General features: G+C 40.0%; 1 protein-coding gene across 1 annotated transcript; it reads right to left on the reverse strand.

The window, feature by feature from the left end:
* Positions 1-27,520: 27,520 nt before the first annotated feature.
* Positions 27,521-83,327, reverse strand: sspn (sarcospan (Kras oncogene-associated gene)). Its single transcript, XM_039761553.1, has 3 exons — positions 82,638-83,327; positions 43,236-43,322; positions 27,521-31,319 (listed from the first exon to the last, which is right to left on the reverse strand). The coding sequence occupies exons 1-3, from the start codon at positions 82,947-82,949 to the stop codon at positions 30,966-30,968; spliced, it is 753 nt and encodes a 250-aa protein (XP_039617487.1). The 5' UTR covers positions 82,950-83,327; the 3' UTR covers positions 27,521-30,965.
* Positions 83,328-144,179: the final 60,852 nt, after the last annotated feature.

Here is a 144,179-nt window from a genome sequence, read left to right on the forward strand (position 1 = left end):
AAGTGGAACCAAATTTCTGTAAGTACCACGTTTGTGCCGATAGAGTTTGATTGAAGACCATGTTTTTGTGTGTGCAGCAATCTCATTGTGCCCCTCTACACTGGTGCTGGCATACTCAATGCTGGGTCTAGGTTGGGTATATATCATCCTATGCTTGCCTTGTCAAAACCCAGCTCATTCTTGCATAGTGCATCTTCAGTTGCTTTGACTTCTTGTACTGGCAGACAATGCTTTCATCCATATTTGTCCATTTATCCCCAGCATGTTTGATGTTCCAGTCATGAGTATAAAATCAAGGCAACCAATTTTGAGAAAAATCCCTTGTATAATGACTTCAGTCCAGGCTCTAGATAGAACTAAAGAATGGGTAATCTATATTAACAAACACCTTTTTTTTACGTCCCACTAAATGATTTGAGTCCAGCAGACCCCTGTGACCCTGTAGTTAGGATATAGCGGGTTGAATAATGGATGGATGGATGGATGACCAGCTGCCATGGCTAGTAAAGTTGATCCACTCTTTGCAACAGAGGGTGGAGCACATCAAGGAAAGCTGATATTTCTTTAGACTGTGAGTAAAAATGATCCCTTCAATCCGCAATGATGAACCTGCTTATTGGCAAGGGAGCTTAAGTTTGGTTTAATTAACAAGTAAATAATGGGACAAAAAATGTTTTGGAATTGTCCTGGGAAAATTCTGAAACAAGTTAATCCTGTGCCCAGAGCCATTTTCTTTTTAAAGGGCCTCAAGGAGGTAGAACAAGACTGGAACCCCCAATTAGTGGGAGTGCAGTCTTATACTGGCAAGCTCAGACTCACACCCAGACTCACTTGTACTAATCTTTATGTTTATGGGACAAGTAAGGAAGTCCAATTACCCCACATGCATACTGATCTGGCCCAGATTTAATCTCTGGCCTCACCATTAACTAACACACTGCTGTCACCCAAGTATAGAAGACGATTGGTAGTGGAAAAATAAGACCATCAAAGTAGTTGCAGTTGTACAGTAATCAATATCTTTAACCAATGGGTTTTTTTTTCATTTACTAAACAAAAGAGGAAAAAACGACAAAAAGACAACAAATTCTTTCCTCAACCTGAAATATGATGTTCTTGGCTCCCTGTCTTTAAAGAACATGTTAAGGGATGGATTTATATCAAGTACATACTGTGAACCAATACATTTACATTTACATTATATTGGTGGTGTTTGGGTCTGCTAGACCCAGGAGTAACATTGGTGTAGAAACTGTAAAACAGTTAGTAGGGGCATTGTTTCCAGATAAAAATCTAATCAGACCAATCACTTATATCACCATGAACCATAAATGCCTCCATCATCTCCTCCATACCCATCCAAACTCCAACAATAGCATTACAAAAAATACATAGTGCTGTGTATGTGGCTCCTTTCCAAAAATTTACCAGTATCTCAAACATCATCTCTGGTCAGAGGGCCTTTGAAATCATCTTGGAAGAGAGAGAAGCCAACTTGGAAGCAGCAGCCCATTTTGGAAGAAGAAAAGTTTTCATAAAACGAGGATTAGGTTTCTGTCTTTTCGGAGTTGTCCGACAGTGAGTTTGAAGAAGAGGGTATGATCAACTTTGAGACAAAATGAGAAATATGGATGTCATAAAAGGAAGAAACAGAATGGTATTCTTGACCAAGGAAGGAGCCACGCTGTCATGCTGACAGAGTGATAAAGATGCAGCCAGGGCCCAGTTACTCATGTTCAAAACATTAGGTGATCTTTTGAACATTTTTTTCCAGATACCATCCAGAAAGTCATTTTGCACAACATTGTTTTAGAGAGGAGGAGTGCTTTTGAAGAGAGATGAAAGGAAATTGACAAAGCCAATTTACTTGGATTCTTTGGGCTTCTTATACTTGCTGGTATTTTCAGATCCAATGGGGAATCCACTGAATCACTGTGGAATTCAGAAAGTAGCCAAGAACTTTTTGTGTGTAAAAATGTCTCTGTAAAAATTTGAGTATTTCCAGGGGTATGCAGTTTTATAACTGAAACACCAGACCATCTCAATGACAGAGGGACAAGCTAGCACCAATGTGGAGTAAGTGGGTGGAATGTCTTCCCGTGTGCTACAACTCTGAGCTTTACATTACTGTTGATAAGTAGCAAAAGCTACTGAAGGCCCACTGCCCCTTTTAGGTCAAAAATGCAATCTAAACCAGTAAAACTTGGAATCAAGATCTGTGAAGCTGTATGTGATGCTCCATCATATACATGGAACATGCTGGTATATGCTGAGGAGCCCCTGAGAAAAAACAAGGGATGTGGGTTGTCCTGAACATGATATGGGAACTCCATGATCACAACAACATCACTTAAGACTTTTTTTTTTTTATTTACTTTTTTTTTTTTTTTAACTTCACGCAATTTGTGACAATGAACTCCTATAGAGAAAGCTGAAACTGGTGGGAACAAAAAGAGCAAAACAAGCTGATGAGTACAAAGAACAGGCCTGTCAGTTCAAGTAAGTTTCAATTCACAGCTAACACATCCCTGGTGATGAATCATTCTGAATGCTGGTGACTTCAAACAAGGAAACTTCTAACAGCATGTTCCATCCGTGGGAAAGTACAGGCTGGCCCTGCTCTATTCGAATATCAATGCCTGTAAATACAAGTATATGGTACAATCTCAGCAGGTCTGACCACATCGAACTCCCACCTACCACCGTTATTGATAGTAGCAGTCCTTTGTTAAAGTTTTTTTTTTATTGGTGAGGGGGTTGTGGTGGTGTTCTATTATAATACTTATATTTTTGAACTTCTTGGGGACAAATACAATAACCAACCATAAACTGGAAACAGTCATGGATTACAATGATAGAAAAGGAGGAGTAGTAGTAGTAGAAATGAAGTAGTAGTAGTAACTTGGATAAGATGGTGTGTGGTTATGGCTACAAAAGAAAAATCCTATGTTGGCCACTTGTAATGTTTATCAATATCTTGGACACCTCAGCTTATGATGCATTTGTCATTTGGATGGCACTGAATCCAAATTGGAACACAGGAAACCTCCACAGAAGACAACTTTTTCTCTTTTTAAATGTGACTGATGTACACTGAGTGTGTGTGTGTGTCTATATAGTGTATATAGACACACACACACACTCGGGGTACATCAGTCAAATTTATATGTGGTTCTGGAATTGGTTATCCTGTGGCTCCAGCATTCTTCCTCACAAAGGATGCAGAGTCAGGGGTCCTTGGGATGTGTTCTCCCCTCTGGATTTAATATCTTACCAGTTCCTTTCCCAGTTATTGAAGTACTAGGGTGTTGTACCTCGTTAGCCACTACAAGTGTAGAGAAAAGCCAAGCAAAATGACACCTTTTATTGACTAACTAAACAAATTACAATATGCAAGCTTTCGAGGCAACTCAGGCCCCTTCTTCAGGCAAGATGTAATACATCTTGTTTATGTCTTCCCTGAAGAAGGGGTCTGATTTCCGCAAAAGCTTGTATATTGTAATCTTTTTAGTTAGCCAAAAAAGATGTCCAGTTCTTGAAGAAAGAGTTGTCTTCTGTGGAAGTTTCCTGTTTTCCAATTTGGATTCAGTACCATCCAGATGTATGTATGTACCTATTATGTATATGTATGTGTGTGTGAAGGCCACTATCAGAGCAACATGAGCTCTCATAACACCTGAGCAGTGCCACAGACTGGTCGACTCCATGCCACACAGCATTGCTGCAGTAATCCAGGCCACAGGAGCCCCAACTAAATATTGAGTGCTGTAAATGCTCATACTTTTCATGTTCATACCTTTCAGTTGGCCAACATTTCTAAAATTCCTTTTTTTTGCATTGGTCTTAATTGATATTCTGATTTTCCGAGATACTGAATTTGGGACTTTAATTAGTTGTCAGTTATAATCATCAAAATTAAAAGAAATAAACATTTGAAATACATCAGTCTGTGTGTAATGAATGAATCTAATATACAAGCTTCACTTTTTGAATGGAATTACTGAAATAAATCAACTTTCATGATATTCTAATTTTATGACCAGCACCTGTATACTGTATATATATATATATATATATATATATATATATATATATATATATATATATATATTGTCACACACATGCGTATGGGAGGCAGCTAAAGGGCTTGAGTGACGGCAGTTCTGAGGGATGCCGGGAACTGGCAGAGTGCACTGACTCTTTTTCGCTCTTTCCTGTACACCATTCCCGGGAGATTGCATCTGGCTCTCTTGACGTCACTGCCGGGACCGAGCCAATGAAAGGAGACCTTACCGGCTCCGGCCCCTGTGATGTCACGTCCGGGCTCGAACCAATGGCTAAAGAACATGAGCCTGATCCTTAAGACCTCACTTCCTGTCTCCCCATTTAAAAGCCTGTCGCTTTTCCCTAAATCCTCAGTCTTGTTTTGGACTCATTTGTGTGCACATCAGTGTTGTTTATTTTGATAAAAAACGACTTTGCAGCCAGGGTACCAGAATATACAGGCGGCTGCCCCAAACCTTTATCAGAGTGTGTCTCATTATTGTGACTATAAATATATATATGTTTCAAAACAGTGCAACACCTCAGGAGCTGGCGTACTTCACCAAGCCTTTTACAAAGTTCAGGTCACAAACAGATGTCAAGAATACCACTGCATGGTCAAATGTCCTCAGTGGTGTGCAAAGCTGAGTGCAGCAGCCACCGTCTAGCTGCTGCTGGTGGTCCTGGGTTTTCCCCAGTCTAATTGGACAGTAGAGCTATTTAGGTATTGTTTTTCAGGTTGCTAAGTTTACAATGTATAGTGTAGGCTACTTACTTGGGATTCCCCATCCCAGGCTGCCTGGTCTCCACCTCTGAGTCACTTTTTGACCATAAACTCACTAATCATCCTGCTGCAGATACAATACTAGAGCCAGAAATGAGCACAGTGCTTTTCTTTCCTAAATACACAGCGCTGCCCATTTTCAGCCTGTCCAAATTTCACACACAGCCATGACTCAAGAGACAGATCTACTCAGGGGACTTTCCTCTGAAGCAAACTCACCCTTCAAATAAATACAAGTTCCGAAACACCCCTTAACCAGAAGATACTCTAAATAACAAAAGACATTAAACATTGCAATGAAATGAGCATCCAGATAAAAAGAAATAGGAGTTGGACATGGTCTCCTTGAATTAAAGCCACTTTGCATCCTACAGGAGGTCTTTCTGTGCCATGCTTTCTCTGAAGGGTCTGCAGCTGTCAGTTCCAATGTGGAGTCCCTATCAGTCATTACTAGATGTAACACCACACTCCGAGGAGGCCATCTCTCGCAGTCAGACTGGTGCTGATCTACCTGAGAGGGCCAAATGGTTCAGAGCACTCCTGGGCCATAAAGCAGCAGTCCTAACCCCTGTGTCATGGGTGCCTTGCTTGCTTAATCTAATGTTCTGTGAGTGGGACAGGGTCAAGGCCAATTTGATTACCTCTGTTAAAGTAATTCTGTTGCCATCCTTAATCTATGCCTGCTTTGTCCACAGTTGTTGACAGGCTGTGGTGACCCCTGGTTTCAGAACATCTGCATCCTCTGCAGTTTGCCTGTCAGGCACACACAGATGGAGAGGATGCTATGATCTGTAGGCTCCACAGAGCCTACTCATTGCTGAAACAAAGCCAGCCCCACTGTCAGAATCATATTGTTGGATTTCTCCAGGGCCTTTAGCACCATCCCGTCTTACAGACTAGGAAATAGGCTAAAGTGCTATGCATCATGATGCCTCCACCATGGACTCCCTGACCAAAAGAGACAGTAGTTTGTGAGGCTTAATGACTTTGTTTCAGAGATAATGCTGTATAATACTGGAGCACCTTAGAAACCTCTCCTGTCTCCCTTTCTGATTACCATCTACACAAAGATCTCCCAATGTAATACAAGTGCATTCCTTCTACTGAAATTCTCAGATGACTCCTCCATCAAAGGTTTCATTGATAATGGAGATGAGTTGGGAGCATGTGGAGAACTTTGTCTTGTTGTGCAGGGAGAACCACCTGCAGAAAAAAACAAGACCAAAGAGTTTGATGGTGAATTTCTGGCATGTTAAAAAGCCCCTAAGACCAGTCATCTTCCAGGAGGAGGAATTACTGGTGGCACAGAGTTGCATGTACCTGGGGGTCCATATGAACAGCACACTGGTCTGGTCTGACGGCACTGTGGGTGCTGTACAAGAAGGGCCAGAGTAGAATGTACTTTCTGAGGAGACACAAGTTCTTTGATGATTACAGCAAGCTACTAGCAATGTTTTTACCAGTCTGTCATAGCCAGCGTGACATTTTATTCTGTGGTCTCCTGTGAAAGAAAACTGATGTAAAACAGCTAAACAAATGTATCAGTAAAGCAAGCTCTGTCATAGGACTGACTCTAGAAGATGGTGGCAAAATTGGATACCATCCTGAACAGTTCTAGCCATCCCCTCCAGGAGATGCTATCTAGGAGTACTTTTAGCCACAGGCTCATTCTTCCACAATATGCTGAGAAGTGGCTGTAGGGGTCTTTCTGCCTAAAGTCATTAGGTGATTCAGTGCTTCCTCCTGGTGTCCCTACTTTTCACTCTAACCAGAAACTATAGGAAGATAATACAAACTTCTATTTAATAAAGGTATTCTTCAGCAGGATATTTATTGCATTATTTGTTTTCATTCTATTTTCTTATATTGTGCTTTAAGTCAATATCTGTGTATTTTGTTTTTGTTTTTCTGTCATATGCTTTTGAATTTCCTCTTGGGGAGTAATAAAGTATATGTAATCTAATCGAATTTTTGGTAAGTGCTGGGTTTCATCACCACCCAAACAACTAATGCAGAATTTATAGAATGAAGGTGGGCAGAGTCTCTAAGTGCACAGCTAACCCTTTTGCTCCACCTCAGTCATCACTCTATTGGATTTTTCAAACATACTTCATAATTTGGCTTTTCCTTGAGTATGACTGTTTCAGGCCGAAGTGCAGCACTGTACAGAGAACCGCTTCACAGAATTTAACTGCAGCAGGTAACACCAAAGCAGCAAAGAAAGATTAGGGGGATGGGTGTGGGGTGCTGGAACATGGTTGTACTTCATGTCACTTGAAGCTGTGGAAATTCCGGTGAGCCACTAACAAGTCATTGGGATGTAACTACCATGTGTGCAGGGTGTGACATCACACGGGCCCCAGCATCACATGGAACTTGGGAAAAAAAAAATCTCCAAATAAATCTATAATAAATACAAAGGAAAAAAAGAGGTCCAAATATTACTCGAGAAATTCAGGCATTGATTTGGACTTGTTCTGCATGTTTTAAAATAAAACATAATTAGTGTTAAACTGAACACTAATATCGCGAATTTGCTAGTAATGTTTCCAAATGCATCATTACGCAATTTTCACAATCCGTCATTTCAGTCAACAATTGTGTGAATGGGCCTGATGGTAGTAACGTTTCAAATCTAAAGTGGTCAGGTAATCTGTGATAGTCTGTTACAATGTAAGGTTGATTTGAATGAATTACTCTTCTAGTCAAAAGCAGTAAGTATAACGTTTATAACGTATTTGAAACCATAGATACAAATATGCATGTAAGTTATGTACGAGTATGGAATTCCGCAACTGTACAAATATAGGTACCTGAAAAGCAAGGTCTGATTCATAAAAAATAACTCAAGCATGTCCATAAAAAAATCACATTTGTTTATCTGAAATTATTGTGTGATCCAAACAATTTCAGATTTGGGGTAGCTGTGAAAAAAGAACTCATGTCTTACTTAGATCAAAAATGATTCTTAGGTCATCAAAACTCTGAAATGTTTTGAATCATACGTTAGAAATATCATCAGGTGATAATTGGTTAAGACAGATTTGGTTGTTGTCCAAATTAATTCCAGACATGCAATATTTTCTATCTTTCTCTTCCATGGCCATACTTGAGGTGTTTTTTTTAATCACTTGTTATGCATGTACACTTGTAATCAAATTAAATGATCAAAAATAAAATAAAAAGAAGTAATTCAAGATTTTGCCAAATTTTAATCCAGAAAGGGGAATATATGTTAAAATTTTTTCTATAGTGAAATCCACCTTTCCTCAATAAATAAATGACCAAGTATAATATTTTTGTCTCATTTGTTTAACTGGTTTCTCTTTATCTACTTTTAGGACTTGAGTGAAAATCTGATGAGGTTTTAGCTCATATTTATGGAGAAATATAGAAAATTCTAAAGGGTTCACAAACTTTCAAGCACAATTGTAGCTCTGGGTGAGTCTTTGTGAGTTCAGCTCTCATTTTGCCTTAATCATATACTGCAATTTGAGTTGCCCCTTAAGAAGCCCTCATTGAATGAGATTATCTGAACTCTTCTTTGTTTACCACATCAAAAGAATGAGCCATTTCACATTCAGGTTTTCTTATCTGAAAAATAGGATTTGTTTTCCAGTCTGAATGTAGTAGTTAAGGTAAAAAATGATATCTTATATCCTAGCAACTGTTCCTCTGTTCAGTGACAGCCTTGACAGTGCTCTGAATCTCGGCTGTCATGTGTCCGCTATGAAGACTGCTTGCTTGTCTTCCAAGTTATGTAACATTTTAAGAGTTTGTTCACATTGCAGAGGCAGAAGTGAAAACAGACGGCCTTTGTATAGTTCTGTGTCGTCTAGTCTGTTTACCTAGCCGTCTGATGCATACTGTGTGCTCCCTGACTATCTTTGTTTATGAGCCTTCAAGCTTTAAAAACCAAATCCGTCTTTGCTGTCTTGGAAAACTAAGCTTTTTAATCCCAAAGACTGATTCTTGATTGTGTTTTGCTCTGCCTTTTATATCATAACATGTCTTGGCACTTTTCAGTATCCTGGCTATTTAAATTTAGGTGTTTTATATACAGATTGTCAATTTCACAGTGGCCGAATGCGAGTGTAAATGTTAATGTAGGTTCTACTGTTGATTGGCAATCTATGCTTCTTGCACTATGTTCCTGGGGTAGGCTCCAGCACACCATGGCACTGAGGATGAAATGTTATATGTAGTGCAAATATAACAATCTTTTTCAATTTCAGTTTTGCCTCATAGGTTTTGGAACAAGCCATTTAGATATAATATACTATACATTCTCTTTGAAAATGTTATGTTGAATGGTTTATAGGAAGCACGCCTCAAAAGACCTGTCTCTGCCACTGTCAGTGTAAAGCTTGCACATCCTTGCCAGTCTCCAGGTACTGTCATTTTCCTTCCAATTCCCAAGCACATGCATGGTAGGTTGGCCCAGTATGAGCGTGTGCATGTGCAGGAAGTTGCTCTTCCACCCAGTGAAGTGTTGTCTCCTGCCTGTGACCAAAACAGTGAGGTAATGATAGTTGGGGACTCGATCATTAGGGAGATTAAAGTGCAGGTGTGCTCCAGAGAGAGAGAGTCTCGCACTGTGTGTTGCCTTCCGGATGCACCGGTGGGGGACCTCCCTGGAAGAGTTGATAGGCTCTTGGCCAGAGCAGGGTTGGATCCAGTTGTCATTGTCCATGTTGGAACAAATTACATACATAAGGGTAGTCTGTCAATTCTGCGATCCAAATTCAAAGAGTTAGGTGCCAAGCTGAGGAGCAGAACTGACAAGGTAGTCTTCTCCAAAGTTCTGCTTGTGCCACGCACCAGTCCAGGTAAGATTGAGGAGATTAGAAGGCTTAATGCGTGGCTCAAATCTTGGTGCAGGGTAGAAGGGTATAGGTTTATGGGGCATTGGGACTCCTTTTGTAACAGATGGGACCTGTTCCACTGTGACTGGTTACATCTGAACTGGAGGGGCACCAATGTATTGGGGAGGCGTATGTGTAGGCTAGTCGAGGATTGTTTAAACTAGGTAATGGGGGGCAGGGAGTTTAGGACAGGCCAGATTTAGATCTGTACATGGAAGAACAAACAATGGTGTAGAAATAAAAATGCATAGTAATGTAAATTCTAAGCAAACATTTAAATGTAGAAGGAGTAACACATTAAAAATAGCTTGCCTTAATACATGCTAGAAGTATCAAAAATAAGATAAATGAGTTGGAGTTGTATGTAGCAGAGCATAATTATGATATTATAGCAATAACGGAAACCTGGCTAAATAACAAAGATGAGGAGGAGTATAATGTACAGGAGGGATACACATTTTTTAAGAAGGGTAGACAAAAGAGGAAAGGAGTTGGGGTTACTGTTTATGTCAAAGAGAATTTAAATGCAACCTTGCAAATAGCGGAGCCCAAGAGCGGGAGTTTTTAGAAGTAATCAGTGACTGTTTTTTAACACAGCATGTTAAAGCACCAACACGGGGTGAAGCCTGTCTGGATTTAGTGTTTTGTAATAATCAGGATAGAACTGAGGGTGTAGAGTTGATTGAACCACTAGGGTCAAGTGACCATAATGTAATACAATTCTCAGTATTTTGTAAGAGTACAGATGCAAAGACTAAAATTGTTAAGATGAACTTTGGTAGGGCTAATTTTGAGCAGATGCGACAAAGTCTAAGTAGGATACACTGGGATAAGCTTTTAAATGTGGAGACAGTCGAGGAGCAGTGGAACAGGTTTAAAAATGTTTTACATGTAATGCAGGACAGATACCTAAATTTGGAATTAATAGGAAACTAAAAAAAACTCCACGATGGATTAATAAAGATTTAAAAAAGAAGTTGCAAAGGAAAAAACTGCTGTATAAGGCATATAAGACTAATGACTTCAAAGTGAATCGTAGCGAGTATGAGAACATGAAGGCAACCATTAAGAAGAATATCAGGGAGGCTAAAAGACAGTTGGAGAGGAATATAGCAGATAAGGCGAAAGAAGACCCCAAGAGATTCGTTCAGTAATTTAGTAGTAAAAGAAAAGTTAAGGAGGAGGTCAAGTTCATCAGGAATAGTAAAAGGGAATTAAGATACAGTGTGTGAAACAGCAAATGCCTTAAACTCACATTTTTCTAAAGCCTTCACTTATGAGGAAGTAGATAACTTCCTGGTGGTAACAGGGACTAATAAGGAGGTACTCATTGATTTGGAAATTGTAGAGAGAGAAGTGCTGCTTAGATTAAATAAGATGAAATCAAAGAAATGATCAGGACCAGATCATATTTATTCTTGAGTTCTAACGGAAACTAGAGAGTTCATATATAAACCCTTGACACATATTTTTAGGGAGTCACTAAGCACTGGGGAAAATCTGAAGGGCTGGAAAATGGCAAATATTATCCCGTTATATAAAAAGAGTGGGGTGACCAGGCAGATCCAAGCAACTATAGGCCAGTAAGCTTAACATGCATCACAGGAAAATACTCTAAATAAAAGGAATTCAGGCTAAGATTGAGCAACACATGGCAAGAACAGGAGTTTTTCTGAACAGTCAGCATGGGTTCAGAAGAGGGAGGTCAGGTTTTCCCAACATGCTGGAATTCTCTGAGGAAACAACCAATTCCCTAACTCAACAAGAACAAGCAGCAAGTGCTTCTACCCGAACTACGTGGATACTGGCTAAGCACAATAAAGTCTTCACAGATGTGGAGATATTTATAGTCATTTTACTCAAGCTTGATAGTGAATGTTCTTCATTGTTCTGACTTTAGCCAGGTGTCAGAAAATTTTTATGAGAAAAGGCAGAAAGCGAAGCAAATGGTCTAAACCAGAGTTCAAAAAGAGAAATGACAACACCAGAAGCGCTAACCCAAAAATCAAAGTCTATGCTCGGAGCAAGAGTCAACCCCAAAGAAATTCTCAAAATAAAGCATGTATGGTAGTTTGAAAATAAAGAATTTAATCTCTGATAACATGAGGCTAAGAAAGGTGATCTTTATGTAGTCTTGTCGATTATGCTACAGTCACACAACACATTTTGTGACACGGACTCCCCTGATATCAGGCATCACGCAAACCTCAACATAACAACAACAAAAAACTGACATCAGAAATTGAATCTCTGGGTCAGAAATCCCTAGAAAACATGTATGGATTATTTTAGATCTGAGGGAAATAACAGTAATGAAGTGATTGAATCTGTGAAACAGGTACCTCTGTCAGCTGCAAGTGCTGCACACCATGTTCATGTCTTAACAGAAAAGGAGACTGGCCTGGTCTTTGTTTTAATTTAAAGTATTTGTTATTCTTTTCTTCATCATTTTGGTACCATTCTGGGAAGCTGATGTTTTACGAAGATGTTGTTTATTGGTTGCTAGGCAACTGACTCTGAAGTTGCATGTTTGCACTTCTGAGGTCAAACGTATAAAGTTCTCCTCACTTTTTCCATTTGCTAGCTGATATTAAAGAGAATTCACCAAAGCCTTTTGTTATTTTGTTTCCATGTTGTTTCTGACCTCTATACCCATTTCCTAGACTTTGGTCCTTGATTAGTGTTTTTGTACTTTTGACAGATAGGGATGGACTTTTGAGTTTGATCTTTGCATGTCTCCTAGTTTTTCTCTTCTGGTCATCTCCATTGCTTTTTGTAGTTTATCCCTTGTGTGTGCTGCTGTAGCCCAAGCAAGTCAAGCTTGGATGTGTTGAATATTCAGAGAAGACTTTCTGCACACCCCTGCTGTGAAGAGCTGGTATCTAAGCATTTGGCAACTTTTTGCTTATGTTCTCCAGATCCCTTGCCAAAGTGTTTCTGTCCACAGATCGCGTGAGCCACTGTGCCTTGACATAGACATTTAGGAGTTGGTGTGGCCCACTGTGAGTAAGTGTGGGTGTCTGCACGAGTGTGCTATGTGATGACCTCACTCCTTATTCTACTGTAGTCACTGCCTTTGGTCCCAAGGCTGCTGTGACAGCAACACTTCTCCACAGCTCTGATTCATTTTGTAACTTGTTCAACCACTTCAATGTAGCTACGTAAAGGTGGAAGTAGCCTTTCAAGAACTCTTATTCTTGAACCATGTACTTTGTAATAAGGGTTACAAAACAGAGAAAAAGGTTTGGGGGTACCTTGGTAACCCTGTATACTAAAACTTTTGGTAAGGTAAACTGAAACACATCTTTAAAGACACAAGTTCAGAATGGGACTGAGGAACAGAAGTTGAGTGATGGCTTATATGGTGGGTCGACTGGAAGGGTGGGTCTAGGAGACCGGAAATGACTTCAGTGCTAGTAGAGCCGTCGGTCAGCTGGTCTGCAAAGGGAGAAAAAGAGAAAGGATTAGAGCACAGCACAGTGGGTAATCGCACTTACTCAAGTCCTATGGCATCTCCCATGGGCATGCTTGTGACAACTTATAAAGAGTTCGTAAAAAGCAAAGGTTCATTTTGAAGGCATAAAGTTAGGAAGTAAATCGTGCCAAAGCTGATTTATGCAAAAAACAGGAAGGACTTGTGATGCTTTAATGGTGGTTATGTCATGACACTCGTTGGAGTCTGAAAAGAATCTTAAGTTAGGTGCGTTGTCATTTTACACTTTTGTTTCCTTTATTTTGAACTCCTTCTCTGACATATGGCACGTGATTGTAAAAATTGAAAGAGGTAGATTCAAACTCACAGTCTTCGACAGCAGGGCTCATTAAGCCTTCATTCCATTTCAATTGGAAATTTCAGGTACTGTTGACACAAATGCCTCTGGGTGAAAATGAACCCAACTTTATGGCAGCATCTTCTCTCCGTGTAAATCCATCTTCTGAATGAAGAATAATGAGATATCACATACCTGCAATGAGTAAATGACTATTCATTCATCTAATATTAACAACATTCAGGAATCAAATAAAAAAAATGACATCTTCATTAGAGCCTTAATGGAACTGACGGCCTGTATTTGTTATCTTTTCTAGAGACGCTTCTTGTATTTAAATCTCTTAAGTGATAAAAAGTATTACATGGCTTCTTTTGCTCAAAGAATAGTAAATTAACAAAATGGTTTCATAGGCCCGTACTTTTTTTTTTTTAGCCTAATAAACTCCAATAATAGGGACGCCTGTACTGAGATATCCTGTTATTCTCTAACAACCAGGACTGAATGCAGCGAGCAGAGGCGATCCCACCCTTAGGATTCTATGACAATAATATAATAATATATGACACTTCATAGGACTTTGGCAGATCACCTATTAGTAAACTAAAACTGTCACATTTAACAAATCAGCAGTTCTGTATTTAGTAATTAAAATCATCTATACTTGTATTTTAAACGAGAATTGTTCACAGCACTCTGCACCTCACAAAAAATAAGTTGTATTTATTTTTTTAGTCAGGTGAATTTCGAGCAGATGTGGCAGAGTTTTCAAGTGATAAGCGGAGGTAAAATGTCAAGAAGCGGTGGGGTGGGTATAAAATCATTTTGGGTACAATGCAGGTCAAGTTTATCCCAAAATTTAAAAGCATTAAGAGATTTAAGAGATGAATCCCCATTGGATAAATGCCTGTAATATTTAACATGTTTTATACATGTGTTCTGGCATATTTTTTGTGTTTAGTTTTTCATCTTGATTTGTTTTGTCAAAGTTTAATTTCATTCCCATCTCAATTTTCTTTGTTTATTCCATGTGTTTTGCGCGGGTCACATGACTGTGGTTGTTGCGCTGATGACATCATGGACATGACAGTATAAATATACTGGTTATTCTGTCCCTGTACGCCATGTAAGCGATGCTCCTCTCCTAAAGACCCAGTCCTTACGGCGTGTGTGTTGCCCTGCTGGTGGTACTGAACGTGGACAGATAGCCTTACTTGCCAAGAAAGTCAAGACTGAGAATCCATAAACCTTAATGTAGGTTTCTGGGAGGTAAAGCTAAAACTAAGGCAACACCAGCAGCAAACATTGAGCTAAGGACATACCAATATATATGAAATTAAAAAGGTGGGGGTGGTAGGAATATACCAAAACTGGCAAATACCGTATTTACTCCTGTACCATGCGCCCTCATGTAAGACGCGCACCCTAATTTTTACAAAGAAAATCGGGGAAAAAATACAATCACGCATTGTAATTATATAGGAAGCGAGTGAAGTGACGTGAATAACTGTAATGGAGAATAATTATGTCTCGTTTAATTCTTTCTGCACATGATACAGTATATTGTACTGTAAGCAGTACCCCTACTGCAGAACGTTCAGTGTTTGTCACACCATGCTGCGAAAGGTGGGAATGACAAATAGCCCTGTGAAATGAGAAAAGAAAGAACCGTATACAGACAATCGGTAAAGGACTGTAACGGCAAGTGGAAAATTATTGTGCTCCCCAGAATATTCCAGGTTAATCATCATCTTCCAATTCGCTGCTGGATTCGCCACCACTACTGACGTCCCATACGGTACACGGTACACCGCTGCTTCTCTCTGCCTCCCATGCGTACCGGGACACACTCGTCTCTGACTGCATTAGCAGTAGTGTTTGAGGGGTTCTCAAAATAAACTGCTGTTTGATCAGCATTACCGATTTGCCCCATTAAATACATTTTCTGCTGCCTCAACTGAATAACGTATTTTTGAAAAGCTAGTAGCTTTTCTTCATATGCATCTGGTAGACACTGTGAAATGGTCGTGCGGCGTGTTATTGATAAACCATTCCTTCTCATGAAGTGCATAACCCATCCACGGCTTGCTTTGAACTGAATGTTGGGTATTTCACGTTGTGGTCCCCGGCCCAGGAGGACGTGAGGAGGGCTTGTGCATCCTCCAGACCGCGAGGGGGCATCCGTCCTGGTTCTGTTAGGGGCCTCGGGTACAGGCCTTAGAAGCCCAACCCTGTAGGGACCCGAGGTCACCGCCAGGCAGCGCCCCGATGCCGGTTTATACCGTGTGGTCCTCGGCCGGGGCGGGAACCCGGCCGGGACACCTTGGAGGACCAGAGGAGGGCGTGTGCCTCCTCCAGACTGAGTGGGGGCGTCCGTCCTGGTTATGCAGGGGGCCTCGGGTAGGGGGCTTTGAAGCCCAACCCTGTAGGGACCCGTGGCCACCGCCAGGCGGCGCCCCAGTGCCTAATTGTCCCTGGAGCCCAGCACTTTCGCCACACCAGGAAGTGCTGGGGGGAAGACTTTATATGGCGCCCGGAGAGCTGCCAGGAGGACATCCAACACTAAGGAGGGAATGCCGGAAACACCTGGGGCTCATCCAGGAGCATTATATAAGGGGCCGCCTCCCTCCAGTCATGAGTGGATGTCGGGAGGAAGCAGACAGAGCTGGAGGGAGAGGACGGGAGGCGGCCAGGAAGGCACAGAGACTGTGGGCCTGGACATTGGGGAAACTGGTGCAAGAAAGCACTGGGGTTTGTGAGTGCGCACTGGATAATTATAGTTGTAAATAGTGTAAATAAACAGTGTGTGGGTTGAAAATATGTTGTCCATCTGTGTGTGTCCGGGCCAGCGTTCACAGCGTTCTTTCACTATATCACAAGCTTCCACCTGAATCATTTCCGTGGACACTGCATATCCAAGCTGACGCCTGCCTTGAATGTAATCAGTGAGTGCAACTTCAACTTGTGGGCATTGTCCTTTATGCCTTCTTCTTTATCTAGTGGCTACCTAATGCATCTACCTTGACCTTACTCTCTTTTTCTCCCTCTTTTGGAAAGAAATTGTGTGGTATCTCCTCCTGATGCTAGGCTGCCATGCACTCAATGGAGGCTCCTGAAGGCTGCTGCTTTCACATGTGTGGTTCCCTCCTGGTGCACTCATCATACACAGTTCTGTCTTCTCCCCCACAGCAAATGCTTTCTCACACTGGCACGCATAGGACAAGATGCCAGTCTCTCTGTGTCTCTCCAACTCTGTCTGTGGGAGTTAACTCTGCTTTGTGCCCAGCTGGTGGTATCCCTCTTGCCAGCCAGGCATACAAACCTCCCATATGAAATCCATATTTAGATGTGTGTCTACACTCCTACTGTTGAGAGAACAGCATTGTAGTTTACAGTCCTTGGAGCACTATGGGTGCTAATGTCTGTGGTAGCTGTGTGTACTTCCCGTATTCATGTAGGCTTCATTCTGAGTCTTCTGTTTCCTCCCACACTCTAACAATTAATTGTCAGATTGTCCCACAAGGTGTGAAACGGTGTCTAACCTATGATGGATGACGTTCCATCCCGCCTGGCAGAATAAGCTTCAGTAACCATGTATCAAACACATATGTTTCAGGAAAAGGACCCCTCGAATTTTAAATTGGGCCCAGTGGCTAACAGGGTGCTCTCTCTTGGCTCCAGAAAGTCTGTGTGGAGGGTCTATGAGCCTCTGCTTGTTGCTCTGGTTTCCTCCCACATACCAAAGATGGGACTAATATGGACTAAATAATGTTCTGTTTTCTAATGTTCTTGCCCTGGTGAGGTTTACGATGATACATGTTGTAACTCTTTTTTTTAATGACTTGTTCTGCTGGCAAACATGAAATAAAAACTGACAAATCACACACAAGTGAATAGCGCCCACAATGAATAGTGGAGAACCTATCTAGAGAGAAATGAGGTAATACCTTCACAATATGGTTGATAGATCAAAGTTACAATAGAATATCAAGCTGAGGAAATAATTACTTAATGGAACCTAGGAATCTCAGCTGGAAAAGTGTGGAACTCAGCTTTATGTGATGGAAAGGGAAGGTCTACAGGATGGTAGTGAGACCAGCTATGTTATATGGGTTGGAGATGGTGGCACTGACCAGAAAGCAGGAGACAGAGCTTGAGGTGGCAGAGTTAAAGATGCTAAGATCTGCATTGGGTGTGATGAGGATGGATACGATTAGAAATGAGTACATTAGAGGGTCAGCTCAAGTTGAACTGTTGGGAGACAAAGTCAGAGAGGCGAGATTGCGCTGGTTTGGACATGTGCAGAGGAGAGATGCTGGGTATATTGGGAGAAGGATATTAAGGATAGAGCTGCCAGGCAAGAGGAAAAGAGGAAGGCCTAAGAGAAGGTTTATGGATGTGGTTAGAGAGGACATGCAGGTGATGGGTGTAACAGAACAAGATGCAGAGGACAGAAAGATATGGAAGAAGATGATACACTATGGCAACCCCTAACAGGAGCAGCCAAAAAAAGAAGAAGAAGCAGGCAGCATGAGATCAGTTATGTGTTCTTGACAGCCCTTTATGGAATTTGGGATTGCGGGGTGTTGGCTCTAATCCCAGCAGAATTGGGTGGAAGCCAAAAAGCAACCTTAGGCCGGGGTATCAATTCATCACAGAGACGAACAACACGCATAGTCACTAGCATGAGGGGGGTTTAGAGCTGTCAAACAGCCTGACCTGAACATCTTCAGGATGAAAAAGGAAACACCAGAGAAGCCCATGCAGAAAGTGAGAAGTGCAAATGCCACACAGGCCGGGACTGCTCTGGGATTCTGGAGCTGTGAGGTAGCAGTGCTAAACACGCTTTCACAGTGCCAGCTGACTTCTAAACTGCAGCCATGTGATTACTGAATGCAAAAGAAGAGCAACAACGTGTTTAAGTATGGTGTAAACTTATAGTATTGGTTATACTCAGGGAAATACACATTTTCTGAAAACAATAAAATGTATGAAAAATTAAGATTCTAACCCTAACCCTGTTTTAAACATTTATTAAAAAAAAAAAAAGCCAGCTGAGAATTACTTTTCATTTGGGGGGGACAAACACTGACACTAAATAACTTGTTGACAGTCACAAATGGAGCCAGTGGTTTACCGCCAGGGCACACTACCTGTTCCTGCCCACTCAGAGTGACAAGGGACAGTTAGTCTAGCCATAGCACACACAAACACGGCTATAGACTTGCGCAGATCAGCTGGCAGCATGTCTCAGGATGTCGAGGGTCTCCAGAGGAAAACGAACACAAAACTCTACCTGAATCCTCTCAGGCCTGAGAGCCGGGAGACTCTTACTGATTTCAAGCCTCTTGCGTTCGCCTGATCACTGAGAATTCTGCAAGTAAACTCTTTTCATCGGCCATGTCTGTTGTTGCTAATACCATTACGTTATCCATATTGTATTTGGCATACCATATGCGCATATTGCATGTCCCAGACGGCAGTGGGCCACAAAGCAGAAATTTGTGTCTTTTACTGGCAGTGCCGACTTCCTCGATAGCTGTGTTTACAGTGTGATGCCTGGCAGGGAAAGATTTCTCCCAGTCTCTTTATTTTTCTCACAGGCTGTTAAATTGGCCTTCTATGCCAAACCATGTCAGAAATAGAAGAAAATAAATCTCCTGTTCAAGGGGAGCTCAATTATGTGGTTCAGGATAATGCAATAAGCTTCTAGCTTGATTTAAACACTTAATCAACCATGAAATTTGCATTGGAGGTCTGGCAACATAACTGTCTTTAAGTTGTTGTTGTGGCAAACATACATTACAGACTTCTACGTCTGGTGTTGAACACAGAGTCTTGGGGTGTCTTTTGCAATGAGCAATGCAGGACTGAACAGAGGAGGAAATTACTTCTGCAGTTTTGGGTTTTTCTCTTTAGAATGGGAGTGGGAATGTAAATGGCGTCACTTGCCCTCCACGTATGCCTCCACCCCATCCAGTCAGGAAGAGTAAGAACCCCATGATGCCCGACAGCAAACGGTGGGCCAAATGTGAAGGCTTCAGCTTCAGGTTGACAACCAGTAAATCATTCTTACAGAAGTGAGATGACTTGTACATCAGAATATTAGAACACTCTAGACGAGAACAGGCCATTCAGCCCAACAAAGCTCGCCAGTCCTATCCACTTGTTTCTTCCAAGAAAACATCAAGTCGAGTTTTGAAAGTCCCTAACGTCTTACTGTCTACCACACTACTTGGTAGCTTTATTAGGTGTCTATCGTTCTTTGTGTAAAGAAAAACTTCCTAATGTTTGTGCGAAATTTACCCTTAACAAGTTTCCAACTGTGTCCCCGTGTTCTTGAGGAATTCATTTTAAAGTAACAGTCTCGATCCACTGTACTAATTCTCTTCATAATTTTAAACACTTCAATCATGTCACATCTTAATCTTCTTTTGCGTAAACTAAAAAGGCTCAGCTCTTTCTTCAAAATTCATCCCCTTTAGCCCTGGAATCAGCCTAGTCACTCTTCTCTGGACCTTTTCTAGTGCTGCTATGTCCTTTTTGTAGCCTGGAGACCAAAACTGCACACACTACTCAAGATGAGGCCTCAGCAGTGCATTATAAAGGTTGAGCATAACCTCCTTGGACTTGTACTCCACACATCAAGGTGCTTTATAATCTAACATTCTGTTAGGAGTAACCCAAGTGGAGAGGGCACCCGGGACATGATATTAAGAAGCCAAGAAGATTTAGAGACATATCTTCTGGTGTTTGAACAATTTAATGAGCATTGACACTGCTGGCAACAAAGTAAATGGGTCCACCTTTTACCTCCTTTTCTTAATGGTGCACCACTCCAGGCATATCATGATCTACATGAACAGCATGCCAATGATTATGAACGTTTAAAAAAAAAAAAAAAATGTAAAATAAATATTGTTTCAGTTAAGGGACAACGAACAAGCCTGTAAGTGTTAAGAGTGGAAATACAACCAGTTAGAGCTCCAATGTTTTGATGTTTGAGCCATGTATCTTAAACAGATTTGCCCAAGAGAAAGCTTGAGTGTAATGTAAAGATTAATAATGGCTTCCTTACCCTATCCCAGACTCTCTTGGTATGTCCGTGCTATGGCATTCCAGTAAAACCATGGAGGAGCTGGTGGAATTAATCAAAGTCTTGAGCCTCACCACACAACGGCAGAACATCTGGAACAAACAAATATGCCGCCACCTTGGACTTTACCAAAAAAAAAAAACAGGACACCAAGCATCAGAAGAAGAAAGCCTCTCTTCTCAATGTAAACCGTGACACACAGCACCACATTTTCAGCACCTTGAAGAACTGATGGTCTGATGCAGGCTTGCATAGCGGAGGGAATCATGGAATGGAATGCTTTTTCACGGAGATCCCATTTCCCTTTCAAGTGTGGAGGAGCAGCATCTGCTGGATGGTGGACTGGCATCACTTCAGCTCCGCTGCCACCTCCACACCTTCTGGTCAGGAAGAATGAAGAAGAAAACCGTGTAATGCACTGTAAGGCACTGCAGAGAACAATCGACCTCCCAGTGACTGTTTTATGCCGTAAGCTGGCACAAGCACCTGCTGCCTTAATACCACCGGAAGGCACAAGCACTTTAATTGTTTCCTAATTAAAAGGAGTGTACTGGCTGGGGTCTCAACTCTTTAACTTTTCTTTTTGCCTTCCATGATAGATAGATAGTTAGATCTACAGTATGTATAATTTCATTGACCTATTTCACTTTAATTTAAAAATAAATATGTAGCCACCTGGAAGGACAAAAAGTACAGATGACAAAAATACATACAGCAAAAAGTGGACAACTTCTCCGGTTGTCTTTTAATGCTTATCTATTTAAGATGAAAGAGCAATTCTTTTATTAAAACCTTGAGTGTTTTCACGTAAATTGTGCTTGTTGTTATATTATAACGAGCAGAAACATCCACCATTGTCCTTGTTTATAACTGCTGCTTCTTTTGATTTTATTCACGTTTTACTCGTTGCGCATAGTGTAAAAGAGGAGTAGTAAAATAGGGGCGCCAGCTCCCTGACCATGTTTTTGTAAAGCAACAATAAGTGGTGTAGCTGATATTGACAGAAAAGTATGTTTTGTTTCAGATTCTGCATGGTTTCCTCAAACTTGAACATGTTTCTTTGGGGTCATGCACAGCGCCCAGAGCTAGATGTCTAGAAGAGCAGTGCCAGGCTGCCAGGTCTCGAAAGCATGCTTGTTTGCTGTGGATGGCTCTAGCCAGGCCCTGAATGAATGAATGAATGAGCACACGTCAGGGTGCCCACCAATGAACCGCCATCCCTTTCGCGGTGGGTTCCTGCCTTTACATTTTTTTATTGCTAGTTTTACGGTTTGCTCCATGTTAACCAGAACCCAAATGAGAAGTTTAAGAAAATGAATGGATAAATGAGGCCTACAGTGTTGTATCCTGCACCCAAATATCATTTTAGCCATGGCATCAATTTGTCATTGTAAGGAAACTATTATTGATATTACTCAGGCGTTGACTTGCTCTTCTTGTGTTTTGTTTTTGCAAACCCCTGAACCACATTTTTGAGTGAAGGTTGTTGCTGGGTTTCGTGTTTCTGATCTTGCATCTGCACTGGACTCTATATTTTTCTCTTCTTACTTCCTCTTTATATTTTACATTTCCCTTATCAGTATACCAATGTTGCTACTTAACCACATCTTCTTCATGCAACAATATCTCAAAATAAAGATCTAACTGTAACTAATTCTACTAACGACTTTGGCCTCCTTGCACTGGCCTTCATTCAAGCCTAGCTGATTATGTAGTGTAGGATGTATGCATGTGTGTCTGTCATTCTTATTCTTGTCAATTCTCATTTTTATTCTGGTTTTAGTTGGTTATTCTTGAACATAATTGGGTCGAGTGATGCAGTTTGGTTCTGTTATGTGTGGTTTTCTATGACAAATACAGTGAACCCTCAACCTGAACCTTAACCCTACCACCCATTAGAAGTGACAGCATCTTGCTTACGTGATGCATTCACACCATTCACCCTTCCATCACAGATCTGCCATATCGGTGCTGCAGTGACCACCACCTTTGTTCCTCTTGGTCCTCCTTTCTCTGCTCTTCTGCAATGAATTCACCCACCATCTTCTTCAAAGTTGCTGCCTCATCAGCAATAATGGCTGCTTCACATGGTGCTAGGTCTTCCTGTTTAAAATTTGCACTTGCAGTTGCTTCCTCTTAGGTGACTTTTTAATTTTTTTAAACCTCAATGATCTCTCACCTGCTTAACCAGCCTCTGCCACCAAATCTTACAAGTGATAACTGAGATAAATCTGAGACCCCACCTCAAGATGAGGCAAGAAGACAGAGGCATAAAGCAGAACTTACTAAAACAATTAGGAAGAGTTTATATATGATAAACATCATGTAGCAGGGAAATAAGTGAAATGATCAGTGGCACTCATTCATGTAAATAAAAATGATATACACCAAAATAAAGAGTGAAGACACTAACAATGAAGCAATAATCATTTTGAGAAAAGAAAGCTAAATCCAGTCTAGGCATCCAGCTTACCTAACGCCAAACATGCACACCAGCGTCTTCACTTCAAGAGCCAAACTTGTCTTTAAAGATGGAGCAGACCGGTTCAGACCTGATTGTTGTCCTTTTGCTCAGCCAGTTCCTTAACTTGTACTCACCGTCAACGAAACTCTCCTCTCACGTTTTGTGCTGACCTTTAAAGCTGGTAGTGCACAGATGAGCCAATGGGGTGGGCCTGGGTGACACTATTTACTAACGGGTTCAAGGGGCATCAGTAGGATTTCTTCAAGTCAACTTTGTCTGTCTTTTACTGGTCTTTCTGTCTTAAAACCAAAACGTCAATCTGAAAATCCAGCTGTTAGTGCTTCAGACTCACTCAGCCCACTGCGGTCTCCAGACCTTACACCCTTAAGTCTGCCAAACCTGTTACTCTGCTTTGAATTCTAAGCTGTGTTTAGCATCTCTGAAGGGTACTTTCTTCATTTGTGTTCAGGATGTGAATCTACAAGAAAGTTATTCTGAAAAAAAAAGTATGGATTTATGTTGATAGAACATTCCCATCCTTCAGTTTTGGCACATATGTGGTTTGAAACGCTAACAAACGCTTAGGCTCCACTGTAAAAACGACAGGCAGAGGAGCAGTGCAATGGTGGGTAGCAGTGCTACTTCACAACCTCAGGGGGTAACTACTGAATGATCCTGTTGGGTACTGACTGTTAGATGTTCAGGGAATCGAAGAAACACAACAGATGTAAGAGCTGCCCATCAAGAATAAACCGAAAACTGCTCTCCCAAACAGATTGATGTTATTTTCAATGAGGCCTCTTTTTACAAGTGCAGGTAGATTATATCTTAAAGGGTGTTGCTGTAACCCCTTCTGCTTTAAAGTTTGTTGGTTGTTGAGTACGTAGAACACGAGACCAATAGGGACAGGTCATGTCTGATTCTACGGGAGGAACTTAGCATCAAACCGATTCAATTGGAAACCGTTCTGGTTTAGGATGAAGAACTTCAGTGAGCCACCATGTTCTAAGCTAACATCTGCCAAAATAATTTCGGTCTACAGGAAAGGATTGTCAGGTATGTGTGTGTGTTTGTTTGAGAGTGTTTTTTTGTGTCTTCATAGAGAGTTAAGGCTGGGAAGTTATCAAAAAAACAGGACTTGTTAAAGCCCATTGCTTGTGTGATTTTGGGCAATACAAGAAAAAAATTGTTGCTGTTGTGTTTTGGTCATCTCTGCCCCTCCGTGATAAGAATTGTAACCCTTCCCCTGTATGAGATGGCGTACCTTTACTCTGCTAGGCTGGTACAAGCAGCGCGGCCTTGTGCCTAGAGAGCAGGAGTGTGAAGCACAAGGCTGCCACTTCAAGGTCCACAGCTAATTTTATGTGTATGTACGTGTGTGTGTGTGTGTAAATGTGTATAGCCATTTGTCCTTCATGTCTTCAAACTGAACTATAAAATACTGGGATAAAGTTGATTGTAAGAGGCACTTTATAAAGTATTTTATTCATTAACAGAAATAAAAAAACAGGTCTACATTGACATCAATGGTTTACATTTTTATTCCAAAACTCTTATTAGGTTTGGCTGATACATACAAAACCTTTCCATGGTAAGCAAAAGCAAAATGAAACAAGCAGAACAACAAAATAAAAGAGCATAAGAGATGAAAGGTAAATGCAATTATCTCTAAGCTTGTACAAAGCACTGTAAGGCTATATGCTAAAAACATACCAAATTCAATTACATAAGAAATATTGAACTGTTAAAATATCATTTACTGCTTCGTACCTGCACTCTGTGCTCTGAGCTCATGGCTGGGCGGTGGGCAGCATAGTTTATACTTTAAGGCAACAAACATTGCAAGTTGTCACTTGGGTTTCACCTTAGAGTAGTGTGTACATAATGTATGTATGTATGTATGTATGTATATATATATATATATATATATATATATATATATAGTGTGCATGTATGTATCTATATATATATATATATATATATATATATATATATATAATATGTGTATATATACACACACACACACACACAGGGGTGGGCAAAAGTAGGTTTACAATTGTGAGCACGCAAAATACACAGTTTATTCTTGTAATAGTATTTATTTATTTGTTGTCGTTGTCTTATTATTATTATTGGTTATTAATAAGTAGACTGCAAGAATGTGTAAATAATGAAGGCCAGCAACTGGAGCATTTACAAGATTGTACCCACGTTCACTGTGCCATTCCTTTGAGTTAATAAACTTAATAAAGCTATTGTAATACTCATAACCTGCATGTCTTTGTCCATATGAACTACTGTAAACCTACTTTTGCCCACTGCTGTGCAGTATATATTTTCATATATGATAGATGGTTAAGTAGAAATAATGCAGAGGTCTCTCTCACATACACACGTCTCGTATGAAAGTATATAAGTAATATTTTAAGATCCACTGTTTAACGGAAGCGTTTACAAGCTGCCACAACTCAAGACGTTCTTTATTTTGGGCCCGAGCACGCGGCAGTGAACGGTGCTCAAGTGAGGTGTAAATGTCGCGCTTCTGAAAGGCACAGGGTGCAGCTGCTCCTGCGAGTTACAAACACTCTCTACTGCCTTATGTGTTTCCTCACCAACCAATTTTCACATCACGTGATGAAGAAGAAATAAACATGAAACGGCTCTTAAAGGCAGCCCAGTGTTTTGTTACGCCTTTCTATGGTTCCCAGACTAGCGGTGCTGGCCAGGCTCACTGTTCTGGGCACGGCCCCCCAGTACGCTAGTTAGCGCTCCACCATTTGAAGCCTTTGAGGCTGCTGGTTGCTTTTAGTGCCCCTGAGCATTTGGCAGTGCCACAGTGCAGATTTCAAAATGCAAGTCACCTTAGCTCAGACTGAGGCGTCTGCGAGGGGCTTACAACACGGGTGTCGGCAGTGACTCCTGGTGCGCGTGAGTGTGCCAGGCCACTAAAGTGAAGTCTGATTCTAAGCATTTTGTCAAATCTTAGCAAAATGAAGCCATTCATCCTAGATTTTGAACAGTGGTCCACTACACTTCTGACATTTGTTCAAAAGAAATATTAAATGGCCTTTGCAAAACTTTATTGACATAAAAAATATGTACTTCTCAATAACCAGCAAGAAATACCTGCCTACAGTATCTGTCTTCACTAACACTTTTATGACAAAAGCCCAAGATGACAACACATTTACATTCTGAACATCGCAGGATCTCTTGTGCTTCTTTACTGACAGACAAAGTTTTACTATGTTGCCTTTTTTGCATTACGTAAAAATTTTGAAGTAACAGTTAGAAAACTCTACAAAAATATTCTTCACTGATTTATTATTTCATGCCAACAATTCTCTCAATTATCTTAGATACTAAAAAAAAGTTGCATTATTTGTTTAATAAAAATATTTTCTTAATGATGAGAGTGTGCAAAGCTTACTGAGCTAAAGGATCCCACTTTCAGTGTAAGTCAAATTTAAGAAGACACTTTTTGATTTTTGTTTCTTTTGGCTGCACTGGTTAGAGGCGCTCAGACCCCAAGCCTGGCGCTATGCATCTCGCTGTTTTCTTGTCCTCTCCGGCTCCTCCAGTTGCTCACCACACTCCGTGGACTTACATTTTAGGCTGAGCAGCGTCTGAGGCTGAGTGCTCATGTGCGGGGCGTCCAGGGTTGGACCCTGCCTGGTGCCTTGTGTGTATCCCACAATGCTGCGCTTCAGATGATAACGTACAACACAGGACGATTCAAGTTGTTTCCTGTACGTCTCTCTTCTATAGCATGACATTTCTGTTATGTTCAGTCTGAATCAGTCACTTTAAATCACTTGGCGTCCAGAGAGTGTACGGTTATAGTCGAGACCACCTGCTCATTCTGTTATCGCCGAAGGCCCGCTAAAGCACTTTGACTCGAGGCCTGGCACTCGGTGAGATGGCCTCAAGGTCGCCTCTGACTTTGTCCATTTAGCTTAAGGGGCACACAGTTCAGCGATGCACGTGCCTGCCACTGACTGCAGCCTCCTGTAATCACTGAGGTCATTAAACATTTATATTCTCTATCTGTGCTGTCACAGGAAGCAGTGCAGATGGACTGTCAGCACCCTGCAGCTTTAATGCACATCAGGCCATTTCTGAGGAGCTCTGTAGATTGCTGTGTGTTAAAAGGAAAATAGCAACAATGAGAGAAGAGGCTCTTGTTGATATGCAGGCCTTTTAATGTACTTTCCTGATAGGTCGATTGCCTAGAGGTGCTGATTTGATGGGCGCTGCCCACTACAACACTGTGATTGGGTGTTCTGTAAATGAATGAATGCTGGGTCAGCACAGACGTGAGCCCCGGGCGGTTAGTCTCTGCCAGAGCTTACAGGGGCTGGAGCAACAAGCAGAGGTGAGACACGGTGACAATGATGTGTGGCTAGCAGGCAGGACTGACAGTACCGGTGCCAAGGATCCCTGCGGCCTACTGGCTGATGGTATTGCATTATTTGGTGTTTAATAAACACTCAGATCTTTTTTTTTTTTGCTTTTAATATTGAACAGTTCTGTATTAGAGGTGCAGCTAACATACAGTCACCCAAGATGGACTGGCACCCTGTCCAGGGTTTGTTCCTGCCTTGCACCCTGTGCTAGTGAGGATTGCCACCCATAACTCTGTTCAGGAGTAAGTCGCTTAGTCAATGTCTGACTAATTTACGGTATCTGAATTTGATCTACAGTTTGTCATCACAGCAAAAGGAGGAGGACCAGCCTTGGACAAGGCACATGAACAGGACAGTTTAATGCAGTGTACCCAGCATGCTCTTCTATCTGATAATGGAGGAAAGCTGAAGCTTCCTGAGAGAAATGGCAAACTCAAAACAGTTTCAATGTCAAACGCTCACACAAAGGATGTTGATGAAATAATGGAACCATTCCAAAACTTTAAACATGACATCCTTAAGCCCTTTTAATTCAATTTATAGTCACTAAGGAGCCAAAGCCTGCCCTGGCAGAACAGGGCAAAAGACAGAAAGTAGCTCCGGTTGGCATATAAATCTGTCAAAGGGCCCATTCTTGTAGCCGGCCACACATTCGCACTCAGACTGGGCCAACTCAGAGTCGCTGATATGAGTGATTTTCGGATGGTACAAAGATGTTTCACTCAATGCTGCGCATGCATGATGGTAAAACAGAACAACAGTAATGATTGGTTGGTAATTGCACAGAAATACAAATTTCAAACTGCCCGATTTTTTCATGTGCAGTTACGTTAAAAATTTTAGACAAAGTCCAAAACATGAACTATTTCAACAGTCACCAGAATAGCAACTGTGTAGAAAAATGCAGCTCGCCTCTGAAGTCTGCCAAGCACAGATGGCGCTTATGCTAAGACTTATTAATGCATGGAAAAAATGGGAATCCTTCCTCTTCAGTTGAATGCAGACATTTGGTTGTTATATTTAGTATTTTACGCGGTTATACAATTTTATGAATGTTCTATATATAAAACACACCCACACATACATTCTGTATATAAAAATCATTTTGTATATTCATCAATTGAGGCATATTTGCCAGTAGGCAGATTCAGAACTGTTTATAAAAAGTGTTAGTTTATATGCATAAGCCTTTATATAAAAAGTAGAATATTAGTAGTAATATTAGAAAAATGCCTTTAAAATACCAAACCTGTTCTTTAGCTATAATGTAGCCAATAGACATGTCTGAATTGTACACAAATCGAGAAATCAGATAATGCTAATCTATCAAGTAATCAAAAGCATATCTACAAGTAACACATTTACTAAGAAGAGATTGTTGCTTTGTTACCTTGTAGCTCGAGAACTTCATCGGATCATCTCAAATTTCAAATGCCCATCGCTGACGTGAAGACCCGAGGCCAGGCTAACCTTTTGTTGTAAGTGACTCCTGATGTAAGTGAGAGGGTCCTTAACGCAGGGTGTGGTAGAGTCAGATGTGTGCTGGGTTCGAAGTCTGAGTGTTAATGTTAAGTGCTCACATTCATCCTTAACCTTAACTGTTCACTCGAAACCCTAACCATGCTAACCCCTAACCTAAACTTCCACCATAGAACTACTGTGATTAAACTGGGCTGATTCTCTGCAAATATATACAGTATATAAGAAATTCTAGGAGTTGTCTGTCTGTCATGCAAAGACTGTCGAACCACTGGGCCTTTAATCTTTAGCTTGGTCTTAATCAAATGCTTATGATGTGATGCACATAATATGACCCAAGAGTTGGAGGTCTGTGTCACCTCATCAACTAAATTGGGCTTCAGGTCCTTCTCACGGTAGGCGGTGCTGCAGCTACGTGTCCTGACTGTGTTGACATCTGCTGACATCCAAGCATATTGCACAGACTGAATTGAACATTTTTAGTGCAGACACAATTCATAAACTCTCAGCACATCACTGACTAAAGAACTGGAGGTGTGGGCTTCCTCCACCATGTTGTTGGACTTGGGGTCCTTTTTACAGTTAGTTGTAGCGCAGAGGGCATCTGATGAGAGTGAAGCACATTCTAAATTCTAACTGATCACACACACTGCTAGGGCACGAGAAAGGTGCCAGCACCCTCGTCAGAGTGACCTGAGGTGCTGTGTTTCGTGAGAGGCGCATGAACCACCTTTCTTCGAGGGCTGGAGGTCCAAGTGTTTCCTAGTACTTGATACTGTATGGCAGTGGAGATGGTACTTCACTTGTATTGCGACGAATAAATAAACAAGAATATGATTAAATAAATTAACACGTAGTGTCATGGCTTTCATATGCTATAACTCGGCCATCTTGCAGCGAGGCGAGGATTACTGGATATGGGCGGGGTGAGACATCTGGACCCGCCCACATCCATCTCCACTCCATAACGCCCACTGTTGTAGTTGGATCGTCTGCACACCAAGACAGGCTGTACTGTACATTTGTGTTCAACGTGAACCTTGGCAGAAGGGCTGCATTTGGTATTGAAGAACTCCTTCTTATTCTCGACTATACATACAGTTATTGTTCCAAAAGATTCTGGGATGGGTTTAATCAGTAAATAATGAAATAATGCCACAGTTTATTTCTGAGTCAGGGGAAAATCTATAAATATTAGCACCGAGAATGATTTCAACTTTGGAACTTTTGAGAGTTACGGCATGAAATTTTCAGTTGTTCACACCATCGTCTTGTCACCAGTAATATGGCACCTTCATACATTGATCACTTTTGTACTAGAGAGTCTCCTGCTACTCTCTTTTAAATTATTTATTGTGGTTCAGGAGTTGTCTTTTATTTGCTGTACAGACACCAGAACAGTCGAGCGATTCTTTCATCCTACTAGCAATGGCAGAAGCAAAAACAAAAAAAGTATATTCTTGTCATTAAAAAAAGTCTGCTTTTTCTTTGCATTAGTTGAGCCAAGTGTCAAAAAGAAAGCTACATTATGCAGAGGCAAACCCAGAAATATGTGATGTGAGTCTTAGATGTGTTTAGTAGAAAACTACAAAGTGCAAGACGAGTTAGAACAAAAACAAAAAGGTCCCCACTTGTCATCTGTGGTTTGGTTTTCGGCTGTTGGCGATCAATCAGTTACATTTGTAATTAGTAGTAGTAAAAAGATAAAAAATATAGATGGTTGCAGTCTTCATACACTCTTAATCTCATTCAATTTCAAATTAATAACATTGTCCATAGGAGCTGGTGATTTTTTTTTTTCCCATTCCTGAAAAGAAGGAAATTATTTGGATCCATTTTGACCTTAAAATGTTTTATTGGAGGAGAAGAAAGTTCCACTTTACTGAATCCTGCTTGAGAATTCACAAAGTGCGGAAGCGGTCTGGGTCACTGAATATTGCATTATGCAAAGGGCACCTAGGCTTTTCCTGCATTACACGTGCAGCACATTTAGATCTTGGATTGTTCTGCCGTCACACCACGCTAAGTGAGGAAGGTGAAACCACAAACCGTGAAGCCTACACTTTTAGCTGTTGCTCAGCAGGAAGGCCCAGCTGAAAGCCTACATAGAAAACCTGGTACCGGTCCTTCCACATCACGAAACAGGAAATTAGACAGACGAGAGCAAGGGTCAGGTTCAAGATGATTTGGAGAAGGAAGTAAAGTTTGAGAGAACTTGTGATATCGCTGCAGTCCTGCACGCCCATGTAGACAAAGCTCCTGGCAATGGGGTCCTCGGGATTCAGTTTACAGACGCATGTGTCCTCCATGGTGCACGTGTAGTTGTTGATTTGCATGTAGTGATGACAGGTAAAGGCTACGGCCAGGACACAAACGACCAGTCCGAGGGCACACAGCAAGAAGTATGCCAGCTGGAAAAAAAAAAAGAGAAGAGAGATGCATTTTACCATTTCACTTCCTTCACCTAGAGTCACTGTGTTTCATTTTTATGCAACTGTGCTCAAGTGCACTGTACAGTTATTAACAATAAAAGTAATTCACACAACAGCCTTGATGTGTTAGTTTAGTTCATCCTAAATCAGCACCGAATGCTGAGGCACGAGGGGAGTGGGATTAGAGCACCAGCCTGATGATGCAGCTTGATATTTTAACTCAAGCTCCACTTCAGATCTGCAGATGTGAGCGGTTTATGGTGCAGTGGCTCTGGACTTCACACCATGAGGTAGTCAGTTCAGCCCTCGCCTCTAAAACACCGTGTGACTCGGAGCAAATCACTTAAACGACTGTAAGAAACATACATAAGCAATTGCACTGTAGCTCGGCAGTTATCTTGGGATGATGGTCAGAAGCTATGAACATCCATCCATTATCCAACCCGCTATATCGTAACTACAGAGTCACGGGGGTCTGCTGGAGCCAATCCCAGCCAACACAGGGTGCAAGGCAGGAAACAAACCCCAGGCAGGGCGCCAGCCCACCACATGGCACACACACACACACACACCAAGCACACACTAGCGACAATTTAGGATCGCCAATGCACATAACCTGCATGTCGACCACCCAGAAGAAACCCACGCAGACACGGGGAGAACATGCAAACTCCACGCAGGGAGGACCCGGGAAGCGAACCCAGGTCTCCTTACTGCGAGGCTGCCCAGCTATGAAAATAAATGAAAGCAAATAAATTGAGTGTGAATGTGCAATGTCGGTGATCTGAAACCAAGGCATAGTTTGAGACGTGACCATTAGTGCTTAGCTCTAATGGGCAGCGGTGTGTGATGTGTAACCTCTTGAAGCTTCTCTTTGAAAGGAGCATTATTAAGTGTGCAAGAGAAAAATGTACTTGAAACTTCCTGTCTGTTTATCTAGGACATCTTGACATTTATACTGGTATATTTAAGTTAGAAAAGATAATCGTATAACATTTCAGTTTATGTGCCATTCTCTGATAACAGTTTAACTCAGGAGTCTTATTTCTCTTAACCAGGTATTCACCCATGACTCTTAATGATTAACTATGGTGGGACTTTACAGTGCGGCAACACGCTGTACCAGTGCATGCTCCCAACCAACAGAGCATAGTACTAAATGTTGAGGTGTGTTTCTGGACCATACCATTTATTTGATTGGTGTGTTGAAAATGCTTCATATTCATTATGTGCGAATGAACCTGGCTGATTAAAGAAGGTTCTCTGTTGGATTTCTTCAGTCTGTCATGCTGCGTCAACAAGAGCATGTGGGGCTCCACCTGTAGGAGTCTATTCTTGGAGTTTACCTATAACAATGACTCAATAATCTTCCTTATTGAATATTTTAAAGGAATACTCCACCTCAGAATGTTTTTTTTTTAAACGTTACTTACTCCATGTGTTTTGTAGTGATAGTATAAGAAAAATTTGGAATCTCATGTTTTCATGCAGAATTGAGCTAGAAAAGTTTATGCTTTAATGGAAGTGGGCAGTGGCTGACGCTGGACAACAGCAAATAATATCAAAACATCCATGAAACAATTTCACATTACTCATGTCCCGTGATCCATGCCAAGTCACCAATTTGCAAAATGCATTCATTTTTTGTTAACATTTTGTCAAATTGATTCTTCTGGTAAAACGAAAGTAGCCCAAATCCAGGAAGTCCTTTCACTTGAGGTTGCCCTTTTAAACTGACTGAAGACCCGCTTCTACCCCTGATACCACTAGCCAAGAGTCCAGTCTTCAAAAAAAGCATTTTGTATGTTTTGAATATACGACTGGACAATTTGACATGGACCATGCGACTTCAGGAGCATGAGATGTTTTCATGGACGTTTTGATTTTGTTTACTGTTGTCCAGTGCTGGTCACTGACAGCTTCCATCAAAGTATAAATTTTGGTAGATTTGTTCTGCATGAAAACATGAGATTCAAATTTTTTTCTCGAGCATCACTACTTATCTTGGGTATGATGTTAAACTGCATCTGGCCCTGCAAGCGCTCCTCCAGCTTGCTGGGAAATCATGGATTGACACTCCAGCCACCGCAGCTCTGAGATGACAGACAGGACTCCTTTCTGCTCTCCATGGGAGTAGCTCTGCTGCATAGAAAGGCTGCTCACATTATGAAGGGGAGAGGAATTGAGAGCCTCATCCTCGCAAGAGTCAAAACTGTCAGAGAGCCAATTGGGGATCAGAAATGTTGTGGTGCTGAGGCATCACCTGTTGCATGGCAGCACTCGGGTCCCAATTTGAGGTGGCACATCCGGGTAGGCACGTAGAACCGCTTGTCTATCCGGCTACCGGAGGGTGGGACTGAACAGCATGTCTGCCTGGGGGTCACCAACCAGGATCCCGAGCTGTTTTGTCATGTGGTGTTCTGTACCAGTGCGTTCTCCCCAACCTCACCTCACCTGACCTGAACTGCATCACTCCAAACCATATGGGGTAAATAACATTTACAAAAGTATAATTTTGGGTGGAGTATTCCTTTAAAGGTTGGAAGAATATACAAGGTCGGACCCAGTCCTGGATAGGACACCAGTCCACCCTACGTGATGAGCACATTACAGTGCACACTGTTTATCTTGTCTTTACCGACATATCTGTAGACAAAATAGATAACTGAGATTATATGAATTTCTGAGTCCAAGCAGTTTGATGTATAAATCTGATTCTCTCCGTGCTAATGTGTTGCAGATCTCATTTGTTTTCTGCTAAATTACAAACTATTGGCACCATCAGCACCAACAACCTGACAGACGTCTGCTAAGCAGCTTTCCTGTTTCATTTCTATGTTCTTGAAAGTCTGCAGTAGGCGCAGTTGCAGCTCCCAACATGGAACCTGTGCTGATGGAAATGTCTTTGATGAGGCCTTAGCGGTGTCTTTAAACATCATCTTTGGTTGCTCATGCTGTTTTGTTTTGTGCAAGATGAATAGTGCAAGCACTTGTTGCAGTCTGTGCTGGTAAGAGTTTTCAGGGTGACTTTGAAACATCGATCCATAGCTAAGTGCTGGTGTAGGCGAATAGCAGGTGGACTGCAAGAAGTGAACGTCATGTTATGTAATAAACAATTCAGGGAAAAAATCAAATAAAAGGAGCAAATAAAAATGTGGTAATAACAGAACTCCTGGCACATTAATTCCTTTTTTAGTATATCTTTCATCTGCTTAGCATACCCTTCACTTTGTGCTTGACGTGATCCTTGTACTGTACATGTGGCTGGTAGTGAATCTGCACCTGAGACTTGTTTTTGCCCCAAGTGCTTTGTAATGTAAGTAGAGAAGACCCTTAAGAAAGGAAGTTGAATATGGTGAATTTGCCTTACAGCGAGGCCATTCCACCCTCTTTGTTTATGACAGCATTGGCTAAAGTTTAAATACCGTCCACATTCTCATTATGTATAACTCCTTTAATGTTGTCTGCAGTAACTGAATGTAGTTTTACTTCAACTGTTTTTAGACCTGAGAGCAAACTGACTCTCTGGCTGTTTACAGGACCTCTTCTTATCCATTAGGAGTTGCCACTAACTTGCTGGTGAATGGCAGACATGGAGGTACATCTGTGAGCTTCAGGCAAGAAAGGCCAATTCAATAACAATAAATATTCAATAACAACAAGCTCTTGTGACAGAAGTGATAAGATATACAGACATATCATGTGTACCGAAAAGCAAAATATCTCAACTAACCCAACAATGTAACACCATTGTGAGCAGCACAATCATTTAATCTGCATGTCTGGAACCGAAAAGGCTCTCTCAAGCATCCCACACAGTAAGAAATTTCACATTTTCTAGCTTACGTTTAGGGAAAAAAAAATCATACTGTTCTTGCCAAAACTTTTTGAAAACTAAATAAAATAAAGTTGTTGCTGGAATGTCTGTGATGCTAAAAAATATAACTTTCAGAAACCGAAACAATTGGTAAAAACTGTAAAACGCCTGATCTAGCACCATTTGGAACACGTGGCATTTCACGCGGTGTTACTCCTCAACCCTCAAATTCACAAACGTAGATCACATTTGCCATGAAATTGTTTGGCTCTGAGCCTTGACGCTAGTCAGTTAGTTCAATTTCAGGAATGCTGCAGAATAACATTTAGATAGATAGATAGATAGATAGATAGATAGATAGATAGATACTTTATTAATCCCAAGGGGAAATTCACATAATCCAGCAGCAGTATACTGATACAAAGAAACAATATTAAATTAAAGAGTAATAAAAATGCAAAAAGCAGACAATAATGTTGTATAATGTTAACGTTTACCCCTCCGGGTGGAATTGAACAGTCGCATAGTGTGGAGGAGGAACGATCTCCTCAGTCTGTCAGTGGAGCAGGACGGTGACAGCAGTCTGTCTCTGAAGCTGCTCCTCTGCCTGGAGATGACACTGTTCAGTGGATTCTCCATAATTCATTTTTCAACAGCGGTGATTTTTAGGCTATAGTAGGTCTCATTAACAAAGTTGTAAATAAAAATTAAAAAAGAAAATGAATCAAGCACCAAATAATGAGTAAGCTATACTTCATTATAGAAGCTAAATATTTTGTTGTTGGCTTAAGACTCAGTTTTAGTCATAATAAAGACAGTGTTGCATTGTATGTGTGATTTTATGTACTGTAAATTAAAACTTGGGTTAACTCAGCAAAATAGAATCCAAGAGGAAAACAAAACCTAATACAAGAATTTTTGACCAAATGTAGCACAGTTTTGGGTAGATAAATAATCAAAATACTGTACAATCAGAATCAACAGAATTCTGTGGGTGGAAAATTAAAAACCATACCAAGCCCAGCAAGCCAATGCTGTTAAAATAAAAAAAAAATGGTAATATTCTCCTAATTTAGGTTTAAATCCCACTTGCATACCCATTATAAGCACACATGTACTGTACTATCCATCCATCCATCAGTTTTGTAATTCCAGAGCCAGGGTCATGGAGAAGCTGGGGCTCATACCAGCAAACCCCTGGACAGGGTGTCAGTCCATGGCTGGGTTGTGATGCCCCAGTTGCCCGCAGCCCTGGCATTACCCCTTTCCCAAGACACCAGTAGTCCCGACAGAGAATGGATGAGTGCAGTGAGGACTCAAACAACAAACTGGTGTAGAAAGTGCTCAGTGCATTTCACTCCAACAAAGCAGTGTCCGAAAAATAATTCAATAATCCATAAAACGTAGCGCTCATTGTGGGAGTAAAGATCAATCAACCATTCAATCAATCAATAAATATATCTAACAGAAAGTAAAAACTGGAATAAAATCACAGACTTAAAAGTGGAATACTTCCTTTCTTCTACATATATATTCCTCAGACTCAGTGTGTCTTTCTTTCCTGTCTCTACCCTATTCATCCATCGGGTTGTCTCAGTGGCGTCAGGACACCTGCAAGCCCAGTGATCCATTAAAAGGCTTTTGTCCCAGCCACATCAGCTTGTCACCACTGGGACAAACCAAACCCAACATCACAGGCATCCATAGGATGATCCACAATGCCACCAGCTGCTCCTGCTCCCTAAATGCTCAACAGGACTGACCCAGCATGGAGTGCCATTCCCCTCAGTCACAGTGGGCCTCCTGTCCACAGCACCACCTCAAACTCTCACTTACACTTCTGGTTTCTTCTCAACTGTCTCCCTTGATTTGCTCCCCCAAATCAATCAATCAATCAATCAATCAATCAATCAATCTATCTATCTATCTACTGTATCTATCTATCTATCTATCTATCTATCTATCTATCTATCTCCCCTACTCAGACTCTTCATACCTTTGTGGGTCAAGGTGCTTTTGCTAAGACCCATCGAGTATCAATGGGGAATGCCGGGGTTGACTGCACGTTGACCCCCATTAAGCACTCCGGGGCCACACAGCTTCTCGCTGGCAAGCACCCACATCCACCAAGTCTGAGCCACATTGCGTTTATTAAAAAATCTTACACCACCATGCACCCCAACTCACTTCACAACAAAGGCTTTATGTTATGTTGTGTTGTCTTATGCTATATGTTGTTATTATGGTATGTATAATATTGAACTATCCACTTCAGGCCTACCTGATTTCAGTACCTTGAACACACACCATCAGACGCAAGCACGAGGCAGAAACAGTTTTTGTGAAACTTTATGGGACACTAGAGTAACAGAGAGAAACCTTGGAGGATTGGCTGGATATCTCAAGACCTCCAGGTGAGTATGTTATAAGATAAGCACTCTCAACAAGTAATTTGAGAGCAAATTGCTTCTCTTGGGGAAAAAGAAAAGAGGATGAAAGATAATGGAGTTCTGTCTGGGTTTCATCAAATCTCCAGCCCTCTAGGTGGCCACATATAGTGCTGGACAGGCAGTTTTTCCCATTTCCGAGATCAGGTGGCAGGAGGACAGCGTTGGAGACAGAGTCCTGGTAAAGCTCTTTAAGGTGTCAAAGGCACAGGGACACCAGAGCCACTAAAGGGACTGGGAGAGACAGATGGAATGTGAAGTAGGAGACTGCTGTACTGCGGCAGATGGGAAGTGAACCGCTCCATCTGATAGGCTGGTTTTTTTTAGCTGTGTTTGACCCTTTGCATATTCTCTTAATTTTTATCCATCCACTGCATAGGAGAGTGTCCTTTGTGTATGGAGCTGTACTCATATAATGCTGTGTGTTTGTGCGCATATCGATAGTCAGGACAGAAGGTGGTCAACATTCAACAATTTCAATTCTGCCATAAATGTTGGAATAAGCCATTTAAATATAACATGTCCTGTCATATATATATATATATGATTATCAATTTTCTTCTATAATACACTACCATGGCTGTTCATTTGTCTGTCCAGGATTTTAAATCACCTGTAGCTCGCAAACAGTTTGACCTATTGACTTGAAATTTGGTACACGTATACTATTTTATTTTATTGTAGAATCAACTCTTGGCAGCAGCCAAGTGGCACATGTGTATGGGTGCCGTTCTCATCCCTACCACCTTCACTGTCACTTCCCCTACCTCTTCGTATCTTAAATCAATCAAGTGTCCGCTTAAGTGGAAAATTAAAGAAAACGTGTAAAGTAATTGCAACTCAATTACTAACTTAATAAGTTTTAATGTGACTAGATGCTAACGAAAGAAGAGAAGAAGCGGGCCACTAGGGTGGAAAAAAGAAGAGCTGCCCAGGAAGCAGCAAGCACATCAACCTCTGAGCAAACGAATGCTAAATGCACAGAGAAAGAGGATGAAAACTAGGAATGCTCAAGTCAAGTGTATTCACTGCATGTTATCGTGCAGTGCGCCATTACTGGTCTAATATAACTGAGACACAAAAGAAATGTATTCTTCAAACCTGTTGAGGCCAGAGCCATTCCCAGCAGACACCATCATGTTCCCACACCTACAGCGTTAACGGTCAACATAATGAACGTGCCTATGGAGGTAGACGGAAAGCAGTAGATGGAGGAAACCTAAGTGAACTCAAAGCAAATATCAAAAGTCCGACAGAATGCACGCTGATTGTGTGTTACACTGCAGTCCAGCACTACTACATGTGACAGTCAGTGCTTTTGTAGCAATAAGATAATGGATTTAAATACAAAGAAAGGAATAAATATGGAGCGTAATGTAATCAGGATAATACTGAACAAGTGTGTAAAGGTCGCCCTCTTCTAGACTTCTGCACATTAGATAAAAACAGACCTACACTAAGGCTAATCCAGACACTGGGAGACGCTCTCTATGTAAGAGCTCAGCAGGCGCTCTTCTGTACTCCAGCGCCGTCAAAGGCCGGCATCATCATACTATAAAAGGCCCCACACCAGATTTATGTGGGAAGAATGCTAGACTGGGCAAGATCATTAAATGCCACGGCTAATACATCTGACGCACAAGTGAGCCATGGCAGTGAGCAGCAATTCCAAAAAACTGTATGCACTTGCAGAAGTGACAGAGGATGAGAACTGGAGAGGGTCAGAGGAATTGAAATTGAATTAAGGCCAGCAGTTAATTCATTAGCTAGTTCATTAGCTTTTTAGGAAAATAACACGGTGACATTTCTTTCAAACGAATTACAGAGATGAAGATCACTTTTCAACTGCAAAGGCAATGCTACTTAGGCAGCTGAGAAATCTGACCAGAGACAGAACGCCCTGTGTCAGCAAAGAAATGAGATTCAAAATTACTACAGCGTGTCTCCTTAAGGTCTTCTTTGGCTGCTTTGTTCATTTGTAGCCCATTGCGGCACTCCTTGTGTGATTTTGGGCTCTACAAAGATAAATTGTATTGTATTGTATTTGGGACCCCAGAAGATGGTAGCTTCCATTCACTCCAAATTCTAAATCAGTGTGTGAATCCTGGGATTAAAACGCTAAATTGTTTTTCCTGTCAAAATGTTGATTGAATGAATGAATGCATGAATGAATGATGTCCTGCTTTGCTCTTTCTACTTTTTGTCTTTCTCATTTTAATTCATGTCACCAGTTCCCAAGGCCCTTTGAGTTTTAACATGGACACTGTGCCGTGTTTCCTTATATTGCTGTGTTGATTTTATTACAGTAATCCCTCCTCGATCGCGGGGGTTGCGTTCCAGACCCCCCCGCGATAGATGAAAATCCGCGAAGTAGAAACCATATGTTTGTGTGTTTATTTTTATATATTTTAAGCCCTTATAAACTCTCCCACCCTGTTAACATTATTAGAGCCCTCTAGACATGAAATAACACCCTTTAGTCAAAAGTTTAAACTGTGCTCCATGACAAGACAGAGATGACAGTTCTTTCTCACAATTAAAAGAAAGCAAACATATCTTATCTTCAAAGGAGCGCCGTCATAAAGGAGCACGTCAGGAGCAGAGAATGTCAGAGAGAGCGCTCGCAAAGAAAAGCAAACAATCAAAAGATCAATACATGTTTTTAAGTATACAGAAGCACCGCGATAAAGCGGCATTTTGTAGAGGAGCGTCCGTGTCGTCTGTGCAAACAGCCCCTCTGCTCACACCCTCCGTCAGGCAGAGAGAGCGAGAAAGATAGAGAGAAGCAAACAAGCACAGCGCGGAAGCATATCTTATAGCATTGAGGAGTTTTAGTTAATATGTAATACGTGCTCTGATTGGGTAGCTTCTAAGCCATCCGCCAATAGCGTCCCTTGTATGAAATCAACTGGGCAATCAAACTGAGGAAGCATGTAACCTAAATTAAAAGACCCATTGTCCACAGAAAGCGGCGAACCAGTGAAAAATCTGTGATATATGTTTAGATGTGCTTACATTTAAAATCCGCGATAGAGTGAAACCGCGAAAGTCAAAGGGATTACTGTATTATGTTTATTGATGCCAGCTCTTTGTTGCTGTTTGACATCTCTTTTTGGGTACCATTTTTTTTTTGTGTGTGTACCTTAACTTTTTCTTTGTGATGCTAGTCTTAGACATTGCCAGGCTCTTCTGAGGGTTGAATTATTCCTTTTTTTGGCTGACAGTGCTGCATTTTATCTTCTGTGGTTTTAATTGTGTGTGTAATAAGGCACCGGGTTACAGTTTATTAGATGACAGTAACACATTTCCAAAGCAAGTACAGATTGTCACAGTGATACTTGGGCCTGGAGCTCTGTGTTTAACTCCTGGCCCTTTCATTGTCTTTGTGCTGTTTTCCTGTTCTCCCCGTGTTGTCTACGCACTCGCAGTCCTACCCATGTGTGAAATGTTTGTGCATGGATGTGCTCTGTGTGGGTTTATTCCTGTGTTGTGCCCCATGCTGCTGTGATTCGTTATGGAACCCTGCGTCCTTTTTATTGGACTTTTCCAGCGATTTTCAGTCAAGTTGGCTTCTTCTGGAAGCGCACTAGCAATCAATGCAGTCATGTAATGTGACATGTCCAGTGACTCACGACTCTCCCCAAGAAAATCAAATAGATTTGACTTTGTCTTTAGTCATGGGGTGGGCTGTGAGTGTGTGAGAGCAACACAATGCAGAGAGCAACGAGGAATAAGAAACACGAGTGTTTTAGACCTGACAGTCACAAGAGAAGCTCAACTATCTGATGTCTTGTTTTTTGAAAACCATGACAGACTGGGAAAAAAGAGCTAAGATTGTGACTGGACCTGTTAATCCTTCGTACAGAGACGGCTCTCTCAGGCAATAAGTGATTGTCACATCACGTCACAAAAAGGGGTGATCACAATAGTGCTGGAAGGGCGGCATGCAGGGTACAAATGTGACATTGGCTGCGATTTCCAGTCGTGTAAACTGACATGGTCTGTCATCAAGCTCAGCAACCGTAGTCAGGAAATCCAACATTACTCCATGACTTATAATCCCCTCATCTGACATTGGCTTAAGTGAGTTGTGAACACAGATGAACTTTGAGAAGCACAGTAAAAAGAAGCAGAGCTCTTCACAGTCACAGTGCAGGTCAGTCCATTCGATGGCAGCCTGCCAAGGGCACCGTCACCTGAGGAGTGTCGTCTTTGAAGGTTAAGGGTCACGTGCCCTGACAGCAAGGAGCGCTGTGTATATAACTCAAGGTGCATATGCTCCATACCTTTCTGTTACATCTGAGGGGCATCATTTTGGTAGTTCTAGGGGAGCCCCCTCTGGTCCCCAAAGTCTAATAATCTTGAAAGTGTGCTATGGACACCAAGGGGTGCCATTTTGGTAACTCAAGGGGCATTTTCGCCCAAAAAAAAAAACACCTACGGCACCTTCTCCTGAGGGATGTCAATTATGAAAGTTAAGGGCCACAGTGTATGTAACTCGGGTGACACACTGAGGGACCTCCTCATGTCCCCAAAGTCTAATAGTATTGAAAGTGCACTATGGACACCAAAGAGGGCCATTTTAGTAAATCAAGGGGCTAGTCCCCTACAACTTCTTTTTTTTTTGCATGGTACTCTTCACTGAGTGCAGGCACAGAGCGCAGTGAACAAATACCCGTTAAAATACAAGCATCGATGGCACAAACTACTAAATGCAGAACAGGTAGTCCTAGGAATGCAGGTTTGTTAAAACACAAGGAGAACACGACAGAACTGATTCCACAAAAATGGGCCGACACTGCACAGTCACTTGCATCTGCTCATGCAATCCAACATGAAGAATCTGCCTTCTCAACTGTAGGTTTGAGGCTAAAGCAAAAGAGTTTGACACATTTCAGCAGAATGTAAACCACACAGACGCCTCCGTTTATAAAGGAGACTTGATTAGTTCTTGATTGCTGAAAAAGTGCCATTCATAACACGGAAGAAATGAAGATTCAGGTTTTAACATACACATGTTTAAAGTTTGAAATCTCCTTTTAAAATACAAATCACTAGCTACTAATGGTCATCAGGGCTGAGCTAGGCAACTGTTTCAAACAGAGAATGAGTAAATATTCCTTAAAAACACAGAGAATCTGAACATTGTCGTCCATTGGTTTGCTGATGATGACCGCCAGCACTTCCTTACAATCACCGTGCACGCTTAGGATTTTTCTGAGCTCAGTCGGATTACACGCTGATGGTGGTACGCCAGCACACGCCTCTGTAAGCTGCAGCTCCTTGCCAGGACATTCATTATCTACCGGGGGGGTCTGCAGATCTACCTGCGTTTGTGTAAGCAAGTGCTGTTAGAAACATTAGGGAGGCCCGCTGTGGATATGCGCCTGGCAGTGGTCTAGCACTCTTTACAGGGCAGGGTCCGGCCTAGTATGGCCCAGCTTCTCATAACCCTGGAACAAGCAAGTTCAGAAAATCCGCGGTAGGATAAATAACCGGGTAAGTTAAGGGAGTGATGTTTGTTCTCATTAATGTTTATTATTATTACGTTATTTGGTTAGTTTAGAAATTCAGATCCCACCCATGAAGTGACTCTGATCAGGTGACTTAGTCTGCAAAAATAGATCTTACCTTTATGATGAATTGCATGGATGTATTTTCATCAGGCAAGTAAGTTGTGCAGTACAAAATAAATCCCAACAAAGACACCACGCATACCTGAAACAAACAGAGAATGGTGAGAACATAAACATCGACAGAAAATAAAACCTGTCAGGTCTAAATGAAATGTTAACTCCTGTCTCTTGAAGAAACGTCAGATTCTCAGACCAGCAATAAGTAATGTGCACAACCTGACTGATATTTTATGGCTGTTGTAAAGGCAGGCAAGGTGGGCCAGTAAAGTGAAGCTCCATGTCTGCCATGCTGCGTGATCACACCTGCCCAGTGGCAGTGGTCTTACACCTTAGAAAAGAGCTGTGTAAAATAAAGTGCAATTGTTTAAAGCTAAACTTTGGAAAATGAAAGTTAATTGTATTAAAAATGCATTCTTTTGTTTTTTATTTTGGGCTCTCATAGCAGGGTGTTGTTTGGTGCTGCTGCTGCACAGCTCCACAGACTGGAGTTCACTGCTAGGTCCTGTTGGACTTTGTAGACTTTGCACATTCCTTCTTTATCCCTGGTGTTGTTTTTATTTTCCAGGTCACCCGCTTTTTCTCACCCCCCTAACATATGCATGTTAAGTTGGTATGTGACTCCATAGTTGCCATTGACGTCCGTGAGTGTGCCCACTGATGGACTGGCACCCCATCAACTGTTAATTCCTGTCCCTACAGCTCACCACAACCGTAATGTGTTGTTGCCTTCTAAAGGGAGCTTCGGCTTCTCAGCTGTGATACATTCTGTGATTGCCGTGCACTGCAGAAGTGGTTATTGGCTGCACAGTACAGAACTTCTTTGTTTTAAACTTAAAATATTTTAGTCAGAATTGTTATGCAGCGTAAGGATTGCAGCTGAGAAGAGACCTCTTGACCCATGCAGGCTCACCCATTTTTAACATCTGCTTACTGGGGTGTGGCAGTAGTAAGAATGCAGGACAATGCTGACGTTTGCTTAATCGACAACACAACACATGCAAAATCTGCTAAAATATTAAGAAACAGAAAAGGTCATGTGAGGTTTTCAGCTTAGCCATGTGTGTCTAGGGAGCCATAGTGGACTTTCCAAACTCGGGCATTTACAGTTGAGATTTGGTATGGTAATCAGAAGTGTCAGGTGCAAGTCATGTACAACACACTACTGAGGACCCTTCAGGCCTACAGCGTGCAGAAGACTACCTCCAGGCTGTGGAGTGTGACCTTGGAGGACTAATGGAAAGAGATGAATCTTTTCACTTTAGGAAGGCAGAAGTTGAGAAGTTTAAAAAAGAAATGTGTATGTAAGCAGTTAGTTTCTTCATATTGAATATGGGAGTACAAATGGAAGCTGGTTGAGCACAAAATTGAACCTGGGTAGGGCAGGCTCACTCACACTGGTCCAATTTGTATGCTGCACATATGGAGACATGAGAGGATATCCAGATCACCTTGAAGGTACCCATGCAGACAGAGGAAAGCCCACAATCTCTGCCCTGTACCCTGGTCTCAGGGGCCGTGCAGCCTCAGTGCTAGTTGCTGCATTACTGTGCTACTCCATTTTCCAAAGACATGCAGATTAGGTCGATGGACCCTGCAATGCCTGGTGTCCTGCCTGGTGGTGTTGTTCTTGATATGTTCTTTATTCTAATAGGATTGTTTCTTCTGCTTCAGTTTTTGAATAATTTCTTACTCTTGTCCCACCCATTCTTTGTGGCATGCAAATAGAAGGTTTTTGCTTGTCCCCATTTTATATGTTTGATTTGCTTTGCTGATTGTTACATTGATTTGCTGCATTGACCAAACTTTAATTATTTGAGAATGCACCAAATCTATGAAGTCCTGAATGTATTCTGCAATAGCCAGGGCTGCCACCACCATTAAGGTGAATTAGGCATGTACCTAGGGTGTAGTTCAGGGGTGGGGGGTGTTGGGAGACCCAGCCGCATGTGTTAGCTACCCAACAGTCAGTTGGTGTACTAGTAAGGGTGCAAAATAACCTAGCACTGGTGCTGGCTGTTGATTTTTCAGATCAAACTATTTCATAGTGGAAACTGAATATGGAATCCCATTAACATTGGATATAAGTACGTTTAATGCAAAAAATAGTTTTAACTCTTGTTTGCTTTGCTCTTAGCATTGAGATTCTTCCTCCTTTGTCCTTGGCTTCTCTAAAGTTGCTTGTACATCACTTATTGACCACAAACTATAAATTGCCATGGATCCTTGAGACGTTTGGGGTCAGCACTTTAACTGCACTGCTCTTGGGTGTTCAAGATTTTAGCCTTGAGGTGATGATGAAGGTGCAATATATTTTGACTACTGTCAAGCTGAAAGATAAATGTTTGTCCTATCTCCATTTTTAAGAGGTGTTTTTGTATTCTGTACCTGTAATGTGTTCCATCTCTTTTCCTTTAGTTTTGTCATCTTTCTGCTAAATGGAACAATCATCCTAGCAGTGGATGGATGACACAAAGTCAGCCATGGATAAGATGGATGAAATCTCAGTCTGTTGGGGGCTTACACGCCCTACCTCAGTGAAGAAAGATGTGCCCTCTGAGCACTGTGAGATCATGTTAACGCTGTGATGTTGTGTGAGGCAATAATGCTGGCCTCTAGGCCACATGTCATATTATAGCTTTACATTTTTTTTTTTGCAGATAGATATTCTTATATGTGCAAAGAGATACACTGACTAGATAAAGTTTCTTTTTGAGAGTGAGTGGTTGAAGTGAAAATATTTTCTGGGCAAAAATGTGAATGTGTATCTGTCTGCCGAGGGAATGTCAATCTCATCGAGAGGTTCACTTACCTCTGCAGTGACATTCATGTCTCTGGTGACTCTTCCTATGAGGTTAATAGACGAAGTGGGAGAGCATGGGGGTCATGAGGTCGCTGGAAGGAGGTGTGTGGGACTCTCGATATGTATGCAAAACAATAAAGGTCCAAGTCTTTAGAGTCCTGGTGCTTCCTGTCTTGCTATATGATTGTGAGACATGGACACTATCCAGTGACCTGAGATGAAGACTGGACTCCTTTGTCTCTTCAGAGAATCCTTGGGTAACGTTGGTTTGACTTTGTGTTGAATGAGCGGTTGCTCATGGAGTCCCAAATGAGGCTCATTACCTGCATTGTGAGGGAGCATCAGTTACGGCACTATGGCCATGTGGACCAGGTCAAGGGAACACCCATGTAACACCTGGCTGTGGCAGATAGATGGTCATTTCTGGATGGTGGGACTGGACCATCTGTCTCCCTCGGGAGGGTTGCCAACCAGGATCCCAAGGTGTTTCGTTGTTTCGTTGTGTGGTGGATGTGTCAACTTGCTGTACCAGTGCATGCTCCCCAACCTGACTTGACCTGACCTGTATCAGTCTATCCATCATGGCTACGCTTTATCCTGGCTTATAGCAGGAAGACATGAAGAAGCTCTGATACTGTATCAGGTGATTGACTGTTTATTGCAAGTAATGAACTTTCATTGATGATGTCCATTCCTTTATTCTGATTTCTTGTTCAATTAATAAAGACAGGCACAGTGGCTGTAACTGTAACTTTGTAGGTACCACCCTGGTCCTCCTGTGCTCACATTGCTTTACTCCCACATCTCCAAAACATACACGAAAAATAAACTGACCAAACGTAAACTGGCTTGCTGTGGGGGAACTGCATTCTGCAATGGGCTGCTGTTCTACGTAGAGTTCAGTCCTGGCTTGCCCCACAGGCCGATAAGATAAATGCCAACTCTTAACAAATGCATAATGGACAGAGACATTTCCAAAAGTGGATAGATAGTAAAGAATGGGAGAACTTAACACCTTCAGACCATCACATAGTCACAGCGATATCTTCTGTAAATAAAGGACCATTAAATATTTTTGTATGCTTCTCAGAACTGAAATTATTTGATAGAGTTCTTCCATTTTTATTTTTCCCATGAAGATTGTAATAAAGAACAAATGTCTATTAATCAGTTTAATTTTGGCACCTTTCCGAAAAATTATGCAACTATAACCAGACTACAAAATGCTATTTTCCTGCTGCTGGATCTCTCACTTCTGCCTGGCCAGAACGGTGCGCCACATATTTAGAAAGCCTGATCTGAAATATTTCAAATCCAGCTATGATTTAAGGATATGCAGTAGCAAGAAATGTACCCTTTAGGGGTCAAAAGAGCTCTGAGCCCTCAATGCATTGAAGATGAATTAAACCCCTGTGCTTGCACAACACCATTTATAAAGCTTTATCTTTATCTAATGTTTATCTTTTATTGTGTCTTCTATTTCTCTATTCATTTTGTAAAGCACTTTGAGCTACATTTTTTTGTATGAATATGTGCTATATAAATAAATGTTGATTGATTGATTGATTGATTGAAGCTTTACTAAGCAAACTCCAGCAACCACTTCAGATGGGAGAAGTGCTGGGAAACTAGTAAGCTACAAATGTGTGACCCCAGTCCACAACACGGGAGTTCAAATGTCATGGCAGTACATACGGACCAATAAGTCTTACTTTAGTCTCATGCAAAATTATGAAAGCTGTAACAAGAAATAAACTGAGACTCAGACTTAATGAATTTCACATACTAAACACTACGTTTTACATAACATATCGTGAGAATATAACAGCATCACATTCTCAAACTTGTTTAATCCAGTTCACGATTTCGGAAGGCCATAGCATCCCTGGGCACAGGGCCACCACAGGGTCTATTCAAGCACACACTTACGTAGGAGACAACTTTATTTAAAGGTCAACTATGGAGAACGGGTCCTCTTGGTGTACCACCTCTAGAAATGTAAATGTTTCAAAGTTTCACCTTTTAAAGTTCTAAACTCTTATTACATAAAACTAAAGGTGATATTGTTTATCTAAACCCAAGGTATTTCTGGTAGTTTTTTCACGTGTGTATGTCTTTTCATTTTTCTTCAATACATATAATGTTTTTTTTTAATATATGAACAATGATGTGGTTTGATGGAACAAAAAGCTCGGTTTGTGAACATAATTCGTTCCGTGTGTAATCCAAAGCACTCGTATATCAAAGCGAATTTCCCCATAAGAAATAATAGAAACTCATATGACTCGTTCTACAACCCAAAAATATTCATATAAAAATGAAAAATATAAAGTAAAAATATGTAAAACAAATTAACCTGCACTCTACCTTTGAAAAGAATCTTGGATGGTGTGAGAGAGAGGAGAGGAGGAGGAGGAGGGCTATTGTGCAGGACAACTTTCACTATAACTAACAGAATCACTGCTGTTTGTTGGCTCACTGGAATCTTTTTCTTTTTTTGCGACTTTAACAAGGAACCTATCCAATGACAGTTGCTTTTGCCTGAAGAGTCACTACCCTTGGACGCAAAATTAAAAAAAAAAATGCTTTATGCACTGTAAGCATTCTAAACTCTTTTGGGATTCCCCCCAACAGGACGACACGTGTAAGAGTGTAGCGAAGCAACCGCAGGCTCCCGGCACTGTAGTAGTTTGCCGTAAAAGTGAATCCGAAAAGATTGCGGTTGTTCTATAAACGCCCGCTGTCGATGGGTGATGCAAGAAACATTATAAATGCAAGGAAACAGCATTACTTGGCTCCGACCCTGCCGGATTGCTGTGTCTGTTTATAGGAGAGCAGTAGATCTCGCTACAATAAATAACTGTGCTGTTCCTGTTTCAAGCTGAATAAAGCTGGTTTTGCTAAGGTACGGAGACTAAGCCTCGTGTTTTGGGGTGCATGACAGGGACTCGCATGTTGCAGCGCACACACACATGGTCACCATGCTATAGTAAACAGTATACCCTCGTACAGATGTTGACTACATGAGTGAGGCAAGCCGACTGAGACCGAGCATGGGACATGATTACCCACAATCCCGCGGACAGAGAGAGCTTGTGACAAAGCGTAAAAAGGACTACTCGTATTGCAAGACCTCGCTTGTTTATCAAGTTAAAATTTATTTTAAAAATTTAGCTCGTCTTGCAAAATGCTCACAAACTAAGTTACTCACAATCGAAGGTTTTACTGTATTAAAAATGCAAAAATGATTGTTATGTCATTTCAATGTCAGAAAGTGAATACCAAAATAGTTCAGGACATTTTCATTTACAGAAACTCTTTAAAGTTGCTTTTATAGCAGCACACTTTTCAAATCTGATTTGGGAGACATTAGTGGTTTGACAACATTTACAGAAGAGTGCTGCTTACGGAAAAGGGTGGAGTGTCCTCTCAGGGTTGGGAGCGAGATCCGGCCCCAAGTGGAGGAGTTCAAGTATCTCGGGGTCAAGTAATGTTGTTTTTTGCCTTGAGGCTGCTGCTTTAGGTGTAACTGCTACTTTAACCTCTATTCTGTATCACCTTTCTTCTCACTTGCCATTCCTGATTTATTTTTGTGTTTCTAACAATTATTTATGAATACTTTGAAATCTTTTCAGTACTTTTTTTTGTCTGGCACCTCCTGACTGACCATTATGACAGTGCTAACTCCGAATTTCGCTAATGTAGGTGTGTGCATGAATGTTCCCCGTAATGGACTGACCCCAGAAAATGGAAGGATAGTTTATGTTGAGGTTGATGACAAGTGGGAGCTTAGCTCCGCAACAAGTCAGCTGAAGGGTTTATATATACAAATACAAGCACAGGCCACCGGGGGACTTAGATATGCCAGGAGAAAGAAGGACTTTCGAATGTGGGGAGAAATCAGATTTCTCACAGGAACATCTCACAAGCAAGGCGAGAACAAGCAAACTGCACCCAGCTTGTCACCGTGAAGCCGAAGTTCTAGAATGCCAGAGCTTTCTTCATTTTTCACCCATCATACTGAGGGTGTAGCATTAGGCAGTGTATATGGGGCCACAGCGACTGCAGGGTGGTTGTTGTCCAAGACTTTATTATTAGAATGCTTGCCTGCTTCCTATTGAAAGAGCTTTTATGTACAGTAGCTCATTATGGTTGACACTATCCCATTGATGGTGGTCTTTTCTAATTGGATTTAATTTAATTTCACGTAAGGGAGACCTCGTTTATTTTTATTTTCCACTATAGCCCATCAGGCTCTTCTTTATTCCACATTACCTTCAGTGAAAAAAGAATAAAATTAAATCTTATAACAATTAAAATCTAATTATACCTAGAGATTTTAAACAAGTAAATGGTTTCTGGTTTATAAAAAATCAGTTTACCAATATATCTATGCATGAGACATAATAATATCAATGGATAATCTGAATACATGATGCTGAATGCAGCCTAAATACAAACATCATGCAAAGTAATGTAATATTATGATACAGCAGTTCGCAAGAACAATGCCTGTTCTCATGATAATGCCAGTTGCGCACGCAGATATTTACTTTTCAGTAAAATTAGAATATGCTTACAATGGTATATCTGAGGATTTCTGTACAGCAAACATAAATAAATGAGAATGTAAAAGGTCAAGAGAAAGACAAACTTGTTAACTGTCAGAATTCGTGCTTCCATCTTAAATAGCTTCCATGATTTCCACATCACACACAAAGCCACTGTCAGTCTTGGCAATAGCTTGGCAATGCCCATAGATACAAATAAAATGAACACTAAATGGTGCCACGGTGATGTCACCCTCAAGATACTCCAAAAATAATAACATAAGAAACACAGACATTAGAAAGTTTGTCTTCTCAAAGAACACTATAGACACATGGAATAAATTACTGAGTAGTGTGGTTGACAGGAGGACTTGTAAGAACTTTAAAATTTGACTTGATGGCATTTTGTGGGGTTTAAGTGGTTAGGACTGATGACTTTTGTCAGGCTGAACGGCCTGCTCTCATCTAATTTTTTCTAATCTTCTAATGTCACTAATGATTTACTAGAAATGTGAAGAGCAAATTCATAGTAAAGGAAGTATGTTTCCAGGGAATAGCATCAGAAGATAAGCAGGAATTCTAGATATGGCACCACATATTTGCATAAGGCAAATCCACGTATCTGCCATTGCATTAGAGTTTGCTGTCCAATGTCTGCTTTTACCTGTTGTGATCTTGTGTGGCAGTATGAATAAGCCAGATATATTCTCCATTAAAAACAAGAGTATGAAGAGCCAGCATGTTCCCAAAAGCATGTGAGCCAGGCATTAAGTGGTCTTCTAAACTGTCACATCACTAACACGGGCCGTGCTGAAAACAAGCCTCGAAACATCTTCTTTTATCAACCTGCCACTGTTAGTGATTTTGTGAATAATAAGGACAGCAGAGTTAGAAGACCAGCGTGTTTCCTGCTTCAGAACAAAACCTTCTGTGCTCTGATCTGCTACGCCGACTGCTTTGATAGGATATCCTATATTCTTTCATTTAATTTTCTAAATATTACTCCAAAAGACAAGACGACAATAAGAAAGCACTGAAAACTTACAAATTATCAACAGGTTTTAAGGTTAACTGTGCTGTGATAAATCACCATCAACGTAAACGTGTTCACAAATCATTTTAAATATACAGTCAGACACTTTCTACTGGCCATGTGTGAGTAAGTGTGGGAGATGCCATGTCTTTAGCAGGTCCTTGCCTTGTGCCCAGTGCAGCTGGGATACGCTCTAACCCTTTAAAGCTTGTAATCGAATTAAGCAGATTTGACTATGCATTTATACAACTGAAGACCTTGACAACTGAGACTTCCTCAGGGTCACAGAATCAATGAATATGTGGCCTTCTGGCCTCAAATCCAAGTACTTGAAGAATTCTTTAATTCGGAAATTTGAGAAGAAGGGGCAATCAACAAAATAGGCCCTGACTGTTTAAACCTTATGAAATCCTTCCAACATCTTTTTGTATTCTTTTTTATTGAGCAGCTTGTGCATGCTGGGCCTCGTTGGCAGCGGATTAATCTGAACTTGCATGACCCACAAGTCTTTGCAACCTTTCTGTATCTTTAGCTTTACAAATCACTGCAAACAAATTGGCTGTTGACTTTGATAGCAGTTCTGCTATGGATGAGGGAACCCAACCTTCAGTCGACTGAAGTCCTATATGGGGCTGCTTCTTGCTTTCTACTCAAGTCAAGTTTATGCTGTCTCGTACATTGTACGGAGAAATTCTTACTTCCATGTTCCCTCAGGAGAGCTGACAAATATACGAGGTATAGATAGCATGCAATATGTCTATATACTGTATATGTTCTGCTGAAACAGAGCAAGTATTTAATTTAGGATCAGAAAATGGAGCAAAACCAAAGAGACAAACTGATCTTTCACTGATTCAGAAATGTGGGACAAGAATCAAAAATGTAAGTCAGAAAATCGAGAAATGAAATACAGAGAAGTGCACACTAAGACTTTTAGTTTTATCCAAATACAGATACCAGAACGGTGCAAAATATAACCCTTTATTGGGTTGCCCAAATAATGTCCCGCAATCCCACTGCTGGCTTACAACGGTTGATGCAAAAGCCACAAAATGATGCCACGAACTTTGTAATGAATCGAGATACAATGAAATACATTTTTTTGAATTACTTTCCTCAACCTCAAAAACTTCAGAGTAGCCACCTTGAAGTCCCAGAAATTCCAAGGGAAAGCACAAAAATGAATAAAGGATAACAACTATAGCTTTATATCTATATATATCTATTATAAAAAATCTTGGGACGAGACAAGACTTTTTTTCCTATGACGAGACGTGATCTTTTGAAGAGAGACACTTTCACATTCCACGAGACGGTCAAGTCACGTCATATTTACAACCTTTGGAAGCGTGTCCCATGTGACGGTGACTTTTACAAATCACACCCTGGAACATGGTCATCTAACCTCTCAGTTGTTGGAATGCTTTTGGCAGACACGCTTCCTGCTCACTCAGCTCTTAAAATTTTTTGTCCCAAGAGATTTAACCACGCCCGGGGCCAGAAAAAGATAAAGTAGAACGTTATGAAGAATTCAAAAACATTGGCATGATACACATGCAGGGCAGATTAGAGATAACGGAAGTAGGAAAATTTCAAAGTCTCAACAAAAATGACAGTAAAGGTCGCATTAGCACAAACAAACAGAAAATATTACTCGGTGAAATAACGGAACAGTGAAAAGAGATCAAATAGTGTTTGAGGATGTCTGGGGGACAAGAGAGACAAGGCAGTGCGACCAAAGGACAGGTGCTGTACAGTGTGAAGTGCCACACAAGATGCAGATCACATTGAACAGCAGCAGCAGCAGCAAGCCAGCAGCTGATCGAGCAAAGAGGAGGTAAAAAAATAACTGTATTTGTTTCCCATTCTATCACCGTCTAAGAGGGGCTTCGGAGGAGCAGCTGTCCTTTTGTCTCACTTCCTTGTCTCGTGGGATGTTAAAGTGACTCTGAGAAATTGTAAATAGGGCGTGACGTGCAAGAAGTCTTGCGGGACTTCTCCCTGAGATGATCACGATTCGACCCCAATTTTTTTTATATAAAAATATATTGTGGCACACGGCTGGGGGTGGTACCCAGCCGGGATGCCCAGGAGAACTGGAGGAGGGCTTGCTTTGGGAACCACGGGTAGAGAGCTTGGAAGCTCAACCCTGCAGGGGCCCGTGGTCACATCCAGAAGTGCTGGGGGGAAGAGGAGCAGAGACACCCGGAGTGCTTCTGGGGATGCAGCCGGCACTTCCGTCAATCTGGGGCGTGTCAGTGGAAGATTACCGGGAAGCACCTGGAGCACACCTGGGGGCGTATAAAAGGGGCCACCTCCATTCATTCAGGGCTGGAGTCGGGTGGAAGAGGACGAGGTCTGGGAGAGGAAAGAGGCGGCCAAAGAGAGGAAAGGCATTGTGGAAAGAGGCCTGGACTTTGGGGTGATTGGTAATGCGGCACTGGGTTGTGCACTTTAATATTTGTACACAGTGTAAAATAAACATGCGTTGGGTGACATAACGATGTTCGTCTGTCTGTGTCCGGGCTGGTTCCCAACTCCCAGCGTGCCCTACAGGAATCTGTGGTGCCACAGCCACCTAGGAGGGCTGCCCTCTAGCATTCTAGTGGAGGCAGATCCTCACAAATGCTCTCTCCCCTGGCCCTTCCAGCCAACTGGCGTCCCAGTTGGGTAATGGCCGTGGCTGCCCGTTATGTTACAATATTTTAATTCTAATTATTGACTGATCAGCCACCTTATGACCTGTAGGTAGAAACTGCCCTTGAGTCTGCTGGTACCAATGTGCCAATGGTCCACACAGAAGAAGTGAGAAAAGCTCCTGAGGTCTTTAATTATAAAAGAGCACTAAAACTCAGAGCTGCCAAAACCCAGTACTGGAGTAAGTGACTTCAGAAAATGAATTAATATAATTTGTTTAATGTTTTTTTTTTATTTTTCATATTGTAAGCTTGTTATTTGATCTGTTTTAATTCTAAGCTGATCTGCTGATGTTTTCTCTAGCTTTTGAGCCCTTGTTCAAAATTGCTTGTCACTTTCTATTTGTGATATGTATTTTGTTTTCTGCTTGCTTTAGTGGATTAATCTCTTTCATCTTAAGTGCTCAATTTGTGACAATTAAGCTCTCCTTTGTAGTTGACACTGCTCAGAATCAGTATGGTACTCACGTGCGGATGTGAAAATGTTGAGTTGAGCATATCATGTCTGGTGGTGGGGAGTAATATGATGGAAGGGGTTACCCTGATCCTTTCATTATTTGGACAGCTACATTTAACACCTCTCCCCACTATTTGTATTGACACATTATTATTTTTATTACTGTGTCAAGACAGCATTCAGAATCCGCATACATTAAAAGTATTTCCATATACAGTATAATGACAGCAGGAGGCACTGATGGACTGTACATCCCTCAACCCCAAAATAAGCCAGAGTACCTAGTAACAATATAATGAGGGTGTTTATTTTGGGTTAATTGATGGAGCTACCTTCAAGGTCAGGAATGTCCTCACTAAGTCCTACTACCATCTTCTCAGATCTCCCACATGCCATCCAAGGTATCTCTACCCTGTGTGTGCCAATTAAAAGGCTGAGTCTCAAGGGCAGCTCAGCAGTTGTTGGCCCTCTTAAAGGGACAGCGCAATCCCATATGTTCCATTCTGGGAAAGTGTGCGGACTACTGTCCAGGAGAAGTCACCACCTCTGTGGTCAGATTTTCTTAAACTTTCATATGCAGAGAAAGAGGCCCAAAAGGTGCATGTGCAGCATTCTACACAAAAGTCTGGATTTATAAAAGAAAATATGAAGGGAGAAGTAGTATATATTTACGGCAAGCCAGAACCACGTGTACACAACGTTTAGGAGAAGCTGGAAAATGCTGACATCGTTGATCAGGTAAGGGTACTGCAGGCAAACCAGCTAAATGATAATTCATTTGTATAATACATATCACTTAGCTATTATTATAATGTGTGTTGACATGACAAACATTAAACCTCATATTGACGAATACGATGTACAAAGTTCACTTTTAAGAGGGCCAATGCTGCATATTTATAGAGAAGAACTTTTTCGATTTTTTGTTAGTTTATATTGGATGACAGGTCAGGAATATCTCAGCTAAGCTTCAGGTCCATCGCACCCGCTATGCCATTAAGTGACTGACGGGGCCCCATAATCTGTTTGCGCATGGCATGGGTGTACATATATAAAACATAACATGTTTTTGAGAACATAAAAAGCCAATTTCCAGAGTACAGCATACTTCAGTCATAAGGCAATAAGGGCACCTAGTAAGAATGAAGCTGCTTTTGTTAACTGTAAGCATTTTCTATTCCATTAACGCACAAGTCATCTGTGTTCCAAGAAATGACTGACAAACATTATGTGTCGATGGTCTGTCTTAACGTGTGATTCATTTATTGTGAGGAAAAGTGGCTGATATGATGGTGCTGTGCGTGATGGCTGGCTTGTGGTATGGACTGAACCGTCAGTGTTTCCTATGTCTTGTCCTATTCACTGTAACAACAATCAGGTCATTACATGTGCCAGGTAAGAGCAGCTACCCACTCAAACGCTGGCTCCTTCTTTGACCCTGGAGCGCAAAGGAGAGGTGCTATAGTGGTATGCGGGGCGCATTATAGGAGTCCTCAAATGCAGAAGCCGGTGTCATGAAGGAGATTGCTATAATTGTCAATAAAGGTCTGCACCATCACAATTTCATATTTACGAGGTTCAATAGCAAAGTTCATATATGGCTGTTTGGGGTGACATCCAGGTGGAGTTCTAGGTGCGTTGATGTGTGCATGTTTATGATTGTATTTATAAAGGGCAAATTGTGTGCAAATGAGCTTATGCCAGGATTTCTAATTTGGATTATTTTTTTTGGTGTACGCACTTTTCTGTTTTTTTGGCATACACATACTTTCATGCTCAAATCCAGGCAACATTTTAAAAATGTGACTCCTGGGGTTCTTTCACTAGCCTAACAGCACAGCACAAATACCATGTCACCTGCCTTGTAACATCTATGCCCATTTCAAAACTGGCACTCGCCACAGTTACAGGCATATTATTCTCTGTTGGCTGCCTACCCATGCTGGCTTTGCCCTCTCACACACTAACTCACACCCTGTAACATTGTATGATTTAAAATGGACTGTTTAAGAGATTTGCGCAGAGTCGCACAACTAGCCTGAAGTAGAGACAATGGGTCGGTCCTTTTGGAGATTAACAGTCCAGCGTCACACGCTGTATGCACGCAATATGAGAACAAGCAGAACTATCCACAAAGTTATTGTGTAAAAATGGATTCACATATGCAGAGGCATCTACAATCTCTGTTTTTGATGGTTTTAAAACATCTTTTCAACTCTTAGTTTTCCTTGAGCCAACAGAAGAGCTATTGAAGGGAGCTTTTATAAGAAGGTTCGAGAGGAAGGACAGCTACTGATCTTATCAATGAAGTGTCAGCTTGCAATTACAGTTGCACTTCTTTCCTCCTGAGTGAAAGAACTAATTGACAAACCAAAGAAAGCTATATTCTCTTTACATACGGTTTATTATATAAGCCAGGGTATTATTATTGTTTATATTTAAGCTTATTTAAAATATAAATCAAGGCTTTCTCTAATCTTTTTATATTGAGAGTTTAAAAACCTAGTCCACACTAACATAAAATTTGAAAATGCATCTTCTTTCATTAGTTTTGGCTTACCATCCACACTGAAATATCTGTTTTTTAACCATTTCAAAATGCATCGTTTCTGAAACACTCTCAGAAGTGTCTAAATTTGAAATGCATAGCAGTGTGGATGGGAAAAATGGAGCTTTTGTAAAATGCTTAGATATGACTGTCAGGTTATCAGAAGTTGACTTCAGTCTGCTCTGATAATTCTTACAGTGAGGACTGTCTTCTTGTAGCTTATTTGTATCAGCCAGCAGGTACTGTGCCTTGAATCACACTAATATTTTGGTGAATTTATTTTCACAGGGCTCCTGATCTATATTTTTCAAGACTTTGGCTAACTTATACTTATTTGTAACCTTTAAAAGCAGCAACAAACACAGTTTTTCTCTTTTCTCATTCATTCGACATTTCAATTGACTTTGGGTTTGGGCCATAAATAAGCAGCAGGCTTAGCTGATAAACTGCCCGTGCCCAATAGACAAGTTCTATGCGTTTTTGCTGACTCACTGTGGATGACAATTTACAAAGTGATCTGAAAATGCTAGTGTGGGCAGAAAACTTCAAACCAAAGTGGTGTTCTTAAATTTATCTTTATTATTGTGGACTACATTTGGTGTTTTTAAATGTATTCTTATTAGTGTGGACTATCATATTATTTGAAACTAAAGTAGTAAATCATATAAAATATATGATCATATGACAAAACAATATCTTCAGAATGTGCTTTCTTTCCTTGAGATCCCCAACTGCCAGCTCTGCTCACAACTGTAAGAATCGAGTGCAGCTTCATGCACTGGTGTAATGCTTTCAGATTTCGTCTACTAGTAGTGGTTTCACAATATCAGTGAACATGTAAGAAAATCACTCAAAATTTGATTGGGGTTTTGGAAAATTAAAAAGTATAAGGAGTACAGACATCTAGCACATTAGGATGACAGTATGTGAAAGTGTGCATGCGGATGACCAGAGAGTTTCTAAAAATGTCGCTGATGAAGAACACTAAGGATATCCATCTCCTGTGAATACTAAAGGGAGTGCTGAACATATTCAATTGCTGAAGAGAGCAACTTTAAAAAGCATCATAAATTAGTTTCTACATGAATGGGTGGCTTATTTGGCTTATTTATTACCTAGCCGCACAAAGTGTTGAAGTCGGGTGACGCAGCGGTGAATTCTGAACAGCTCTTGTGTTCATTGTAATAAAAACATTGCACATACCGGTGACCTCCAAGATATGTTTATTGTAGAACAGCACAATCTGTTTACTACAATCTAAATTATTCATTTAAATCCAGAGATTTTAAAACATTTCTATGAAATTTAGCATTTCAGCTAGCTTTGTGTTTACAAACTTGACTGCTTTGTGCCCAGATGTGTCTCCTTAATTTAAAACTGCATTCCCTCACTTTGGCTTACACCAAATCAACTGAGCAGATCTCTTAAAAGGTCTTGTCCTGTCTTGCTGTGGGACAAGTAGGGGTGACCTTCTTTGGGGCAGAAGTCATCTTCTACTCACCCTCGTCAGAGAACTCCTATTAAAAGTCAATGCAACACGATGGTGTGAACTTAATGAAACTGAGATGACTGAAACGGTTTGAAGTAAATTTGATACTGTTCATGGAGGACAGAGATCCGGTCAGCAAGCTGAGATCAGTAGGGTGTGATCACTAAAGCCATAATTAGACTCGAGGCACGATACTAAAGTATAAAAGGGAACTGATTTGGTTTAGAGCACTCTTGGTATTTGTACATGTAAATTAACCACATGTCCTTCAGGAAAAAAAAGTTCCACATTTCCTGAAACTACTGCCATCCTTTGGATGGAGACAACACCCTAAAATTTGACTATATAGGAATATGTGACGTTCTGATCTACATAGCCACCTGGACAAAGCTAGGACTTTATTTAGATTTATGGCATTTGCTTTTCCCAGTATATCTGACACAATCCAGGCTCTGGGATAAACGCTCCAGATGCAATACATGTGGATCATGGACTTTATAACTAAGATTAGACATTTTATGAGATTCTAGGGCTGCACGTTGGAGAAAGAACTCAATAACACAAAGAGTGCTCTAGGGAACTGTCATGTCTCCCTTTTTCTTCAATGTCTTCACATCTGACTTGAAGTTCAAGTCCAATGTATGTCATATACAAAGGGTGTAAGATTATTCCCCCGTCACATGCTGCTTTGAAAGTGGGCATGGGGCAGTGGGCAAGGACTTTGTTATGTGGTTCAGTTGCCGGATAAATCTCCTGTAACTGAACATTGCCAACACAAAAGAGTTTGTGGTGGACTTCTGGCATTGCAAAGAGCCCCTGAAATGAGACACCACAATAGGAAAGGAAGTGCAGGTGTAGCTCTACTCAGGAATTCACTCAAATTCCCAGCTGCTATTCTCCCTGGGGCATGCCATGCCACTGGTATCAGAAGCAATGAGTTCTGCTGTGGAGCTGATAAATAATTCCAGTTTTGTCTCAGGAAAGGTGGAAGATGGGAAAGGGAGCGACACCCTGAGTGGAATTGTCAGCGTTTTAACACATTGGGTGACCATCTGAATCTTAGACTAGATTTGGTGGATGATACCAACCTGCAGTATGAAAAGGGCCAGTTCAGAGTGTTATTTTTGAGGACACTCAGGTCCTTTAATGTGTTTGACAAGGTGAAGGGGATTTTTTTCTAGCGTAATGTTTTATACTGTGATCTGCCGGAGAAGTAACACTAACTCTGGAGATACTGAGCGTCTGAATAAACTGACCAGGAAGACTGACTGCATTATAGGATTGACCCTGGATGCTCAGGAGTCAGTAGCAGAAAGACGAGGCTGGCAAACTTACAGGCCATCATGACTAATACTGCCCATCCTCTCCATGACGTGCTGTCCTGGAAGACCATTAGTCACCAGCTCATTTCACCATAGCTGCCAAGAGGCGCTACAGAGGCTCTATTTTACCCGCAACTATTAGGCCGTATAATGCCTCCTTTTTCATTTTAAGCAACTGAGCTCCTAAAGAGTGAGTAATACTCACTTCACTTTAGTTTCATTTATTTTTGTAAGGCACACTTTCACTTGCTGTATCAGCCCAGCATGCTAATGTTTAAAAAAAAAAAAATAACTGGCAGTGATATATATTTAGATTTTATTAAAGGGCACTGCTTGGCTGTCTCCTGTTTCACATAATTGCTCCCTACGTGCTGTAAGGCTAATGCACCCAGCACCATGCACCTTCAAAGACTAAGCCACGCCAAGTGTAGATCCTCATACACTGTGCAGGAGACTGGCAGTGTGGATGAGAGGATCTGTGTACGGTGATGATCACAGAGTGGAGTGTTCATCAACAAGGTAGACCAGCCGTATTCCTATATGTTATATTATTTATCATACTTTCCTTCTATTTATCATACTTTCCTTCCAACCTCTCTCTCTCTTTCCTTCCTCTCCTGTCTACTCTTTTTTTTCTTTACAGTTCAGTCCTTGGAAGGCCCCAGTAAGTGGAGGTCTGTATTCGAGTCTATTGCCATCTGGAAATGGACTCGACCACATCCTTACTTGCTGGTCTCCATCTTTTTTGTCAATTTAGAAAATACTCACATCACCTAGTTTCTTTTACGACAAAACCTCCTAGGATTTTTCATTTGAAAATGCTTCTATTGATGTGGAGGTAGACAACACAGTAGTTAACAAGCTTCATAATCCTAGCTTCATATTCCACGTCAGTAACACTCTTAGTGGAGGTTACTCATTCTCCCTGGGTCTACATGGTTCTTCTGTGTGTAGTCTGTTTTATTGTCCACATTCCAAAGACACGTACAGTAAGTTAGGTTGATTGAGATCTCTGAATGTGCGCAGTAGGTGGGAGAGTACTTTACAGAGAATTGGCGCCTCATCAAGTGTATGGTGCCTCAATGATGATGCCTGAATAAGTTGTGACCTCTGCAAACCCTGAATGGCCTTTAGTAGGCTCAGTAAATGTATGGATGAGATGTTTGATCACTAATGGTGTGTTTGTGTGTGTCCTGCGGTGGGTTGGCACCCTGCCCAGGATTGGTTCCTGCCTTGTGCCCTGTGTTGGCTGGGATTGGCTCCAGCAGACCCCCGTGACCCTGTATTCGGATTCAGCGGGTTAGAAAATGGATGGATGGATGATCACACAAGTGGATCTGTCCCGTGTAGATCCCTGCCAATGCCCTAGTGCTACCAGAGTTGGCATCCTAATGAAGCTGAAGTGTAAAAATAAAAATAATGAATACATGATGGATCACGCATGTGAAAAAAATTGCTGGAGTAGAGGCTCCTGTATACCATCGTTTGTATCTGTGCTCATGTTTTGTGAATCCCTTGTTTCTTATGTAAGTCCTTGCTAAAATGGCTGTCCCCTTTGCACTGTCATTCTGTAATGAGAATGGCACTTCATTCTGCAAGGTTTTTGCAGACAGGTTGGCCAAGTGACCGTGCTACTGGAGTTTGAACTCAAGGGCTGTCAGTTCAGCCCTGTCACTGTGTGACTCAGAGCAAGTCATTTTAAAAAAATATACAGGAACACAATTGTAATGTATCTCTGTACCTGGCACTGTGTAAACTGAGGTTGACTGTTTGTTTTGTCACAGATTGTCCTACACAGAAGTCTCTTTTCTCAGATCCAGAAAACTTACTCATACTTTTATTTGTAAACCTAATAAATTCTTCTGGAAATTTCACAACAATGTAGGCCACAGGGAAACAAGAACATGATTGAGGTAGGAATCTGGTTAAAAGTCAGAATCATTATCTACTCCAACCCTTAATTTGCAGATTTTGAGCTGGAACCTAACCCTATTAAATGGGAAGTAACCCTGAGTAGGACACCAGCCATTAAACAAACATCCATGGCTCGTATACATTCACATGCATAAAGTGACAAAACACGCACCTCTTTGAGAGGAATATGGGATTCCCGGGTAAAGCCCATGTAGACATGAGGAGAAGGTGCACACTCCATACAGATGGTGACCAGGGGCCTCATGTATGAATGGAGCGTACGCACAGAAATGTTGCGTAAGAACTTTTCCACGTTCAAATCGCGATGTATAAAACCTACACTTGATGTAAAGCCACGCACTTTTCCACGATACCTCACACCTTGTCGTACGCAAGTTCTCCGCTCGGTTTTGCAAACTGGCGGCACCCAGCATCAAAGCAATGCTACTGTTCCTGTGTGGTTACTCTTTTATTTTCCTGATGTGGCTTTATAAATACACTGAAACTAACTGCATATTGTTTATTAGTTTAATGCGTCTGATTGTAATTAACCTGTAACGATATTATGGTCCACAGAATGGTCTAACTATTCTAAATACCATAGCTGCTTTAGCGTTGTTACTCTCACTGCACCTTCTTCTTCTTCTTCTTCTTCTTTCAGCTGCTCCCGTTAAGGGTTGCTACAACAGATCATCTTTTTCCATATTGCTCTCACTGCACGACTCGGAGTATTTATATCACTGTATCTGAGTGTGAATCACAGCAGCAGCTGATCGGAAAGAGAATTATCGGTATACAGCTTTAAGGACACGCTGTCTCAGCCACAGCAAAACGTTTTAAAGCCTTTCCTGTACAGACCTCGCGGTTCAGAAACAGTTTAATCCCAAGAACTATAAACGGACTCAATCAATTGCTCCTTGTAGAACTTTTTGTACTTATAAGTACAATCACCCCACTGTAAACTTGCACTACAGTTATAATATTACACAATCTGCGCCACTTTATCACTTTTATTTACATATGATGACAATATCATTTGTAAGATGAAATGCAGCAAAATATATTTATTATATTTTACAGATAAAACTTTAACTTCATTTAAATAATCTAAATTCTTCACTGGGACTGGCGTGAAGGACAGAATAATTAAACATGTACTACGAAGATAGTTCAATGTTCCTTAAACTTTTAAAGAATCAGCTCTAAGTTTACAGATGGCTTAACGTCTATTACAGAGCTGATTGTCAGAAAGAAAAGCAAGAACTGCAGTGGCGACTACGCCAATATATATTGAATATAAAACAGAAAGAGAAAATAACAACACAGCTAAAAACGCAGCGACAAATTTCGACAAAAGATAAATGCTTGTGTCATGAGCACGAGGCAGTGTGGAGCCGACCCGGACACAGACAGGCGGACATGTTGTTTTCAAGCCACCACACGTTTATTTTACAAATATTTACAATAATACAGTCACTCAGACCTAGTTGAAAGTGCACAAACCCCAATACAGTCCTGGCCACTCAATGCCTTTTCTTCGGGCCGCCTCCACTCTCCTCTCTGCCTTGTCCTTCTTCCACCCGACTTTAGCCCTGAATGAATGGAGACGGCCCCTTTTATCCAGTTCCCGGATGAGCCCCAGGTGTTCCCGGCATTCCTCCCTTTGCCACGCCCCAGCGTGGTGGAAGTGCCGGCTGTCCTCCCGGCAGCTCTCTGGGTGCCGTCCTAAATCTTCCCCCCAGCACTTCCGCCACACCAGGAAGTGTAACAGTAGCAGTAACAGGTCCCCAAGGCATTGGGGCGCCTCCTGGCGGTGACCACGGGCCCCTACAGGGTGGAGCTTCCATGCCCTGTACCCGTGGCCCCCAGAGCAACCAGGAAGGTGGCCCCCACATGATCCAGGGTGGGCTTTGACCCTCTTCCAGTCCCTCATGGCATCCTGGCCGGGTCGTTGCTCCTGGCATCCCTGACAGCGGCTATGCAGTGTCCGCAACGGACGTGGCCATCCGCCGTGCATAAGCTACCTTACTGACATTGGCGGGCGAAGGAGCCACCGATTCTTCCTCTGCCCAGTGCTACCACAAGCCTAGAGCTGCCCCCTGAGTACTGCTGCAATAAATTATTTCATCGATGGTCGTGCACAATCGCTGCGCTGTAAAACTCATGTTTAATAATGTGCTTTAACTCTTATCATCATGAAAATGATATCACGTATACATCTCAGTATTTTAGTTATTCAGAGAGCTGCAATATCACAAATGTAATGGACTCTGTGTCCAGTTGGAGGAAGAGAGCCAGTTTAAGAAGCAAGTAGTGATTCACACACATAGATCACATAGAAGATCAAATACAAAACAAAGCATTTAACGTGCTACTTTAATTATGATGTGATTTTAGAAACTGGTTAATTAAACGATTTTAAGATGAAGTTTATGATGTTCTACTTTAATGACAAAATAAATTACGTGATTAAAGTGGAAATTTTGAGATTGAAGTTGACATTTCGTGCTTTTCCCCCACCGTGTGCCTTTTTTTTCTCTGTACCCTAATAAACTTTCATATGACACTCAGACAGTGGGCTACAACTCGCCTTTTCACGGCGACTGATATCTGAGCTTTCAAGTTTCTCCAACACGCTATGTCACTCGATCAACTTCCTTTTGTTGATTATACCGCGGTTTATTTGAACAAATAGTATGTTTTTCCTTTGCCTCCACTTGGAATTCGCTGAAATTCTTATATTTTCCCCCGTGCTTTTCCCATTGTCTTTTCACAGAAGGCTGCGCTTAAGGGCGATTTATATTGATTTGCATATTCAAAGAGGAGTAATTCTGAAAGGATTTGGGGCGTTACAAAATGCGCGTGCACGAGCGTTAGTTTTCACGCTGATCGGGATTTATGTAGCAGAAGAACGTGGAAGTTGGAGTACGCACAGATTCCTGCATCTGGATTTTTCTGTGCGTAAGCACATTTCGGCTTTTGTGCTTACGCCATGTTATAGTGCGAGTTCTACGCACGGCGTTATACATGAGGCCCCAGGGCCAAGGGAACTGTGAAGAAGCAGTGCCTACTACTTTGTTACCAGTTTAAAAAAATTAGTACAGCTGATCCTGCTGATATTATATAGGTGTTTTGAAAAATTACATTTTGGCGGGCATTCTTGAGTCAACCCCTCATTTAAAACGACCGCCAGACACCACGTAGTTCAATCAGAAGGGTTTTTATTTCTAGACAGAAGGGTTCCAGCAAGGTACAGGTTACATAAAGATAGAGCAGTAAACACCACTTCACATCACCATATTCTGCCCCTGGCCTACCTTCTTCTCCTCTGTCCTGTCTCGTCAAGGAAACTGTCAGGTTTCTCACCTCTTTCTCCATTTCCTTGTCTGAGGTGCTCTTTCCCCCACTTTACTCCTGTCTGTCTCTGAGCTCACCTGGCTGAGGAAAGGAGGCTTCTTTTAAAGTGAAGCCCTTGCCTACCTCTGCGGTCATAAGCCAATTGGCTGACCAATGGTTCTTGGTCATTCCTGACCGTTTAGAAAGTATACCTCCATCTATTCAAAGGGCTAGATGCACCTACTGTATCTTTGGTGGCAACCTAGTGGTTGCTTCCTGCTGCTCTCTCGTGGCCGGGAGGACTAATAGGTGGCCTCTATTCTTCCTTTGGCCACCTTCACTACTCCATCTGGGACACGATGTCCAATTCCTGAATCTCTCCTCTGTGTTCCAAGTAGCTTCCAGGTGGTATCTTAGTTTCCTGTTCAGACAACAGTACCAACCAGCTTCCAAATGGCACAAAAACCCCTCTGCAGTGCGTCCCAAGGCCATGCAGACCTTCACAGCACATTTACCAAATTCCTATAGAGCAAATTAAATTTTAGGCAGGCAGTAATTAATATATAGCAGCTACAGCGGTAGTATTTAAACTGCCATGCTGCCTGACCAGCACCAATGTCAGACATATTGTGTAATTCCAAACATGTCACTTAACTTGCCTGTGCTTTAATTATATCATATAAATATAGAAACATTGTAATGTAACCCTATCTTGTTTACTTAAAAGCATCTGTCAAATGTACAATCATCCAAACTGGAATAATAAATAACACGCCTCAATAAATCATATGGATGCCACAACATGGAAGACAATCCTCCAATCACATGACTTTGACTTAAACTGCTGAGGCCTCCTCCATTTTATGTGCTGTAGTTTCCAGCGCCATCCTTTTAACTTCTGTTATAATCCAGCAGCAGCCTCACAGACTCAAAGAGCACAGACTTGAGTGCCTTGTGTTACACCAGGCCCCTCTTCAGCCATGACGGCATCTGCTTATATTTAAGTACTTTCCAACCTCACAGCATTGAAACGTTTTTAAATGTTGCTTACATTTAACTAAAATATGTTTTGCAAATCAATTGTATACTTTATACAATAATAACACACTTGTCTAATTTGTAACTACTGAACCCTTAGGGGACTATGGATTTAGAAACGTTTTTATTGCTAAGAAGGCATTTCTTGCCAGAGAAAAAAGGTTAAGTTATGATAACTGAGAAAGAAAAGAAATGCTGTCACTTAGTCTGTCCATTCAAAATAAAAAAATAAAGCCATCCCTCAATTTCCAGACCTTTTTAACACAAGTGTACGGCCATGGTGGATTGGAACCCATTACTGTGGCATCAGGGAAAAGGCAGCAACTAACTGTGAGCAAGATGGCAGTCCACTACAAGTCACGCTTCCATATTGGAGCTAAACCGGACATCTTTGGAGTGAAAGCAATGCAAGACACAAGGAGAACATGCATGTTCTGTTCAAAGAGAAACCTGGCAGCTGATTGGATATACCACTAGCTGTTGTGCCACCTCATCTCGTCTCCCAGACACGTATTGTAATACATTTACTGCGAACAATATAATATAACAATATAACATTTGTGCAATTTTTAGCTTTGTAGATTCGATTACATTAGATAAACTTTATTAATCCCATGAGGGCATTCAGGTGTATACAGCAGCAGAAACATAAAAATCAATACAGACTCACAGCACAAATAATATAGCCAATCAATAAATAAATAAAAATAAAATGAATGAGTACATGAGGTGGAAGCATGGAATTGCCAGATAGTAGTGGGCAGAAAAGACCCCCAGAGGTGCTTCTTAGTACACCATGGTGGAATGAGCTTGTGACTAACAGTGCTCCACGAGAGCACCTCCTGGAGGGGATGTATTTAAGAAACAAGTCATTTTAAGTGACATGCTGCATGACAAATACAGAACACTCTGATGACAACACAAGGATCTGTACCACTTGCTTCTTACGACGTAGTGTCGATTGCAATCCTTTTCATTCATGTTGTAAGCTATTTTTCTCCACTCCTAGGTTGCCGAGCCAGTCTCTTTGCAGCCCACCCACGTTAACTCAGAACCTAACCTGCACATGCAGACTCCACACAGAGAGACTGGGGGACTTGAATGGAGCCTCCTGGAGCTGTAAGGCACCAGCACTAATAAGTCGACCACCATGCCGCCCTCTCCCTAATTAGTTAGGAAGTATTCCTTGGCTGACAGACTGCTAGGTGGGTGCAACTGAGTCTTAGCTTCCTTCACATAAAAACAGGATTGGCCTGCATGGAGTGTGCAGCATGGCATTACCTAAAGTGCAACTCCAAAGCAGTGGCTGTTTCACAAGTAGACCAAACCTTTGTATTACATACAACATTTATAATAATAATAATAATAATAATTCTTTACATGTTGTGGTGTATGGCTGGCCGTTTATCCCGGCCAATACCCCCAAGCTGCCAGGTGGAGCCCTCCCTGCAGTATGGAGGTCTCCCGAAGACCAGCAGGGCATCATGGACATTGCAGTTTTTATACGCAGCCCTGCTAGATGCCATGGGGGCCACTAGGAGACACTGCAGGGGGGAACAATGAGTTTTTACCATACAACCCGGAAATAAGTCCAAGTCACATGGACAAGGGGAATGACGTGCTTCCGGGGTGAAGAAAAGAACTTTCTACCTGACCCGGAAGTGATACAAGATCACATGGACTGGGGATTGGGAACACTTCCAGGTCAGGGAATATAAAAGGACTATGGGAACTCCCAGACGGCGAGCTGAGCTGGGTGGAAGGGTGGCAACGCGTCTGGGAGTGGAGGATTGATTTATTGTAGTATTTGTGATTGTTTAATGAGTATAGTGGAGGAGAGGGTGTTTTGTGCACAATGGCGATTTAATAAAGGCAACGATTGAACTTTTACCTGGTGTCTGGAGTCATGGACAGGGGTTCAAGGGAGCGATAGCGCCCCCAATCTGTCACAATGTATATAACGCTTTTTCTCACTACTTAAAGATCTTCAGTAAGTAGGGAGCCTCTGTAACCACCACAAATGTGCAGCATCCACCTAGACAATGTGACGACAGCTGTTTTTGTGCCACTACACTCACCACACATAAACTATTAGGTGGTGAGAGACAATTAGAGACAGGGGTGATTAGGGGGCCAGAATGACTGGGCCATTTTGAGCAATTTTGCCTGCACATCTTTATGAAGTATGCCAAGTCAAGTCAAGTCAAGTCAAGTTGGGGAGCATGCACTGGTACAGTGTCTTGCCGCACCCACTACACAACGAAACAACTCGGGATCCTGGTTGGCAAACCCCAGTCCCACCCTCCAGAAATGACCCTCTATCTGCTGCAGCCAGGTGTTACGTGAGAGACCCCTTGGCCTGACCAGCCACTCGGGTCCCCAACAATCTTACCACCCTCGGGGGAAACACGCCACATGGCCGTAGTGCTGTAACTGACACTCCCTCACAATGCAGGTAATGTGCCTCATTCGGGACTCCATGAGCAACCGCTCATTCGACACAAAGTCAAACCAATGGTACCCAAGGATTTCCCTGGGAGACACAGTACCAAAGGAGTCCAGTCTTTGTCTCAGGTCACTGGATAGCGTCCATGTCTCACAACCATATAGCAAGACAGGAAGCACCAGGACTCTGAAGACTTTTGTCCTTTTGCATAAATATTGGGAGCGCCACACACCTCCTTCCAGTGACCTCATGACCCTCATGCTCTCCCACTTCGTCTACTAACCTCATAGGAAGTGTCACCAGAGACATGAATGTCACCGCCGAGGTAAGTAAACCTCTCAACACTCTCTCCGCAAACAGACACACTGCTGATGGCTGTGCCCAAGAGGTCATTAAAGGCCTGGATCTTAGTTTTTATCCAGAACACTCACAAGCCCAGACACTCAGACTCTTCACTCAGTCTTTTGAGCGCCCCGATCAGAGCCTCCATTGACTCCATGAAGATCACAGTATCGTCAGCAAAGTCAAGATCAGTAAATCTTTCTTCACCAACAGATGCCCCACAGCCACTGGACCAGGGATCTGATATGACCAGAGACAGTCAGTTCTACATGTTTTCCAAAGGACAGCACCATATTTACACCACCGTGTTCCTGTCACTGCACTGGGACATTGGGATCCACATTCAGACCACTGGGTTAAGTGCCCCCTGCTGGCCTTCCAGCAGCAACCTAAGCTTTTCCTAGATGGTCTCTCATCCAAGTATGTACTGGCTGGGCCCAAACATGCTTAACTTCAGGTGGAGGATCTCTTCTGAAGTGCATGTGGTATGGCTTAAGACAAAATGTATCAGATAGTGCACTATGTTTGCATATGGGTCCTGCACTACACTCTATCTGAGGGCTGGCAAGTGCTGACCATAAATAAGATGCAGATATAATCAGAAATGTGAATTTAGTGTTTTACCTCATTTTAATTTTGGCTTGTGAAATACCCTTTAAACAGTGAACTTCATCACAGTCTTTATGACTAAAGCATCATGCGACCCAAAGCATTTCACCTAACCAGGTGCAGAAATAAAACTAATAGGAGATCTGCACTGTAATGAGCATGCAAAGCACCTTGTGGGGGGAATTGAGGTCTCTGTGTACAGGCGCCACATCAAAAAACTTTAATGGTGACTCTAAGAATAACTGACAGAGTATGCAAAGTTTACTGTTTAAATGGCCGCCTTGCAGTTGTTTTCATTCACCTGTCATTTGTAAGTAGGTTTGCATAAGCATGCTAAATAAACAAGATGTAAATGTGATGCAAATGCAGTGTATGTGACAATAGAAAATAGAAAAGAGGACCTTCTGCCATTATAGACACAAGGCCAGTGCCAGGCCTGACACAGTTATTTCAGGACACTGTATTGAGCTCTAGATAGGCAGACATTTGGGGGATGTTTTTGGGCTCTTGTCTGCTACTGGTTTAATGTCTCCCCCTGAACCTTTTATAATAAACAGGGACCCTCAGTGCCCTTGAAGATTTCGTCTTTGGTAAGACTAATGCGCTTAATGTGTTACTTCACAGGAAGTAGCAAAGCGAGGTCAGTTCACGGCCTGTAGTTTGCATGTTTTCTTTATGCCCATGTGAGTTTTCTCCTTCTAAATGTGCTTTTCTTTCACATGTCCAAAATGTCCAGCTAATGTGGTTATTTAAGAATGCTCTGCAATGGAGTAATGTCTTGTCCAGGGTTTTATCTGCTGGCTTTGGACACCAGAATGGAAATAAGCAAATTTAGGAACTGGGTGGATATATTTACTCTGTTTGAAAAAGAAAGCTAAAGCTGTCCACCTTTGGGCTAAAAGCCATTCTCTTAAGAACTTCATCTTGACTAAATCAAGATTCAGATCGGGTCTTGAAGCGCCTCACGTTTCTCATACCTAGCTGTCTGGCAGTGTTATCAAATAAGAGCAGCTTTCTATGGAGGGACCTCTGTTGTAGCTGGCGTTGTCATCGGAGGTAAGTCTTTGCCTCTATTTCAGTTCCTAGATCAGTTAGAAAATGTATCCTGCATGCAGTCTCTTAAGACCAGACATACTTAATGCTCTTTTTCGTATGTTTGTGAAGAGCGATTAAATGATTCATGCAGCTATTGTTGCTTATATTTCAAATTTGTTATTATCCTTCTTTTGCCTTTATTTAACTTCCTTGCATGTTAAGAGTTTCGTATTTAGAAAACAATCCTTTTGCTAAGTGCAATTAATAATAATGGAATTGTCTTCACCTACTGTTCATTCCATCCCTAAATAAGCACTAGCTCCTGGCAAAGGGGATAAGACATAAAACAATCACAGCATAAATGTCCTGTCCTCAGAGGGGGTTTCCAGCTGTTGATGCCATTTTAACCAAGGATCATGTCAGCTTTCTATGGTTCATATTCCACGTGGATCCAAATCTGGCACTTGTGTACTGTGTGGGTTACTGCTTATCAAGACTATGGCTACCCAGAACTCCGTGTGCATATAAAACAAATAAACCTGTCAATTTACTGAACCTGCCCAAAGCAATTGTTCAGTCTCAAAATGAATAAATAAACATCACACACAAAACCCAAACAGGTTCAGCTAAATAAATTACCAATTGCATGTAAAAAATATACTGAATGGTACCTTACTGACAGCATTTTGGAATGGAAACCACACACAGCAGCTACACATAAACAGTGTGGTCTGGTGATGTGGTTTTCAGGTTCAGTTGTGGGGGGCCTACTATGGCTTCACATTTCCATCCCTACTAACTTCAGCTTTTAACTGAAATCCTTCCCTAATTACACAAACTGTTATTCCCTGCTTTTTATGTTTTGGTTTCAATCCCAAAATTACAAAACTGGGTTTGCCACTGTAGCAAGCATTTATATAAGTTACATAGGAATATTTGGGGGTTTTATCTTGGTTTTTAAGATTTTCATCATCGTTATGATAGTCTTCATTCAGCTTTTGCAGATGATTTGTTTTTTAAGCCGTTATTTACTGGTCAGTCTGATGCTGATGTGGCTACAGCCTTTCAGCATTCTGTGTTGTTCGTCCCCATGTCTACCCTTCTTGGCATTATAAGAATCCAAGTAAAGGAACAAACTACACAGAAACAATACAGAAATGACAAAAGAGAATTAAACATTTTAAAACCCATCATTCTTTCTTACTTATGAAAATAAATCTCACATGTCTGTGCTTTTCAGAATGAAGTAAAAGAGGAGAAGATAGATATCTATCTATCTATCTATGTATCTATCTATCTATCTATCAAATGAAATATCTATACATATTTATATACAATAAATAAGTTTTGTTTGCTTGCGTTATAAATTGTCATCTGACACATGCTGTCTAGGTAAATTTCAAAATATGGTGGATTAAAAGCCAGAGTCACCAGGGGGCTCATGTATAAACGCTGCGTACACACTAAAATGTTGCATACGAACGTTTCCACGCTGAAATCGCGGTGTATAAAACCTACACTTGGCGTAAAGCCACACACATTTCCACGGTACCTCATACCCTGGCGTACGCAAGTTCTCCGCTCGGTTTTGCAGACTGGCGGCACCCAGCGTCAAAGCATTGCTACTGTTCCTGTGTGGTTACACCTTACTTTTTTAGATCCACATCCCTGACGTGGCTTTATAAATACACTGAAATTAACCGCATATTGTTTATTAGTTTAATGCATCTGATTGTACTTTGTAATTAACCTGTAGTTATATAATAGTCCACAGAATGGTCAAACTATTCCAAATACCATAACTGCTTAAGCGTTGTTACTCTCACTGCACCTTCTTTTTTCAGCTGCTCCCGTTAGGGGTTGCTACAACAGATCATCTTTTTCCATATTACTCTCACTGCACCACTCAAAGTATTTATATCACTGTATCTGAGTGGGGAATCAAAGATCTACAGAAGTTGATTGGAAAGAGAATTATCAGTATACAGCATCAAGCACACGCTGCCTCAGTCATACTGCCTATTTGAACTGCTCTCATACTGCAAACGCTTCAAAACCTTTCCTGTATGGACCTCGCGATTCAGAAACCGTTTCTTCCCAAGAACTCTAAACACACTCAATCAGTCCATCAAGTGCTCCTTGTAGAATGCTTTGTGCTTATAAGTACAATTACCTCACTGTAAACTTGCACTACAGTTATAATATTGCACAACCTGAGTCACTTTATAAAGCGCGTATTTACATATGATGACGATATCATTTTTAAGATGAAATGTAGCAAAATATGTTTATGATATTATACAGATAAAACTTTAACTTCATTTAAATAATCTGCAATGTTAATAATTAAACATGCAAGGACACGGTGCTGCAGCGCTAGCAAGGATCTGGCGCTCCGTTCACGGATTGTTCCTGCCTCGCGCTGTATTCTTGCTGGGGCTGACACAACACAAGAATGATAGACGAATAGAATAATTAAACACGTACTATGAAGATATTTCAATGTTCCTTAAAAGTTTTGAAGAATCGCTGTTCTAAGCTTACAGATGGCTTAACGTCCATTACAGAGCTGATTGTGTGGCGATTGGGTATTTAGAGAAAGAAAAGTAAGGACAGGAATTGGAGGTTAGTACGTTTGAAAGAGACAGTACTGCTACAATAAATTATTTCATCGAAGGTCGCACATGGCGCAGCAGCATCTTGCGTGAGACATGAACAATCACTGCGCCACCGTGTTCCCATGTTTAATAACATGCTTTAACTCTTATCATCATGAAAATGATATCACGTATACTTCTCAGTATTTTAATTATTCAGAGAGCTGTAATATCACGAATGTAATGGATTCTGTGTCCTGTCGGAGAAAGAGAAAGAATGGAAGCACGTAGTGATTCACACACTGATTCACAAACAGAGAAGTTCAAATACAAAACAAGCATTTAACATGCTACTTTAGTTATGATGGGATTTGAGAAAATAGTAAATTAAACGATTTTAAGATTAAGTTTATGATGTTCTACTTTAAACGACAAAATAAACTACGTGATTAAAGTGGAAATTTAGAGATTACAGTTGACATTTTGTGCTTTTTTCCCCACTGTGTGCCTATTTTTTTTTTTCTCTGTACCCTAATAAGCTTTCATATGACACCCAGACTGTGGGCTATGGCTCGCCTTTTCACAGTGACTTTGATATTGGACAGCTTCTTTTTTATTTCGGGTGACTGTGAACTTGAGCTTTCGAGTTTCTCAGACACTCTGTCACTCGATCAACTTCCTTTTGTTGTTTATACCACTGTTTAAAACAACAAATAGTACATTTTTCCTTTGCCTCCACTTGGTATTCACTGAAATTCTTCTATTTTCCATCTTGTTTTTCCCATTGTCTTTTTACAGAAGGCTGAGCTTAAGGGCTATTTATATTAATTTGCATATTCAAAGAGCCGTAATTCTAGGAGGAGACGGGGCAGGACAGCAGGCGCGTGCACATGTGATACTTTTCACGCTGACCGGAATTTATGCAGCGGAAGAACGTGGAAGTTTCCATACGTACAGATTTATGCATCTGGATTTTTCTGTGCGTAGGCACATTCCCGCTTTTGTGCTTACGCCATGTTATAGTGTGAATTCTACGCACGGCGTTATACATAAGGCCCCTGGTCTTAGAATCGATGTATAAACACTTTCCTTGTCCTATCCCTAAGCTTTAAATGCATTGCCATTGTTTGCCCTGACAGAAAAACATCTCAGTGCTCTTTGTTTGCTCAAAGGGAAAGTTTGCAAAAGAGGAAAACAAAATGCAACCCACAAGGTAGGACTGCTCAGTTGTTCCTTCCCTGTGATCATTCTTTTTTTGCCTTCAGAAATTTTTTGCCTTACAGTCACAGATCTAAATACAGTAACTATAGGCCAGCAAAGTTAACATCTTTTGCTGGAAAATTAATGGAAGGAGTTAAGGATAAGATATAACAACACATGGAAAGTACAGGAGTTTTACTTAACAGTCAGCATGGGTTCAGAAGAGGGAGGTCATGTTTTACTAACATGCTGAAATTCTATGAGGAAGTGACAAAAGGATACGATCAAAATGGAGCTTATGATATTATTTATCTTTTCTTTCAGACAGCATTAGATAAGGTGCCACATGAGAGGTTGGGCATCAAACTAAAAGAAGTGGGAGTTCAGGGTGATGTTTGTAGATGGGTGTAGAATTGGCTCATACACAGGAAGTAGAGGGTGATGGAGCGAGGAACCGCATCAGAATTAGCTGATGTTAAGAGTGGTGTCACCCAGGGGTCAGTGCTAGGGCCTCTGCTACTTTTAATATAGCAAAAATGATTTAAATAGGAATATAAGTAACACTCTGGTTAAGTTTGCAGATGTTACCAAAATGGGTGGATTGGCAGATTATCTGGAATCTGTTAAATCATTACAGGACGTGGACAGCATGTAGGCTTGGGCACATTTGTGGCAAATCAAATTTAATGTCAGTAAATGTAAATATTACACATAGGAAGTAAAAATATTAGGTTTGAATACACAATGGGGGGTCAGAAAATTGAGAGTACACCTTATGAGAAGGATTTAGGAGTCATAGTGGACTCTAAGCTATCAACTTCCCAACAGTGTTCAGAAGCCATTAAGAAGGCTAACAGAATGTTAGGTTATATAGCACGATCTATGGAGTACAAGTCCAAGGAGGTTATGCTCAACCTTTATAATGCACTGGTGAGGCCTCAACTGGAGAACTGTGTGCAGTTTTGGTCTCCAGGCTACAAAAAGGACATAGCGGCGCTAGAAAAGGTCCAGAGAAGAGCGACTAGGCTGATTCCAGGACTACAGGGGTTGAATTATGAGGAAAGATTAAAAGAGCTGAGCCTTTACAGTTTAAGCAAAAGAAGATTAAGAGGTGACATGATTGAAGTGTTTAAAATTATGAAGAGAATTAGTACAGTGGATCGAGACTTGTATTTTAAAATGAGCTCATCAAGAACACGGGGACACAGTTGGAAACTTGTTAAGAGTAAATTGCGCACAAATGCTAGGAAGTTTTACTTCACCCAGAGAACCATAGACACATGAAATAAGCTACTAAACAGTGGTAGTCACTACTTTAGGGACCTTCAAAAGTAGACTTGATGTTATTTTGCTGAAATTGGGTGGATAGGACTGGCAAGTTTTCTTGAGTTGAATGTCCTTTCTTATTATAATTCTTTGAATGCACTACTTGATTTGTAAATTTACATTATCTACCTTAATTAAACGTCTGTGTTTCTATCAAGGTGTTGTGTCTCTGCCACACCATCAGAATACTTCACAAACATTTGTAGTAATAAAATGCATTGCATGTGTCATTCCAACAGATGGTGGATCACAAATATTTTGTAGTGTATTACTATAAATGTCTGTGATGCACCATCTGCTGGAATGACAAATGCAGTGCATTTTACTACTACATGCATTGCAGAATACCTTCCAGTAGATGGTGCACTGCAAACGTTAACACTGAGGTCTACTATCCTTACTTAGATTTCAACCCATTTTAGATGGGTAGCACTGTTTGGCTGATTCTAAAGGTCCTACGCTTAGCATGCATGAATCTTGAATGTGTATTTACATTATTATGAAATTACTTTAGTATGCATCAGTATTTTCTTATACATTGTAGGTTAGATAAAAAGAATTGATAGATAAAGAGTGCCTTCTTAATACATAAATAAAACAAAAAGAAAATAGTATGTTGCTGATTCTCGAATAAAGAATAGTTGTGTAACTGCTGCCCTGTGATTCTGCATACAGTAAAGCAGTCATAGATGAATTGTAAATGACAAGAAGGGTTGCCACGGGGCCCCTTTTTGCAGTTTATGCACACATCTAGCCATTTCGACAGATTTGTGTTCTTCCTTCACAGACACACATTCAGCATGTTCGCTTATCTGCATTTTCTCCAGGGTCCCGCTTGCAGGACCCATATGATGTGTCATGAGACACTTTTTCCAGGTCTTTCATGATCTGAGTGGTCTGATTTTTATCTAAAATAGGTTGCAGATAGATTTCAAGCTTGAAATGTAATGAACTGAAACTTTGCACAAATGCGTCAAATATATGCTGCTACAGGTTTTATCTTGTCTTCAGGGAGAGTTCCATAGTAGAAGCCATATTTAACCACTGTTAACAGAAGCCCACAAGCAGCTTGGTAACGTAAGTTAATCACATAGGGCTGAACATTTGTTTTTCAAGACTTCAGCCGGAGCATTTTCCTGCAGCAATGGGTAAAGAAGTTTTAACACAATGATGCTTTCCAAATTATAATCCATTAGTGCTGTTAGAAAGGTTTTCTTTCACATTACAGCATGCATTTGTGCATCTATATAACACAGATGCCAATGACTAGCAGGTATGCTAAACACATAGTTTTAGAAATTCTCTAATATTGTGTTGTCTTCGCATATCTCAGTTTCTTGCTGGCTTGGTCAACCCTGAAGGACTGATGGTCAGTTCAGGGTTGATTCCTGACTTTAGCCAAATTCTTCTAAATTGTAATAAGTGAGTTCAGAAAATGAATGGATGTAGCTAGAATTACGCTAAAGTGCAACACAGACTGAACAGATTCCCATCTACAGTTATTGTAGCAGTGCTACCTATGTGCATAGGTGTGATCTAAAAGAAACCGTGCCATGTCCAAGGGTTCACTCCTGCCTTACACCCAATGCTGCTACAGCCCCAGTGGTCCTGATTTAGAATAACCAGATTCAGAAGTAAATTGAAATCAAAATGTATCACACAATCCAAGTGAGCTTGTGTTCTGCTACTGTAATAGTCCAGTCAGGCGTGTGCTGACTTCCAGCTCACCCACATTGGGTTAGAAGCAAGACACAGAGGCAGCCATTGCGTTTTTGATTCAAATAAACGATCAACAATCGAAATGCAGAACCGACCTTATTTGGTTTGTACTCATCTGAGTAACAGCATATGTCTACTACAAGAAAAATGAAATTGACAGCCTGCATGAATTGCTGCCACTAAGGTTGTCTTAGTCAGTTTATTAAAATATAAATGTATCAGCATTTAAGTGCATTAAAATAAAAATCATTCTGCAAACATTTAGCTGTCTATATATTAACAAGAGATTCCCTCATCCATGAAAGCGATATTCTTGGATTTTCTTTAATCATGCTTCTTTATATACTTATTTATATAGTACATCGATTTTAGAATATAATACATGTTGAATTCTAGCATTTGCCATTAATATCATCTCTCACCATGGTTTGGTCATCCACTAAATCCATTTTTGAATTCCCTTTCATAGAGGCCTGTGGGTAGTTTGAGCCTGTCCCAGTAGTACTGGAACGAAGACAAGAACTTACTCTGGAAGGCAGGTCAGTCTGTCAAAGAGATGCTTCTAACAATGAGTCTTTATGTTAACTGTCCCCTTTCTGGATGATAACCCATTATGACGCATTTTCTGTGTATAGCCATGCAGTAGTCCTGATTTAGAATAACCAGATTTAGAAGTAAATTGAAGTTAAAATGTATCGCACAAGCCAAGTGAGCTTGTGTTCTGCTACTGTAGTGGTCCAGTCAGGCGTGTGCTGACTTCCAGCTCACCCACATTGGGTTAGAAGCAAGACACTGATGAATTCTTGTGTTTTGTTTTTCTTTACACCAAGACTATAGGAAGGGTTACAAGTCAACTTATTTTAGTAGCGGATTGTGAACATCCTCCCAAGGGGCTCTAGGACAGCTGGGTACATATAAATATTTGTGACAGCTAGAGCCAGGTTGGGTAAAGGATTTGCTCACAGCCATTGACTGAGTGTGTAGCAGGAACACAACTAAAAGTCTTGTGGTTTACTCACTGCTTCTTGACCACAATGCACTGAGTCTGGTATGGATGTTTGGCACTACTGTGACTTTGGCTCCTCACTCAATGAGCCTTCCTACCTGCACTGTGTTGTATCTCAATTGCAGGGTGTATTTCTTGTGGGGTCTCAGGTGCTAACTGAATTCTATTCCTACATCAGTGTTAGATTTCTGGACCAGCTCAATCAGAATGTAATGATTTGAAGTGGGCCAATGCCTTGTAGCACCAAGACCCTGGGTTTTGTAGGGTCCCTGTGGCATTTGCATGCTATTCCTGAAGCTCTGTGCAGTTTTCTCAGAAACACTAACTTTTCTACACCCACAAAGGCATTTAAATAAATGGCAACATTAAATTGGCCCGGTATGGCTGTGAGTATGGATGTGCTCCGCGATGGATTGTCATCCGCTCTGTGGTTGGACCCTGCTTTGTTTCCCATAATGCTAGAAATCCCCCTAATACCATTAGCGAATCTGGAAAAGGATGAGTGATTTAAATCCAGTGTTTGCATTCTTTCTACATCCATTACAAAGATAAAGATTTGCACTTCAGATATTTGAAAAAGGCTTGAAGAAAGATACACAGCAAAGTAAAGGACCTGCATATATGTGAGAGAAGTGGAGAAAAGTCCTATTTATTTTCACTGTGTTTATAAGGTGAATGTGTACTCTTACTATGAAACAGCCTCATCCTTTTTCCTGTCACCATATATATAAAATCCATCTGTCTGTATGTCTGTCCGTTTTTTACGAGAGAACTACTTAACGGATTTAGATTGGGTTTTTTTCAAAAATTTGCTTCCAGTTGATTTTGCGACTTCTCTCATCGCGCTAAGTATCACAGTTTGCATGTGGCAGTGATTTATTCTCACTAATCCAAGATAGAGAATGTAGGCTGAGGGAAGGAGGAAGCGTGACGTCAGGAGTGGGGTGCCGGGCAGGGCCCTCCTCACTCACGTGATAGCCTCCATTCGAGTTGCTGGACCTCTCGCTATGTGCTGAAGCGTAAACCCCCTTCCCCACTAGTTAGCAATATCCGTTTGTTGATTGATCTTTAAAGTTTGTCCTTTTTCACTTCTGCTCAGGCGGAGCCGCGGGGGACAACTAGTTTACAATACAAGAAATGCTTTTGACACTTTTACACGTCCTACAGTTGAGTTTTGCTCTGTGTCTAGTGCCAATGTAATTGTCTTTGCCTCCCACCAAACCCTGAAATGGATTAACTGTGCTTGATAGTGGATGTTTGGCTGGCTTTACACTAGTTTTCTGTTTGAGACTGTAAAGAAATATCATAATCTTGGGTGTATATTTAAATTTGTACAGCATTAGCCTAAACAGTATAGCTGTCTTTTATTGTACCCTATCAACAGTTCTTAATAAAAACAACAGAATGACGTACAACAAAAGAATTGCTGACAGCTTCTGAAGCTGTGCTATTTGTATCTTTAGTTCATGCTGCAAAGTTGTTCATGTCGATTATCAGAGTGATACAGAATACTCGACGGTTATTCTTCTAAGAGAGCTGTTCTTCTCCTTTCACTTTTTAGGGACCAGCAGTAACAGAAGTAAAGCAGGACTACACCCTGAACCAGGCCAGCTCTCACATGAACGTCAAGGTAATGTAGGCTCAGCAGCAAATTGAACAAAAACCTGCAGGACAGCTGAAGAAATTCAGAGCATCTTTTAAAAATAAAGTCCATGCCAAACTAGAATGCGGCTTGGAGTCAAAGCACAAACAGCGTAGCCAAATATTCAAAGTACTGCACCATCTGAATATTCCACAGCAGCATCTTATATTACATCAGTACATGATATGACCGTCGGTTTTATACATATTGCACAAGAGAAGTAAGGGAAGTTGAAGTGAATAGGTCTCTTCTGTAAAAGCCCCATTAATAAGTGATATGCTAATAAAAACTTCAACCTTCATAATAATAATTCTTTGCATTTATATAGCGCTTTTCTCACAACTCAAAGTGCTCAGCAATTGCAGGTTAAGGGTCTTGCTTAAGGGCCCAACAGAGCAAAGTCCCTTTTGGCGTTTTCGGGATTCGAACCTGCAACCTTCCGATTGCCAGTGCAGATCCCTAGCCTCAGAGCCACCACTCCGCCTTGTGATAATGTAGTCAGTCTCAATGCCAGCATAAGTACAAATATGCCTACTCCTCTGATGGTGTAATATTTGTGGTAGGCAGTCATCTAAGTACTTTCCTTTTAATAATAATCAGGCCTATTTCCATTGGTTGAAAGTGCTATTTGTAAAAGGGATTGTTTGGAAAAGTCAGTCAGTCATTTTCTAACCTGAGTAATAAAGACCTGGACTGTGGGAGGAAACCCACGTGGACACTGGGAGAACCCAAGATGTGAACAGAGGCAGCAGTGCTACCACTGTGCCGCTTTTTTGAAAAGTGACTGACTGTATGACTTTTTCGAATGTTTGTCCCTGTGATTTGTTAATTGTCATAGCAAAAGCTATTCTAATGGGAAACTGTTAACGTCGTAATCCAAATGGCATATCAAGATCTCCTTTGGTGTCTAATGTCATCCGCGGAAGATGTACTACATTACTTTTCTTGTCACCTGTTAAAATTTTTTATTGTTCGACCAATTTTGAATACAACTAATCTTGTCCTACTGCATTGCCCATCACTCAGACATAAATTACGCAATAATATTATGATACCTCCTTCTTTCAACAGTAATTCGGCCAGAGGAAGACCGGATGGTGTTTATGGTTGGTTCTACGGGATATTTTAAGTTGATGTTTTCAGCTTCCACACCATTACCACCAACTGTTTCAGCATAGTCTACTGATACGCATTTAACCAATTTGCCGTGTAACCGATCGACAGTTTTCACGTTAACTCGTTTGACTTCATCGTTTCTCGATGCTAGGATTGCCCGTGTACTCATTTCTTCTGTTGATAACCCTTTGTGATGAAATTCTTCAATAAGATTTGGACATAAAATGTTTTCTTTTATTGGGAACTTAAAGTGAGGAAAACGTAAAAAATTATAAGAGCAGAGAGCGCAGGAACTGTCTGACAGAAGCATTCACGCAAATGAGAGGTGAGAGGACCGTGGGCGTAGTTGAAAATGGTTGAGAGGAGAGTGTGACTTGAAAAAATTTCTTGGCAATAGTCTTGTCTCAAGATTTTCTTTTATAATAGAGAGATATAAACGTGTGCGTAAACAGTCTAGATTATACATTTAGCTCAGACTTATATACTGTGATATCACGTTTGCTATCTACACATTATATAGTAAATGCTTGCACTGCCAGCAGCCCATTTTAATTTATTGTTGCTATTGGCTCCTCCTTTTTTATTAACATTTTACTGAGAGACTAAGAGCAACAAAGTATATTCTAAAGTACTTTTTGGAAATGGCAGCTTTGAATATAATTATCCTTGATATCATCTCTGGTCCACATTTTTTTTGTAAGGCTCTGGAAGAAACACAAATGTAGACATACAAACATACATAAATACTGCACGTATATTGCAAACCAGTTTTCTACTATAACTTTTCCAGGGTGAGAGCAAATAAAGGTTTGATGCAAAATGGCCTTCCCCATAACTCCTCCCAGACAAAACAAAACATGTGAAAATCTGTAATAAAATCTGAAGTATTGGGCCGTGAAAATGATTTTTTTTCTTTGAAGGGAAACAAAAAAAGTTAAAGCCAAGCCCACCTCATCCCATTCCACCACCACGCCCGACACTTGTTGATTCTGTCTTAACTTCTAATTTAAAAATATCAAGTTGGAGGTAAAACAAGTCAAGCAGTTTTATTTTCAAATAGCAAGCACATTCACACATGCACTTGTGTTACAGCTTCATGCAATTTATATCAAGGTTTGATCCAAAAATAGGGAAGAGAGAGAAAAAACAAAAGAAAAGAATCAGATTTGTGCTTACAATAATCCCAGCCCAGTGTGGAGTCTCCCTGGTCAGCAAAGAGGAGCTGATGCCTGTCATTATGAAGGCCACCACTGTTATAGAAACACCTAAAAGCAACTGCAGCACAGCAATCAGTAATGGAAAGCCACAGCAAGTGTGAGAATTATGCTTTTGGCCGGCATTGACTTTTCCCTGTCGTCCTTTTTTCTTCTCCATGTTTTCTGTCTTTTCGTGAACGGGGTCTGTGTTCTGTTGTCCTCCAGAAGGTTTTCCTGCCTGGCTCTGACTGTTAGGGGCAGGGCTTGACTTGCTTTTAGCATCCATTCCCATTTCTCTGTGCTTTAGGCTTTTTTTTTCGCTCCCTTAAATCCTGCCACTCTTCTGTCTGAGGCTGAGCTTCTATTTGAAATCACACTGGCTCTGAACAAATATGGAAAACATTTGGAGCGGATTTCTCCATTCGTCTATGTGCCACATATAGAACATCAAGCGTGGGGTGGGGGAGTGGGGAAGGCAAGGGGGGTTTCAACGCACAACATAGCAGAGCTTTTAAAGAGCAGCATCACAAGGAATCAGACAACACAACAAAGACGATCAGGCTCCGGCAAAATAAAGCGAGGAAAGGCGGGGCTTTGCTGATACACACTAGCAGACGAGAACTTCGTGGACCACCGGAGCGTAACTCGGCACAAATGTCGAGCACTGCTGCTTTCCGCTTTCAAGAGCCTCACTTGAGTTTTTTTTTTTTGTGGCAGCACCAGTTTCATCTGGCAGATCTACAATTCAGATCACAGGACCTGGTGACACTAAACGTGTCTGATTAGAGAGCTCGAGAACTTACTGTACGTGTGAGCCTGAATGCACCCTGCAAGGCGAAGACGCCCTGCTTTGTGCCCACTGCTGGCTCTGCTAAATCCTAGAAAAAGCAGGGCCGGAACCCTAGGATGAATGAGTGGAGAACTATTTGCATGAAACATTTGAATATGAGAGAGAAAAACAAATACGATCCTGTCATCCGTGCCACCACAAGCGTCTTTTTCTTAGGAAAACGGTTACCGTTTATTGATCTGCTTTTAACATTAAACTAATTGGAAAAATTCAACTGTCAGATTCCTTAATTGGACATTTTACTAGACGATTCTTATTTGTAATAACAATGAAATGAAGCCTATGAAAAGTGTGTTGCCACAAAGAGGAGAAGTTTAGAAAAACCTTAAATGATGTTAACTCCTTCTCGAGTAAGATTCAATGTAAAGTTGTCAAATAAAATAGACGCGGCAAGTGTGAGTATACCATGTAATGTATGTGCTTTGATCGTTAGTGGTGTTGAAAATTTCACTTTACAAGTAGAAGGCAATACTCACTTATTATGAAACTGTACGTTTTATTTGCCACCGGGCTTCTGCTTTCCCAGGGTTGTTCTATCGAACAACGCAACCTATCGAAATGTGCGCCAAAGCTGTTCTGCGCACGCGCAATAAAAATTTATTCTAAAACAAGTCGATAAATAAGTTACTTAAATAAATGAATGCAATTAAATTAATTAAAAAAGACGCTAGTAAAATTATTTGTCGTTTAAGCCATTAGGAGAAAACGTATCCAATTCCTCAATCCAAAGCCTTTCCCATTTTAATGTCAGTGTTTTCTGTCCAGTATTGTTGTGATATTGTAAGCCGAACACGATTGGTTTATGCAACGTTAAAAAAACATTAACTGATGGTAAGTAATACCATAAAAATCTTTTTGATGTTTTGACTTTTAGCTGTGTAAATATTTGTATGTGTAGCATATTTCGACAAATGAGCACAAATCGTCAGAACAACAGCATGGCATGTGATTCACAGAGCACATTCATTCATTTATTCATTCATTTTTATTTCTTGCTGAAGATTTTTCTGCCTCCAATTATATTTTATTTTTAAATGTATTCCTCTTTTAATTTACTATTTACATTTAATTTAACGGATTCTCTTCCTCTGTTTGAAAATGTTTTTAACAGAACAAAATTAAAACTTAGCAAGTTCAACTTGAATTCTCAAGTTCAAAACATAAAGACCTCTGATAAAAGTTTGTGAAATTAAAAAGAGAAACATTTTAGCACAGAAGACAGCCTATATTTACAGCAAGAATAATGATAAAATATTCCCCAGTGGCACATGCATGCTGATGTGGATGGGTACTGAATAAAACAAAGAATGCAACACAATAAAGAGCGAAACCTCAGCATAAAACTTACAGATAAAGCACAGATACAACTTAAGAAAATGGCTGTAGCTGAGAGTGAAATTCCCTGCTGCGTATCGAAAATTGGGCAGCCTTTGCAATTGGAATCAAAATAACTGTATTTGCTGATCAACATCTTCTAGAAATTATCATAATTCAAGGATTTAAATATTCATAACTTTGTTCAATTGCCTGTAAATAATAGATTGAGTTTATGCATCCATCTTTTCCTTTTTGTATAAATATTTTTATTTTAGTAATAATTTCAATATTTTCACTCTTTCCATTTATTTATTGATGTATTTTCTTTATCCATCTTTTAAAATGATCTGCAATTATTTTATATTAATATAATTTTATATTAATTTCTAATATTATGGCATTTAACTTTATATGCAGGCAAAAATACACAATAAGTAATAATAATGAATGAAATGGCTTATGCAGTAAATGAATGAATGAAAAATAATAGTAATAAGAAGTTCTTAATCGTTCATAAATAATGAAAAGGCATATTACTTATGAAGCACCTTTCCCATTCTCAAGATACTTAAATATTCAGCTGGGCAGAATTAAGGACAGAACTCCAAAGTCCTATAAAGAAATCATTAGTGAGACACACATGACAGGAACTGATGGGAAAAAGAAAAAAAGCCCAAACTTATTTTAAAGGCAATGTTATTAAGCATCCCTGAGGAAACAAACATAAAGAGAACAAAAACATTCAACAATAAAACCAAAGTTTTGCAAGAAAAACCTTTACTGTAAATATTTTGAGGTACTTTTGAGGCAAAAATGATTGCTCGCCTTTTTCTGTTATAACATTTTTATTCATTTACTTGTCCCTTGTTGGTTGCTCTACATTCACAGTTAAGAATGCTGCTTTCAGGTGGGACAGGAAACCTTCATTACTCACCATCCACAGACTCGCCATCGGTAGCCACACTTTTTCTGTTAACTTTTGTATCTAGGGACATCCAGTGTCAGGTTCTGCAGTCTAAAACATTGTTCTCTACATCCTGTATTTTAAAATCACAATTCACTCAAAATGGGTACAAATACATTGGGAGAGTTCTGAATCTGCAATTTTTTTTGTTAGGACTCCCTAACAATATCTGCTATATCAATACCTGCAGTGAATATATGCAAATGTCTCATCTGCACCATCGAGGGAGAGTCATTAGTAACCAGAAAGGTGGGGAACAATGGCAGTTTAAAATGTTGGGCGGCCAGTAGAACCATGAAGGCAGAGCAGCACAGAACCTCACAGTGCCTTTAACTTTAGTGTGTTGTACTTCTTGGCAGTGGAGCACATTGTGGGGAACAAGCGGAAACCAAGCATCAGGGTGTTGGTCCTCAAACTTATTGTCTTGTCTTGGTAGAGTAATATATTACTCTACTTTCCCCTTTTGTATTATTAATACATAGCCATTGTCAGAAAGCCTCAAATCTCACAGACTTATCAATGTTCATAAGGTGTTGTACCATATAACTTCTCCTCACGTTCCCTTCTACATTTACAACCTCAGGCAATTAGGTGTAGTAAAAGACAAGCAGGAGTTAAGTTACAATTTAAATAATGTATTATTGATAATATTCATAAATAATAACAATAAGCAAAGTATAAGTGAGGGCGGCACGGTGGCACTGCTTCCTCGCAGTTAGGAGACCCGGGTTCGCTTTCTGGGTCCTCCCTGCCTGGAGTTTGCATGTTCTCCCTGTGTCTGCGTTGGTTTCCTCCCACTGTCCAAAGACATGCAGGTGCATTGGTGATCCTAAATTGTCCCTAGAGTGTGTGTGTGTGTGTCTTGCGGTGGGCTAGTGCCCTGCCCGGGATTTGTTTCCTGCCTTGTGCCCTGTGTTGGCTGGGATTGGCTCCAGCAGACCCCCGTGACCCTGTAGTTAGGCTATAGCGGGTTGGATAATGAATGGAATGGACGGAAAGTATAAGTGAACACTGGCAACCATGCAACCTGATAAGGTTGGCACACAGACTTGTAGTTACTTAAAATGTCTCTAGTTAAGTCCTCATTTTTGGTCAGCTTTCTTCAGAACAGGCCGCATGCCTGTCTCAATATGGCAGCCGAGCTGCACTCTTCATTGTGTTGTCCTTTTCAGTTCATGGTGTGTGAGATGCTCCTTCATCAGATTGCATAAGAGAGAAAGGGAGGGTAAAGCAAGCAAATTTATAGACTTTCTGTCTAAACCCTACAGCAAATAGGGGGGTCATAGTACTTAAAGGCTTCTGATACAAGCCAATTCCAAACAGCCATACTTCAGACCAATGGGGCAGAAAACACCTTCACATCTGACCCCAAAACCATTTGTTAAAGTGAAGCTTGCCAGCTAGGTAGTTGGCCTCCATTGAGAGAGCCCTGCAAAGAATCACTGGCCAAACTGGATTTAGACACTTCCCCCAATCCTGTCCTAAAAAGGGGAAGGGGTTCTTAGCCATCAAACCATCCATCCATCCATCCATTTTACAACCCGTTGAATCCGAACACAGGGTCACGGGGGTCTGCTGGAGCCAATCCCAGCCAACACAGTTATTATCAATAATGTAACACTAATATTACATTGCTTGTTACAAATAAAGACACACAAAATATTTATCAACTTATATGCAAAATTTCACACTACAACACTTATTAATCGTCAATCCTGTTGGTAATTAAATTCAAAGGAAGAGAAATGCTTATGCCTTAAGGAAGAGCAAGTACCATCAATTTTTCTTATGGAGCGGAGGGAAGTGTCAACACTCTGGAAGTCTGCTTTATCAAGACTAACTGCCTTGTGACACTGGAGACTTCAGGTCATCACACAGGCATGTCCATCACTGTTGAGAATGTGTGCGTCCCATGATGTGTTCCCTGACACTTCCAACAGCTCTGCTTTGGAATAAAGTCTGCTCGGGTCAGATGAAATTACAAGTGACAGTAAAAGTGGCAGATGCATATGGACATTAAAACTCATTTAAAGTACTGTTATGTCAATACAATAAAATATTTAATGTTTACCAGCTGTCTGTTTCAATCATTACCCTTTCATTTGCTCCGATGGCCTCACTGAATTGTGAAACGTGTGTTTTTCTTCTATCCAGATAAGTGTATGTTGGCTCCATAATCACCTATGACTAAAAATGCCAGTTATGCTGACTTCTTCTTCATCTCTGGCTTTATTTTTATAAAATAGATAAACAAATTCATACAATTAATGAGGATACTTTGTAATAAAGGCCAGGACTGAAAAGTGTCAGTTTGACTATTTTTTATGTACTAGGGTCTTCTGTTATCCACTTTTAATTTACTAAGTTACTTTTTTATAAGACATGACACATGACACAAAATAGGAGAAGCCAGCATTTTAAAAAAAAATAAAGCATTCAACATAGTTCAAGAAATGCCCAATACTGTTACAGTCAGTGTTTAGTGAGAAGTTATAACATGTATTTATAAATCACATTTCCATACAGAAATATATATCGCTCCAGAGTGTTTAACACATAGCAGAAGTAAAATAGTTTATTATAGGAATTAAAAATAAAAGAATCTGTAATGAAGTTCAACAAAAATTAAGGTTCAAGTAGCCAGTAAATCTCAGCCAGTTAATATAGTCATTGTAAAAGTCAAAGTCCTGTTTAATAGCATTTGCTTTGGTCAAATGGCCATGGAGAAGAAGAGAACTAAAACTCGATGCTTCAGAAATAATCCTCCCTGGTTTCCAAGGCCCAAATACCACCACGTCCCACCTGGGAATTCTTCACTACTTAAAGTGATAGCTACTTATTATTTTCAGTTTTTGTGGTGTTGTTTTTATATTATTGTGCAGAGTGATCAGATGCATATTAATGCATTGCAAAGAGCTTTATTAGCATAAACAGTTAACTAATTAAAAAAATCACAAAAACCCAGTTTCACTTATTTTGGCCCTGGCACAAAATGATCAGCAAAAAGTGTCCAGCAAGCGCCAGGACCGTCTCCTCCTGAGGAGTCAGCTACAGAATCGTGTTGCCACCAGTGCAGAGCCTGCTCAGTATCGGTAGCAGGTGGGTGTGTGTGCATCTGCACATTCAGAGAGGCAAAGACTTTCGGACAATGGCCTTGTGTCAAGAAGGGAAGCAAAGAAGCCACTTCTTGCCAAGAAAAACATCAAGGGCAGGCTGAAATTCTGCAGGAAGTGCTAGGAATGGACAGCAGAAGACTGGTATAAAATAATTTTTTTTGGATGAATCCTCCTTCTGACTGTTTGGGACATCTGGAAAATTGATTGCCAGAGAAAGAAAAAGGTGAGCCCTGTGTTGTGTCAATAGTGAAACATCCTAAGACAATCCATGTGTGGGGTTGCTTCTCATCCAAGGGAGTGGGCCCACTTACAATTCTGCCCAAGAACACTGAAATAAGTAACGAATGGTATCAAAACGATTCTGCAGCGCGCAGTGAGGACAGCTGAGAGAATCATAAGGGTCTCTCTCTCCTTGATCCAGGACATTTTTCAGACACGCTTTCTTCGTAGAGCCTCCGTCATTGTGGAAGACGTCTCTCGCCTGTCACACATACTGTTTGACCTTCTGCAGTCAGGTAGAAGATAGCGCAACTTTAGAACCAGCACAGCCAGGTCCTATAACAACTTCTTGCACCAAGCTGTCAGACCTGTGAACTCCTACATGTCACCCAGTACCATACTGCTATCACAGTCCCCCAGTTATGTACTGTCACTTTACACTCTCACTTTACTATGGATGTTGAGCATTGATCGAGCTTTATACTTGTGTTTTGTTACATTTGTATCGTTGCACTGCTTTTGGTAATGTTATGGTGTATGTTAAATGTATGTTGTTTTGCGTATGCATTAGGGACTGTAAGAAAAAAAATGTTCAACCATATACTGTGTATGTGGATGAATGACAATAAAAGCTGAGCTGAGTTGAGCTGTAAATATTTACAGCTATCTAATACATCATTTCTGTGAAAACAGCCACACTGGCAGCAAATTGAAAATTAGGTTTAGAACAGTTCAACAGTATGTACAGTATCTTTATCAGTATTAATATTAATTTAGATTTTAGGTGCATAAAGCGAAAGGCTGCATTTCAAGTTCTTATATGTTTCAGTTTCTGAACACAAAGCAAGTAAATGTCTGAAGATCTGAGCTTACAATTAGAGATGTGTGGGCAGCGATGGCCAGAAATACAGAAAGGTCCAGATTACTCAGAACCTTATGGATAATTAAAAGAATTTCAAAATCAGTATTAAAATACACAGCCAGCCAATGTAATGAATTTAATGATTGGTGAAGCGTGTTCAGATTTTCTCTTAATGGTTTAAGATTCTTGCTTCTGCATTTTGAGCAAGTGCCATTCAATTTGGATTTTTTTCCTGGTAGTCCAAATGGAAGTGCATTATAAGAATCTAGTCAGGCTAAATGCACTCATTTTTAGAAACTGCATGGCTGGCGCTGCTTTTCAACTTTCTACTCCTGAATAATCAGGATGCAGACATTTTCCCTCCTTATAATACACACTATTGACGACGTCTTTTCTGAATCCTGTTGGCGAAAATGTTGGACTTGCAACTACAAGGATGCAAATTCAATCTCTACCAGCATTTGTGATACAGATTTAAAAATGTGGAAACTAGTTAATACTTTTTTATGTATTGTTGTTAACGCAGGGCACAATTTTTGATTGCTTTTATGTATGTTGTAAGGTTTAAAATTAGTTTCATAATAGGCTTGGACTGCTGCCTTTGGACCTCTTTACGTTCCTTGCTGTGTTACCATTTTCTCCTTGTATCACAGGGATTTCCTCCCACATTTTAGAAGCACTTTATCAGGTCAATAAGAATCTCTAAAATGGCTTTGGTGTGTACATTTGTGTCTTTGTGCACTCTAATAGTCTAACACTCTGCAATCTAAACCAGAAAAAGAAAACCTGAGCACATCTCACCGGTTTTTAACATCATCACACTGGTTACTTGTGTTCTTTAGAACTGATTTTAAAATACTACTTGTGGTATATGAAGTTTTAAATAATCTGGCCTATTCCTATATTTTGAAATGCCTCTCCCCGTACATTCCAAGTCATAACCTTTGATCTTCTACTAGCCGCCAGCTTGGTATTCCAAGTGCTAAGCATGAAAAAAGTGGTGAAGTGCTGTTTGCTGTTATACTGTGTATGTTTGAGAGGGTGGAAAAGAGTTGCAATACCAATCAAGGAGAGAACTACATGTTCAAAAAAAGAGTTGAAATGTGATACAGGCACGTATTTTTTACATATCTGAATGAGTATTTTTTTACATGTGTGTATATTTCAGTTACATTTTCAATAATTACTTCTGCTTATAAATCTACCTCTCTATAAGCACTACTTATAAATGCAACCCAAAATTATGTGTAATAAAGCATAATGTTGGAGAATAGTTAAACTAAATAAGGTAATAATCAAAAAAGTTTTGTCACAAATTCCACTGAATTCTGCAATGGACCACAGCTTAGCTGACAATTAAAGTAGAACACCACAAATCTTCATCACTGGTAACAACCCTTCCAGACTTAACTACATCAAGTGCCACCTCAAGATGCTGGGAAGAGAAAGAAAATTAAGACAAGTGATAAAGTCTGCATCCTTGTTTTAAATTGTAATACTGAAGAGACCTCCCTAATATTCTTAGTTGTATATCTATATATATATAATTCACTAAGGGCACGCAAGACAGTGAGCGCAAGCAAGACAGAGCCCCGCCCGCCAACTCTAACCCTCCTACCGTGTTATGGGATACGCACGACAGAGCCCCGCCCACCAACTCTAACCCTCCTACCGCGTCATGGGATACGCACGACAGAGCCCGCCCGCCAACTCTAACCCTCCTACCGCGTCATGGGATACGCACGACAGAGCCCCGCCCGCCAACTCTAACCCTCCTACCGCGTCATGGGATACGCATGACAGAGCCCCGCCCGCCAACTCTAACCCTCCTACCGCGTCATGGGATACGCACGACAGAGCCCCGCCCGCCAACTCTAACCCTCCTACCGCGTCATGGGATACGCACGACAGAGCCCCGCCCGCCAACTCTAACCATCCTCCCGAGTCCAGCGTCGCTCTCGAGGCACACAACAACTCGCCAAACACAGCCTCAGTCGCTTTTGTCTGTGTAAAAGTCCACTTGCACCTCTGAGCCACGTTGACTTTACACCACACGCGAGACCGAGAGCCGGCCAGTCTTCATAGTTTGAGCTTAGTAAGTCATTTGTGGGAGAAGCAAATAGGTTTTTACACTTCATTTAGCAGGTGTGCCTGTTTTATATTTGGTTCTGCCTTTCTTTTACACATTAAATAACCCAGCTCATGATTTTGTAGACTGTTAATTATTCTATTATTTGATAAAACACTTGGAAATAAGCAGGTGAACAATCATACATCTGTTACCAATATTCAATGAACATTCGAGTGGCTTTTGAAACAGCTAGGACCGACACTTGCGCGTCATCTAGGATTGACGCAGCGCTTGTCCCTTTCGCGCCCACTCATTCCTGCATTTTCCTGTTTGCCAGTGTCGGCATCTTACTGACTTACCCTGGAAAAGGAAGCGAAGGAGGAAACGCGGAAAGCGAGGTGGAGTTGCAGCTCGTTTGAGATCTTCTACTTGCCTGCTGTCTGTCGGGACTGGGATGATCCGCGGGTTACGTCTTCATTGGCGTTCGCTGGATGCATCGTATCGTTGGCTTCGACCAGTTGTCCCCAGCCTTGTTTCTTTGCGCCGTTTTCCTCCGCGTGTTCGTCGTGGTGGAGTAAATGAGTCTAATCTTCGACCGATTCGTAGTTCCACACAACCCCAGGGTGAGTTGCCGTTTCATGTGGCTTTAATCAACGCGCCGCTGGTAAATAAGACTTTTATCTTAAATGACTTTTTACTTTACATGCTCTGGATGCTTTATGTATTACCGAAACTTGGATTAAACCTGGTGATTTAAGTCCCTTCACCGAACTTCTGCCCCCGGGCTGTAGCTTTTTAAATTCACCTCGGTTATCTGGCCGTGGTGGGGGTTTGGCTACAGTGTTCAAAAACTCGTATCTCTGTAGCCGACTGTCAACTGGGCCTCATAATTGTTTTGAAGTTCTGTTGTTTCAACTTTCTGTAGTGAACCCTGTTGTTTTTGCTGTCATCTATCGACCACCCAATGTTAATAAGGATTTTCTTAATGAATTTGCTCAATTTCTGAGTGAAATTGTCGTTAGTTATGACAGGATTTTAATACTGGGAGATTTTAATATCCATGTGTGTTGTGGCTCTAAACCATTTTCAAAGGATTTTCTTAGTATAATTGATTCCTTTGATTTTGTGCAATGGGTGACTGGACCTACTCATGCTCAGGGACATACATTGGATTTGATTCTATCTCGTGGTCTGTCACTGTTTGATATAAAGATCATGGACGCTGGTATATCTGACCATCTGCCTATTCGGTTTTCTATGTTGTTCGACGGAAATAACCCAAGCCAATCATCACTGTTACGCTGGACTCGTATTTTTACGGATCGCTCAAGAGAAGAATTCTCTTCGAAGTATGAACTATTAAGTGCTACTCAGGTTATGGACTCTCTCACTTGTTGCTTGGATGCAAATGAACATCTTAGTAATTTTAATAATAATTGTTTAAATATCTTAAATTCTATCGCACCATTAAGGGTGAAAAAACGTAAGCAAAATTCAGTATTTTGGCATAATGATACCACTCGTTCCCTTAGACAGGCTTGTAGAAAGGCAGAACGAAAGTGGAAAAAGACAAATTACAAGTTTCGTATGAAATCCTACGGATTCTCTTTCTGCCTTTCAGCGAGCTGCTAAGGCAGCAAAGTGTAAATATTTTTCAGAGTTAATAACACAAAACAGCTATAAGCCAAATATTTTATTTTCTACTATTGAGACTGCACTTCATCCAAAAGTTAATCTTTTTCCTGAGGTATCTGACACTCTATGTGAGAATTTTGCTGTTTATTTTAATGATAAGATCTCTGAAATAACAGCTACATTGTCAATGTCTTCTTATAAATTGGTTGAAGCTCCATATTCTGGTTCTATGTGGTCTGGATTTGAGTCTGTGAACCTGAACACCTTGATTAGGACTATGTCTAGTTTGAAATCCACAATGTGTCCCCAGGATGTTATTCCACCACGCTTTCTCAGGCAGATTATTGACACTGTTGGCCCTGATCTGCTGTCTGTTATTAACAAGTGTCTCCAAACTGGTACTGTTCCCCATGATTTCAAACTTGCCACAGTGAGACCTCATCTTAAAAAAACAAATCTTGATTCCACACTGCTGTCTAATTTTCGTCCCATTTCAAATCTGCCTTTTTTATCTAAAATCCTTGAGAGAGTTGTTTTAAACCAACTTCAGTCACATTTATCTTATAATTCTATTTGCGAAAAATTTCAGTCTGGTTTTAAATCTTGCCATAGCACGGAGTCAGCCCTCTTACGAGTTTTAAATGATGTCATGTTGACTACGGACTCTGGCCAGTTTATGGCTTTGGTTTTGTTAGACCTCAGCTCTGCCTTTGATCTGGTCAATCATAATGTTCTAATTTCACGTCTTGAAACGTGCGTTGGTTTACGGGGCATAGTATTACAATGGTTTAGGTCATATCTTTCTGATAGGAGGTTTGTGGTCAATATTGGGCACCATTCCTCTTCTGAGATACAGTTAAGATCTGGTGTACCTCAGGGATCGATTCTGGGTCCAGCGTTGTTCTCTCTTTATCTGCTTCCATTAGGGTCTATCTTTAGTAAATATGGGGTCTCTTTCCATCTGTATGCAGATGATACTCAGATTTATATTCCTTTAAAGCGTGGAAATAAGAATGCCTTTAAGCCTATTCTGGATTGTTTGGAGGAGCTAAAACTTTGGCTGGCAACAAACTTTTTGAGCCTTAATGAGAGTAAAACTGAATTCATAGTGTTTGGTCCCACTGATCAATGCGTATATGATTTTAAAAGTACATCTCTATCACCGTACAGTACCTCATGTGTCAGAAATCTGGGTGTTTTGTTTGACAGTAACCTCAAATTTGATAAGCAGATAAGTACAGTGGTTAAGTCTTGTTTTTACCATATTCGTCTTCTTTCAAAAGTAAAGCCATTTCTATCTCTAAAGAAGCTTGAAATAGCTATGCATGCATTTGTAACATCTCGGCTTGACTACTGCAATTCTTTATATGTCGGTGTCTCTCAGTCTTGTGTCTCTCGATTGCAGTTAGTCCAAAATGCAGCAGCCCGGCTTCTCACAGGAAAGTGCAAATACGAGAATATTACGCCGGTTTTAATTTCACTTCATTGGCTGCCAGTTAAATATAGAATTGATTACAAAATCCTAATGTTTGTTTTTAAATCTTTACATAGTCTGGCCCCACAGTACTTAACTGATTTGTTACAGCCTTACATTCCATCAAGATCACTCAGATCTACTAATCTTAATTTGTTGCAAGTGCCTAGGTCAAGACTAAAAACCAGAGGTGACCGTGCCTTTTCTGTTGTTGGTCCAAAGTTATGGAATGATCTCCCGTTTCACATTAGAACTGCTCCAACCTTGTCTGTTTTTAAGTCCACTCTTAAAACGTATCTATTTTCCTTGGCGTTCAACATCTCTTGAACTATTGTTCTGTGTTTTTGGCCTTAGGAACTTCGCCTGTGTTTACAGCTTGTGTGATATCATGTTTTATAATTTGTGTCTGTTGTATTGTGTATTTATTAATAGTGTTGTAAAGCACTTTGGTCAACCTCGGTTGTTTTTAAATTGTGCTCTATAAATAAAAATTGTATTGTATTGTATTGTATTCTCTGTTTGATTATTTAATTGTTCTAATAACTGAACATAAGCAGATTTGTTTGCATTTTATGTTATGATTTGGTGGTTTAATTATGTGTTGATTTTGCACATATTTTTCACATTTTCTTTGTTTTTCATATTATGACAAATTTTTGTTCAGTATATTTTTAACTTTGCTGTGCCACTATTTTTTTCTGGTGGCCACAACTCACAATGCATGACGTCATCAGCGTGCCAGTATCCAACAAGGTGGTGCACTATTGTCCGTGTTCAAGTTTGTGAATGCACTTCTAAAAACGTTGCATGAAGTCGATAGTTTGATTTAACGTAGGTAGTCAGGATGTTTCACAAGTTCTTTGAGCTTTGAGGGCTTTGGAATTTGGAAGTACTGTTTTTAAGGTTTTGACCGTGGCCCATTTATGATCTTTCTTTATCAACCTCTATTTTTTCTTGATTTTTGGCCTCCCAATGGTTCCTGTCCTGACAAAACGCTTTACAACTTAATACTTTTAATTTTATAACCAAATTATATTTTTATTGCCATTATTGTCACACACAGTTTTAATTGTATGTGCTAATCAACATGCAACACCTCGCCAGTTTCTGGTGCCATGGTTAATGAGTAAAATAAACCTTACCTTACAACTTCTGACCTTTTTACATGAAAAATCTCAGGCAGGCTTAAAAAAATATCAATTTTGTCACATTCATATAAATCATATACTTTTGGAACTTCCACTAAGTTTTTCTTTTTAGTCTGGATTTTGTAAATATACTAAATATGTACACATCCACCATTAATATACTTAAGACTGTTACTCTGTGTGATTGTGAGGATGGTAAAGAGTGGGGATCTACAAAGTGCAGTGGTGACTCCGCATTTAGTGTAAATCTCCCAGCAAACGGACATCTTGGGAAAAATTAGGTAAGCAGTAAACTTGTCTCAAAAATATTATATGTTGTTAAAATGTTTACTGCAAGCTCAACGTAGTTGCCTTAATCACTTTTTTTTTTCTTGATACGATCAACACAGTTTCTTATGTAGAAAGTGATTCCTTTTGTGTGATGTTTCTCTGTGTCTGGTACCACTGGTCTGTTTCTGGGCTACTTGGAAAGCCCTTGGACCCTGCAGTGTTCTAACCATACCTCTGCTCCTATAGGCACATGTGCAGCCTGATAGAGGCCATTTCTTCGTATTATTAATGACACGGTTAAAGCATGCATGAAATTACTCACCTTGCTATTTTGGATTTATTGTTATCTGTAATGATTAATAAGTTTAATATGTATATTTGAATTTTTTTGTTTAGCCATGTAGATTTTCTAGTCACCTGGATATATTTTAAGAATACTTACTTTTTTATTCCCATCTCATTCTTTGTTGTGTAGCAGTAAGTGTCACATGATCACGATTGTTGGATCAATTATGTAATTGGATATGATGGTAAAAATAAGTTGCTGGTTTCATGGTACTTCATCTCTTGGTTTAATTAAATCTTTGAACTATTTTCTTATAAGAGTTAGCTTCAAAACAAATAAATCTTAGCATCAGGGTTTGTTTCAGTTTATTGAACTCTTTCTTAATTCAAAAACACACAAATTGTAAATTTCTGTATATTCATTTGCATTTCAGCTTTTGATATTGAGTATTTGATGTTGAGCTATCTTTCAATGTTGATTTGGTGGTTGTACTGTATAACTGTTGTATTTACTTGCGGATAAGCTCTCTTGTGGGACTTGATTTTACCATATAATTTCTGGTATTTTATAATGTCGGTCGTATAACTCAAATGCGGAAAACTCGTGCTATTGATCCAAGAGATTATGATATGCTAACGCCCACCTGAGAAAGTAACCACGGACCACACTGCCTTTTCCTTCTATGTGGGTGTGGCAATGCGCTAAATGAATGTGTGCTCCTAACCTCTCTCTCTCTCTATTGTGCCTATGCGACCACACGGTAATACCCAAATTATTCTGAAGCTACATTTGCACTGTTTTTTGTGTCTCACACCCTCATACACCTTTATCATAAGAGCATCTCTTCGATCATTCGATCCAATGAAAATATGAAGGTGGTTTTAAATTAAACATCATTGAAGTAGCAAAAGAAATTGGTAACTGCCCTGCTGCAGCAAAATCTGATCTGTCTGAGAAACTGATGCGAGATTGGAGGAGGTAAGAATATATTTAAGTGTTTCATTTTTGAACGGGTGTATAAGTTGGGGTCTGATCTTATGATTGATTTTTCTGGTTTCAAGACCCAACTTATATGTAAGTATATACGGTAATTGTTGATATATCTTCATTTTGTAGGATTTTTAATGGCATTATTTGGCTGACATTTTATCGTAAATAGTGCTGGTGGAATAGTACATTGTGAAACACCTCTCACTTTGTTATGTAACTAATCTTCCACTGATCTTTTTTCTGTCAAGTTAACCTGACACTGGTTCTGCCTCATATCACTCAGTTGGGGGTCAGAGGCACCATCGTCTGTGTTCACTTTCTCCAACTCTGGGAGCTGAGCTGATCCAAGCCAGGATCCTTTCGGTGATCATGGGTGGCCGTGTACTTAGGCTCATGTATTTAAGCAGGGGTGGCCTGGTAAGTTCTGCTCTTTAAGTCCTTGATTATCTTTCTCCCTCTTTCACTCTCACACACACTCACACTCACACTCACACATACATACACACTATCACTCTACATTTCTTATCAGGATAGATCTTTACAGTGTCTCTAACTTTCTCCTATGTCTGTGGTGCCCCATCAGAATTGTTATGCCAAAAATGCCCATTGACTGAATGAGTTTGTAGGGATGACATTAACTTTTTCATGCATATTTTATTTACAATAACGAAATCTACATTTAGGCAACTAGTGCATGCATTTGAATGTCCTTCAGCTTCTAAGCTTTTGTTTTTTGACATTTCTGACATAAGAAATAGCCCATAGACAACTGGCATGACCTTAATGACAAATGTAGATCTAAAATCAACTGGAGTTTGAGTTTAGATTAAGCTGTGAAAGTACAAAATTGTTCAATATAAATGTGAAGTTATTTTGCCGTGTTGCAATTCACAATCATCCATCTTTCTAGTGATCCTCCAGAAAGTAAGCAAAATTAATTGTACAACCATACTTTATTACCACGTTTTTAAACGTACAGTCTGTGTGTGTAATTAAAAGTATAGACATGAGTTCACAGTTATAAATAAAAGAAAATATTGTGCTAGTTGGCCTCATTTCTGATAAATTTCACCATTTATTTATTTATTTTACAATAAAAAAAAAAAACTTCACTACAAAATACTTAATATTGCTGTGCTAACTTCTCTCTTTGAGCCACTTGCAGTTCTGCCTCCAGCTTTTAAAAACATACCTTTCCTAGAAAACCTTTTCTACTGTAATGTTACTTTCTTTTAACATTAGAAATTAATTCTAATGTTAAAAGCACATAGCAAAAAAACTCAAGTGTTAAAATAAAACTCAAAGTCAAACAGAGTAAGCTAAAGTAATAATGAAGATTATAAGTAAAAATGAAAAGTGAATATTATATTGTTATAAGTAATAATGAAGAATGAAAGTTTAAGGGTTTTAGAAGAACATTAGTTAGTTGTTTTCAAATAAATTCAATTTAAGTAAATGGAACAAGGAGCATTTATGGCACCTTACTGTCTGTAGACACCAATAGGGTCACATCACATTGCCAAATGACATCATCCATGTAAGGTCCACAAAATATAAAAATAAAGTTACATTTAGTAAGACAAAACATAAAATGCTATATATGCCCCAAACGGTACTCAAATTCTGCTAAATCCTGACAGAAATAATGATATTTCTTATGATCATTGTAAGATAAGACAACAAAATGTAAAGTTTTGGGGCACCATGAAAGTGAACCCTGTATAATTGATAGAAAAAGAAAAAACAACAAAATCTCAAATAGTGTGTATTTTGACTCCAGTATGAGAAGACCTAACACAAAGTGGTGGCAGAGCCCCTAAAGAGGAAGCTGGAATCCAGAAGTGACGTTACTGGGACTGCCCGTTATCTGATCTGTAGGGGAGAAAGGAGGAGAAGCATTATGCAGCTGCATCAACCCTCAACTCTGGGTGGAATTACCATTGGATAAGCCTTCAAGTTGTCTCCCAAGCACACGTGGGTGACATCATTGATCAATTACTAAGAACAAGGAACATTAAAAACAGTATCACCATACAAATGGCATGAAATAAAAGAAACTTAAAATGTGCAATGTTGGAATCTGCGTGAAATTAGTTCTGTCACCTGACTATACATGGCTGGCATTAGTGCCTGCCTAAAATGAGCTAGCTTCAAAAGTCCAAGAAAACCGAAAAGGCAGCAGGTAACCCTGACACAATACACCCTAGTGATGCCCCAACATCATGTCTGTCTTGGACAATTTAAATCACCATCAGCCAGAACTACAGTATATAAAAACAGGGAACAGTCAAATGCACAAAACAATCCAAAACATACTCTTTAAACTTTAGAATCTGACAATTAGTTATCTGAATAAAGAACATATAAAATTTGACAAACAAAAGGAAACAATTCAGTCCATCAAGCCCATTTGTTTAGCTAATAGCTAAGATGTCCCAATATCTCATCCAGATTCTTCTTAAAGGTTTTCAAGGTGTCTGCTTCCACTACGTGTCCTGGTAGTTTGTTCCAGAGTCCCACAAAACTTCACTTTGCATAGGAAGTACTTCCTGGCTTCAGTATTGATTTCACTTCTCCTTCATTTCCATTGATGTCCTTGAGTATGTGATTCACTCTTAAGCTGAAAGAGTTCTGCTTGGTTAACTTAGAATTTTTGATTTTAGAGTGTCTATCATTTAAAGATGATTCATTATCTGGTAATAATAAAGAATGGCACGAAAGGGAGGACTTACAAAATAATGAGAGGCATGAAATCCGAGAACATTGCTAATATATTTATTTGTATATTTAGTTTTTTGACCTATTTATCTATATATCTAGCTTCCTGTAATGTCAAGAGATGAAACAGAATGATAATAAATGAGTCCTGCTGCCATAAGTTGCCTGGCCTTAGTCCTAGTGTTTGCGACTGACTATCGAATGTAAACGTTTAATGTCAGAATTGGAGCCGTGACTGGTCAGTGCTTCTTGCCTGTCAGATTTTCAGAGTGAGGAGCTCAAGTTGGTCTCATCTGTAAGCGAGACTTGCTCTAGGACACTGATCCACAGCAAAGTGGCAAAAGGCCATGTTGCCCAAAGTGGAAAGCACTGATACAGAGAGGGCTTAGGAGTGATGAAAGGTATTCTAAATAGACCATACAGTAATTAGTTTTTGGTAGCAAGACCTCTCCATCTGTTAAATATCATCACTCTCAAAAGTTGACTTACCATTGAGTATCTGTAGGTAGGAGGGGAGAGGGCAACACTAAAAATAAACAAGCAAAACATTTCACCTCTCAGTCAATTCATTTCACTGTGTTTTGTTAGTTTTTATTCTTTTTATAAATAGTTAATGAGAACAATAAGGTTGCTTTTACCAACATTCAGTTTCAGCGCCCATCATAAAATTCTACCGGAAAAAAGAAAGCACATAAAAAACAAGTCCGAGAAAAACAAACAAGCAAATATCAAAGTCCCAATTGCCGTGTCTGATTTTCTGCTTGACAGTAAACCTGTGACTTGCATTAGACTGCCGTACTCGAGAAGGTCACTGGCATTAACAACTGACGCTGTAAGCCCTGATTTTAAGAAAAAGCCAAGATACGAGTAAAATGCAAACCACAGTGGTTTTACTAGGAAAGAAACTCTTTTTCATTTCAAATAGACTTCTCTCTCCGGATCATGAGGGAGGGTAATCACTGAACTAGCTGAATTCTTGGCGTCTTGACCAGCAACACAATGCAGCACAGAGCGAGAGGTTATTCAAGGCTATGAAACATGAGAACTGCTCCTAAAGTAAAATGCTGTTTGTTCACTGAGCTGAAAAATAAAGATTTGGTGCCTATAAACGAGGATGACCTTGATGTTTGAATACCTTTAACACTTTTAGGGTATGCGTGCACTGTATAATGTTATATGCACTTTTATATTAGGCACCACTATCCACCATATTTTGCATTAATTTTTATTCATCTGACACGTCTCTCTAAGGCAACTGACTGACATTACAAATCGAAAGTGCATCCAGTTGCTCACTCATTTCAGCAATCGGAGCACTGCACACAAAAAGTGACTCACAGGTGGGCACTGTACTGGCAACCTTATGGCGCATGGTCCAATACCTTGGGCATCCTGAAAGGGTTTGACAAGCCGAGAGTATGCCAGCAGTAAAACCTCTTAGTAACACAATCCCTCCTTGTCTTCTTTCTGCAAAACTGTCATTTTTTTACCATCAGAGGGCAGGGAGAAATGTACTGTAGATAATGGTAAATAGCAAGGAACATCTGGTGATATGCCCAAAACACTCCAAAAAGAGAAAGTTCCTACTGTGAAACATCCTTTAGCTGTAATTCTGACCCTTCTGACTTCTTAACTTGTAAGAACATCTTAACCCCCAGTCTAGACGTACACCCTGTCCTGTAAATCATGTAGCCAAGAGCATGATCCTGGAAGTATGAAGGTTAATGATAATGCAGGACTAAAAGGCAAGAGACCAAAAGTTCAGGATTTGTTTTTGACATAGATATGTATAAAACAACAGTTGAGTAGAAACATAGAAAGCAAAGAAATCATTCAATGCAGGATCGGAGGACTTTGTGAAGAAGAAATCTTTAGAGCTCTGTTGCACATATCATATGTAATATATTTGGGAGACATCGAATTCAACTCTAAATTGGATTAGGTGGGCCAAAACAAGATAGATAGATGGACTGCATACGTGGGTGGACACAGAATGGGTGCATGTACACAGTAGCTACATCATACTAGTTTACATTTTACGTGATGGTGACCACTAACAGGTTGCAGAATGGCAGACAAGAATATCAATCAAAACCACTTATGTAAATGCATAAAGCAAACCTGAAAATAATAAAAAAGACCCTGATGTGACAACAACAATGCTAACATTTTCACAGTGGCAGCTTCTGTAGATTATCCCGACAAAAGTAGTTCTGTGGAGTTCTCCTGAACCTGGTGATACTGACAAAAATTTTCAGGAATTGGTTTATTCCGGGGTACAGTAGAAGTGGTAGCCGTTTGCTTGAAAAGAAGCGAGCCCAGGTTTACATTACTGGAGATATCAAGGAGTAAATATTTCTCAAATGAATTTTATCAGAGGAAATCCGTTAACGGAAAGACTGTGTGCAGTGGTTAGGCTAACCTGAGAATGGTGACTCAGCATTTTGCTTTTGCAGTAAACATGTTTAGATCACATTATGTGTAATCATATTGACACATCAAGTCAACAAGGCCTAGAAACATGCAGCCACTCTCACAAGTCCTCATACAGGCACACTCCATGTAATGGCTATAAGAGAAAAAAATGACTTTCCATCATAAAAATGTGTAACAGATTGTCCCAAAGAGAAAGTACCACCAGTCAGTAGCCAGTTGTGCCATGCCACATTGTTACTTTTATACAATATGGTCATTCCATAGAACTAACCGGAAGTACTATGAACTCAGAAATGGTCCACTTTATATCTCATTGAAATGCAAGCAAAATTTAACCGCACTGCACAGGAACATGTCAAGCAAATAAAAGGCCAGGAAATATTTTAACGATACTTAGGACTTGATTTTCAAAATGAGGTCATGTCATTGATGACCATTAATGTGTAGAAAAAAGTTTCTCTGCTGCCATATAGTGAGGCAGTTGCTAGCAAAAGAGTCTCACCACTCTGGAATTCTGCGTTCTAAACCTCGTCTAGAAATTGTGTACATGGTGTATGAAAATGTTCTTGTGTCTACAAGAGCCTTTCTCAGAGTGCTTCTGTTTCCACACCCCAACTGAACATGTGAAACTCTGGTTGATTTGGAGCTCATTCACCCAGCACCCGATTCTGCCCAGAGTTGCTTACTGCCTTGAACCTGGAGCAATACTGCTGGTATAAACTCTGACCCCACATGACCTTAGTTAATTGGACTGCATATCTGATTGGCTCTATCAGGAATGTCAATTATTCTGAAGTTTGTCAATAAAGGGCATTGCTTAATATCTTCTGACCACTGTTTGATTTTATGCATCAGCTGACTATTTAGAGTAATCTGCTGGTAATCTATAGGTACTCTGTAATCAGAAGGGAGTTCTAACACTCACTAGAGGACTGATGGAGATGCTTGGAGGAGGTTATTAGTAGAAACTTGTCATTGTCTTTAAACACAATGTGATCATCAAAGTGTGTGTTGAGGATGTGCACGATCATTAGAGTGTTAGAAGAATCAAACATGATTGGCAATGTTTTTCCCCCTTGGTGAATCGAGCATCAGAGGGAATGGAGAGGTCGTCCAGAAGCTACCTGTGATGCTGCTGCTATGACTCAAGCATGATCATTGGAGCTGTGAGGATGTGTCCAGTGCTGACTGCAGCCCACCAGCAAAGCAACCGCAGCCCACAGGTTGGGAAACACTGTTCTTGATGCTTCACTAATCACAACTTCCTGGTGAGCTGGTTTGGATGGACATGTATTGAAGAAGTACAGGGAAAGACGAGTGAATGCTTCACTTTGGATGAGTTCAGCTCTTGCTTCTAGATCTTCTTCTTCTGCATGACAAGTAAAGGTTTAAATCAAGACCTCAGTAGTGGAGAGTGTTAGAAGTACCTGTAGCCACCTTATGGCACTAAATGTAAAACCCATTGGTGAACAATGACATTAAGGGAAGTTGATGAAAGGAGCCTTCTATACTATAATGGCAGGGACAGTCTGGGGATTTCATTGACAGGTTCTGGTAAGACAAGTAGGCTTTGGCTACAGTAGTAATTGAAATAAAAGCCCATGTGTGGAGAGAGGCCTGTTGCTTTAGGATTTTTTATGGTATAACTGACCACAAACAAGCCCCCCCACCAGGTAACTTTCTCTAGGAAAGTTGCTAACTGGAGTTTTTATTTTCCTCTTCTCTGTATCATCGAAAATATTAATGGACTTATTATCTGTTTATATTAATTAATTTTAACTTACTTTGTTTTTATTATGTGGATTTAACCTAATTTCATTTTCATATGTGTGCTTATCATGTAACCCAGTATGGAAAAAAACGGCAGCAGACCAAAAAAGGTTTGGGGTTGGCCACCCCATATGCTGCAAAAATAAAGAAAATGTGTCTTTACAGGCGGAGTTCAAAATGGTACTGGCTAACAGATTAACAGCTGAGCTTAAATATGGTGTAAAAAAGGAAGAGGTGGAGTCAGGATTGCTGGAACAGGAGCTGATGTGGCGGTGTGTTGGATTCTGGGTATGGGAAATGACATCATCAGTGTTGGCTGGACGAGACGTCAACAGTGGGTGGACTGGTGCTGATGTCATCAAGAAGCTGGGTGTTTAGGTAAACTGCAGAGGAACAAGAGGAAAGTGGATTAAGTGAGAGGGCCAACCCCCAGTCTGGCTGACGAATACCAGCATTTGAACATGTAAACTGTCTCCCATGTGCACCGTGTGTGACACCGGATTAAAACCCTAAACAAACCCCTGAGTGACTTAGCTCCTTAACCGACAGTTGATCATTCTGGTAACAAAGCAGCCTGTGGACATCCAGTAGTTTAATGCTGCTTAGTATTTCCCACTCTTACATTCAGAGTGCGGAGACTTGATTGTTTCCTCAATCTAGGGGGAGGGTCCCATTTAGTCTTTCGGAGTGTAGAGACTCAGACATTTCATTGTACCAAGGTGGGGTGAGTTGGTGAAAAGACCCCTAACTGTTGGAGGCTCATGAGAATATACCCAGAATGCCCTAATCAGCCCAAGTCATTGTTTAATTTGTATATGAGCTATGGGTTTGTTACAGCTCTCTGAGTCTGTACACAGTGAAAAGTGGCATGCAAAAATAAGTTGACTTGAATTGAATTAGCTGGAATCCTGGTCAACAATGGCCCCTGCTTTGTGTCCATCACTAGTGGAATACTGAAATGATAGAAGGAAGTTGATAAAGAATGTAAGCAGATGGATACTTCAAATGTGTTTTCTGTCTTAACACATATTAATTCTCAGCTCTTAACTATAGAGGACCACTTTACACCCAGAGTTGTATCTCCAATTTGCTTTGATTTTTTTGTCCAAATCATATCAGTTTCAAGGAATTTGATTTGGTGAAGCTCACACGTATACATTGTAATGCAAACACACAACATAAACATCATTCTTCTACAGCCCTCACACAATAAATTTAACACAAGCATGCTTAGACATGCTCATTTAATTAGGACAAGCAGTATTTTCACAAAAAAGTATTTAGCGTATAAAGCAGATTAGTCTTCCCTGATGTCAGGGCTTATTAAATTAAAGATCCTCGAGACACAAATTAAATGTTTTGCATTCAGGTTGCCTTGAAAACAACAAGAACCAATGGATGAAATGACTTTTAAGCAATTTATAACAGATTTGCAAACTAACTGCTGGGTCTTGTGATCCAACAAAATAAGGTCGTACATCACTCATGTGTTCTTCCTTGAATACAATTATTGTACTGCAGTGAGATTTGTGTCTAGTAAAGCAGCTTCCCTAAAATGCCTCTTCTGTTTATATTCTGCTGTTGAGCTGGCTTTCAGAGGATTCTGGGAATATTCTGAGCACACGACACCACTGTTCACAAAGTGGAGGTGTACAGTGACTGGTGAGGCCTCCACACTACTACACACTTCAGTGTGTATCCTCACGTATTGAACCTTTCTATTCCCTCATCCAGTGCTCCTTCCTTTCTTGTGTTTTTGGATATCTTTAGGTTACGGCTGGCAGCAGAGGACGCACAAAGGCGTGTAATAAGAGTCTATACCTATTATCATTTGCCTTTTTGTAAATACTTCACTTATTAAACTACTTTTCCTTTGTCAATTACCAGTTCAATTACAGGTTTTAAGATAAAAAAAGAAGTTTTAATTTAGTTGAGATGATCTATGCAGAATCACTGAAAGAAAAATTTTTCTGGTGAACATTTTATAGTAGCATGCTTAAAAATATATTAAAATGCTTGTGTTGTTCATATTGACGAAAATGCTAACAATACACCTAACAGACCTTGATATAACTAGTAATTATTAAATTAGATGAAAGGCTGTCCTACCTTTACTCAGTTATTCATTTACACCTTAATAGAGGCAGACTGTAGCGTAACCTGCATAGTCCAGCTCAGGGTTGTGCAAAGTCAGAGCTCATTCCAGCAGGACTGGGTGCAAGACTGACTCTAGTAATATCTAGTCGTACTGTAGATACATTGTAAGGACCCGGGGTAAACTCTGAACTTACTATCTGGATTTTTAATTTGCTTATAAATCACACCCAGTAAGTGAGATTTAACAACACTGATTTCTCTGTATGAACCGTTAATACCAGGATGCCCCAGGGCTGCATGCTGTCCAGTGGATATTTTGACAGATATGTAGAAGAGATTACCAAATGGTAACTTAAAGAGACGAAGAAGAGTTTACCAAATGGTAACTTAAAGAGACGAAGAAGAGTTTACCAAATGGTAACTTAAAGAGGCGAAGAAGAGTTTACCAAATGGTAACTTAAAGAGATGAAGAAGAGTTTACCAAATGGTAACTTAAAGAGATGAAGAAGAGTTTACCAAATAGTACCTTAAAAGTTCTTAGTAATAAATGCAAAGAAAACTTTGATGGTCATTAATTTTAGGGAAAAAAAGATGGATGTCCCACCTATGGAAATAAATGGTGAACTAGAATGAGTCACATCTAATAAATATTTAGAGGTGGAGAATAACAACTAGCTACAATTCAATGGAAATGCTTTGGGTGCAGTTAAAAAATACAAGAAAAGGCATTTTTTCTCAAGTAAATTGAATGACTTTAGTGGGAACTTTGACATTTTCCATGTTTTACTTATCTGTTCTACAGTACAGATAGATAGATAGATAGATAGATAGATAGATAGATAGATAGATAGATAGATAGATAGATAGATAGATAGATAGATAGATAACTTCATTTATCCCAAGGGAAATTTAAGAAATTTCTTTCTTTAGGATTAATCTGCACCTTTAAGAACATGAACGTCCAAGGCAAAGTCAAACTCCTGTGCCTGATTAAAGCAGCGTATAATGTCAATGGGACCCGGGTTCGCTTCCCGGGTCCTCCCTGCGTGGAGTTTGCATGTTCTCCCCGTGTCTGAATGGGTTTCCTCCCACAGTCCAAAGACATGCCGGTTAGGTGGATTGGTGATTCTAAATTGGCCCTAGTGTGTGCTTGGTGCGTGGGTGTGTTTATGTGTGTCCTGCAGTGGGTTGGCACCCTGCCCGGGATTGGTTCCTGCCTTGTGCCTTGTGTTGGTTGGGATTGGCTCCAGCAAACCCCTGTGACCCTGTGTTCTGATTCAGCGGGTTGGAAAATGGATGGATGGATAATGTCAATGGGGTGGAACACAAATCAGTGCATCAGCTCTATGGGAACCTGGCTCTTAAAAAGTTCCACCAAATCCTCAACAGTTCCACACACGCATTACATTGTAAACATCCTTTAAACTCTGTGGCTTTAAGCAGATTCTTACAATGTCTAATAAAAACTCCCAGATATAAGAGGTCTTTTGTACCCTCAACAATTAAGCTGTTTAATGAAAACGGGTAACTGCGATACACGTCCATCCCTGACATGGCAGATTCATATAAGCCATTGTAAAAATGGGTGTAAAGCATTTTAGTATGTGTATTTGGATGTTTATGTATGTTTAATATAAGGATGTATGTTGGTGTTGAGCTATTTGTGTTTTGTTTAGCCAGTTTGGAACTGCTTGTCCTCTTAACACAGACATCTTTGGGATGTGGCAGAAGAAATAATCCAACAGAGACCATACAAAGATCCCAAAGACAGCAACCAGACACAGGATTCAAATGCATGAGGCAGGTGTGCTAGCTACTGTGGCACCATCCAACTATATTAAAAAGGCTAATAAGATTGTAACGTGATGAATGTGTTTACCTGTGTAACAGAAGTGTAGATAGACTTCCAGACAAGTGTGCTCATCTGGATTGACATCAAAATTTGGTGTTTATGATTGTTTGCACTAGTATAGATCACTGCCCCATAGTCTCTGCGGGCTTAGGCTGCTGGTAGAAATATGTGCATATAACCACTGTAAAGGCCAGCCCTGACACAGACAGACGCAGGACACAATTTCAAAGCACACAGGGCTTTTATTTCCTTTTTTCTGCCCTCGTGGAGAACGTCCTCCCTGTTCCCACGAGTCCACAACACAGTCCCACAAGCACAGTACCACACAATTCTTCTCCTTCTCTTTTCTTTCTCCACCACTCCTCTCTGGCACGCTTCGTTTTCCTCCTTCCGACTCTGGCTCCTGGAGTAGTGGCTGCTGGCTCCTTTTATAACGCACGCGGAATTGCTCCAGGTGCTTGACAACTTATTTCCAGCAGCACTTCTGGGTGTGGCAGAAGAGCTGCTCTGTATGGCTCAACAGCAACTACAGCACCCCCTGGTGCCCACAGATCCCAACAGGGCTGCACCAAACTCCAACTCCCATGAAGCCCTGTGGGAGTCCTAGGCACCGCTGCAACCCAGGGGGGCTGCCATCTAGCGTTCCAGGGGAGGTACTGTCCTCGCCAGGCTTGCTCCCTCGGTCCATACAATGAAGAGGCACCCCGGCCGTCTGTGACACCACATTTGAGAAAGATGAGAGAAGTACCAATGGACTCTTTCCTTTAGTGGATAAAGAAAGAGTAAAATAATAAAGGAGCATTAGAAGAAGCAAAGTACTGTATGTACAACAATGAACTGAGCAAGTTCAGCCGATGCAAGTTGTGGAAGCTGCTCAAGAATACATTTTACATCTCTCTATTATAAAAAGAAATCCTGGAAAGCAAAAGCAAGGCGACGATACGTGATCTTCTCAGAAGTTCTCGAAAGACATTTAAAAGGCCCACAAGACAGGGACCGTAAACATGAGACTTGGTGCCAAGAGACTGTCCCAATGCCGTTTCGCGGGGACGTGGAACATGAGATTCTTGCAAGACACGCCCTACTTACAACAGATATTATATCAGAGCACATCCATCAAAAAACAGTCAGTCGTGTAAAAGCACGTGGTGCACACAGATCCTATGCTCTCAATACATATAAAGCGTATAAGGACAATATGGAGAATAGAGACCCAAAGGTGTTGGAGAGAAAAAAAGGTAGATAAGAGATTATGAAACCAGTAAAATTTGAAAGTATTGCAGCATCCCAACCAGGTTGTGGCCTTTTTGGTTCTAAGTAACTGTTCGGTTCGATTGAGGGAGGGTGGAGTACAGCACGGAAGACTGATAGCAGGGTATTGATTGTTGCAGTAATGGGGGTGCGAGACGTGGGGGATGATGGGTTGAAGAAGGTACTAGAAAGTTGTGTTTGGGGTTATGAAGTCAGCGATTGTTCAAGTAAATCTTTTGTGACACTTTATCATGTCAGTCGCTACAGTATCAAAGAAAAGATAAAAACGATCGCATTACCGCTAAACAAACAGTGATTAATCATCAGAACCAGGTGTAATTGAAAAAATAGCAGGACAAATCGAGGTCAGAAATAAAAGGCAAAGAGTAGACAACAAAGTCTTTTCACATTCACACCATTGAATGCAAAAAACATGGATTTACACAATAATAGACCATAGGCTATGAGAATCTGTGGTCCCGCAACAGTTAAAGCAACGACAAGTTGAATTTCAAAGAATACACAATTCGGTCAGGTGTATATTTATGATCACGGAGAAGCAATGGAAATTTTAACAGGCAAAAAGAAAAGTAATGTGGAAAAGTGATGTGCTGTGAATGCTTTCCAGATGCACTGTATATTAAGAAGTTGTTTGAAATAAAAGCAGCAGATACTGTGATGCCCTCATGAGCAAGGGCTACGAACTGCAGCTATAGACAAGCATGAAGTAAAGTAATTCTCTCTCATGGTTTAAAATAACATCAATTAGAAATCAATACAAAAGCTGCAGAAGTTACAGAAGACAAACTGACAGTCTGGATAGAAAAACCAGTTCTGGCAAGAAAGCAGAAACAAACAAAATGAATTGAAAGTAAACAGGAGGTGATTAACAGTATAATTTGACAAACATCATGGCAGAGTCAGCATGAGTGTGGTGTGCGCCGAAGAGTTAGCGTTAACGAATTAGACGCAGTGGATCTGAAACTAAGAGGGCTTCAATGGGATTCTAGCAGTATAATAAATGCAGACTGATGACAGACCCCAAGGAGAGAAATCTGGAATTACAAAAGTGGAAATGAAGAAGAGCTTGATTAAATATAGCAAGACAATTAGAACAATTTGTGTTGTAAGCTTTTAGTTCACTTTTCTTATTAATGTTCTTCAAAGTTACAATTCACTTTCCTGTTAAGTGTCTCCTTCTTTTTAAATTTTATTTAAGAAAAGAAAACACATACAATAACACAAAATGCAGTCAAAGATAACATGCAGAAGTACTATATAACCATCGTGTTAAAAAAAAACAAGCAGAACAAAATCCATCCTACTAAACCCTCACAAGCTCCATCCCCTATGCAAGTGTTTACTTCTTAATTCACTTTCTTTCACAGTCAATAATTAACAAAGCGGAATCAAAGGTGCAAATTAACAATACAGTATATCGTAAAGGTTAGAAGCTTGTTCAATGTGATTTTCTCATAACAAGCAGTTGTTCTGAAAAAAAAGTTTAATCTCCAAAGAAATTAGAGAGCAGAAAAATGAATTAGTTCCTGAAAAATCTCTGCTGAGGTCTCTACAACTACTCGACATTTCTTGCATTAGCTACATTTAAAGAAGGCACTAAAATTAGTTATATTTTCAAAGCTGTATCAGAATTTTTCATTTAATTCATTATGGTGGGTTGACCGCTAAACCCAGAAAATATTTGACTAGAGTCTTTGACTCCAGGAAACCCAAGCTGCTGTAAAATGGCAAAATGAGATTTGCAATGTTGCTTAATGGAACAATCCACTTTTAGAATTTGAAAAACTCAGAGATACACAATTAATAATAACTAAAATAAATAATAAATACATTTTTAAGATGTATAATTAACTTGAAAGGCTACCTTTGGAATATTGCTTGTAATTGTAATTGTAAATTACATGGATGACATAATAGCATTAGGGATTAGATTAGAAAAATGTTATTAATCCAATGGGGAAATTCAAATGCATACAGCAGCAGAAACATAAAAAACAAGAATACAGGCTCCCAGGACAGATAATAAAGCCAATCAATCAATCGATAAATAAAAATACAATTAAATAAATAAACTTAACAAGTACATCAGGTGGAAGCTTTGAATTGCCTATTAGCAGTGGGCAGAAAAGACCCCCCAAGAGGCACTTCTTAGCACACCGTGGTGGAATAAGCCTGTGGCTAAATGTTCTCTAAGAGGGAGTGCTTCCTGGAGGGGATTTTTCATGATGGACTCTAATTTTGCCATCATCCTCTTTCCTGCAACAGCATCCAGTGAGTCCAGGTTTTCGAGGTTTAGCACAGGTTGCTTCCCCAGGAGACTGCAGTGTAGCACACCACACTACACTGGCTACTATGGACTGGTAGAACATTTCCAGCATCTTCTTGCATACATCAAAACACCTGGCTCTCCTTAGCAAGTACATTCTGCTCTGGCCCTTTTTCTACAACACCACTGTGTTGTCAAATCAGTCCAGTTTGTTGCTCATGTGAACCTCCAAATTATTGTAGCTCTGCACCACTTCCACATCCTCCCCTGAATGGTAACTGGTCTCAGAGGCTTCTTTTCATGTGAGAAGTCCACCACCAGCTCTTTTGTCTCACTGATGCTGAAATGCAGGCTGTATTCCCTGCACCACAAGATGAAGTCCTCCAAGACTTTCCTGTGCTCTGACTTATCTTGATTATTAGTGCAGCCTATGATGGATGATTCATCTCAAAATTTCTGTAAATGTCAAGTGCTGGTATTGTGCTGGAAGTCTGTTGTTTAGAGGGTAAACAGGAAGAGAGATAGGACTGTTCTCTGAGGTTCTCCAGTATTACACATCACCATTTCTGACACACAGTTCCTCAGCCTCACAAACTGGAATCTTTTGGTCAGGTAGTCCTTGATCCAGTAGATTGTAAGGGGCATCAAGATTCAAAGCCTTGAGCTTTTTCCCCCAGTTGATGAGATAGAACGGTTGTAAAAGCACTGGAAAAGTCAATGAACATTATCATGACTCTGGTACCAGCATTGTCCAAGTGAGAGTAGGTCCTGTGGAACATATAGATAGATGAGAGCATCCCCCACATTTATATTTGCCTGATAGGCAAATTGCAGAGGATTCAGATGTTCTGAAAACAGGGGTCGCAACTGTTTTGGGACCAGCTTCTCTAAGGTCTTCATGATGTATGAAGTAACAACAACTGGTCTGAAGTCCTTGTGCTCACAGGCAAACCCTTCTTTTCCCACTGATGATCCAGAGAAATGTTTCTAGACCAATTCTAGAACTGTGGGTGTGAGTTATAAGGAGAAACTGAACAGGACCTGAAAGAAGACCACTGTCTCTATCTTGCTCCCAGCTCTGGACCTTCCGCTTCTGATCCTGACCAGTGAATTTTCTGCCACTTGTGAAAATAACGTCATTTGTCAGATGACCACTGAGGAAGGAACAGTGGTGCTGCAAGGCTTCATTTTATTTTTATTTTCAATGATACTTCGGTTGGTGCCTCAGCCCCTGGTGTTCTCTCTGTCTGTCTTTCTGTTTCTCTGCCTCTCTCTCTCTGTATATGCACTTTCTCAGCACTTTATTTGGTACAACTGTTTAGCTACTTGTTAATGCAAATATCTAATCAGCCAATCAGATGGCAGCGCTCAATGCATTTAGGCATGTAGACATTGTCAAGATGACATGCTGAAGTTTAAACCAATCATCAGAATGGGGAAGAAAGGTGATCTAAGTGACTCTGAACGTGGCATGGTTGTTGATGCCAGACGGGCTCATCTGAGTATTTCAGAAGCTGCTGACATATTGGTATTTTCACACACAAACTTCTCTAAGGTTTACAGAGAATGGTCTGAAAAAGGGAAAATATCCAGTGAGCATCAGTTCTCTGGATGAAAATGCCCTGTTGATGCCAGAGGTCAGAGGAGAACGGCCAGGCTTGTTCAACCTGTTAGAAAGGCAAAAGGAACCTAAACCTCTTCTTTTTAATAAATACTAGATAGATATATCTATACTAATAAAAGGCAAAGCCCTCACTCACTCACTCACTCACTCACTCACTCTCTCACTGACTCATCACTAATTCTCCAACTTCCCGTGTAGGTAGAAGGCTGAAATTTGGCAGGCTCATTCCTTACAGCTTACTTACAAAAGTTGGGCAGGTTTCATTGCGAAATTCTACGCCTAATGGTCATAACTGGAAGGTATTTTTCTCCATTAACTGTAATGGAGTTGAGCTGTAATGACGTGGGAGGGCGGAATTTTGTGTGACATCATCACGCCTCTCACGTAATCACGTGAACTGACTGTCAACACAGTGCGTAGAAAACCAGGAAGACCTCCAAAAAGCGCTTAAGAAAACATGCATTTTATAATTGAGAAGGCAGCGAAACAATAAGAAGTGAGCGAGTGACATATACTACCATATTCATGAGTGTTGCCAGCTCGGAAAGAAAGCAAGGTGTAAACCTAAACTTTAAATTAAGTTCATAGACAGGCTACGCTGGCGTTTCACATACCCACAGGTAATGCGGGATACAAGTTTAATGAGAGGACGAGGATATAAACGAGTTTTGATCACTTTGTAACTAAGTTAAAATTGTAGGTGAAGGGGTGTGCTTATGCAAATTCGAGACTGTGTTTGTGGGGGATTGACAGTTAAGGCGGGTGGGGGAGTCACGTCATCATCTCCCCTCCCATTCATCTAATTTCGGTCTGAGCTGAGTTCATGCTAATGCCGTCTCTCTCAAGCAACCGTCAGACTGCCACCAAATACTCACAGAAAAATCCACAAGTTAATACACACGCTGTCTCTAGAGTTTCTACACACTGAATCCTCCAGGCACTACTTACAAAAGGTCACATTGACAATCGTGTTACGTTATTTTTAAAATCTTTCCTTTTCTTAGCACAAGCACAGCTGAGAAGCTTGATGCATGTGCTCCATAACGTTAAAAATAATGCATTTAATCACACTTTGCATTACAAGCAAAGGGGAGCTTTTGTCAATGCATGATTTCCTGGTACACGGATTACATTGATCAGCGCATCCCGATTCATTTTACCCTCGCACCACCTTAGTTTGAGAAGAAGTATGAAAAAATATGAGGTTAACACAGAAAAACAGATCACCAATTCAAGCTTTATGAATAATCGATTCGCCATCAATAATTGTTTTGGTAAAGCCATCCTCCTTCCATTTTATAATTTTTCCGCCACTAGCCATGATTAAATGAACGGTAAAAAGTAAGAGCAAAGCGAGGTGACTTATTTAGGCAGGCATATATATGACAGCAACACTCAGGACAATGTCAATCATGTTACGTTATTATTAAAATGTTTCCTTTTCTTTTTCATTACTTCTTTAACACACTACTTCTCCGCTGCAGGCAGGTATTTTGCTATATATATATATATGAATGACCTCCAAAGAGCGCTGAGACTTTTGATATCATGAACGTGTCTGCAAACTGGGGTCTCCTGCCCAGCAAAAGTCGAGCAGCCAGCGCGTGCATAGCTGTGCCGGCCTTTGAGACGCTGACTGCGCTTCTGCCTTAAGTCAAAGTGAGCACTTTTAATTTTTTTCATCCTCCCCCTGCGCTATAGCCCAGACAAGTGCAAACACGGGACCCCTTTTCTACACCACGGCAAAATAATATTAAGGCGATTCACACTTTCTTTTGCACGTATACGATTATCAGGTCCTCACCTCGAATTATGAAGACACGCACACGAGTGGAGGACTGACAGTGCCATCACAGCCGATTAATGGCGGGACGTCTCACCAGTCTACACAAGACCCACCGCGACTGTCCCCAAAAGGCGATCATAACGTCAGCGAACACATCTCTCTATACTATATAAAAGAAAAGGCAACTTTCCTTTCTTTACACCTTTTTTCCTTTTATCCCAAACCAAAGCCTTTCTCTCTTAACACTGCAGAGGACACAAAACTAATTTTCTTTAAATGCCGGTAAGGCACATTACCAGAGGCACAAATTTGAGCGTTCACATAGAAAATGTAATTTCAATGTACCTGTACTTCTTAAAACGTTAATGTTTTACTGTTTAATAACTTATAGACTATAATTTATTATTTTTCCCTTGCACTCAGTGACCAAACCTATACACACACATATAGACACATACAAACATACACACAAGTATATGTATGTGTATATATATACACACACATACATACACACATATATATAATTTGTGTGTGTGTATGTATATATGTGTGTGTATATATGATGTAGATAGGTATGTATGTATATATATATATATATGTGTATATGTAGATATGTATATAGATATGTAGATATGAAGATATGTATGTGTATATATGTATATATAAATATATATATATGTATGTATGTATGTATGTATGTATGTATGTGTGTGTGTGTGTGTGTGTGTATATATATGACAGCAGCAATCCAAGCTGTGAGAAAACAGTAAAAAGGAGGCATGTCAGACGTCGTGGTACATTTTCTGATGCAGCTGCTGAAAACAACTTCGTGCGCTGCCGCCAAATACACAAAACAATTACTTTGACAATCATGTTACATTATTTTTAAAATGTTTCCTTTTCTTTTCATAACTTCTTTAACACATGACATCGCTGCAAGCTGGGTATTTTGCTATATATATATATATCACAGCGACACTCATAACAGTGACAAAACAATTACATTGACAATCATGTTACGTTATTTTCAAAATGTTTCCTTTTCTTTCTCTTTTCTTCTTTAACACACTACTTCTCCGCTGCCAAGCGCGGGTATATATATATATATATATAGATAGATAGAGATATATATATATATAGATAGATATGAGAACAACATATATATATATATAGTTACATATATATATATATATATATATATATAGATAGATATGAGAACAACACTCATATCAATGACAAAACAATTACATTAACAACCATGTTACGTTATTTTTAAAATTTTTCCTTTTCTTTTTCGTACCTTCTTTAACACACTACTTCTCCGCTGCAAAGCGCGGGTATTCTGCTAGTTAATATATAATATATATTATGATGGGTCATTCAGGAAAAAAAGATTGGATTATAAATACATAAACTGGTTCAGAAATATATAGTACATTGGTTCATACATTGGTTTGGATACATCAGTTCAGATATATACACTGCTCACAAAAATTAAAGGAACACTTTTTTTATTGGGCCTGGCATGAAATCAATTAAACCTGTCTAATAATTTTCTGGTTGGTTAAGCAGTTGAGGTCATTGTTAATCACTTTCAGCTGTATTGGTGTTCATGGACTTAACGACAGGTGCGCTAAAGTGGCAACAATTAGAAAACCCTCAAAACAGGACTGGTTTTACATGTGGAGGTCATTTCAAGTTTCTCCCTCTTGATCTTTTTTGGCTGGTTTTCCACTCATGCTAGTTTTGGCTTGAGTAATTATCTCTACTGGCAGGATTCCTTAACCCTACAGAAGTTGCACAGGTTGTCCAACTTCTCCAGGATGGCACATCCACACGTGCTGCAGCAAGAAGGTTTAATGTGTCTCCCAGCACAATCTCCAGAACATGGAGGAGATTTCAGGAGACTGGCTGTTATTCTCGGAGAGCTGGACAGGGCCGTAGAAGGTCCTCAACCCATCAGCAGGACCGATACCTGCTCTTTTGTGCAAGGCGGAACAGGCTGAGCACTGCTCATGCCCTACAAAATGACCTCCAGAGGGCCACTGGTGTGAATGTCTCTACCCAAACAATCAGGAACAGACTTCATGAAGATGGCCTGAGGGCCCGACGTCCTGTAGTGGGCCCTGTGCTCACTGCCCAGCACCATGGAGCTCGACTGGCATTTGCTCAAGAACACCAGAATTGGCAAGTCCGCCACTGGCCTGTACTTTTACAGACGAGCAGGTTCACCCTGAGCAGCTGTGATAGACGTGAAAGAGTCTGGAGAAGACAAGGAGAACGATATGCTGCCTGCAACGCGCTCAACATGACAGGTTTGGTGGTGGGTCAGTGATGGTCTGGGGAGACATATCCATGGAGGGACGCACAGACATCTACTGCGTAGGAAATGGTGCTCTGACTGCCATAAGGTATCGAGATGAAATCCTTGAACCCATTGTCAGACCCTACGCTGGTGCAGTAGGTCCTGGTTTCCTCCTAATGCACGACAATGCCCGGCCTCATGTGGCAAGAGTATGCAGGCAGTACCTGGAGGATGAAGGAATTGAAACAATTGAATGGCCTTCACGATCCCCTGACTTAAACCCAATAGAACATCTGTGGGACATTATGTTTCGGTCCATTAGGCGCCGCCAGGTTGCTCCTCAGACTGTACAACAGCTCAGGGATGCCCTCATACAGATCTGGGAGGAAATGCTACAAGACACCATCCGTTGTCTCATTAGGAGCATGCCCCGACGTTGTCAAGCATGCATACAAGCTCGTGGGGGCCACACAAGATACTGAAAAGCATTTTGAGTAGCAGAAATTACGTTTTTGAAAAAATGGACTAGCCTGCCACATCTTCATTTCACTCTGAGTTAGGGTGTCTACACAATTGAGCCCTCTGTAGGCAGAAAACTTTTATTTCCATTAAAAGACTTGGCATCCTTTTGTTCCTAAGACATTGCCCTGTCGTTATTTGTATAGATATCCAACTTCATATTGAGATCTGATGTATCTAATGTGTTTCTTTAAAGTGTTCCTTTAATTTTTGTGAGCAATGTATATACAGTGCATCCGGAAAGTATTCACAGCACATCACTTTTTCCACATTTTGTTATGTTACAGCCTTATTCCAAAATGGATTAAATTTATTTTTTTCCTCAGAATTCTACACACAACACCACATAATGACAACGTGAAAAAGGTTTACTTGAGGTTTTTGCAAATTTATTAAAAATAAAAAAACTAAGAAATCACATTTACATAAGTATTCACAGCCGTTGCCATGAAGCTCAGAATTGAGCTCAGGTGCATCCTGTTTCCCCTGATCATCCTTGAGATGTTTCTGCAGCTTAATTGGAGTCCACCTGTGGTAAATTCAGTTGATTGGACATGATTTGGAAAGGCACACACCTGTCTATATAAGGTCCCACAGTTGACAGTTCAATTCAGAGCACAAACCAAGCATGAAGTCAAAGGAATTGTCTGTAGACCTCCAAGACAGGATTGTCTCGATGCACAAATCTGGGGAAGGTTACAGAAAAATGTCTGCTGTTTTGAAGGTCCCAATGAGCACAGTGGCCTCCATCATCCGTAAGTGGAAGAAGTTCGAAACCACCATAACTCTTTCTAGAGCTGGCCGGCCATCTAAACTGAGCGATCGGGGGAGAAAGGCCTTAGTCAGGGAGGTGAACAAGAACCCGATGGTCACTCTGTACAGAAGTCCTCTGTGGAGAGAGGAGAACCTTCCAGAAGGATAACCATCTCTGCAGCAATCCACCAATCAGGCCTGTATGGTACAGTGGCCAGATGGAAGCCACTCCTTTGTAAAAGGCACATGGCAGCCCGCCTGGTGTTTGCCAAAAGGCACCTGAAGGACTCTCAGACCATGAGAAACAAAATTCTCTGGTCTGATGAGACAAAGATTGAACTCTTTGGTGTGAATGCCGGGCGTCACGTTTGTATGAAACCAGGCACCGCTCATCACCAGGCCAATACCATCCATACAGTGAAGCATGGTGGTGGCAGCATCATGCTGTGGGGATGTTTTCAGCGGCAGGAACTGGGAGACTAGTCAGGATAAAGGGAAAGATGACTGCAGCAATGTACAGAGACATCCTGGATGAAAACCTGCTCCAGAGCTCTTGACCTCAGACTGGGGCGACGGTTCATCTTTCAGCAGGACAACGACCCTAAGCACACAGCCAAGATATCAAAAGAGTGGCTTCAGGACAACTCTGTGAATGTCCTTGAGTGGCCCAGCCAGAGCCCAGACTTGAATCCGATTGAACATCTCTGGAGAGATCTTAAAATGGCTGTGCACCGACGCTTCCCATCCACCCTGATGGAGCTTGAGAGGTGCTGCAAAGAGGAATGGGCGAAACTGGCCAAGGATAGGTGTGCCAAGTTTGTTGCATCATATTCAAAAAGACTTGAGGCTATAATTGCTGCCAAAGGTGCATCGACAAAGTATTGAGCAAAGGCTGTGAATACTTATGTACATGTGATTTCTCAGTTTTTTATTTTTAATAACTTTGCAAAAACCTCAAGTAAACTTTTTTCACGTTGTCATTATGGGGTGTTGTGTGTAGAATTCTGAGGAAAAAAATGAATTTAATCCATTTTGAAATAAGGCTGTAACATAACAAAATGTGGAAAAAGTGATGCGTTGTGAATACTTTCCGGATGCACTGTATATATATAGATATATTGATTGAGATACAGTACATCTGTTTGGATATATAGGTTGGTTCAGATATATACAGAAGAGAATTATCGGTAGGCACAGCGTGGCCACCAAAATTTAGCGTCTCTGTTTTACTTCATCATTGATTCAATATTGTTGTCATTGTTGTACATAATTTATACAAGTAGAATATGTATAAAACATGCCTGCCGGTCATGTTTTACTTCGTAAGCCATCTTGATTGGGGACCTCGATTCCAAGGCACTTTCTTTTGCTTACATTATTTAAAACACAAACATAGATACCTGCCCCCTCAACCTGCTTGTTCCGTCTGGCTCATTGTGCCTGCCTCACTCACTTCCTCTTGTCCGTCCGATGACAAATTTTTTCTCATAAGCCTGCCAAACTGCAGTATGCCCCATTGTTTCACCTCATGAAACATTTGTTTATCATTGCCCAAAGTCCTCAGGGTGATTTCTGGTATTCCGTACTGGCAGCATTTCATTGGAGGTTGATCTCCGTTAGAAAAGACAAGGGTCCTGTTTGCTGAAAGGACGATTGTCTTAATGGAGGAAAACACTGCAGTTATTCTGTTTCTTCTGAATGTTGATCACTGATGTGAATATTCCTGTTTCACAAACAACTGATGTTTAACTGTTTTTATAGTAAAACTGACAAAACCACACACATAAAGGAACTGCTGCTCATGTTGCTGTGCCAGATACCACAGGAAACCTTAAGAGTTCTTGTGAAGGGCATGCCTCGATGGTTGAGAGCTATTTTGGTGATATCAGAGGGACTTTTTATATATAAAAGAGAATACAGTAGTTTCCAGCACTGAACCCCAAGGAACGCCATGCCTGACTGTGGACAAGCATACAGGAGTATTGTCTTTAGACTGTCTGTACTGTATATGTGAAAAACAAGTCGATACGTGTGACATAGACAAACTAAAGAGAATGCCTTATAGATCAAGTCAGTTTTCAAACCACCTGCAAAGAAAAATGCAATGATTTACATTATGAAAAGTCATATGTAAGTTTAAAAGCATAAACATGGTGATATTTCTATCCTTAGAGGAGATTAAAGTATCATTTGCAATGCAAGTTAAAGCTGTTTCAATGATATGGGAAAAAATCAAATTAAAGTTTCTTATAAATATTTTAAATGTATTTTTTAAGATATGATTCAAGTTTATGATACAATTTTCACTAAAAAAAATTTGAAACAAAAGATTAAATAGAAATTGTTCCATAATTCTTTAAAGGTATTTGCATTTAAATCTAATTTTTTCATAGCATTCAAACAAAGCAGCTTTTAAGGAATCAGGGACATTGCCTTTTTATAATGATGTATTTCTTATGTGCAATATTGGCTGTGTAAATACTGTTTAAAGAATTCTTTTTTGACAAACTAGTTGAAATTGGGTATGTTGTGCCGCCAGTTTCAGTGTAGTACGTTGGTATATACAAGAGCTGACATGATATAGTAAAGTACTGCCAGATCAGAACCATGACTGGGTTTTTTAGTTTATTACTAAAGAAACTCATCAAGTCACTACATCAGGCATTTTGGATTGCCTATTTGATTTGTTAACTGCCATTTCAAGTAAAACTAGAAAACAGTAATGCTTTGTAGAGAGCTTTCTTCAAAACTTTCAGTTCATGCAGGCCTATAATCTTCCAACTTTTTTGATCTCTTTTTTCAGTGTCATGGCTTTTTAATATAACCCAGTATATTTTAATTAAACCGTGGTGAATTCCTTTTCAACTTGATTACTATTATTTTGAGATGAGCAGGTTTATCTAATGCATTTTCATATATGAACAGTAAATGTGTGACTGATGATTTATGCCGTTATTATTTTCCAGGCTCAAATTTAAGGCTTTTAAACATTTTGAAGTGCACTTAATCCAATTCAGAGTTGTGGGGAAGGTGAGGCACACAACAGGAAGTAAACCTGCACAAAGTCCTAGACCACCACACTCACTCGCTCACCCGCTCACGCTCACACAGGGCCAGTTTGGTATTGTCATTTAACTTAACAGGTACACCTTTGAGTTGTGGGAGAAAAATTAAATGCTGAAACTACATATGGGATTTGAATCCAGGACACTAGATCCATGACAGAGCACCCAGGGTTAGAACACTAACCCAGGGGCCATTCTGAGCCTTTTTTTAATGACAATACATCTTCAAAAACTCTTATGAATTTCTTATAGTTCTTATATAAAAAATTTTATGAAATCAAAAAAGTTTACGCTATGGGTGGCACCCCGGGAGACTGGGTTCAAATGTTTGAATTGTTCATGGCATGTATGCAGTTTGACCATGTTGCTTGTGTTTGTGTGACCTTTTCTGTAGGAGCTCTGGACTGGTGGACTGTCTCAACAGTTGATTCCTGCCTTGTTCTCAATGATGCTAAGAAAGGCCGTCACTCCATGAGACCATGAATTAGAAATTTAAAATAAAAGAATTAAATTATAATCCTTGGAAGATAATTACATTTAACATATGTTGTGCATAGTACCTTTAACAATTTGGAAGAACCTCACAGAATCGATAAGGGAATGAAAGCTTGGTAAGTGTTTCCATTTTCACATCTATGTAAATATAAATGTCATCCAGTTAGATTATTATATTATACCTGATAGCCACTTCAGATAAACATTTGTTACAATTGACTATGAATATAAAACAATGACCAAGAGTTCTGTACATTATAAACCAATTGATTCAGTCTAAATGTCAAATGTTAACATTTTAAAAGATATAATATTATTAAGGATTTTTGACACTGTTTAAAATACTTCACTAAAATACCATCAAGTCCACCAAGTTGAGTATAAAGAGTGATTTATTGAAATAAGTAAAACAATCAGAAGACGTCTCAGTTAAAAGACTAGTGTCTGTAAGTTTTTGCATTAAGTTTTCACAAAAGAAGTTTATGATATTTTGTGCTCCAAATAATGTTAACTCCATGCATTTTCTGATGAACTTATCTAGTTCTGTCATTAAATACAACTGCCATTTTTCCTACTGGATATACAATTAATAGACAACATTTTGCAATGCTGTCTTATAAAGGAAACCACATTATTCTAAAGCTTTAATATGTGAACTTAAATATAAACCTTTATCATGGTTATTTGAATAGTCACTTCAGGGAGGAGAAGTCCCTCATGACTGAAAGGATGCAAATGTGAAACCAATCTACAAAAAGGGAAACAAAATTTATCTGGAAAATTACAGGCCAATAGGTCTTATTTATACCGTGCATAATTATGTAAACCACAATTAGAAAAAATACCAGTATGAAAATATCATCTATACTAATAAAAGGCAAAGCCCTCACTGACTGACTCACTCATCACTAATTCTCCAACTTTCTGTGTAGGTAGAAGGCTGAAATTTGGCAGGCTCATTCCTTACAGCTTACTTACTAAAGTTAAGCAGGTTTCATTTCAAAATTCTATGCGTAACAGTCATAACTGAATCCTACTTACTTACATATACCTGTATATGGCCATAGCCTGTAACTCGGTTGCTGTGTGAGGTGCAGTTGCGTCCCCCATCATCACGCCTCCCACGTAATTGAGTGCCTGCCCATATAAGGCTGTCCGTCAGCAGCAGTTGAATAGACACGCTGCCACTAAATATTTCGCGAGTGAAGGGCTGTGCTTATGCAAACGAAGATGAGATGGTCAGGGATAGACTAGTGTTTGGCACAAACTCAGAGAAAGTGCGAGAGAAACGTTTAAGTGCCAGGTCTTAGCTAACATTAAATAAAGCCGTGGACATCGCAAGATCACACGATATAGCACAAGCACAGCTGAGAACCTTCAATGCATGTACTCCGAGCAGCTCACGTGAACTGACTGTGAACACAGTACGCAGAGAACAAGCAAGAGCTCCAAAGAGCGTGGAGACTTTTGATCACGTGAACGTGTCTGCAAAAGGTGGCATCTCCTGCCCTGCAAAAATACTATAAAGGTTGAGCAGCCTTTGAGACGCTGACTGCGCTTCTGCCTTAAGTGAAAGTAAGCACTTTTAATTTTTTCCTCCTTCCTCTGAGCTATAGCCCAGACAACTGCAAACACGGAATCCCTTTTCTAGACCACGGCAAACTAATATTAAGGCACTTCGCACTTTCTTTTGCATTACATTTTATTTTTTCCCTTGCACTCAGTCAGCGAAGCCAATGGGTAATCAGCTATATATATATACACAACACACACATACAGACATACATATATATATGTATGTATGTATGTATATATATATATCTATACTAATAAAAGGCAAAGCCCTCACTCACTCACTCACTCACTGACTCACTCACTCACTGACTCATCACTAATTCTCCAACTTCCCGTGTGGGTGGAAGGCTGAAATTTGGCAGGTTCATTCCTTACAGCTTCCTTACAAAAGTTGGGCAGGTTTTATATCGAAATTCTACGTGTAATGGTCATAACTGGAAGCAGTTTTTCTCCATTTACTGTAATGGAGATGAGCTTCAACGCCGTGGGGGGAGTTTCGTGTGACATCATCACGCCTCCCCGTAATCACGCAGTACATAGAAAACCAGGAAGACCTCAAAAAAGCGCTCAAGAAAACATGCATTATATAATTGAGAAGGCAGCGAAACAATAAGAAGCGAGCGAGTGACATATACTACCATATATTCATGAGTGTTGCCAGCTCGGAAAGAAAGCAAGGTGTAAACCTAAACTTTAAATTAAGTTCATAGACAGGCTTACGCTGGCGTTTCACATACACACAGGTAATGCGGGATACAAGTTTAATGAGAGGACGAGGATATAAGCGAGTTTTGATCACTTTGTAACTAAGTTAAAATTGTAGGTGAAGGGGTGTGCTTATGCAAATTCCGAGAGACTGTGTTTGTGGGGGATTGACAGTTAAGGCGGGTGGGGGAGTCACGTCATCATCTCCCTCCCACCTCATTTTGCTCTGAGCTGAGCTCACGGCTAACGCTGTCTTCCGAAGCAAATTCCTCAGACTGCCACCAAATACTCACAGAAAAATCCACAAGTTAATACACACGCTGTCTCTAGAGTTTCTACACACTGAATCCTCCAGGCACTACTTACAAAAGGTCACATTGACAATCGTGTTACGTTATTTTTAAAATCTTTCCTTTTCTTAGCACAAGCACAGCCGAGAAGCTTGATGCATGTGCTCCATAACGCGTTAAAAATAATGCATTTAATCACACTTTGCATTACAAGCAAATGGGAGCTTTTGTCAATGCATGATTTCCTGGTACACGGATTACATTGATCAGTGCATCCCGATTCATTTTACCCTCGCACCACCTTAGTTTGAGAAGAAGTATGAAAAATATGAGGTTAACACAGAAAAACAGATCACCAATTCAAGCTTTATGAATAATCGATTAGCCATCAATAATTGTTTTGGTAAAGCCATCCTCCTTCCATTTTATAATTTTTCCGCCACTAGCCATGATTAAATGAACGGTAAAAAAGTAAGAGCAAAGCGAGGGTGACTTATTTAGGCAGGCATATATATGACAGCAACACTCATGACAATGTCAATCATGTTACGTTATTGTTAAAATGTTTCCTTTTCTTTTTCATTACTTCTTTAACACACTACTTCTCGCTGCAGGCGCGGGTATTTTGCTATATATATAATATATGAATGACCTCCAAAGAGCGCTGAGACTTTTGATATCATGAACGTGTCTGCAAAAACTGGGGTCTCCTGCCCAGCAAAAGTCGAGCAGCCAGCTGCATAGCTGTGTCGGGCATAGCTGTGCGGCCTTTGAGACGCTGACTGCGCTTCTGCCTTAAGTCAAAGTGAGCACTTTTAATTTTTCATCCTCCCCTGCGCTATAGCCCAGACAAGTGCAAACACGGGACCCCTTTTCTACACCACGGCAAAATAATATTAAGGCGATTCACAATCGAGTGAGGCACAAATTTGAACATTCACATAGAAAATGTAATTTCAATGTACCTGTACTTCTTAAAACGTTAATGTTTTACTGTTTAATAACTTATACACTATAATTTATTATTTTTCCCTTGCACTCAGTGACCAAACCTTTACACACACATATAGACACATACAAACATACACACATATATATAATTTGTGTGTGTGTATGTACGTATGTGTGTGAATATATGATGTAGATAGGTATGTATGTATATATATATATATGTGTATATGTAGATATGTATATAGATATGTAGATATGAAGATATATATATATATATCTATATATATATATATCTATATATATATATATATCTATATATATATATGTCTATATATATATATGTATGTATGTATGTATGTATGTATGTATGTATGTATGTGTATATATGATGTAGATAGGTATGTATATATATATATGTGTATATGTAGATATGTATATAGATATGTAGATATGAAGATATGTATGTGTATATATATATGTATGTATGTGTGTGTGTGTGTGTGTGTATATGACAGCAGCAATCCAAGCTGTGAGAAAACACTAAAAAGGAGGCGTGTCAGACGTCATGGTACATTTTCTGATGCAGCTAGACGATAAAAACTTTGTGACGCTGCCGCCAAATACACAAAACAATTACTTTGACAATCATGTTACATTATTTTTAAAATGTTTCCTTTTCTTTTCATAACTTCTTTAACACATGACATCGCTGAGCTGGGTATTTTGCTATATATATATATATCACAGCGACACTCATAACAGTGACAAAACAATTACATTGACAATCATGTTACGTTATTTTCAAAATGTTTCCTTTTCTTTCTCTTTCCTTCTTTAACACACTACTTCTCCGCTGCCAAGCGCGGGTATATATATATATATATATATATATATTTATATATATATTTATATATATATATATATATATATATATATATATATATATATATATATATATATATATATATATATATATATATATAGATAGATATGAGAACAACATATATATATATAGATAGATAGATATGAGAACAACACTCATATCAATGACAAAACAATTACATTAACAATCAAGTTACGTTGTTTTCAAATTTTCCTTTTCTTTTCGTACCTTCTTTAACACACTACTTCTCCGCTGCGAAGTGCGGGTATTCTGCTAGTATCTTATAACTGAACCCGTGTGTCTCATTTGTGGAGCTAATGTGGCTGTAATTACAGAATTTAATCCAAGACGGCACTATGAGACAAAACATCAGGGTAACCTGAATGCAATGCAGAAGATACAGAAAGCAGAAGAATTAAATAAGAATCTGACACTTCAGCGGACGTTTTACCCGTGCAAAATCACAAAGTGATTTCAAGTGAAGCTGCTTTATGGGAGACACAAATGCACCAGTGCAACTTGCCCCACTTTCCCTGTTGCCAAGTAATGTTAAACCAAGTCGTCACTACGGTGTTCCCAAATACGCACTTTGCTGATAAACCGAACGCACTGAGTTTGCACGGCATTTGGTGACTTTGAAGAACAAAAAGTCTGTCTACATGCGGCTCGAACCTTGTGCATGTTTGGTAGCACATATCTGTGTGAGAAGCTCTTCTCAGTGATAAAGACTAACAAAACAGCACACAGGAATTGCCTCACTGATGAGCACCTGCAATCCATCCTGAGAATCTCCACAACACAGAACCTCACACCAAACAGAAACGAACTTGTTGCCAAAAAAAGATGCCAGGCGTCCAGCTCTAAAATGACATAAGAGCAAAGACAACTGAATGATTTGATTTGTTATTGCTGAAAGGAACACATTTTATTTATATTTCCAGGTTTTGTTATGCAGCATGTTCATATTTGAATTTGTATAATTTTGACAGGATATATTTTTATGGAGAGCAAAATCTTTTGGGATATTTAAAATCTAAGTTTATTTTTATATAAAATTACATAAGAGTAAAGAAATTTGAATGTTTGTTCTTTTAACGTTTACTTTATTTCTAACTTGTATAATTTAGACAGGATATATTTTTATGGAGAGCAAAATATTATAAGTTGTTTAAGGTTTGAGTTGATTTATTCACGAATAATATTCCTGTCTGTTTTTACCATTCCTACCAAAGATATTTCTGTCGACTAAATAAAAATTCCTTCTATTTAAAATTTAAATAGAACTTGAACAAATACGATAGTTCATAATATCCACGAGACTTGCACGTAAGAGCGGGAGTTATCCGTTTTAACAAGCAGCGTATTGCACTGATACTGAAATAGCTGTGTGTGTATATATGTAGATATGTAGATGTATATATGTTTATATATGTGTGTGTGTGTATGTATATATATATATATATATATATATATGTATTTGTGTGTATATATGTAGATATATATATGTATGTATATATGTGTGTGTATATTTATGTGTATATGTATAGATATGTATATATATATGTTTGTGTGTGTGTGTGTGTAAATATATATATATATATATGACAGCAACGCTCATCACTCACAACAGTGACAAAACAATTACATTGACAATCATGTTACGTTATTTTCAAAATGTTTCCTTTTCTTTTCATTGCTTCTTTAACACACTACTTCTCCGCAAGCGGTTGGTAATTTGCTAGTATATATATATAATGTTGATATATATATATATATATATATATATATATATATATATATATATATATATATATATATATAGATATATATAGATATAGATATATAGATATACAGTGGAACCTCGAGATACGAGTTTATTTCATTCCAGCACTGAGCTTGTATAGCGAATTTCTCATATCTAGAACAAACTTCCCCATTGAAAATAATGGAAATCCCATTAATCCGTTCCACACCCCCAAAAATATCAACATAAAAATCAATTTTCCTAACAAATAACACTGATCTGTATTAATAAAAGGCAAAGCCCTCACTCACTCACTCACTCACTCACTCACTCATCACTAATTCTCCAACTTCCCATGTAGGTAGAAGGCTGAAATTTGGCAGGCTTATTCCTTACAGCTTACTTACAAAAGTTGGGCAGGTTTCATTTCGAAATTCTACGCATAAGGGTCATAACTGGAAGGTATTTTTCCCCATATAATGTAATGGAGTCTTGAGTTGGAGATGGCCGTGGGGGGCGGAGTAGAGAACAAGGAAGAACTCCAAACAGCGATGAGCACAAAACGCCATTTCACAATTGAGAAGGCAGAAAAACATTATGAAGCAAATGATGCATACAAGCATATTCATAAGTACAGCTACTGCGGAAACAAAGCACGGCGTGAACCGTAAGTTTATATTAAATTAAGTTCATAGACAGGCTGCCACTAGCGTTTGTAATTTAGTGCCTGCCCATATAAGGCCGTCCATCAGCGGCAATCCAATACAAACACTGCGGTAAATATTCACGTGTGAAGGACTGTGCTTATGCAGAGGAAGATGAGATGGTCAGGGTGGTGTTTGGCACAAACTCATTGAAACTGCGAGAGAAACTTTTAAGTGCGGGTCTTAGCTGACATTACGAGATGGCACCAGTACAGCTGGGAACCTTCGATGCAAGAACACCAAGCGGCTCCGTGAACTGGCGCAATGCGCAGACAAAAAGCAACAGTTCCAAAGAGTGCTGAACAAAAACCGAATTACACAATTGAGAAGGCAGCAAAAAAATATGAAGCGTCTTATACATACAATCATATTCATAAGTGCAGCTACTGCGGAAACAAAGCACACGGTGGAAAAAGTGAATGTCCTGCTAAAGGAAGACAGTGTAAAAAAACCCGTGCATGCAGTTTGTCACATCACAGATAAAAAGGAAGACGAGCTGTTTATTGATGCAGTAAGGAACTAATCGATGAATGAAACCTCTTATCTTTACAGCGATTGACAAACACGGAATGTAACTTGAACACATCCTACAAATACGAGCCTGATTGAAAGAAATAATGATAATCAAATCCTTGATGACAGCAACATTCAATAACACTCACAAAACAATTACTGTATATTGACAATCATGTTACGTTATTTTTAAAATGTTCCCTTTTCTTTTCATAACTTCTACTTCTCCACTCGTACACGGGTATATATATAAATGTATATATATACCCGATCTACAATACATACTTTAGCATAGACAAGCCACGCTGTGCTAATTGTAGAGTCTTAAGCCTCTAACGCGAGGTTGATTCGAGAGGGATGTACTGACTATGTGCGCTGCTACCGATTCATTTTACCTTCACATCTCCTTGGTTTGGGGCGTATGAAAAATATTAGGTTAACGCAGAATCATGTTACGTTATTTTTAAAATTTTCCCTTTCTTAGCACAAGCACAGCTGAGAAGCTTGATGCATGTACTCCATAACGCGTTAAAAATAACATTTAATCACACTTTCAATTCCAAGCAAGCGGGAACTTTTGTCAATGCATGATTTCCTGGTACATCCATTACACTGATGCACACATCACAGCTACAAAAATGTTAGAGTCGGAATAAAGCGTTCCTACGACTGATCATTTCGACTACCCGAAGCCTTGATAAAAGCATGGTTTTGTGCACACTGAAAAGCAAGCAAAATTAGATGCATTACAGAAAGCGGACTTTGTGGCTCTTACTGGGGATCATTGGACTTCCGTGACCGTTAGTAATTCTAAATACATCTAATTACAAAATGTTCAATGATCACACTGTTTTAGCCTAATGTACAAAATAATTTTGGCTAATGTTACTCAGAGTTTAAAGAGTAAGCTGGTCAAATTACCTTTTATGTTTCTGACTTATTTTTTAAGAAGAAAACTGCACTTTATGTTGAAATTTTGGTTATTATTATTTAAAGACAATACTATTCTGAAAATGTACTTAAAGTACTTAAACTACCACTTTATTTTTAAGTCTGCCCAATTTTAACCAGGGATGATATTTTTGTTTCTGTTTTGAATTCAAATGCAGTTTAAAGCTTTTTTTCAGAAATTAAAACAGCTTCAGTTTACAATATTCATGTCCATGTCTATTATTTGATTCTGTAAGCCCACTAAAACCGTTTTAAATAAAAAAAAAACATTTGCTTTTGATTTAATACGGTACCACCTAGTAAAAAAAATTTTTTTTTTTTTTCCAATATTTTGATAAGTTATACGCTAACTGCTACAGCAAAACAATGAAATCACAGCGTATAAACGCGTAGATCCTCACGCCACGGAGAACAAGGAACACTGAGTGAGCTGACGGGCTGGCAGCATCAGCTTGGGTGAATCTCCAGTCGAGGCGGATTGGGAAACGCCACGCATAACCACAGCCTGGCTGCTTACGAGTCAATGATTGTATTTAGATCTGAATTTTTCGCTCATACTTTCCTCTTATCTTGAATTTCTCGTATACAGAGGTAATCGTATCTAGAGGTTCCACTGTATGTAGATATATATGTAGATATATATATGTAGATATGTGTATATATATATATATGTAAATATATGTATATATGTAGATATACCATATATCTTCCAATAGTAGCCCAGGCGTTATTCAACAAATTATTCGGACGCCCGGTGTTTAAAAGAGACCGCGGTTGTTGGAGACCAGCTATTATTGCTGCAGACGGAATGGTCATGGGTAAACAGGGTTCATTTGGCAGTAAAATACGGTATGGTACCGTGATTACGGTCACAAAATGTAGGCAACAACACCGGATGAACATTTCAAGATTTAATGAAATTATCAGTACAGCAGTACGGTCTTATTAAAGCAGTATACAGTACGGTACTACCGTAAGCATGAAAAACAGGTACAGTAGATGTCAACTTTCTTGCCAATGATGCCACCAGCAGTGGCCTGCACCAGTCCAAATTTTGCACAAAGCGCCATCAGCCCGACAAGTCCCTCGCGAACATAAAGAAATGTAATAAGCTCCAAACTCACACATATACGTATACATTACGACATGAGTCTGGATGAGATACAATAAAGTACAGTACTTACCATCTACTCGTCGTCTGAATAGGTAATGATTGCTTCGTTATTTGCGAGTTCTTCTTCATCTTCCTCTTCTTGTGACGGCAATACAGGTACTCCCATTGCTTGTTGTCGCCAAGAGTAATCAGTGTTGTCAGGATTAACGTGTCAAAGATGGCATTTTCATGTTCTTCCCGCCACCTCTGCCCTCCCTGTGGGGTTATGATTGACGTGGAGACGAACGGGCAAAATGTACACAAAGAAATTTCTTTTGACTTTCTCATTTCCTCGATCACATCCAATGACAAAACATTTTTGACACTTTAAAAGGTACTTACCGTATGATTCACTGCAGGAGGCGGTAGCCCAGGTGGTACTGAAAGAGGATTAGCGTCATCTAAAAGGCGGTAGGTCATTGGAGATCGGCGTACTACAGACTGCCGCCTAAAGGAGACCGCTACTATTAGAGACCGGCGCCTTTTGTCGCGACATCTCTTCAAACCCGCCATTTATTGGAAACGTAGCGCCAATAAGAAGCCGCCACTACTAGAAAATATACGTATATATATGTAGATATGTATGTAGATATATATATATGTAGATATGTAAAAATATACTCTAACGCCGAGGTTCGATTCCCGAGAGGGGATGTACTGACTATGTACGCGCGCTACCCGATTCATTTTACCTTCACATCTCCTTGGTTTGGGACGTATGAAAAAATATTAGGTTAACGCAGAATCATGTTACGTTATTTTTAAAATTTTCCCTTTCTTAGCACAAGCACAGCTGAGAAGCTTCATGCATGTACTCCATAACGCTTAAAAATAACGATTTAATCACACTTTCAATTCCAAGCAAGCGGGAACTTTTGTCAATGCATGATTTCCTGGTACATCCATTACACTGATGCACACATCACAGCTACAAAAATGTTAGAGTCGGAATAAAGCGTTCCTACGACTGATCATTTCGACTACCCGAAGCGAAGCCTTGATAAAAGCATGGTTTTGTGCACACTGAAAAGCAAGCAAAATTAGATGCATTACAGAAAGCGGACTTTGTGGCTCTTACTGGGGATCATTGGACTTCCGTGACCGTTAGTAATTCTAAATACATCTAATTACAAAATGTTCAATGATCACACTGTTTTAGCCTAATGTACAAAATAATTTTGGCTAATGTTACTCAGAGTTTAAAGAGTAAGCTGGTCAAATTACCTTTTATGTTTCTGACTTATTTTTTAAGAAGAAAACTGCACTTTATGTTGAAATTTTGGTTATTATTATTTAAAGACAATACTATTCTGAAAATGTACTTAAAGTACTTAAACTACCACTTTATTTTTAAGTCTGCCCAATTTTAACCAGGGATGATATTTTTGTTTCTGTTTTGAATTCAAATGCAGTTTAAAGCTTTTTTTCAGAAATTAAAACAGCTTCAGTTTACAATATTCATGTCCATGTCTATTATTTGATTCTGTCGCCCACTAAAACCGTTTTAAATAAAAAAAAAACATTTTGCGATTTGGGGCAAATTTACGTGTGCGATTACATACGATTAATCAAGATTAATTCTTACACAGCCTCTAATTAATTGGATTAATTTTTTAATCGAGTCCCACCTAATATATATATATGTAGATATATATATGTAGATTTGTATATATATGTGTATATACAGTATATATGTAGATATGTATATGTTGTATATACAGTATGTATATATGTGTGTGTGTATATATACATATATTTATATATGTTTATATGTATATATATGTTTATATATGTGTCTGTGTGTGTATATATATATATATATATATGCCAGCAACACTCATGACAATGACAAAACAATTACATTAACAACCATGTTACGTTATTTTTAAAATTTTTCCTTTTCTTTTTTGTACCTTCTTTAACACACTACTTCTCCGCTGCGAAGCGCGGGTATTCTGCTAGTAAATAATATATTCAAGTGGAACCTCAGTTTGCAAGTAACTTGGTTTACGAGTGTTTTGCAAGACGAGCTAAATTTTTTAATTAATTTTGACTTGATAAAACAAGCGATGTCTTGCAATACAAGTAGTATGGATACACTTTGTCTGCTGAGGGTCATGTGATCATAACTGAGCTGATGGTTCTTCTCTCTCATGCGCATCTCTCTCTCCTTATCTCTCTCGCTCAGCATCTCTCTCTCTCCCCTTATCTCTCTCACTCGCTCGCGCGCATGCCTCTCTCTCTCTCTCTCTCTCTCTCTCTCTCTCTCTCTCCTCTTGAAGGCAATCGTCTCCTATTCTCCGTCTGCATGTCTGCGATATTTTTGGATACGCTGATACAGTGAACTGCTACAGTGAAACAATGAAATCACAAGCGCACAAACGCGTAGATCCTCACGCTACGGGAGAACAAGGAACACTGAGTGAGCTGACGGGCTGGCAGCATCAGCTTGGGTGAATCTCCGAGTCGAGTCGGATTGGGAAACGCGTCAGGCATAACCACAGCCTGGCTCGTTACGCGAGTCAATGATCGTATTTAGATCTGAATTTTTCGCTCATACTTTCCTCTTATCTTGAATTTCTCGTATAAAGAGGTAATCGTATCTAGAGGTTCCACTGTATGTAGATATGTATGTAGATATATATATGTAGATATGTGTATATATATATATGTAAATATATGTATATATGTAGATATACCATATATCTTCCAATAGTAGCCCAGGCGTTTATTCAACAAATTATTCGGACGGCCCGGTGTTTAAAAGAGACCGGCGGTTGTTGGAGACCAGCTATTATTCGCCTCGCAGACGGAATGGTCATGGGTAAACAGGGTTCATTTGGCAGTAAAATACGGTATGGTACCGTATTTACGGTCACAAAATGTAGGCAACAACACCGGATGAACATTTCAAGATTTAATGAAATTATCAGTACAGCAGTACGGTCTTATTAAAGCAGTATACAGTACGGTACTACCGTAAGCATGAAAAACAGGTACAGTAGATGTCAACTTTCTTGCCAATGATGCCACCAGCAGTGGCCTGCACCAGTCCAAATTTTGCACGAAAGCGCTCATCAGCCCGACAAGTCCCCTGCGGAACATAAAGAAATGTAATAAGCTCCAAACTCACGCATATACGTATACATTACGACATGAGACTGGATAAGATACAATAAAGTACAGTACTTACCATCTACTGCGCCTGAATAGGTAATGATTGCTTCGTTATTTGCGAGTTCTTCTTCATCTTCCTCTTCTTGTGATGGCAATACAGGTACTCCCATTGCTTGTTGTCGCGCAGTAATCAGTTTTGTCAGGATTAACGTGTCAAAGATGGCATTTTCATGTTCTTCCCGCCACCTCTGCCCTCCCTGTGGGGTTATGATTGACGTGGACACGAAAGGGCAAAATGTACACAAAGAAATTTCTTTTTGACTTTCTCATTTCCTCAATCACATCCGATGACAAAACATTTTTGACACGAAAAGGTACTTACCGTATGATTCACTGCAGGAGGGCGGTAGCCCAGGTGGTACAAAAAGAGGATTAGCGTACGAAAAAGGCGGTAGGTCATTGGAGATCGGCGTTTACTACAGACCGCCGCCTAAAGGAGACCGGCTACTATTAGAGACCGGCGTCTATTTGTCGCGACATCTCTTCAAACCCGCCATTTATTGGAAACGGGCGTCAATAAGAAGCCGGCCACTACTAGAAAATATGCGGTATATATATGTAGATATGTATGTAGATATATATATATGTAGATATGTAAAAATATATGTAGATATATATGTAGATATGTATATATATATGTGTGTATGTGTGTATATGTATGTGTATATATGTAGAGGTGTGTGTGATATGTATGTATATGTATTTATATATGTATGTGTGTGTGTGTGTGTGTGTGTGTGTGTATATATATATATATACATATGACAGCAACACTCATAATAGTGATAAAACAATTACATTGACAATCATGTTACGTTATTTTTAAAATGTTTCCTTTTCTTTTTCATAACTTCTTTAACACACTACTACTCCGCTGCGAAGCGCGGGTATTTTGCTAGTAATCTAAATAAAAGAATGAGGGGAAGACCCAATCTAATCTGTTAGATGTTTTTGAGCAGGCTACTGCAGTAGTTGACAAACGCAAAGTATACAACATAATTTACTCAGATTTACTAAAAGCATTTCATAAAGTCCTACACCAAACATTAATTCTGAAACTACAAGCTATAGGCATCAAAGGTAACCTAAAAAACTGGATCTCTAGTTGGTTAATAGGCAGGAGACAAAGAATACAAATAAGATGAGAATGCTCCACATAGAGTGTGGTCACCAGTGGAGTTCCTTAGTGGTCTGTCCTTGAAACATTACCTTTTCTGATTTATATTAATTACATAATCTCTGGTGGATTTAGTAAACTTGTGTAATTTGCAGTGATGGAAAAGCTGAAGGGATACCAGACACTGAGGAGGTAAAAAGCAATACAAAAACACAAGGACAATCTTTAAACTTGCAAACACTCTGCAGCTAAAGGTGGAGAAGAGCAACATGTGGACAAAAGTAACTAATTGTAAATATAACATGGGAGACACATTCCTCTGAAAAGGATTTAGGGGTTAATGTTGACACAACATTCTCATTATCTAAGCAATGTGCAGAAGCAATGAAAATGGCAATAAAATGTAATTTTATGTTGTAAAAATCGTTGATTACAAATCAAGAGATGTTATGCTCAGTGTATAATGCACTAGCGAGAGGCCACGTCTGCAGTACTTCGTGCAGTTTTTGGTCACCATGCTACAAAAAAGACATAGCAGCACTTGAAGCTGTGCAGATGAGAGCAACCAAGTGCATCCCAGGACTTGAGGACATGTCGCACTCTGACAGATTTAGAGAATTAAACCTGTTTAGTCTCAAACAGAGAAGACTACATGGAGGCCTAACCCAGGTCTTCAGAATTCTTAAAGACTTTGATAAGGTACATGAAGAAGAATTCTTTAAACTTAACAATGAATTGCATACTTCCGGCCATCTGTGGAAATTAAGGAAAAGAGCATTTAGGACTGGAACCTGGAGCCACTTCTTTTCTTAGAGAGTTGTGGAAATCTGGAACAAACTACCAAGACATGTAGTTGAAACAGAAATCATGACAACCCTTTTGAAGTATCTGGATGAGATATTGGGACAGGCTAACTATTAGCTAAACAAATGAGCTTGATGGACTGAATGATCTTCTCTCATTTGTCAAAATCCTTATGTAACAAATTATTCAAAACAAGCATTTATACTTGGAGATTTGACTTTAATTCAAGGTGAATTATGGTCTTTAAATGAGTAGGTCTCTAGTATTTTTACATGAAATTGATTTTGAGTAAAATTAAATATGGAACAATAGGCTATCTGCAATGTAAAATTACAAAATTGGGGCCCAATGGTTCTCTGGATAGTTAACTTGCCAGCTTTGAAAGTACATGCTGCGTTTTTGGAAGTTGCCATCTTAAATCATTTCTACTGAGGTCCTTGTCCGACTGTTATTCATTATTCATGTAATGGCTAAGCTTTCTTGTCTCACTATGCCTTCTCTCTAAGTAATATTATAATGTAGATGCCTTAAATATTTCTTGTATTTCAATTTAAGAAACTTTGATGTTACTCCAGATTCTCATTTGTTAAGTTTTCCATTGGCCCTTTCTTCTAATGTGTATTTCTTTTTGAACTACTTGTACTTCATTTTTCTGGCTCATATAATTCAACAATGACTTTGTTCTACAGTGTATGGACATTGACCTGTTCGTTGGCATCTCTTTTGTCTGTGACAGTAGGATACTGGTGCCTGGTCTACCTCGATTGGCATCAGATCATGGTAAAAAACCCTGACACTGTCATCATCTTACAAAATACAGCCAAATACATTTAAACATTAAACCATCTGTCTACCCTACAGAAAAATATTTTGGTTATGATGAGCTGACTGAATTGAAACTGCAGCACCTCAGGTTTAGAATCAAATGGCTTCAAGGTGAAAAAGGACAAGCTACAATAACATAGAAAGAACACGCAGACTGCACACGCTGCATGATTCAAACACAAGTCTCTGTCCAGAAGTTTGCTGGGAAGTGCAAGGATAGAAAACAATTAAAAATATTTTCTACATACCTGTTCTTTCTGCACCAGGATTCTTTAAAGTACCTCTTTAAAGTAGAAGCATCACACTGCTGGTCAGAGGGTCCACCTCAGCAGTGGGTGAAGATCAAGATATCATGCAGTCCCATTGTCATCAGGGTCTTATTCTAAATGCATTTCTGATCTCCTTTCTTTTTGTCAGATTACTGTGGCTACCTTTAAAGAAATATTTCCCTCCATAACTTTGACTGGGAAAATGATGAACTAGAATTGCTACATGCAATTAAAAGAAAAAGGGTGGTCCTAAGGTTAATGCTTAGAATAAAGGGCTCTATTTTACAAACAGGTCAGGTCAGGTCAGGTTGAGGAGCATTTACTGGTATAGTACATTGCCACAACCAACCACATAACGAAACAGCTAGGGGTCCTGGTTGGCACCCCCACAGGCAGACACGTGGTCCAGTCCCACCCTCCAGAAATGAACCTCTATCTGCCGCAGCCAGGTGTTATGTGGGCGACCCTTTGGCCTGGTCCAGCCACTCGGGTCTTCAACAATGAGGATCCTACAAGCTGGATCACCTTCAGAGATTGTACCACATGGCCATAGCTGAGGCTCCTTCATTATACAGGTAATGTGCCTCATTCAGGACTCTGAAGAGACATAGTACCGAAGAAGTCCCGTCCAGTTCATATCAGGTCAAAGGATAGCATCCATGTCTTGCAACCATACAGTATAGCAAAACAGGAAACACCAGGAAACTAAAGACTTGGACCTTTGTCCTTTTGCATAGATATTGGGAGTGCCACTTACCCCTTTCCAGTCGACCTCATGACCCACCCCATGTTCTCCAAATCTGTCTACTGACTTCATAGGAAGAGTCACCAGAGACATGAATGTCACTGCTGAGGTAAATAAACCTTTCGACAAGGTTGACATTCTTTCTGCAGACAGACACACTGCTGATGGCTATACCCAAGAGGTCACTAAAGGCCTGGATCTTGGTTTTTATCCAGGACACTCACAAGCCCAGACACTCAGACTCCTCGCTCACAGCATCGTCAGCAAAGACAAGATAAGTGAATCTTTCTTCGTCAACAGATGCCCCACAGCTGCTGAACCCCACAGTATGACAGAGTTCTGGGTATGACGTTAAACTGCATCTGGCCCTGAAAGTCATTCTCCAACTTGTTGGGAAATTATTGGGGTTGGTGGCAGGATTGGCACTCCAGCCACAGTAAAAAAAACACTTCACACAGCTCTGAGACAACAGCAAGGGCTCCTTTCTGCTCTGCGGGAGTAGCTCTGAGTCTTATTTTCTACAATTGATCGCCTACTAAACCCAGGTAACTCAAAGGAATGCCTCCTAAGTACCTCCAGTAAAACCTGTGAGGCTATCACTGTATTTTTCAATCAAAAAATTAATGATAAGATCCTCCTAAACCCCAGCATTCTGTTATAAACAAATTAAACTCTTTCACTAGCATAGATTTACCCGATTTACAAAAAATAATATCTCAATTAAAACCCTCCACCTGTGTCCTTGATCCAATACCAACAAATTATTTCAAAGAAGTATTAGGCGTGCTAATTGATAATGTGCTGGACATAGTAAATTCGTCATTAGATACGGGGGTCTTCCCAGACTGTCTTAAGACTGCTGTAGTTAAACCCCTACTTCAGAAACATAATCTTGACCCCTCGGCTCTTGAAAATTCTAGACCCCCTACCTGACAGGGAGAAAATTCTTTGTGAGTTGTGGTAATTACATCTCAAAGACACAGTATATCCGATATGGTGTTCCACAAGGCTCTATCCTGGGTCCGCTGCTCTTCTCAATCTACATGCTTCCGTTAGGTCATATTATCTCGGGGCACAACGTGAGCTACCACAGCTATGCTGATGACACACAGCTGTATTTATCAATAGCACCTGATGACCCTGATTCTATTGATTCACTAACACAATGTCTGACTTGTATCTCAGAATGGATGAATAGTAACTTTCTCAAGTTAAATAAAGAGAAAACTGAAATCTTAGTGATTGGCAATAATGGATACAATGAGGCTATTAGAAATAAACTGGATACATTAGGATTAAAAGTCAAGACAGAGGTAAAAGTTTAGGGGTAATTGTTGACTGTAATCTGAATTTTAAATCACATATTAATCAGATCATTAGGACAGCATTTTTTCACTTAAGAAACATAAGTAAAGTTAGACCGCTTATATCACTGAAAGATGCTGAGAAATTAGTTCACACATTTGTTTTCAGTCGACTAGATTACTGTAACGCACTCCTCTCAGGACTACTAGCATTCGTGTCCCAGTTTGAGGTGGCCCATTCGGGCCTGATGATCATCTTCCTTTACAAACTCCACCACTAAATTGGAAAATTGAGATTGCACACACACCCTCAAGGCTAAAGAGAACACTGCAGGGCCAATTGATCCAATCCCTCAGCCGGAAACAGGCTTGCAGTACACAGCACAAACACAATTTCACATTCTATTAAAAAAATATTTCTCTAGGTCAGTATTACGTTTAGCATATTATGAAAATTTGGGAAGAGTTGAGGAAAATTGAGGATTATTATACACAGATCAACCAAAGGATTAAAACCACTGACAGGGGAAGTGAATAATCTTGATTATCTCATTACAACAGCACCTGTCCAAGGATGGGATATTTTAAGCAGCAAATAAAACAGTTCTTGATGGTGATATATTGGAAGGAGGAAAAATGGGCAAGCATAAGAATCTAAGTGACTTTGACAAGGGCCAAACTGTGTTGGCTAGATGACTGGGTCAGAGCATTTCTAAAATGGCAGGTTTTGTGGGGTGTTACTGGTATGCTGTGTTAGTACCTACCAAAAGTGGCCCAAGGTGGGACATCTGGTGAACTGGTCACAGGGTCATGGGTGGCCTGTCTGGTTCAGTCTCATGGAAGAACTGCTGTAGCAAAATTGCCGAAAAACTTAACACTGGTAATGAGAGAAAGGTGTCAGAATATGCTTCTTGCTCTGTATGGGGCTGCCTAAACACAAACTGGTCAGAGTGACGATGCTGACACCTGCCCACTGACAAAAGTACCACATGAGTATCTGAACAGATCATGAAGCAATGGAAGAAGATAGCCTAATCTGATGAATCACATTTTCTTTTATATCATGCAGACGACTGGTTGCATGTACGTCATTTACCTAGGGAAGAGATGGCAGCAGGATCCACTATGGGAAGTAGACAAACCGGTAGAGGCAGTGTGATGCTCTGGGCAATGTTCTGCTGAGTAATTTTGGGTCCTGGCATTCACGTGGATGTTACTTTCACACATACCACCTACCTAAATGTTGTTGGAGATCACTTATATATTCCCTTATAACAGTGGCCTCTTTCCGCATGATAATGCGCTCTGAAAACTGTAAAAAATGTTCAGGAATGATTTGAAGAACATGACAAAGAGTTCAAGGTGTTTGGCCTCCAAATTCCCCAGATCTTAATCCAATTGAGCATCTATGGGATGTGCCATAAAAATGATCGATGGAGACCCCACCTCACAACTTACAAGACTTAAAGGATCTACTGCTCATGTCTTGGTGCCAGGTATCACAGGACACTTTCAGAAGTCTTTCAGAGTCCATTCCTCGAGTTATTTTGGAGACACCAGGGGGACTGACACAATGTTAGGCAGGTGGTTTTAATGTTGTAGCTGATCTATTTAAATGGTTTAATGTTAAGTTAAATTACTAAGAGATGTTATTACTTATTTTACATAATACTTTAAGATCTGTGTCCCACTTGCCCTTAAAACATTATACTTGATGGAAAAAAGCAAGTGAATTTTAGGAAGTGATCGTAACATAAACCAAGCCAGAAACCCCTCTGGTCTTGGATATTTTTGCAGTCCACACATTAAGAGAATTCCAGACGCCTATGTGATTTTTCATTACTCAAATGGTGATAACAGGGTTACAAAGAAACATCTATAAAATCTGGTTCTGGCCAGTGTTTATTTCAGTTGTAGCACAATATAAATGTTGTAGCTGTTTATTTTAGAGTAAACTACTTGTTAGTGGAGCAAATTGCACACATTCCTGTGTAGGTTTTTCTCCCAATATGCTGTTTTTCCTTCCTCATCCCAAAGACATTGAAGTTTTGATAAATGGTACTCCATATTTGCCCTGCAGTGTACTGCTGCCCCATCGAGGGTTGATTCCAGTTGTATACACGATTTTGCTGGAATAAGTTGGACTCTCCCCTGAGCTAAAACAGGATGAACTGGGCTTGAAAATGGAAGGGCAGTCACTACTAGTCACACTGTTCAAACCTGTTCTTGTGGAGTCAAGATTTCATTCCAGTTTCACAATATGGCAGGCAGTGTGGTATACATTGAACATTAAGCCAAAATTCACTTAACATAACCTGTCATCTGATTGTAAAAATATGTGTGTAAAGAGCTGTACTGAATTCTGGTCTTTAAGTCATCTTGGATAAAGATGTCATTCAAATATATAACAGTTATCAACAGTGATGGTTGACAGTTCAGATTCCTGTTTAGTCAGTCAAGTTCTCTCTTATTCTATAGCTAGAAAGAGACTGCATGATTTACTTCTGAAAAAAGGAAAGATTTATATTTATGCTATTGCTTTTAATATATTTAAGTCTCTCCTATTTATTATCTTCTTTAAAATTCATTATTTTCTTTGAAGTTTCCCTCCATATTTATAACCTAAATAATGGCGATTAACTAGGGGTAGACACACATGCAAAATGGCAATGCATGCTCACTTTAGAGGAGCTGCTACTTACTTTTGTGTCACTACAACCTGCTTGACCATTAGCTGGCACTGTCTTAAATAACGAATACATTTTATAAGGAATAATAGATTGTGTTTAATCTTTTAAATGACATGAATTGCTGCAGGAGTAAGGCCAACAGTGAAAAGCATATAATAGGAACATTGATACTACCTTAGCAGCTGCACAGTAGTGAAGGTGTTGAATGATATTATCAAACTCCTCCATAATATTGCAATTTCTTTCTTGCTTTATATAGCATAACTGCAGGTTTTCAAAACATAAAGTAAAACTGTAGATTGACTAACATAGTATTAGTTAGACAGAAATGTGTAATGAAAGTTGTAAGAAGTCCCACAAACTGAAAAAAGTTACTGTTAACCAAAATGAAAATGACTGGTATGTTTCACTAAAATCATGGTACTGTATGAATAATGTAGTTTGTGGTTGTCAACCTTCTTTTGAGAACCATGACCCCTCTACCATGAACTCCAGGCATTCTCAGGCTCAGCCACAGAGAGTAAAAGGTGTGAAAGCCACTAAGCTTTTTCTGCTGTACCATCAGTAACATCCCTTCAATAGCATCTGAGCTATACAAGGTTGATATGCACATTCACAGCAACTGGGCAGAAACAAGTCCCCCTGTTTAAAATAACAAAGAGAACAAGCTGTCCAGTAATCCAAATGGCTATTTACTCACAGCTCAATTTCTAACTAGAATATGATACCCCCATTCACTTAAGACAGGACAGGACTCACGTGCTGTGAATGTCAATCCCACCAGGCTTGTAGCTGCGCCTTTTCCAGTTTCTCAAAACTGAGCAGCTATTGAGTTGGCAAGGCAGGATCCAGCATGAGTCAAAGGTGTAACAAAAGAAACATTTTGTGCGTATGGCACATTCAGTACATTCAGAAAGGTTTGAAACTGTTTGTCCTCCATGCCTTATCAACTGCAAAGCAGA

Source organism: Polypterus senegalus, chromosome 8 (assembly GCF_016835505.1).
Source record: "Polypterus senegalus isolate Bchr_013 chromosome 8, ASM1683550v1, whole genome shotgun sequence".
Classification (NCBI taxonomy): domain Eukaryota; kingdom Metazoa; phylum Chordata; class Cladistia; order Polypteriformes; family Polypteridae; genus Polypterus; species Polypterus senegalus.

Excerpts from the sequence above, each read along its gene's own strand:
- sspn (XM_039761553.1), bottom strand. The coding sequence starts at position 82,949 with ATGGGAATGGATGCTAAAAGCAAGTCAAGCCCTGCCCCTAACAGTCAG. Across the intron at positions 43,323-82,637 it reads CACACTGGGCTGGGATTATT|GTATGCGTGGTGTCTTTGTT; the intron begins GTAAGCACAAAT and ends TGTTTGTTTCAG. Across the intron at positions 31,320-43,235 it reads CCATGCAATTCATCATAAAG|CTGGCATACTTCTTGCTGTG; the intron begins GTAAGATCTATT and ends TTTTTTTTCCAG.